Source organism: Amaranthus tricolor, chromosome 9 (assembly GCF_026212465.1).
Source record: "Amaranthus tricolor cultivar Red isolate AtriRed21 chromosome 9, ASM2621246v1, whole genome shotgun sequence".
NCBI classification, from domain to species: domain Eukaryota; kingdom Viridiplantae; phylum Streptophyta; class Magnoliopsida; order Caryophyllales; family Amaranthaceae; genus Amaranthus; species Amaranthus tricolor.
This window is the reverse complement of record NC_080055.1, coordinates 6,321,579-6,465,757: the sequence shown is the minus strand read 5'-3', so window position 1 is coordinate 6,465,757 and position 144,179 is coordinate 6,321,579. Positions and strand designations below refer to the sequence as shown.

The window sequence follows — 144,179 nt, the reverse complement described above, 5'->3', positions numbered from 1 at the left end:
TCACCCACATTGAACGTACTTGAGACGCCATGCCTTCCACCCAAATCAACCTTGTATGCATTGTCATTGATCTTTTCCACTACTTCAAATGGACCTTCAGCTCGTGGCATGAGCTTGTTTTTCCTTTGACTAGGAAATCTTTCTTTCCTCATGTAAATCCACACTAAGTCACCAACTTCAAAGTTCTTCACGTTTCTAACTCTTTTGTTGGCTTGTTTCTTGTAAGTCTCATTGGCCTTTTCAATATTCTTCCTCACTTCCTTGTGAATCTTGACCATGAACTCGGCTTGCTCTTTTGCACCTCCATGCACAAACTTATCTTGAGGTAGAGCAATAAGATCAATAGGAACATAGGGATTAACCCCGTAGACTACTTCAAAAGGTGAATACCTTGTAGTAGCACTAGGAGTCCTATTGTAAGCAAACTCGGCATGAGCAAGCTTAACATCCCAATCCTTGGTGCTCTTACTAACCAATGTTCTAAGCAAAGAACCAAGAACTCTATTCACCACCTCGGTTTGACCGTCGGTTTGTGGATGATGTGATGTAGAAAACAGCAACTTAGTTCCCATGAGACGCCATAATGACTTCCAAAAATGACTTAGGAACTTTGTATCTCGATCGGACACAATGGTGTGTGGCACCCCATGAAAACGAACCACTTCCTCAAAATATAGCTTAGCCACTTTCATGGCATCTTCAGTTTTATGACATGGAATGAAGTGAGCCATTTTTGAGAACCTATCAACAACCACCATTATTGAATCTTTACCCCTTTGAGTTCTAGGTAAAGCTACAATAAAATCCATACTAACATCTTCCCAAGGTCTCTCGGGAACTGGCAAAGGCTTGTAAAGACCCTTATGAAACACCATTTTTGCCCTTTGACAAGTAGAGCAACGACTAACCACATGATAAACCGTAGCTAACATCTTTGGCCAGTAAAAGTGAGCTTGAAGAAGCTCCATTGTCTTTTGAATCCCAACGTGACCAGCTAGACCTCCTCCATGAACTTCATGAATCAACAAACTTCTAATTGGACACTTAGGAATGCATAATCTATTTCCCTTGAAAAGAAAACCATCATGTAAGGAAAATAAATCATAAACTCCATGAACACATTTCTCCATGACGCCATTAAAATCACCATCTTCCTTGTAGTACTCTTTGATCAAATCAAAACCAAGAATCTTAGCTTCCACCACTCCAAGTAGAGAATGTCTTCTAGATAAGGCATCCGCAACAACATTAGCTTTCCCACTCTTGTATTTAGAGGAAAAGTTAAATGTTTGCAAGAACTCCACCCACTTAGCACGCCTCGAATTCAGCTTCTTTTGGCCATGAATGAATCTTAAAGACTCATGATCAGAATGTAGTATGAACGGTTGTGGCCTCAAATAATATGACCAATGATCTAAAGCTCTTACCATTGCATAGAACTCTTTATCATAGGTGGAATAATTCAGCTTGCCTTGGCTCAACTTCTCGCTAAAATAAGCGATTGGACGCCCTTCTTGGATCAACACGGCGCCAATTCCTCTCCCACTTGCATCACATTCAACCTCAAACGGCTTGGAAAAATTTGGAAGTGCAAGAATAGGAGTGTTGCACATTTTTTCCTTCACTTCTTCAAAGGCCTTTTGAGCTTGTGGAGTCCACTCGAACGCCCCCTTTTTAGTACACTCAGTTATAGGAGCCATGAGTGTGCTAAAATTCTTGATAAACCTTCTATAGAAAGAAGCGAGTCCATGAAAAGAACGGACCTCCGTGAGTGTTTTAGGACTAGGCCATGATTGAATTGCTTCAACCTTGCTAGGATCCACCTTCACGCCATCACCTGAAACTATGTAACCAAGAAAATTGACCTCATATAACATTAAATCACATTTTTCAAGTTTTCCATACAATTTTTGTTTTCTCAAAACAGTGAAAACTTCAAGTAAATGCTTCAAATGCTCATCCCTATCTCGACTGTAAATAAGGATGTCATCAAGGTATACCACCACGAACTTGCCAAGAAATGGCCTCAACACTTCGTTCATCAATCTCATGAAAGTGCTAGGTGCATTTGTAAGACCAAACGGCATCACGAGCCATTCATACAACCCATGCTTCGTTTTGAAAGCTGTCTTCCATTCATCCCCTTCCCTCATTCGAATCTGATGGTAACCACTTCTCAAATCAACTTTTGAGAACACCTTCGAACCACTTAACTCATCAAGCATGTCATCAAGCCTAGGAATTGGAAACCTGTACTTGATAGTAATATTGTTAACAGCTCTACTATCAATGCACATACGCCAAGTACCATCTTTTTTTGGAACCAAAAGAGCAGGAACAGCACACGGACTCATAGACTCACGCACATAACCCATACCCATCAACTCTTCTATTTGACGTTGTAACTCCTTAGTTTCTAAAGGATTACATCTATAGGCAGGTTTATTTGGCAATGGTGCGCCTGGAATGAGATCAATTTGATGCTCAATTCCTCTCAAAGGTGGTAACCCCTTAGGCAACTCATTAGGAAAAACATCCTCAAACTCCTTAATCAATTGTGCCAAGTTAGGATTTTGACTCACAAATTTTTCGTGGATTTCTTTGGAATATAATAAGAACAACTCTCCCTCACCTTCAAACTCCCTCTCAAATTCTTTAAAGGACAATAAAGAAATTTCTTTGTGTGGTTTTTGTGAAAGCCGTGGGGGTGGTAAAGGGTGTAATTTTTTTTGTTTCCCTTGGTGAGTTATAGTGTATGTATTATGGTATCCATCATGAAATGATTTTCTATCCGTTTGCCATGGCCTACCGAGCAGAATATGACAAGCATCCATTGACACAACATCACACAATTGACTATCATGATAGGAACCAATAGAAAAACTAACCATGCATTGCTTTCTAACTCCCGTACTAGAATTAGAATCTAACCAACTCAACTTGTAAGGGTGTGGATGATTAGTGGTGGTAAGACCAAGTCTAGACACTAAAGTCTTTGACACAGTATTAGCCTCACTACCCCCGTCAATAATTAAATCACATACCTCGTCACCAATTTTACATTTGGTGATGAAAATGTGTTGCCTTTGTGGCGCCAAAGGCTCCTCCACTCGTGCTTGCAATGCCCTCCTAACAACCAGATTGGTTTTGTCCTCCATCTCCGGAAAGCAATGATCTTCTTCCCCATCCTCTTCATTGGGATTCTCGATTTCCTCTTCTTCTGTTTCAAAATCCTCCCAATTAATGTTTTGCGTGGCCATAAGCTTAACCTCTTGGATTGTTAAAGCTCTTGAGTTAGGACAATCCTTCTTGAAATGACCTCTACCTCCACACTTGTAACAGACAATGTCGCTAAGTTTGAAGTCTTTCTTGTCTTTCTTAAGTGCTTCATTTGACTTGCTAAAGGAAGAACCCTCCTTCAAGGTGAAGGGTGGTTTGCGCACCACTGGAGTAGTGGTAGGCGTTTTCTTCTTTTTCCTCCTAGCATCAAACTTGGTCACAAGTTTGCAAGCTTCCACAAACGTGAGGTTAGTGTAACCTTCAAGCTTGTCTTGTAATTCTTGATCCAACCCAGCTACAAAACGCCCCATTTTGAGCTCTTCATTTTCAGTTACTTCACACACAATGGCAAGCCTATCAAACTCTTTGATGTAGTCTTCCACGGAATCTCCATTTTGTTGCAAAGTACTCCACTTCACATATTGGCTTTGCTTGTAATTGTGAGGAATGAAACGGTCTCTCATCCGTTTCTTCATCTTGTTCCAAGTTGATATGGGAGCTTTACCCCTAAGGGTACGTGCCCTTTGTTCCCCTTGCAACCAACTGTCACCATAGCCCTTCAGTTTCACCTTGGCTATCTTATATTTCTGCACTTCTTCTTGAATATCCTTGTACTCAAAGTACCTTTCCAAGGATTTCTCCCATTCCAAGTACTTCTCTGGATCAAGTGACCCATCAAAGGAAGGGACGTCTACTTTGAGACTCCTATCCTCCCTCCTAGGTGGAGGTTCTTCATCTTGATCTCTCCTATCTTGCTCGTTCAAGAGTCTTGCCATTAAGGCAGCAAGATTCCCTTGTAGATTGGCATTAGTCTCGGCCAACCTTTCTTGACTAGCAATGGATCGATTGAGAGCTTCCAAAGCTACCCTCAAATCTTGATTCTCTCCCATGATATGTAGGTATTCGACCCCTTTGGAAGTGTATGGAAAAACTCCCCCTACCTGACGCGCCAAATGATGTGTAAACAAGACGAGAAACCTTGTTACAAAATGATAAGTTAAAGGGGTCACACGTTTTTTGGTATATTTTTTTAGTATGATCAGATTAGTTAGGGGAACTCTCACCCTAAACTTGAGGATATAACAAGGAGGAACACTCACTCACTTGTTTGGGTGTAGCTTAGATTAGGGAACTCTCACCAAATCGTCAACTACAAGCTTTAGTTTTCGGAACTCTCACTAAAACTCTAACTCTTCAAATTTGGAACACTCAAATTTGGACAATTAAAATTGACTAAACACAAGTCAAGTTCAATAAACAAAACACAAGTTTTTTGGCAAATTTCTGGATGTGTTTTTCATTCATCAAAGTATGCTATATATAGCATTCTTACATTAAATAATTACAACCTTTCACTTGCCTAAATAAATTCACAAAAGAAAATAAAAAGACAACAAAATAAAAGAGAATTAAGTGGCTAATCAATGTCCACATTAATCTCCATTACACACACTTAAGACTAATTAAACAAAGATTAAAACTAGGGAAGAAATGGCCAGCAATTAAACTCTTCACATGGCTCCTTCAAGTGTGTAAAGTAACATCCAAAACAGCCCATTCATTTGCCTGGTAACTCCCATTTACTCCTCCATTTAAGCTTCTTTATTATTGCATTTTACTCCTACAATAATGCCTAGTAACCCCCACTTAAAAAGGTTAATATTCAGCCATAAATACTCCTAAAAACATGCCCCTTTGAATTCCAAAACTGCAGCTTTAAATGAGATTAAAAACCAGCTTTAAATCTCCTTAAAACATGCCCCTTCGTATTCCAAAACTGTTTGGAATTAATTCCTTGTAACCGACACCCTTTAATTTATACTTTCAACAAAGTACTTAGTCATACTTAGCAAAGTACAACCATTTGATGACTTATTTGGACCGTGCATGCTATGATAAAAATAAGACTTGGACAAAATTAATTCCCTTGCATTGGATTGGACTTGGACATCTTGGACACTTGTACCTTGACCATCTTGGTCAACATTGATCATTGATCCTTGTTCATTCTTCATCGTTCATTCTTCATTGATCATTGATCCTTGTTCATTCTTCATCGTTCATTCGTCATTGATCATTGATCCTTGTTCATTCTTCATCGTTCATTCTTTATTGATCATTGATCCTTGTTCATTCTTCATCATTCATTCTTCATTGATCATTGATCCTTATTCATTCTTCATCGTTCATTCCTCATTAATCATTGATCCTTATTCATTCTTCATTGTTCATTCTTCATTGATCATTGATCTTTGTTCATTCTTCATCGTTCATTCTTCATTGATCATTGGTCCTTGTTCATTCTTCATCGTTTATTCTTTCTTGACCATTGATCCTTGTTCATTCTTCAATGATCAATGATCCTTGATCATTCTTCATCGTTCATTCGTCATTGATTATTGATCCTTGTTCATTCTTCATCGTTCATTCTTCATTAATCATTGATCCTTGTTCATTCTTCATCGTTCATTCTTTATTGGCCATTTATCCTTGTTCATTCTTCATTGATCGTTGATCCTTGTTCATTCTTCATCGTTCATTCGTCATTGATTATTGATCCTTGTTCATTCTTCATCGTTCATTCTTCATGGATCATTCATCCTTGTTCATTCTTCACCGTTGATTCGTCATTGATCATTGATCCTTGTTCATTCTTCATCGTTCATTCTTTATTGATCATTGATCCTTGTTCATTCTTTATCGTTCATTCTTCATTGATCATTGATCCTTGTTCATTCTTCATCGTTCATTCTTTATTTACCATTGATCCTTGTTCATTCTTTAATGATCATTGATCCTTGTTCATTCTTCATCGTTTATTCTTCATTGATTATTGATCCTTGTTCATTCTTCATCGTTCATTCTTCATCGTTCATTCGTCATTGATCATTGATCCTTGTTCATTCTTCATCGTTCATACTTCATTGATCCTTGATCCTTGTTCATTCTTCATTGTTCGTTCGTCATTGACCATTGATCCTTGTTCATTCTTCATTGATCATTGATCCTTGTTCATTCTTCATCGTTCATTCGTCATTGATCATTGATCCTTGTTCATTCTTCATCGTTCATTCTTCATTAATCATTGATCCTTATTCATTCTTCATCGTTCATTATTTATTGATCATTGATCCTTGTTCATTCTTCATCATTAATTCTTCATTGATCATTGATCCTTATTCATTCTTCATCGTTCATTCCTCATTGATCATTGATCCTTATTCATTCTTCATTGTTCATTCTTCATTGATCATTAATCTTTGTTCATTCTTCATCGTTCATTCTTCATAGATCATTGATCCTTGTTCATTCTTCATCGTTAATTCTTCATTGATCATTGATCCTTGTTTATTCTTCATCGTTGATTCGTCATTGATCATTGATCCTTGTTCATTCTTCATCGTTCATTATTTATTGATCATTGATCCTTGTTCATTCTTCATCGTTCATTCTTCATTGATCATTGATCCTTGTTCATTCTTCATCGTTCATTCGTCATTGATCATTGATCCTAGTTCATTCTTCATCGTTTATTCTTCATTGATCGTTGATCTTTGTTCATTCTTCATCGTTAATTCTTCATTGATCATTGATCCTTGTTCATTCTTCATCGTTTATTCTTTCTTGACTATTGATCCTTGTTCATTCTTCATCGTTTATTCTTCATTGATCATTGATCCTTGTTCATTCTTCATCGTTCATTCTTTATTTACCATTGATCCTTGTTCATTCTTTAATGATCATTGATCCTTGTTAATTCTTCATCGTTCATTCGTCATTGATCATTGATCCTTGTTCATTCTTCATTGATCATTGATCCTTCTTCTTTCTTCATCGTTCATTCTTTTTTGGCCATTGATCCTTGTTCATTCTTCAATGATCATTGATCCTTGTTCATTCTTCATCGTTCACTCTTCATTGATCATTGATCCTTGTTCATTCTTCATCGTTCATTCGTCATTGATCATTGATCCTTGTTCATTCTTCATCGTTCATACTTCATTGATCATTGATCCTTGTTCATTCTTCATCGTTCGTTCGTCATTGACCATTGATCCTTGTTCATTCTTCATTGATCATTGATCCTTGTTCATTCTTCATCGTTCATTCGTCATTGATCATTGATCCTTGTTCATTATTCATCGTTCATTCTTCATTGATCATTGATCTTTGTTCATACTTCATCGTTCATTCTTCATTGATCATTGATCCTTGTTCATTCTTCATCGTTCATTCTTCAATTATCATTGATCCTTCTTCATTATTCATCGTTCATTCGTCATTGATCATTGATCCTTGTTCATTCTTCATCGTTCATTCGTCATTGATCATTGATCCTTGTTTATTCTTCATCGTTCATTCGTCATTAATCATTGATCCTTGTTCATTCTTCATCGTTCCTTCTTTATTGACCATTGATTCTTGTTCATTCTTCAATGATCATTGATCCTTGTTCATTCTTCATCGTTAATTCGTCATTGATCATTGATCCTTGTTCATTCTTCATCGTTCATTCTTCATTGATCATTGATCCTTGTTCATTCTTCGTCGTTCATTCGACATTGATCATTGATCCTTGTTCATTCTTCATCGTTCATTCTTCATTGATCATTGATCCTTGTTCATTCTTCATCGTTCATTCGTCATTGATCATTGATCCTTGTTCATTCTTCATCGTTCATTCTTTATTGATCATTGATCCTTATTCATTCTTCATCATTCATTCTTCATTGATCATTGATCCTTATTCATTCTTCATCGTTCATTCCTCATTGATCATTGATCCTTATTCATTCTTCATTGTTCATTCTTCATTGATCATTGATCTTTGTTCATTCTTCATCGTTCATTCTTCATTGATCATTGGTCCTTGTTCATTCTTCATCGTTTATTCTTTCTTGACCATTGATCCTTGTTCATTCTTCAATGATCAATGATCCTTGATCATTCTTCATCGTTCATTCGTCATTGATTATTGATCCTTGTTCATTCTTCATCGTTCATTCTTCATTAATCATTGATCCTTGTTCATTCTTCATCGTTCATTCTTTATTGGCCATTTATCCTTGTTCATTCTTCATTGATCGTTGATCCTTGTTCATTCTTCATCGTTCATTCATCATTGATTATTGATCCTTGTTCATTCTTCATCGTTCATTCTTCATGGATCATTCATCCTTGTTCATTCTTCACCGTTGATTCGTCATTGATCATTGATCCTTGTTCATTCTTCATCGTTCATTCTTTATTGATCATTGATCCTTGTTCATTCTTTATCGTTCATTCTTCATTGATCATTGATCCTTGTTCATTCTTCATCGTTCATTCTTTATTTACCATTGATCCTTGTTCATTCTTTAATGATCATTGATCCTTGTTCATTCTTCATCGTTTATTCTTCATTGATCATTGATCCTTGTTTATTCTTCATCGTTCATTCTTCATCGTTCATTCGTCATTAATCATTGATCCTTGTTCATTCTTCATCGTTCATACTTCATTGATCATTGATCCTTGTTCATTCTTCATCGTTCGTTCGTCATTGACCATTGATCCTTGTTCATTCTTCATTGATCATTGATCCTTGTTCATTCTTCATCGTTCATTCGTCATTGATCATTGATCCTTGTTCATTATTCATCGTTCATTCTTCATTGATCATTGATCTTTGTTCATACTTCATCGTTCATTCTTCATTGATCATTGATCCTTGTTCATTCTTCATCGTTCATTCTTCAATTATCATTGATCCTTCTTCATTATTCATCGTTCATTCGTCATTGATCATTGATCCTTGTTCATTCTTCATCGTTCATTCGTCATTGATCATTGATCCTTGTTCATTCTTCATCGTTCATTCGTCATTGATCATTGATCCTTGTTCATTCTTCATCGTTCCTTCTTTATTGACCATTGATTCTTGTTCATTCTTCAATGATCATTGATCCTTGTTCATTCTTCATCGTTAATTCGTCATTGATCATTGATCCTTGTTCATTCTTCATCGTTCATTCTTCATTGATCATTGATCCTTGTTCATTCTTCGTCGTTCATTCGACATTGATCATTGATCCTTGTTCATTCTTCATCGTTCATTCTTCATTGATCATTGATCCTTGTTCATTCTTCATCGTTCATTCGTCATTGATCATTGATCCTTGTTCATTCTTCATCGTTAATTCGTCATTGATCATTGATCCTTGTTCATTCTTCATCGTTCATTCTTCATTGATCATTGATCCTTGTTCATTCTTCGTCGTTCATTCGACATTGATCATTGATCCTTGTTCATTCTTCATCGTTCATTCTTCATTGATCATTGATCCTTGTTCATTCTTCATCGTTCATTCGTCATTGATCATTGATCCTTGTTCATTCTTCATCGTTCATTCTTTATTGATCATTGATCCTTGTTCATTCTTCATCATTCATTCTTCATTGATCATTGATCCTTATTCATTCTTCATCGTTCATTCCTCATTGATCATTGATCCTTATTCATTCTTCATCGTTAATTCTTCATTGATCATTGATCCTTGTTCATTCTTCATCGTTCATTCTTCATTGGTCATTGATCCCTGTTCATACTTCATCGTTTATTCTTCATTGATCATTGATCCTTGTTTATTCTTCATCGTTCATTCTTCTTTGATCATTGATCCTTGTTCATTCTTCATCGTTCATTCTTCATTGATCATTGATCCTTGTTCATTCTTCATCGTTCATTCTTTATTGACCATTGATCCTTGTTCATTCTTTAATGATCATTGATCCTTGTTCATTCTTCATCGTTTATTCTTCATTGATCATTGATCCTTGTTCATTCTTCATCGTTCATTCGCCATTGATCATTGATCCTTGTTCATTCTTCATCGTTCATTCTTCATTGATCATTGATCCTTGTTCATTTTTTATCGTTCATTCTTCAATTATCATTGATTCTTCTTCATTAATCATCGTTCATTCGTCATTGATCATTGATCCTTGTTCATTCTTCATCGTTCCTTCTTTATTGACCATTGATTCTTGTTCATTCTTCATTGATCATTGATCCTTGTTCATTCTTCATCGTTTATTCGTCATTGATCATTGATCCTTGTTCATTCTTCATCGTTTATTCTTCATTGATCATTGATCCTTGTTCATTCTTCATCGTTCATTCTTTATTTACCATTGATCCTTGTTCATTCTTTAATGATCATTGATCCTTGTTAATTCTTCATCGTTCATTCGTCATTGATCATTGATCCTTGTTCATTCTTCATTGATCATTGATCCTTCTTCTTTCTTCATCGTTCATTCTTTTTTGGCCATTGATCCTTGTTCATTCTTCAATGATCATTGATCCTTGTTCATTCTTCATCGTTCACTCTTCATTGATCATTGATCCTTGTTCATTCTTCATCGTTCATTCGTCATTGATCATTGATCCTTGTTCATTCTTCATCGTTCATACTTCATTGATCATTGATCCTTGTTCATTCTTCATCGTTCGTTCGTCATTGACCATTGATCCTTGTTCATTCTTCATTGATCATTGATCCTTGTTCATTCTTCATCGTTCATTCGTCATTGATCATTGATCCTTGTTCATTATTCATCGTTCATTCTTCATTGATCATTGATCTTTGTTCATACTTCATCGTTCATTCTTCATTGATCATTGATCCTTGTTCATTCTTCATCGTTCATTCTTCAATTATCATTGATCCTTCTTCATTGTTCATCGTTCATTCGTCATTGATCATTGATCCTTGTTCATTCTTCATCGTTCATTCGTCATTGATCATTGATCCTTGTTTATTCTTCATCGTTCATTCGTCATTAATCATTGATCCTTGTTCATTCTTCATCGTTCCTTCTTTATTGACCATTGATTCTTGTTCATTCTTCAATGATCATTGATCCTTGTTCATTCTTCATCGTTAATTCGTCATTGATCATTGATCCTTGTTCATTCTTCATCGTTCATTCTTCATTGATCATTGATCCTTGTTCATTCTTCGTCGTTCATTCGACATTGATCATTGATCCTTGTTCATTCTTCATCGTTCATTCTTCATTGATCATTGATCCTTGTTCATTCTTCATCGTTCATTCGTCATTGATCATTGATCCTTGTTCATTCTTCATCGTTCATACTTCATTGATCATTGATCCTTGTTCATTCTTCATCGTTCGTTCGTCATTGACCATTGATCCTTGTTCATTCTTCATTGATCATTGATCCTTGTTCATTCTTCATCGTTCATTCGTCATTGATCATTGATCCTTGTTCATTATTCATCGTTCATTCTTCATTGATCATTGATCTTTGTTCATACTTCATCGTTCATTCTTCATTGATCATTGATCCTTGTTCATTCTTTATCGTTCATTCTTCAATTATCATTGATCCTTCTTCATTATTCATCGTTCATTCGTCATTGATCATTGATCCTTGTTCATTCTTCATCGTTCATTCGTCATTGATCATTGATCCTTGTTCATTCTTCATCGTTCATTCGTCATTGATCATTGATCCTTGTTCATTCTTCATCGTTCCTTCTTTATTGACCATTGATTCTTGTTCATTCTTCAATGATCATTGATCCTTGTTCATTCTTCATCGTTAATTCGTCATTGATCATTGATCCTTGTTCATTCTTCATCGTTCATTCTTCATTGATCATTGATCCTTGTTCATTCTTCGTCGTTCATTCGACATTGATCATTGATCCTTGTTCATTCTTCATCGTTCATTCTTCATTGATCATTGATCCTTGTTCATTCTTCATCGTTCATTCGTCATTGATCATTGATCCTTGTTCATTCTTCATCGTTAATTCGTCATTGATCATTGATCCTTGTTCATTCTTCATCGTTCATTCTTCATTGATCATTGATCCTTGTTCATTCTTCGTCGTTCATTCGACATTGATCATTGATCCTTGTTCATTCTTCATCGTTCATTCTTCATTGATCATTGATCCTTGTTCATTCTTCATCGTTCATTCGTCATTGATCATTGATCCTTGTTCATTCTTCATCGTTCATTCTTTATTGATCATTGATCCTTGTTCATTCTTCATCATTCATTCTTCATTGATCATTGATCCTTATTCATTCTTCATCGTTCATTCCTCATTGATCATTGATCCTTATTCATTCTTCATCGTTAATTCTTCATTGATCATTGATCCTTGTTCATTCTTCATCGTTCATTCTTCATTGGTCATTGATCCCTGTTCATACTTCATCGTTTATTCTTCATTGATCATTGATCCTTGTTTATTCTTCATCGTTCATTCTTCTTTGATCATTGATCCTTGTTCATTCTTCATCGTTCATTCTTCATTGATCATTGATCCTTGTTCATTCTTCATCGTTCATTCTTTATTGACCATTGATCCTTGTTCATTCTTTAATGATCATTGATCCTTGTTCATTCTTCATCGTTTATTCTTCATTGATCATTGATCCTTGTTCATTCTTCATCGTTCATTCGCCATTGATCATTGATCCTTGTTCATTCTTCATCGTTCATTCTTCATTGATCATTGATCCTTGTTCATTTTTTATCGTTCATTCTTCAATTATCATTGATTCTTCTTCATTAATCATCGTTCATTCGTCATTGATCATTGATCCTTGTTCATTCTTCATCGTTCCTTCTTTATTGACCATTGATTCTTGTTCATTCTTCATTGATCATTGATCCTTGTTCATTCTTCATCGTTTATTCGTCATTGATCATTGATCCTTGTTCATTCTTCATCGTTTATTCTTCATTGATCATTGATCCTTGTTCATTCTTCATCGTTCATTCTTTATTTACCATTGATCCTTGTTCATTCTTTAATAATCATTGATCCTTGTTAATTCTTCATCGTTCATTCGTCATTGATCATTGATCCTTGTTCATTCTTCATTGATCATTGATCCTTCTTCTTTCTTCATCGTTCATTCTTTTTTGGCCATTGATCCTTGTTCATTCTTCAATGATCATTGATCCTTGTTCATTCTTCATCGTTCACTCTTCATTGATCATTGATCCTTGTTCATTCTTCATCGTTCATTCGTCATTGATCATTGATCCTTGTTCATTCTTCATCGTTCATACTTCATTGATCATTGATCCTTGTTCATTCTTCATCGTTCGTTCGTCATTGACCATTGATCCTTGTTCATTCTTCATTGATCATTGATCCTTGTTCATTCTTCATCGTTCATTCGTCATTGATCATTGATCCTTGTTCATTATTCATCGTTCATTCTTCATTGATCATTGATCTTTGTTCATACTTCATCGTTCATTCTTCATTGATCATTGATCCTTGTTCATTCTTCATCGTTCATTCTTCAATTATCATTGATCCTTCTTCATTATTCATCGTTCATTCGTCATTGATCATTGATCCTTGTTCATTCTTCATCGTTCATTCGTCATTGATCATTGATCCTTGTTTATTCTTCATCGTTCATTCGTCATTAATCATTGATCCTTGTTCATTCTTCATCGTTCCTTCTTTATTGACCATTGATTCTTGTTCATTCTTCAATGATCATTGATCCTTGTTCATTCTTCATCGTTAATTCGTCATTGATCATTGATCCTTGTTCATTCTTCATCGTTCATTCTTCATTGATCATTGATCCTTGTTCATTCTTCGTCGTTCATTCGACATTGATCATTGATCCTTGTTCATTCTTCATCGTTCATTCGTCATTGATCATTGATCCTTGTTCATTCTTCATTGATCATTGATCCTTCTTCATTCTTCATCGTTCATTCTTTTTTGGCCATTGATCCTTGTTCATTCTTCAATGATCATTGATCCTTGTTCATTCTTCATCGTTCACTCTTCATTGATCATTGATCCTTGTTCATTCTTCATCGTTCATTCGTCATTGATCATTGATCCTTGTTCATTCTTCATCGTTCATACTTCATTGATCATTGATCCTTGTTCATTCTTCATCGTTCGTTCGTCATTGACCATTGATCCTTGTTCATTCTTCATTGATCATTGATCCTTGTTCATTCTTCATCGTTCATTCGTCATTGATCATTGATCCTTGTTCATTATTCATCGTTCATTCTTCATTGATCATTGATCTTTGTTCATACTTCATCGTTCATTCTTCATTGATCATTGATCCTTGTTCATTCTTCATCGTTCATTCTTCAATTATCATTGATCCTTCTTCATTATTCATCGTTCATTCGTCATTGATCATTGATCCTTGTTCATTCTTCATCGTTCATTCGTCATTGATCATTGATCCTTGTTTATTCTTCATCGTTCATTCGTCATTAATCATTGATCCTTGTTCATTCTTCATCGTTCCTTCTTTATTGACCATTGATTCTTGTTCATTCTTCAATGATCATTGATCCTTGTTCATTCTTCATCGTTAATTCGTCATTGATCATTGATCCTTGTTCATTCTTCATCGTTCATTCTTCATTGATCATTGATCCTTGTTCATTCTTCGTCGTTCATTCGACATTGATCATTGATCCTTGTTCATTCTTCATCGTTCATTCTTCATTGATCATTGATCCTTGTTCATTCTTCATCGTTCATTCGTCATTGATCATTGATCCTTGTTCATTCTTCATCGTTCATACTTCATTGATCATTGATCCTTGTTCATTCTTCATCGTTCGTTCGTCATTGACCATTGATCCTTGTTCATTCTTCATTGATCATTGATCCTTGTTCATTCTTCATCGTTCATTCGTCATTGATCATTGATCCTTGTTCATTATTCATCGTTCATTCTTCATTGATCATTGATCTTTGTTCATACTTCATCGTTCATTCTTCATTGATCATTGATCCTTGTTCATTCTTCATCGTTCATTCTTCAATTATCATTGATCCTTCTTCATTATTCATCGTTCATTCGTCATTGATCATTGATCCTTGTTCATTCTTCATCGTTCATTCGTCATTGATCATTGATCCTTGTTCATTCTTCATCGTTCATTCGTCATTGATCATTGATCCTTGTTCATTCTTCATCGTTCCTTCTTTATTGACCATTGATTCTTGTTCATTCTTCAATGATCATTGATCCTTGTTCATTCTTCATCGTTAATTCGTCATTGATCATTGATCCTTGTTCATTCTTCATCGTTCATTCTTCATTGATCATTGATCCTTGTTCATTCTTCGTCGTTCATTCGACATTGATCATTGATCCTTGTTCATTCTTCATCGTTCATTCTTCATTGATCATTGATCCTTGTTCATTCTTCATCGTTCATTCGTCATTGATCATTGATCCTTGTTCATTCTTCATCGTTAATTCGTCATTGATCATTGATCCTTGTTCATTCTTCATCGTTCATTCTTCATTGATCATTGATCCTTGTTCATTCTTCGTCGTTCATTCGACATTGATCATTGATCCTTGTTCATTCTTCATCGTTCATTCTTCATTGATCATTGATCCTTGTTCATTCTTCATCGTTCATTCGTCATTGATCATTGATCCTTGTTCATTCTTCATCGTTCATTCTTTATTGATCATTGATCCTTGTTCATTCTTCATCATTCATTCTTCATTGATCATTGATCCTTATTCATTCTTCATCGTTCATTCCTCATTGATCATTGATCCTTATTCATTCTTCATCGTTAATTCTTCATTGATCATTGATCCTTGTTCATTCTTCATCGTTCATTCTTCATTGGTCATTGATCCCTGTTCATACTTCATCGTTTATTCTTCATTGATCATTGATCCTTGTTTATTCTTCATCGTTCATTCTTCTTTGATCATTGATCCTTGTTCATTCTTCATCGTTCATTCTTCATTGATCATTGATCCTTGTTCATTCTTCATCGTTCATTCTTTATTGACCATTGATCCTTGTTCATTCTTTAATGATCATTGATCCTTGTTCATTCTTCATCGTTTATTCTTCATTGATCATTGATCCTTGTTCATTCTTCATCGTTCATTCGCCATTGATCATTGATCCTTGTTCATTCTTCATCGTTCATTCTTCATTGATCATTGATCCTTGTTCATTTTTTATCGTTCATTCTTCAATTATCATTGATTCTTCTTCATTAATCATCGTTCATTCGTCATTGATCATTGATCCTTGTTCATTCTTCATCGTTCCTTCTTTATTGACCATTGATTCTTGTTCATTCTTCATTGATCATTGATCCTTGTTCATTCTTCATCGTTTATTCGTCATTGATCATTGATCCTTGTTCATTCTTCATCGTTTATTCTTCATTGATCATTGATCCTTGTTCATTCTTCATCGTTCATTCTTTATTTACCATTGATCCTTGTTCATTCTTTAATGATCATTGATCCTTGTTAATTCTTCATCGTTCATTCGTCATTGATCATTGATCCTTGTTCATTCTTCATTGATCATTGATCCTTCTTCTTTCTTCATCGTTCATTCTTTTTTGGCCATTGATCCTTGTTCATTCTTCAATGATCATTGATCCTTGTTCATTCTTCATCGTTCACTCTTCATTGATCATTGATCCTTGTTCATTCTTCATCGTTCATTCGTCATTGATCATTGATCCTTGTTCATTCTTCATCGTTCATACTTCATTGATCATTGATCCTTGTTCATTCTTCATCGTTCGTTCGTCATTGACCATTGATCCTTGTTCATTCTTCATTGATCATTGATCCTTGTTCATTCTTCATCGTTCATTCGTCATTGATCATTGATCCTTGTTCATTATTCATCGTTCATTCTTCATTGATCATTGATCTTTGTTCATACTTCATCGTTCATTCTTCATTGATCATTGATCCTTGTTCATTCTTCATCGTTCATTCTTCAATTATCATTGATCCTTCTTCATTATTCATCGTTCATTCGTCATTGATCATTGATCCTTGTTCATTCTTCATCGTTCATTCGTCATTGATCATTGATCCTTGTTTATTCTTCATCGTTCATTCGTCATTAATCATTGATCCTTGTTCATTCTTCATCGTTCCTTCTTTATTGACCATTGATTCTTGTTCATTCTTCAATGATCATTGATCCTTGTTCATTCTTCATCGTTAATTCGTCATTGATCATTGATCCTTGTTCATTCTTCATCGTTCATTCTTCATTGATCATTGATCCTTGTTCATTCTTCGTCGTTCATTCGACATTGATCATTGATCCTTGTTCATTCTTCATCGTTCATTCTTCATTGATCATTGATCCTTGTTCATTCTTCATCGTTCATTCGTCATTGATCATTGATCCTTGTTCATTCTTCATCGTTCATTCTTTATTGATCATTGATCCTTATTCATTCTTCATCATTCATTCTTCATTGATCATTGATCCTTATTCATTCTTCATCGTTCATTGCTCATTGATCATTGATCCTTATTCATTCTTCATTGTTCATTCTTCATTGATCATTGATCTTTGTTCATTCTTCATCGTTCATTCTTCATTGATCATTGGTCCTTGTTCATTCTTCATCGTTTATTCTTTCTTGACCATTGATCCTTGTTCATTCTTCAATGATCAATGATCCTTGATCATTCTTCATCGTTCATTCGTCATTGATTATTGATCCTTGTTCATTCTTCATCGTTCATTCTTCATTAATCATTGATCCTTGTTCATTCTTCATCGTTCATTCTTTATTGGCCATTTATCCTTGTTCATTCTTCATTGATCGTTGATCCTTGTTCATTCTTCATCGTTCATTCATCATTGATTATTGATCCTTGTTCATTCTTCATCGTTCATTCTTCATGGATCATTCATCCTTGTTCATTCTTCACCGTTGATTCGTCATTGATCATTGATCCTTGTTCATTCTTCATCGTTCATTCTTTATTGATCATTGATCCTTGTTCATTCTTTATCGTTCATTCTTCATTGATCATTGATCCTTGTTCATTCTTCATCGTTCATTCTTTATTTACCATTGATCCTTGTTCATTCTTTAATGATCATTGATCCTTGTTCATTCTTCATCGTTTATTCTTCATTGATCATTGATCCTTGTTTATTCTTCATCGTTCATTCTTCATCGTTCATTCGTCATTAATCATTGATCCTTGTTCATTCTTCATCGTTCATACTTCATTGATCATTGATCCTTGTTCATTCTTCATCGTTCGTTCGTCATTGACCATTGATCCTTGTTCATTCTTCATTGATCATTGATCCTTGTTCATTCTTCATCGTTCATTCGTCATTGATCATTGATCCTTGTTCATTATTCATCGTTCATTCTTCATTGATCATTGATCTTTGTTCATACTTCATCGTTCATTCTTCATTGATCATTGATCCTTGTTCATTCTTCATCGTTCATTCTTCAATTATCATTGATCCTTCTTCATTATTCATCGTTCATTCGTCATTGATCATTGATCCTTGTTCATTCTTCATCGTTCATTCGTCATTGATCATTGACCCTTGTTCATTCTTCATCGTTCATTCGTCATTGATCATTGATCCTTGTTCATTCTTCATCGTTCCTTCTTTATTGACCATTGATTCTTGTTCATTCTTCAATGATCATTGATCCTTGTTCATTCTTCATCGTTAATTCGTCATTGATCATTGATCCTTGTTCATTCTTCATCGTTCATTCTTCATTGATCATTGATCCTTGTTCATTCTTCGTCGTTCATTCGACATTGATCATTGATCCTTGTTCATTCTTCATCGTTCATTCTTCATTGATCATTGATCCTTGTTCATTCTTCATCGTTCATTCGTCATTGATCATTGATCCTTGTTCATTCTTCATCGTTAATTCGTCATTGATCATTGATCCTTGTTCATTCTTCATCGTTCATTCTTCATTGATCATTGATCCTTGTTCATTCTTCGTCGTTCATTCGACATTGATCATTGATCCTTGTTCATTCTTCATCGTTCATTCTTCATTGATCATTGATCCTTGTTCATTCTTCATCGTTCATTCGTCATTGATCATTGATCCTTGTTCATTCTTCATCGTTCATTCTTTATTGATCATTGATCCTTGTTCATTCTTCATCATTCATTCTTCATTGATCATTGATCCTTATTCATTCTTCATCGTTCATTCCTCATTGATCATTGATCCTTATTCATTCTTCATTGTTCATTGTTCATTGATCATTGATCTTTGTTCATTCTTCATCGTTCATTCTTCATTGATCATTGGTCCTTGTTCATTCTTCATCGTTTATTCTTTCTTGACCATTGATCCTTGTTCATTCTTCAATGATCAATGATCCTTGATCATTCTTCATCGTTCATTCGTCATTGATTATTGATCCTTGTTCATTCTTCATCGTTCATTCTTCATTAATCATTGATCCTTGTTCATTCTTCATCGTTCATTCTTTATTTACCATTGATCCTTGTTCATTCTTTAATGATCATTGATCCTTGTTCATTCTTCATCGTTTATTCTTCATTGATCATTGATCCTTGTTCATTCTTCATCGTTCATTCTTCATCGTTCATGCGTCATTGATCATTGATCCTTGTTCATTCTTCATCGTTCATAGTTCATTGATCATTGATCCTTGTTCATTCTTCATCGTTCGTTCGTCATTGACCATTGATCCTTGTTCATTCTTCATTGATCATTGATCCTTGTTCATTCTTCATCGTTCATTCTTCAATTATCATTGATCCTTCTTCATTATTCATCGTTCATTCGTCATTGATCATTGATCCTTGTTCATTCTTCATCGTTCATTCTTTATTGATCATTGATCCTTGTTCATTCTTCATCATTCATTCTTCATTGATCATTGATCCTTATTCATTCTTCATCGTTCATTCCTCATTGATCATTGATCCTTGTTCATTCTTCATCGTTCGTTCGTCATTGACCATTGATCCTTGTTCATTCTTCATTGATCATTGATCCTTGTTCATTCTTCATCGTTCATTCGTCATTGATCATTGATCCTTGTTCATTATTCATCGTTCATTCTTCATTGATCATTGATCTTTGTTCATACTTCATCGTTCATTCTTCATTGATCATTGATCCTTGTTCATTCTTCATCATTCATTCTTCAATTATCATTGATCCTTCTTCATTATTCATCGTTCATTCGTCATTGATCATTGATCCTTGTTCATTCTTCATCGTTCATTCGTCATTGATCATTGATCCTTGTTCATTCTTCATCGTTCATTCGTCATTGATCATTGATCCTTGTTCATTCTTCATCGTTCCTTCTTTATTGACCATTGATTCTTGTTCATTCTTCAATGATCATTGATCCTTGTTCATTCTTCATCGTTAATTCGTCATTGATCATTGATCCTTGTTCATTCTTCATCGTTCATTCGTCATTGATCATTGATCCTTGTTCATTATTCATCGTTCATTCTTCATTGATCATTGATCTTTGTTCATACTTCATCGTTCATTCTTCATTGATCATTGATCCTTGTTCATTCTTCATCGTTCATTCTTCAATTATCATTGATCCTTCTTCATTATTCATCGTTCATTCGTCATTGATCATTGATCCTTGTTCATTCTTCATCGTTCATTCGTCATTGATCATTGATCCTTGTTCATTCTTCATCGTTCATTCGTCATTGATCATTGATCCTTGTTCATTCTTCATCGTTCCTTCTTTATTGACCATTGATTCTTGTTCATTCTTCAATGATCATTGATCCTTGTTCATTCTTCATCGTTAATTCGTCATTGATCATTGATCCTTGTTCATTCTTCATCGTTCATTCTTCATTGATCATTGATCCTTGTTCATTCTTCGTCGTTCATTCGACATTGATCATTGATCCTTGTTCATTCTTCATCGTTCATTCTTTATTGATCATTGATCCTTGTTCATTCTTCATCATTCATTCTTCATTGATCATTGATCCTTATTCATTCTTCATCGTTCATTCCTCATTGATCATTGATCCTTGTTCATTCTTCATCGTTCGTTCGTCATTGACCATTGATCCTTGTTCATTCTTCATTGATCATTGATCCTTGTTCATTCTTCATCGTTCATTCGTCATTGATCATTGATCCTTGTTCATTATTCATCGTTCATTCTTCATTGATCATTGATCTTTGTTCATACTTCATCGTTCATTCTTCATTGATCATTGATCCTTGTTCATTCTTCATCATTCATTCTTCAATTATCATTGATCCTTCTTCATTATTCATCGTTCATTCGTCATTGATCATTGATCCTTGTTCATTCTTCATCGTTCATTCGTCATTGATCATTGATCCTTGTTCATTCTTCATCGTTCATTCGTCATTGATCATTGATCCTTGTTCATTCTTCATCGTTCCTTCTTTATTGACCATTGATTCTTGTTCATTCTTCAATGATCATTGATCCTTGTTCATTCTTCATCGTTAATTCGTCATTGATCATTGATCCTTGTTCATTCTTCATCGTTCATTCGTCATTGATCATTGATCCTTGTTCATTATTCATCGTTCATTCTTCATTGATCATTGATCTTTGTTCATACTTCATCGTTCATTCTTCATTGATCATTGATCCTTGTTCATTCTTCATCGTTCATTCTTCAATTATCATTGATCCTTCTTCATTATTCATCGTTCATTCGTCATTGATCATTGATCCTTGTTCATTCTTCATCGTTCATTCGTCATTGATCATTGATCCTTGTTCATTCTTCATCGTTCATTCGTCATTGATCATTGATCCTTGTTCATTCTTCATCGTTCCTTCTTTATTGACCATTGATTCTTGTTCATTCTTCAATGATCATTGATCCTTGTTCATTCTTCATCGTTAATTCGTCATTGATCATTGATCCTTGTTCATTCTTCATCGTTCATTCTTCATTGATCATTGATCCTTGTTCATTCTTCGTCGTTCATTCGACATTGATCATTGATCCTTGTTCATTCTTCATCGTTCATTCTTCATTGATCATTGATCCTTGTTCATTCTTCATCGTTCATTCGTCATTGATCATTGATCCTTGTTCATGCTTCATCGTTAATTCGTCATGGATCATTGATCCTTGTTCATTCTTCATCGTTCATACTTCATTGATCATTGATCCTTGTTCATTCTTCATCGTTCGTTCGTCATTGACCATTGATCCTTGTTCATTCTTCATTGATCATTGATCCTTGTTCATTCTTCATCGTTCATTCTTCAATTATCATTGATCCTTCTTCATTATTCATCGTTCATTCGTCATTGATCATTGATCCTTGTTCATTCTTCATCGTTCATTCTTTATTGATCATTGATCCTTGTTCATTCTTCATCATTCATTCTTCATTGATCATTGATCCTTATTCATTCTTCATCGTTCATTCCTCATTGATCATTGATCCTTGTTCATTCTTCATCGTTCGTTCGTCATTGACCATTGATCCTTGTTCATTCTTCATTGATCATTGATCCTTGTTCATTCTTCATCGTTCATTCGTCATTGATCATTGATCCTTGTTCATTATTCATCGTTCATTCTTCATTGATCATTGATCTTTGTTCATACTTCATCGTTCATTCTTCATTGATCATTGATCCTTGTTCATTCTTCATCATTCATTCTTCAATTATCATTGATCCTTCTTCATTATTCATCGTTCATTCGTCATTGATCATTGATCCTTGTTCATTCTTCATCGTTCATTCGTCATTGATCATTGATCCTTGTTCATTCTTCATCGTTCATTCGTCATTGATCATTGATCCTTGTTCATTCTTCATCGTTCCTTCTTTATTGACCATTGATTCTTGTTCATTCTTCAATGATCATTGATCCTTGTTCATTCTTCATCGTTAATTCGTCATTGATCATTGATCCTTGTTCATTCTTCATCGTTCATTCGTCATTGATCATTGATCCTTGTTCATTATTCATCGTTCATTCTTCATTGATCATTGATCTTTGTTCATACTTCATCGTTCATTCTTCATTGATCATTGATCCTTGTTCATTCTTCATCGTTCATTCTTCAATTATCATTGATCCTTCTTCATTATTCATCGTTCATTCGTCATTGATCATTGATCCTTGTTCATTCTTCATCGTTCATTCGTCATTGATCATTGATCCTTGTTCATTCTTCATCGTTCATTCGTCATTGATCATTGATCCTTGTTCATTCTTCATCGTTCCTTCTTTATTGACCATTGATTCTTGTTAATTCTTCAATGATCATTGATCCTTGTTCATTCTTCATCGTTAATTCGTCATTGATCATTGATCCTTGTTCATTCTTCATCGTTCATTCTTCATTGATCATTGATCCTTGTTCATTCTTCGTCGTTCATTCGACATTGATCATTGATCCTTGTTCATTCTTCATCGTTCATTCTTTATTGATCATTGATCCTTGTTCATTCTTCATCATTCATTCTTCATTGATCATTGATCCTTATTCATTCTTCATCGTTCATTCCTCATTGATCATTGATCCTTGTTCATTCTTCATCGTTCGTTCGTCATTGACCATTGATCCTTGTTCATTCTTCATTGATCATTGATCCTTGTTCATTCTTCATCGTTCATTCGTCATTGATCATTGATCCTTGTTCATTATTCATCGTTCATTCTTCATTGATCATTGATCTTTGTTCATACTTCATCGTTCATTCTTCATTGATCATTGATCCTTGTTCATTCTTCATCATTCATTCTTCAATTATCATTGATCCTTCTTCATTATTCATCGTTCATTCGTCATTGATCATTGATCCTTGTTCATTCTTCATCGTTCATTCGTCATTGATCATTGATCCTTGTTCATTCTTCATCGTTCATTCGTCATTGATCATTGATCCTTGTTCATTCTTCATCGTTCCTTCTTTATTGACCATTGATTCTTGTTCATTCTTCAATGATCATTGATCCTTGTTCATTCTTCATCGTTAATTCGTCATTGATCATTGATCCTTGTTCATTCTTCATCGTTCATTCGTCATTGATCATTGATCCTTGTTCATTATTCATCGTTCATTCTTCATTGATCATTGATCTTTGTTCATACTTCATCGTTCATTCTTCATTGATCATTGATCCTTGTTCATTCTTCATCGTTCATTCTTCAATTATCATTGATCCTTCTTCATTATTCATCGTTCATTCGTCATTGATCATTGATCCTTGTTCATTCTTCATCGTTCATTCGTCATTGATCATTGATCCTTGTTCATTCTTCATCGTTCATTCGTCATTGATCATTGATCCTTGTTCATTCTTCATCGTTCCTTCTTTATTGACCATTGATTCTTGTTCATTCTTCAATGATCATTGATCCTTGTTCATTCTTCATCGTTAATTCGTCATTGATCATTGATCCTTGTTCATTCTTCATCGTTCATTCTTCATTGATCATTGATCCTTGTTCATTCTTCGTCGTTCATTCGACATTGATCATTGATCCTTGTTCATTCTTCATCGTTCATTCTTCATTGATCATTGATCCTTGTTCATTCTTCATCGTTCATTCGTCATTGATCATTGATCCTTGTTCATGCTTCATCGTTAATTCGTCATTGATCATTGATCCTTGTTCATTCTTCATCGTTCATTCTTCATTGATCATTGATCCTTGTTCATTCTTCGTCGTTCATTCGACATTGATCATTGATCCTTGTTCATTCTTCATCGTTCATTCTTCATTGATCATTGATCCTTGTTCATTCTTCATCGTTCATTCGTCATTGATCATTGATCCTTGTTCATTCTTCATCGTTCATTCTTTATTGATCATTGATCCTTGTTCATTCTTCATCATTCATTCTTCATTGATCATTGATCCTTATTCATTCTTCATCGTTCATTCCTCATTGATCATTGATCCTTATTCATTCTTCATTGTTCATTCTTCATTGATCATTGATCTTTGTTCATTCTTCATCGTTCATTCTTCATTGATCATTGGTCCTTGTTCATTCTTCATCGTTTATTCTTTCTTGACCATTGGTCCTTGTTCATTCTTCAATGATCAATGATCCTTGATCATTCTTCATCGTTCATTCGTCATTGATTATTGATCCTTGTTCATTCTTCATCGTTCATTCTTCATTAATCATTGATCCTTGTTCATTCTTCATCGTTCATTCTTTATTTACCATTGATCCTTGTTCATTCTTTAATGATCATTGATCCTTGTTCATTCTTCATCGTTTATTCTTCATTGATCATTGATCCTTGTTCATTCTTCATCGTTCATTCTTCATCGTTCAATCGTCATTGATCATTGATCCTTGTTCATTCTTCATCGTTCATACTTCATTGATCATTGATCCTTGTTCATTCTTCATCGTTCGTTCGTCATTGACCATTGATCCTTGTTCATTCTTCATTGATCATTGATCCTTGTTCATTCTTCATCGTTCATTCTTCAATTATCATTGATCCTTCTTCATTATTCATCGTTCATTCGTCATTGATCATTGATCCTTGTTCATTCTTCATCGTTCATTCTTTATTGATCATTGATCCTTGTTCATTCTTCATCATTCATTCTTCATTGATCATTGATCCTTATTCATTCTTCATCGTTCATTCCTCATTGATCATTGATCCTTGTTCATTCTTCATCGTTCGTTCGTCATTGACCATTGATCCTTGTTCATTCTTCATTGATCATTGATCCTTGTTCATTCTTCATCGTTCATTCGTCATTGATCATTGATCCTTGTTCATTATTCATCGTTCATTCTTCATTGATCATTGATCTTTGTTCATACTTCATCGTTCATTCTTCATTGATCATTGATCCTTGTTCATTCTTCATCATTCATTCTTCAATTATCATTGATCCTTCTTCATTATTCATCGTTCATTCGTCATTGATCATTGATCCTTGTTCATTCTTCATCGTTCATTCGTCATTGATCATTGATCCTTGTTCATTCTTCATCCTTCATTCGTCATTGATCATTGATCCTTGTTCATTCTTCATCGTTCCTTCTTTATTGACCATTGATTCTTGTTCATTCTTCAATGATCATTGATCCTTGTTCATTCTTCATCGTTAATTCGTCATTGATCATTGATCCTTGTTCATTCTTCATCGTTCATTCGTCATTGATCATTGATCCTTGTTCATTATTCATCGTTCATTCTTCATTGATCATTGATCTTTGTTCATACTTCATCGTTCATTCTTCATTGATCATTGATCCTTGTTCATTCTTCATCGTTCATTCTTCAATTATCATTGATCCTTCTTCATTATTCATCGTTCATTCGTCATTGATCATTGATCCTTGTTCATTCTTCATCGTTCATTCGTCATTGATCATTGATCCTTGTTCATTCTTCATCGTTCATTCGTCATTGATCATTGATCCTTGTTCATTCTTCATCGTTCCTTCTTTATTGACCATTGATTCTTGTTCATTCTTCAATGATCATTGATCCTTGTTCATTCTTCATCGTTAATTCGTCATTGATCATTGATCCTTGTTCATTCTTCATCGTTCATTCTTCATTGATCATTGATCCTTGTTCATTCTTCGTCGTTCATTCGACATTGATCATTGATCCTTGTTCATTCTTCATCGTTCATTCTTCATTGATCATTGATCCTTGTTCATTCTTCATCGTTCATTCGTCATTGATCATTGATCCTTGTTCATGCTTCATCGTTAATTCGTCATTGATCATTGATCCTTGTTCATTCTTCATCGTTCATTCTTCATTGATCATTGATCCTTGTTCATTCTTCGTCGTTCATTCGACATTGATCATTGATCCTTGTTCATTCTTCATCGTTCATTCTTCATTGATCATTGATCCTTGTTCATTCTTCATCGTTCATTCGTCATTGATCATTGATCCTTGTTCATTCTTCATCGTTCATTCTTTATTGATCATTGATCCTTGTTCATTCTTCATCATTCATTCTTCATTGATCATTGATCCTTATTCATTCTTCATCGTTCATTCCTCATTGATCATTGATCCTTATTCATTCTTCATTGTTCATTCTTCATTGATCATTGATCTTTGTTCATTCTTCATCGTTCATTCTTCATTGATCATTGGTCCTTGTTCATTCTTCATCGTTTATTCTTTCTTGACCATTGATCCTTGTTCATTCTTCAATGATCAATGATCCTTAATCATTCTTCATCGTTCATTCGTCATTGATTATTGATCCTTGTTCATTCTTCATCGTTCATTCTTCATTAATCATTGATCCTTGTTCATTCTTCATCGTTCATTCTTTATTTACCATTGATCCTTGTTCATTCTTTAATGATCATTGATCCTTGTTCATTCTTCATCGTTTATTCTTCATTGATCATTGATCCTTGTTCATTCTTCATCGTTCATTCTTCATCGTTCAATCGTCATTGATCATTGATCCTTGTTCATTCTTCATCGTTCATACTTCATTGATCATTGATCCTTGTTCATTCTTCATCGTTCGTTCGTCATTGACCATTGATCCTTGTTCATTCTTCATTGATCATTGATCCTTGTTCATTCTTCATCGTTCATTCTTCAATTATCATTGATCCTTCTTCATTATTCATCGTTCATTCGTCATTGATCATTGATCCTTGTTCATTCTTCATCGTTCATTCTTTATTGATCATTGATCCTTGTTCATTCTTCATCATTCATTCTTCATTGATCATTGATCCTTATTCATTCTTCATCGTTCATTCCTCATTGATCATTGATCCTTGTTCATTCTTCATCGTTCGTTCGTCATTGACCATTGATCCTTGTTCATTCTTCATTGATCATTGATCCTTGTTCATTCTTCATCGTTCATTCGTCATTGATCATTGATCCTTGTTCATTATTCATCGTTCATTCTTCATTGATCATTGATCTTTGTTCATACTTCATCGTTCATTCTTCATTGATCATTGATCCTTGTTCATTCTTCATCATTCATTCTTCAATTATCATTGATCCTTCTTCATTATTCATCGTTCATTCGTCATTGATCATTGATCCTTGTTCATTCTTCATCGTTCATTCGTCATTGATCATTGATCCTTGTTCATTCTTCATCGTTCATTCGTCATTGATCATTGATCCTTGTTCATTCTTCATCGTTCCTTCTTTATTGACCATTGATTCTTGTTCATTCTTCAATGATCATTGATCCTTGTTCATTCTTCATCGTTAATTCGTCATTGATCATTGATCCTTGTTCATTCTTCATCGTTCATTCGTCATTGATCATTGATCCTTGTTCATTATTCATCGTTCATTCTTCATTGATCATTGATCTTTGTTCATACTTCATCGTTCATTCTTCATTGATCATTGATCCTTGTTCATTCTTCATCATTCATTCTTCAATTATCATTGATCCTTCTTCATTATTCATCGTTCATTCGTCATTGATCATTGATCCTTGTTCATTCTTCATCGTTCATTCGTCATTGATCATTGATCCTTGTTCATTCTTCATCGTTCATTCGTCATTGATCATTGATCCTTGTTCATTCTTCATCGTTCCTTCTTTATTGACCATTGATTCTTGTTCATTCTTCAATGATCATTGATCCTTGTTCATTCTTCATCGTTAATTCGTCATTGATCATTGATCCTTGTTCATTCTTCATCGTTCATTCTTCATTGATCATTGATCCTTGTTCATTCTTCGTCGTTCATTCGACATTGATCATTGATCCTTGTTCATTCTTCATCGTTCATTCTTCATTGATCATTGATCCTTGTTCATTCTTCATCGTTCATTCGTCATTGATCATTGATCCTTGTTCATGCTTCATCGTTAATTCGTCATTGATCATTGATCCTTGTTCATTCTTCATCGTTCATTCTTCATTGATCATTGATCCTTGTTCATTCTTCGTCGTTCATTCGACATTGATCATTGATCCTTGTTCATTCTTCATCGTTCATTCTTCATTGATCATTGATCCTTGTTCATTCTTCATCGTTCATTCGTCATTGATCATTGATCCTTGTTCATTCTTCATCGTTCATTCTTTATTGATCATTGATCCTTGTTCATTCTTCATCATTCATTCTTCATTGATCATTGATCCTTATTCATTCTTCATCGTTCATTCCTCATTGATCATTGATCCTTATTCATTCTTCATTGTTCATTCTTCATTGATCATTGATCTTTGTTCATTCTTCATCGTTCATTCTTCATTGATCATTGGTCCTTGTTCATTCTTCATCGTTTATTCTTTCTTGACCATTGATCCTTGTTCATTCTTCAATGATCAATGATCCTTGATCATTCTTCATCGTTCATTCGTCATTGATTATTGATCCTTGTTCATTCTTCATCGTTCATTCTTCATTAATCATTGATCCTTGTTCATTCTTCATCGTTCATTCTTTATTTACCATTGATCCTTGTTCATTCTTTAATGATCATTGATCCTTGTTCATTCTTCATCGTTTATTCTTCATTGATCATTGATCCTTGTTCATTCTTCATCGTTCATTCTTCATCGTTCAATCGTCATTGATCATTGATCCTTGTTCATTCTTCATCGTTCATACTTCATTGATCATTGATCCTTGTTCATTCTTCATCGTTCGTTCGTCATTGACCATTGATCCTTGTTCATTCTTCATTGATCATTGATCCTTGTTCATTCTTCATCGTTCATTCTTCAATTATCATTGATCCTTCTTCATTATTCATCGTTCATTCGTCATTGATCATTGATCCTTGTTCATTCTTCATCGTTCATTCTTTATTGATCATTGATCCTTGTTCATTCTTCATCATTCATTCTTCATTGATCATTGATCCTTATTCATTCTTCATCGTTCATTCCTCATTGATCATTGATCCTTGTTCATTCTTCATCGTTCGTTCGTCATTGACCATTGATCCTTGTTCATTCTTCATTGATCATTGATCCTTGTTCATTCTTCATCGTTCATTCGTCATTGATCATTGATCCTTGTTCATTATTCATCGTTCATTCTTCATTGATCATTGATCTTTGTTCATACTTCATCGTTCATTCTTCATTGATCATTGATCCTTGTTCATTCTTCATCATTCATTCTTCAATTATCATTGATCCTTCTTCATTATTCATCGTTCATTCGTCATTGATCATTGATCCTTGTTCATTCTTCATCGTTCATTCGTCATTGATCATTGATCCTTGTTCATTCTTCATCGTTCATTCGTCATTGATCATTGATCCTTGTTCATTCTTCATCGTTCCTTCTTTATTGACCATTGATTCTTGTTCATTCCTCAATGATCATTGATCCTTGTTCATTCTTCATCGTTAATTCGTCATTGATCATTGATCCTTGTTCATTCTTCATCGTTCATTCGTCATTGATCATTGATCCTTGTTCATTATTCATCGTTCATTCTTCATTGATCATTGATCTTTGTTCATACTTCATCGTTCATTCTTCATTGATCATTGATCCTTGTTCATTCTTCATCGTTCATTCTTCAATTATCATTGATCCTTCTTCATTATTCATCGTTCATTCGTCATTGATCATTGATCCTTGTTCATTCTTCATCGTTCATTCGTCATTGATCATTGATCCTTGTTCATTCTTCATCGTTCATTCGTCATTGATCATTGATCCTTGTTCATTCTTCATCGTTCCTTCTTTATTGACCATTGATTCTTGTTCATTCTTCAATGATCATTGATCCTTGTTCATTCTTCATCGTTAATTCGTCATTGATCATTGATCCTTGTTCATTCTTCATCGTTCATTCTTCATTGATCATTGATCCTTGTTCATTCTTCGTCGTTCATTCGACATTGATCATTGATCCTTGTTCATTCTTCATCGTTCATTCTTCATTGATCATTGATCCTTGTTCATTCTTCATCGTTCATTCGTCATTGATCATTGATCCTTGTTCATGCTTCATCGTTAATTCGTCATTGATCATTGATCCTTGTTCATTCTTCATCGTTCATTCTTCATTGATCATTGATCCTTGTTCATTCTTCGTCGTTCATTCGACATTGATCATTGATCCTTGTTCATTCTTCATCGTTCATTCTTCATTGATCATTGATCCTTGTTCATTCTTCATCGTTCATTCGTCATTGATCATTGATCCTTGTTCATTCTTCATCGTTCATTCTTTATTGATCATTGATCCTTGTTCATTCTTCATCATTCATTCTTCATTGATCATTGATCCTTATTCATTCTTCATCGTTCATTCCTCATTGATCATTGATCCTTATTCATTCTTCATTGTTCATTCTTCATTGATCATTGATCTTTGTTCATTCTTCATCGTTCATTCTTCATTGATCATTGGTCCTTGTTCATTCTTCATCGTTTATTCTTTCTTGACCATTGATCCTTGTTCATTCTTCAATGATCAATGATCCTTGATCATTCTTCATCGTTCATTCGTCATTGATTATTGATCCTTGTTCATTCTTCATCGTTCATTCTTCATTAATCATTGATCCTTGTTCATTCTTCATCGTTCATTCTTTATTGGCCATTTATCCTTGTTCATTCTTCATTGATCGTTGATCCTTGTTCATTCTTCATCGTTCATTCGTCATTGATTATTGATCCTTGTTCATTCTTCATCGTTCATTCTTCATGGATCATTCATCCTTGTTCATTCTTCACCGTTGATTCGTCATTGATCATTGATCCTTGTTCATTCTTCATCGTTCATTCTTTATTGATCATTGATCCTTGTTCATTCTTTATCGTTCATTCTTCATTGATCATTGATCCTTGTTCATTCTTCATCGTTCATTCTTTATTTACCATTGATCCTTGTTCATTCTTTAATGATCATTGATCCTTGTTCATTCTTCATCGTTTATTCTTCATTGATCATTGATCCTTGTTCATTCTTCATCGTTCATTCTTCATCGTTCATTCGTCATTGATCATTGATCCTTGTTCATTCTTCATCGTTCATACTTCATTGATCATTGATCCTTGTTCATTCTTCATCGTTCGTTCGTCATTGACCATTGATCCTTGTTCATTCTTCATTGATCATTGATCCTTGTTCATTCTTCATCGTTCATTCTTCAATTATCATTGATCCTTCTTCATTATTCATCGTTCATTCGTCATTGATCATTGATCCTTGTTCATTCTTCATCGTTCATTCTTTATTGATCATTGATCCTTGTTCATTCTTCATCATTCATTCTTCATTGATCATTGATCCTTATTCATTCTTCATCGTTCATTCCTCATTGATCATTGATCCTTGTTCATTCTTCATCGTTCGTTCGTCATTGACCATTGATCCTTGTTCATTCTTCATTGATCATTGATCCTTGTTCATTCTTCATCGTTCATTCGTCATTGATCATTGATCTTTGTTCATTATTCATCGTTCATTCTTCATGGATCATTCATCCTTGTTCATTCTTCACCGTTGATTCGTCATTGATCATTGATCCTTGTTCATTCTTCATCGTTCATTCTTTATTGATCATTGATCCTTGTTCATTCTTTATCGTTCATTCTTCATTGATCATTGATCCTTGTTCATTCTTCATCGTTCATTCTTTATTTACCATTGATCCTTGTTCATTCTTTAATGATCATTGATCCTTGTTCATTCTTCATCGTTTATTCTTCATTGATCATTGATCCTTGTTCATTCTTCATCATTCATTCTTCATCGTTCATTCGTCATTGATCATTGATCCTTGTTCATTCTTCATCGTTCATACTTCATTGATCATTGATCCTTGTTCATTCTTCATCGTTCGTTCGTCATTGACCATTGATCCTTGTTCATTCTTCATTGATCATTGATCCTTGTTCATTCTTCATCGTTCATTCGTCATTGATCATTGATCCTTGTTCATTATTCATCGTTCATTCTTCATTGATCATTGATCTTTGTTCATACTTCATCGTTCATTCTTCATTGATCATTGATCCTTGTTCATTCTTCATCGTTCATTCTTCAATTATCATTGATCCTTCTTCATTATTTATCGTTTATTCGTCATTGATCATTGATCCTTGTTCATTCTTCATCGTTCATTCGTCATTGATCATTGATCCTTGTTCATTCTTCATCGTTCATTCGTCATTGATCATTGATCCTTGTTCATTCTTCATCGTTCCTTCTTTATTGACCATTGATTCTTGTTCATTCTTCAATGATCATTGATCCTTGTTCATTCTTCATCATTAATTCGTCATTGATCATTGATCCTTGTTCATTCTTCATCGTTCATTCTTCATTGATCATTGATCCTTGTTCATTCTTCGTCGTTCATTCGACATTGATCATTGATCCTTGTTCATTCTTCATCGTTCATTCTTCATTGATCATTGATCCTTGTTCATTCTTCATCGTTCATTCGTCATTGATCATTGATCCTTGTTCATTCTTCATCGTTAATTCGTCATTGATCATTGATCCTTGTTCATTCTTCATCGTTCATTCTTCATTGATCATTGATCCTTGTTCATTCTTCGTCGTTCATTCGACATTGATCATTGATCCTTGTTCATTCTTCATCGTTCATTCTTCATTGATCATTGATCCTTGTTCATTCTTCATCGTTCATTCGTCATTGATCATTGATCCTTGTTCATTCTTCATCGTTCATTCTTTATTGATCATTGATCCTTGTTCATTCTTCATCTTTCATTCTTCATTGATCATTGATCCTTATTCATTCTTCATCGTTCATTCCTCATTGATCATTGATCCTTATTCATTCTTCATTGTTCATTCTTCATTGATCATTGATCTTTGTTCATTCTTCATCGTTCATTCTTCATTGATCATTGGTCCTTGTTCATTCTTCATCGTTTATTCTTTCTTGACCATTGATCCTTGTTCATTCTTCAATGATCAATGATCCTTGATCATTCTTCATCGTTCATTCGTCATTGATTATTGATCCTTGTTCATTCTTCATCGTTCATTCTTCATTAATCATTGATCCTTGTTCATTCTTCATCGTTCATTCTTTATTGGCCCTTTATCCTTGTTCATTCTTCATTGATCGTTGATCCTTGTTCATTCTTCATCGTTCATTCGTCATTGATTATTGATCCTTGTTCATTCTTCATCGTTCATTCTTCATGGATCATTCATCCTTGTTCATTCTTCACCGTTGATTCGTCATTGATCATTGATCCTTGTTCATTCTTCATCGTTCATTCTTTATTGATCATTGATCCTTGTTCATTCTTTATCGTTCATTCTTCATTGATCATTGATCCTTGTTCATTCTTCATCGTTCATTCTTTATTTACCATTGATCCTTGTTCATTCTTTAATGATCATTGATCCTTGTTCATTCTTCATCGTTTATTCTTCATTGATCATTGATCCTTGTTCATTCTTCATCATTCATTCTTCATCGTTCATTCGTCATTGATCATTGATCCTTGTTCATTCTTCATCGTTCATACTTCATTGATCATTGATCCTTGTTCATTCTTCATCGTTCGTTCGTCATTGACCATTGATCCTTGTTCATTCTTCATTGATCATTGATCCTTGTTCATTCTTCATCGTTCATTCGTCATTGATCATTGATCCTTGTTCATTATTCATCGTTCATTCTTCATTGATCATTGATCTTTGTTCATACTTCATCGTTCATTCTTCATTGATCATTGATCCTTGTTCATTCTTCATCGTTCATTCTTCAATTATCATTGATCCTTCTTCATTATTCATCGTTCATTCGTCATTGATCATTGATCCTTGTTCATTCTTCATCGTTCATTCGTCATTGATCATTGATCCTTGTTCATTCCTCATCGTTCATTCGTCATTGATCATATACTTGTTCATTCTTCATCGTTCCTTCTTTATTGACCATTGATTCTTGTTCATTCTTCAATGATCATTGATCCTTGTTCATTCTTCATCGTTAATTCGTCATTGATCATTGATCCTTGTTCATTCTTCATCGTTCATTCTTCATTGATCATTGATCCTTGTTCATTCTTCGTCGTTCATTCGACATTGATCATTGATCCTTGTTCATTCTTCATCGTTCATTCTTCATTGATCATTGATCCTTGTTCATTCTTCATCGTTCATTCGTCATTGATCATTGATCCTTGTTCATTCTTCATCGTTAATTCGTCATTGATCATTGATCCTTGTTCATTCTTCATCGTTCATTTTTCATTGATCATTGATCCTTGTTCATTCTTCGTCGTTCATTCGACATTGATCATTGATCCTTGTTCATTCTTCATCGTTCATTCTTCATTGATCATTGATCCTTGTTCATTCTTCATCGTTCATTCGTCATTGATCATTGATCCTTGTTCATTCTTCATCGTTCATTCTTTATTGATCATTGATCCTTGTTCATTCTTCATCATTCATTCTTCATTGATCATTGATCCTTATTCATTCTTCATCGTTCATTCCTCATTGATCATTGATCCTTATTCATTCTTCATTGTTCATTCTTCATTGATCATTAATCTTTGTTCATTCTTCATCGTTCATTCTTCATTGATCATTGGTCCTTGTTCATTCTTCATCGTTTATTCTTTCTTGACCATTGATCCTTGTTCATTCTTCAATGATCAATGATCCTTGATCATTCTTCATCGTTCATTCGTCATTGATTATTGATCCTTGTTCATTCTTCATCGTTCATTCTTCATTAATCATTGATCCTTGTTCATTCTTCATCGTTCATTCTTTATTGGCCATTTATCCTTGTTCATTCTTCATTGATCGTTGATCCTTGTTCATTCTTCATCGTTCATTCGTCATTGATTATTGATCCTTATTCGTTCTTCATCGTTCATTCTTCATGGATCATTCATCCTTGTTCATTCTTCACCGTTGATTCGTCATTGATCATTGATCCTTGTTCATTCTTCATCGTTCATTCTTTATTGATCATTGATCCTTGTTCATTCTTTATCGTTCATTCTTCATTGATCATTGATCCTTGTTCATTCTTCATCGTTCATTGTTTATTTACCATTGATCCTTGTTCATTCTTTAATGATCATTGATCCTTGTTCATTCTTCATCGTTTATTCTTCATTGATCATTGATCCTTGTTCATTCTTCATCGTTCATTCTTCATCGTTCATTCGTCATTGATCATTGATCCTTGTTCATTCTTCATCGTTCATACTTCATTGATCATTGATCCTTGTTCATTCTTCATCGTTCGTTCGTCATTGACCATTGATCCTTGTTCATTCTTCATTGATCATTGATCCTTGTTCATTCTTCATCGTTCATTCGTCATTGATCATTGATCCTTGTTCATTATTCATCGTTCATTCTTCATTGATCATTGATCTTTGTTCATACTTTATCGTTCATTCTTCATTGATCATTGATCCTTGTTCATTCTTCATCATTCATTCTTCAATTATCATTGATCCTTCTTCATTATTCATCGTTCATTCGTCATTGATCATTGATCCTTGTTCATTCTTCATCGTTCATTCGTCATTGATCATTGATCCTTGTTCATTCTTCATCGTTCATTCGTCATTGATCATTGATCCTTGTTCATTCTTCATCGTTCCTTCTTTATTGACCATTGATTCTTGTTCATTCTTCAATGATCATTGATCCTTGTTCATTCTTCATCGTTAATTCGTCATTGATCATTGATCCTTGTTCATTCTTCATCGTTCATTCTTCATTGATCATTGATCCTTGTTCATTCTTCGTCGTTCATTCGACATTGATCATTGATCCTTGTTCATTCTTCATCGTTCATTCTTCATTGATCATTGATCCTTGTTCATTCTTCATCGTTCATTCGTCATTGATCATTGATCCTTGTTCATTCTTCATCGTTCATTCTTTATTGATCATTGATCCTTGTTCATTCTTCATCATTCATTCTTCATTGATCATTGATCCTTATTCATTCTTCATCGTTCATTCCTCATTGATCATTGATCCTTATTCATTCTTCATTGTTCATTCTTCATTGATCATTGATCTTTGTTCATTCTTCATCGTTCATTCTTCATTGATCATTGGTCCTTGTTCATTCTTCATCGTTTATTCTTTCTTGACCATTGATCCTTGTTCATTCTTCAATGATCAATGATCCTTGATCATTCTTCATCGTTCATTCGTCATTGATTATTGATCCTTGTTCATTCTTCATCGTTCATTCTTCATTAATCATTGATCCTTGATCATTCTTCATCGTTCATTCTTTATTGGCCATTTATCCTTGTTCATTCTTCATTGATCGTTGATCCTTGTTCATTCTTCATCGTTCATTCGTCATTGATTATTGATCCTTGTTCATTCTTCATCGTTCATTCTTCATGGATCATTCATCCTTGTTCATTCTTCACCGTTGATTCGTCATTGATCATTGATCCTTGTTCATTCTTCATCGTTCATTCTTTATTGATCATTGATCCTTGTTCATTCTTTATCGTTCATTCTTCATTGATCATTGATCCTTGTTCATTCTTCATCGTTCATTCTTTATTTACCATTGATCCTTGTTCATTCTTTAATGATCATTGATCCTTGTTCATTCTTCATCGTTTATTATTCATTGATCATTGATCCTTGTTCATTCTTCATCGTTCATTCTTCATCGTTCATTCGTCATTGATCATTGATCCTTGTTCATTCTTCATCGTTCATACTTCATTGATCATTGATCCTTGTTCATTCTTCATCGTTCGTTCGTCATTGACCATTGATCCTTGTTCATTCTTCATTGATCATTGATCCTTGTTCATTCTTCATCGTTCATTCGTCATTGATCATTGATCCTTGTTCATTATTCATCGTTCATTCTTCATTGATCATTGATCTTTGTTCATACTTCATCGTTCATTCTTCATTGATCATTGATCCTTGTTCATTCTTCATCGTTCATTCTTCAATTATCATTGATCCTTCTTCATTATTCATCGTTCATTCGTCATTGATCATTGATCCTTGTTCATTCTTCATCGTTCATTCGTCATTGATCATTGATCCTTGTTCATTCTTCATCGTTCATTCGTCATTGATCATTGATCCTTGTTCATTCTTCATCGTTCCTTCTTTATTGACCATTGATTCTTGTTCATTCTTCAATGATCATTGATCCTTGTTCATTCTTCATCGTTAATTCGTCATTGATCATTGATCCTTGTTCATTCTTCATCGTTCATTCTTCATTGATCATTGATCCTTGTTCATTCTTCGTCGTTCATTCGACATTGATCATTGATCCTTGTTCATTCTTCATCGTTCATTCTTCATTGATCATTGATCCTTGTTCATTCTTCATCATTCATTCGTCATTGATCATTGATCCTTGTTCATTCTTCATCGTTTATTCGTCATTGATCATTGATCCTTGTTCATTCTTCATCGTTCATTCTTCATTGATCATTGATCCTTGTTCATTCTTCGTCGTTCATTCGACATTGATCATTGATCCTTGTTCATTCTTCATCGTTCATTCTTCATTGATCATTGATCCTTGTTCATTCTTCATCGTTCATTCGTCATTGATCATTGATCCTTGTTCATTCTTCATCGTTCATTCTTTATTGATCATTGATCCTTGTTCATTCTTCATCATTCATTCTTCATTGATCATTGATCCTTATTCATTCTTCATCGTTCATTCCTCATTGATCATTGATCCTTATTCATTCTTCATTGTTCATTCTTCATTGATCATTTATCTTTGTTCATTCTTCATCGTTCATTCTTCATTGATCATTGGTCCTTGTTCATTCTTCATCGTTTATTCTTTCTTGACCATTGATCCTTGTTCATTCTTCAATGATCAATGATCCTTGATCATTCTTCATCGTTCATTCGTCATTGATTATTGATCCTTGTTCATTCTTCATCGTTCATTCTTCATTAATCATTGATCCTTGTTCATTCTTCATCGTTCATTCTTTATTGGCCATTTATCCTTGTTCATTCTTCATTGATCGTTGATCCTTGTTCATTCTTCATCGTTCATTCGTCATTGATTATTGATCCTTGTTCATTCTTCATCGTTCATTCTTCATGGATCATTCATCCTTGTTCATTCTTCACCGTTGATTCGTCATTGATCATTGATCCTTGTTCATTCTTCATCGTTCATTCTTTATTGATCATTGATCCTTGTTCATTCTTTATCGTTCATTCTTCATTGATCATTGATCCTTGTTCATTCTTCATCGTTCATTCTTTATTTACCATTGATCCTTGTTCATTCTTTAATGATCATTGATCCTTGTTCATTCTTCATCGTTCATTCTTGATTGATCATTGATCCTTGTTCATTCTGCATCGTTCATTCGTCATTGATTATTGATCCTTGTTCATTCTTCATCGTTCATTCTTCATTAATCATTGATCCTTGTTCATTCTTTATCGTTCATTCTTCATTGATCATTGATCATTCTTCATCGTTTATTCGTCATTGATTATTGATCCTTGTTCATTCTTCATCGTTCATTCTTCATTAATCATTGATCCTTGTTCATTCTTCATCGTTCATTCTTTATTGACCATTTATCCTTGTTCATTCTTCATTGATCATTGATCCTTGTTCATTCTTCATCGTTCATTCTTCATTGATCATTGATCCCTGTTCATACTTCATCGTTCATTCTTCATTGATCATTGATCCTTGTTTATTCTTCATCGTTCATTCTTCTTTGATCATTGATCCTTGTTCATTCTTCATCGTTCATTCTTCATTGATCATTGATCCTTGTTCATTCTTCATCGTTCATTCTTTATTGACCATTGATCCTTGTTCATTCTTTAATGATCATTGATCCTTGTTCATTCTTCATCGTTTATTCTTCATTGAACATTGATCCTTGTTCATTCTTCATCGTTCATTCTTTATTTACCATTGATCCTTGTTCATTCTTTAATGATCATTGATCCTTGTTAATTCTTCATCGTTCATTCGTCATTGATCATTGATCCTTTTTCATTCTTCATTGATCATTGATCCTTCTTCTTTCTTCATCGTTCATTCTTTTTTGGCCATTGATCCTTGTTCATTCTTCAATGATCATTGATCCTTGTTCATTCTTCATCGTTCACTCTTCATTGATCATTGATCCTTGTTCATTCTTCATCGTTCATTCGTCATTGATCATTGATCCTTGTTCATTCTTCATCGTTCATACTTCATTGATCATTGATCCTTGTTCATTCTTCATCGTTCGTTCGTCATTGACCATTGATCCTTGTTCATTCTTCATTGATCATTGATCCTTGTTCATTCTTCATCGTTCATTCGTCATTGATCATTGATCCTTGTTCATTATTCATCGTTCATTCTTCATTGATCATTGATCTTTGTTCATACTTCATCGTTCATTCTTCATTGATCATTGATCCTTGTTCATTCTTCATCGTTCATTCTTCAATTATCATTGATCCTTCTTCATTATTCATCGTTCATTCGTCATTGATCATTGATCCTTGTTCATTCTTCATCGTTCATTCGTCATTGATCATTGATCCTTGTTCATTCTTCATCGTTCATTCGTCATTGATCATTGATCCTTGTTCATTATTCATCGTTCATTCTTCATTGATCATTGATCTTTGTTCATACTTTATCGTTCATTCTTCATTGATCATTGATCCTTGTTCATTCTTCATCATTCATTCTTCAATTATCATTGATCCTTCTTCATTATTCATCGTTCATTCGTCATTGATCATTGATCCTTGTTCATTCTTCATCGTTCATTCGTCATTGATCATTGATCCTTGTTCATTCTTCATCGTTCATTCGTCATTGATCATTGATCCTTGTTCATTCTTCATCGTTCCTTCTTTATTGACCATTGATTCTTGTTCATTCTTCAATGATCATTGATCCTTGTTCATTCTTCATCGTTAATTCGTCATTGATCATTGATCCTTGTTCATTCTTCATCGTTCATTCTTCATTGATCATTGATCCTTGTTCATTCTTCGTCGTTCATTCGACATTGATCATTGATCCTTGTTCATTCTTCATCGTTCATTCTTCATTGATCATTGATCCTTGTTCATTCTTCATCGTTCATTCGTCATTGATCATTGATCCTTGTTCATTCTTCATCGTTCATTCTTTATTGATCATTGATCCTTGTTCATTCTTCATCATTCATTCTTCATTGATCATTGATCCTTATTCATTCTTCATCGTTCATTCCTCATTGATCATTGATCCTTATTCATTCTTCATTGTTCATTCTTCATTGATCATTGATCTTTGTTCATTCTTCATCGTTCATTCTTCATTGATCATTGGTCCTTGTTCATTCTTCATCGTTTATTCTTTCTTGACCATTGATCCTTGTTCATTCTTCAATGATCAATGATCCTTGATCATTCTTCATCGTTCATTCGTCATTGATTATTGATCCTTGTTCATTCTTCATCGTTCATTCTTCATTAATCATTGATCCTTGATCATTCTTCATCGTTCATTCTTTATTGGCCATTTATCCTTGTTCATTCTTCATTGATCGTTGATCCTTGTTCATTCTTCATCGTTCATTCGTCATTGATTATTGATCCTTGTTCATTCTTCATCGTTCATTCTTCATGGATCATTCATCCTTGTTCATTCTTCACCGTTGATTCGTCATTGATCATTGATCCTTGTTCATTCTTCATCGTTCATTCTTTATTGATCATTGATCCTTGTTCATTCTTTATCGTTCATTCTTCATTGATCATTGATCCTTGTTCATTCTTCATCGTTCATTCTTTATTTACCATTGATCCTTGTTCATTCTTTAATGATCATTGATCCTTGTTCATTCTTCATCGTTTATTATTCATTGATCATTGATCCTTGTTCATTCTTCATCGTTCATTCTTCATCGTTCATTCGTCATTGATCATTGATCCTTGTTCATTCTTCATCGTTCATACTTCATTGATCATTGATCCTTGTTCATTCTTCATCGTTCGTTCGTCATTGACCATTGATCCTTGTTCATTCTTCATTGATCATTGATCCTTGTTCATTCTTCATCGTTCATTCGTCATTGATCATTGATCCTTGTTCATTATTCATCGTTCATTCTTCATTGATCATTGATCTTTGTTCATACTTCATCGTTCATTCTTCATTGATCATTGATCCTTGTTCATTCTTCATCGTTCATTCTTCAATTATCATTGATCCTTCTTCATTATTCATCGTTCATTCGTCATTGATCATTGATCCTTGTTCATTCTTCATCGTTCATTCGTCATTGATCATTGATCCTTGTTCATTCTTCATCGTTCATTCGTCATTGATCATTGATCCTTGTTCATTCTTCATCGTTCCTTCTTTATTGACCATTGATTCTTGTTCATTCTTCAATGATCATTGATCCTTGTTCATTCTTCATCGTTAATTCGTCATTGATCATTGATCCTTGTTCATTCTTCATCGTTCATTCTTCATTGATCATTGATCCTTGTTCATTCTTCGTCGTTCATTCGACATTGATCATTGATCCTTGTTCATTCTTCATCGTTCATTCTTCATTGATCATTGATCCTTGTTCATTCTTCATCATTCATTCGTCATTGATCATTGATCCTTGTTCATTCTTCATCGTTTATTCGTCATTGATCATTGATCCTTGTTCATTCTTCATCGTTCATTCTTCATTGATCATTGATCCTTGTTCATTCTTCGTCGTTCATTCGACATTGATCATTGATCCTTGTTCATTCTTCATCGTTCATTCTTCATTGATCATTGATCCTTGTTCATTCTTCATCGTTCATTCGTCATTGATCATTGATCCTTGTTCATTCTTCATCGTTCATTCTTTATTGATCATTGATCCTTGTTCATTCTTCATCATTCATTCTTCATTGATCATTGATCCTTATTCATTCTTCATCGTTCATTCCTCATTGATCATTGATCCTTATTCATTCTTCATTGTTCATTCTTCATTGATCATTTATCTTTGTTCATTCTTCATCGTTCATTCTTCATTGATCATTGGTCCTTGTTCATTCTTCATCGTTTATTCTTTCTTGACCATTGATCCTTGTTCATTCTTCAATGATCAATGATCCTTGATCATTCTTCATCGTTCATTCGTCATTGATTATTGATCCTTGTTCATTCTTCATCGTTCATTCTTCATTAATCATTGATCCTTGTTCATTCTTCATCGTTCATTCTTTATTGGCCATTTATCCTTGTTCATTCTTCATTGATCGTTGATCCTTGTTCATTCTTCATCGTTCATTCGTCATTGATTATTGATCCTTGTTCATTCTTCATCGTTCATTCTTCATGGATCATTCATCCTTGTTCATTCTTCACCGTTGATTCGTCATTGATCATTGATCCTTGTTCATTCTTCATCGTTCATTCTTTATTGATCATTGATCCTTGTTCATTCTTTATCGTTCATTCTTCATTGATCATTGATCCTTGTTCATTCTTCATCGTTCATTCTTTATTTACCATTGATCCTTGTTCATTCTTTAATGATCATTGATCCTTGTTCATTCTTCATCGTTCATTCTTGATTGATCATTGATCCTTGTTCATTCTGCATCGTTCATTCGTCATTGATTATTGATCCTTGTTCATTCTTCATCGTTCATTCTTCATTAATCATTGATCCTTGTTCATTCTTTATCGTTCATTCTTCATTGATCATTGATCATTCTTCATCGTTTATTCGTCATTGATTATTGATCCTTGTTCATTCTTCATCGTTCATTCTTCATTAATCATTGATCCTTGTTCATTCTTCATCGTTCATTCTTTATTGACCATTTATCCTTGTTCATTCTTCATTGATCATTGATCCTTGTTCATTCTTCATCGTTCATTCTTCATTGATCATTGATCCCTGTTCATACTTCATCGTTCATTCTTCATTGATCATTGATCCTTGTTTATTCTTCATCGTTCATTCTTCTTTGATCATTGATCCTTGTTCATTCTTCATCGTTCATTCTTCATTGATCATTGATCCTTGTTCATTCTTCATCGTTCATTCTTTATTGACCATTGATCCTTGTTCATTCTTTAATGATCATTGATCCTTGTTCATTCTTCATCGTTTATTCTTCATTGAACATTGATCCTTGTTCATTCTTCATCGTTCATTCTTTATTTACCATTGATCCTTGTTCATTCTTTAATGATCATTGATCCTTGTTAATTCTTCATCGTTCATTCGTCATTGATCATTGATCCTTGTTCATTCTTCATTGATCATTGATCCTTCTTCTTTCTTCATCGTTCATTCTTTTTTGGCCATTGATCCTTGTTCATTCTTCAATGATCATTGATCCTTGTTCATTCTTCATCGTTCACTCTTCATTGATCATTGATCCTTGTTCATTCTTCATCGTTCATTCGTCATTGATCATTGATCCTTGTTCATTCTTCATCGTTCATACTTCATTGATCATTGATCCTTGTTCATTCTTCATCGTTCGTTCGTCATTGACCATTGATCCTTGTTCATTCTTCATTGATCATTGATCCTTGTTCATTCTTCATCGTTCATTCGTCATTGATCATTGATCCTTGTTCATTATTCATCGTTCATTCTTCATTGATCATTGATCTTTGTTCATACTTCATCGTTCATTCTTCATTGATCATTGATCCTTGTTCATTCTTCATCGTTCATTCTTCAATTATCATTGATCCTTCTTCATTATTCATCGTTCATTCGTCATTGATCATTGATCCTTGTTCATTCTTCATCGTTCATTCGTCATTGATCATTGATCCTTGTTCATTCTTCATCGTTCATTCGTCATTGATCATTGATCCTTGTTCATTCTTCATCGTTCCTTCTTTATTGACCATTGATTCTTGTTCATTCTTCAATGATCATTGATCCTTGTTCATTCTTCATCGTTAATTCGTCATTGATCATTGATCCTTGTTCATTCTTCATCGTTCATTCTTCATTGATCATTGATCCTTGTTCATTCTTCGTCGTTCATTCGACATTGATCATTGATCCTTGTTCATTCTTCATCGTTCATTCTTCATTGATCATTGATCCTTGTTCATTCTTCATCGTTCATTCGTCATTGATCATTGATCCTTGTTCATTCTTCATCGTTCATTCTTTATTGATCATTGATCCTTGTTCATTCTTCATCATTCATTCTTCATTGATCATTGATCCTTATTCATTCTTCATCGTTCATTCCTCATTGATCATTGATCCTTATTCATTCTTCATTGTTCATTCTTCATTGATCATTGATCTTTGTTCATTCTTCATCGTTCATTCTTCATTGATCATTGGTCCTTGTTCATTCTTCATCGTTTATTCTTTCTTGACCATTGATCCTTGTTCATTCTTCAATGATCAATGATCCTTGATCATTCTTCATCGTTCATTCGTCATTGATTATTGATCCTTGTTCATTCTTCATCGTTCATTCTTCATTAATCATTGATCCTTGTTCATTCTTCATCGTTCATTCTTTATTGGCCATTTATCCTTGTTCATTCTTCATTGATCGTTGATCCTTGTTCATTCTTCATCGTTCATTCGTCATTGATTATTGATCCTTGTTCATTCTTCATCGTTCATTCTTCATGGATCATTCATCCTTGTTCATTCTTCACCGTTGATTCGTCATTGATCATTGATCCTTGTTCATTCTTCATCGTTCATTCTTTATTGATCATTGATCCTTGTTCATTCTTTATCGTTCATTCTTCATTGATCATTGATCCTTGTTCATTCTTCATCGTTCATTCTTTATTTACCATTGATCCTTGTTCATTCGTTAATGATCATTGATCCTTGTTCATTCTTCATCGTTCATTCTTGATTGATCATTGATCCTTGTTCATTCTTCATCGTTCATTCGTCATTGATTATTGATCCTTGTTCATTCTTCATCGTTCATTCTTCATTAATCATTGATCCTTGTTCATTCTTTATCGTTCATTCTTCATTGATCATTGATCATTCTTCATCGTTTATTCGTCATTGATTATTGATCCTTGTTCGTTCTTCATCGTTCATTCTTCATTAATCATTGATCCTTGTTCATTCTTCATCGTTCATTCTTTATTGACCATTTATCCTTGTTCATTCTTCATTGATCATTGATCCTTGTTCATTCTTCATCGTTCATTCTTCATTGATCATTGATCCCTGTTCATACTTCATCGTTCATTCTTCATTGATCATTGATCCTTGTTTATTCTTCATCGTTCATTCTTCTTTGATCATTGATCCTTGTTCATTCTTCATCGTTCATTCTTCATTGATCATTGATCCTTGTTCATTCTTCATCGTTCATTCTTTATTGACCATTGATCCTTGTTCATTCTTTAATGATCATTGATCCTTGTTCATTCTTCATCGTTTATTCTTCATTGATCATTGATCCTTGTTCATTCTTCATCGTTCATTCTTCATCGTTCATTCGCCATTGATCATTGATCCTTGTTCATTCTTCATCGTTCATTCGTCATTGATCATTGATCCTTGTTCATTCTTCATCGTTCATTCGTCATTGATCATTGATCCTTGTTCATTCTTCATCGTTCCTTCTTTATTGACCATTGATTCTTGTTCATTCTTCATTGATCATTGATCCTTGTTCATTCTTCGTCGTTCATTCGTCATTGATCATTGATCCTTGTTCATTCTTCATCGTTCATTCTTTATTGACCATTGATCCTTTTTCATTCTTCAATGATCATTGATCCTTGTTCATTCTTCATCGTTCATTCTTTATTGATCATTGATACTTGTTCACATTGTTCATTCTTCATTGATCATTGATCCTTGATCATTCTTCATCGTTCATTCGTCATTGATCATTGATCCTTGTTCATTCTTCATCGTTTATTCTTCATTGATCGTTGATCCTTGTTCATTCTTCATCGTTCATTCGTCATTGTCCATTGATCCTTGTTCATTCTACATCGTACATTCTTCATTGATCATTGATCCTTGTTCATTTTTCATCGTTCATTCTTCATTGATCATTGATCCTTGTTCATTCTTCGTCGTTCATTCGACATTGATCATTGATCCTTGTTCATTCTTCATCGTTCATTCTTCATTGATCATTGATCCTTGTTCATTCTTCATCGTTCATTCTTTCTTGACCATTGATCCTTGTTCATTCTTCAATGATCAATGATCCTTGATCATTCTTCATCGTTCATTCGTCATTGATTATTGATCCTTGTTCATTCTTCATCGTTCATTCTTCATTAATCATTGATCCTTGTTCATTCTTTATCGTTCATTCTTCATTGATCATTGATCCTTGTTCATTCTTCATCGTTCATTCTTTATTTACCATTGATCCTTGTTCATTCGTTAATGATCATTGATCCTTGTTCATTCTTCATCGTTCATTCTTGATTGATCATTGATCCTTGTTCATTCTTCATCGTTCATTCGTCATTGATTATTGATCCTTGTTCATTCTTCATCGTTCATTCTTCATTAATCATTGATCCTTGTTCATTCTTTATCGTTCATTCTTCATTGATCATTGATCATTCTTCATCGTTTATTCGTCATTGATTATTGATCCTTGTTCATTCTTCATCGTTCATTCTTCATTAATCATTGATCCTTGTTCATTCTTCATCGTTCATTCTTTATTGACCATTTATCCTTGTTCATTCTTCATTGATCATTGATCCTTGTTCATTCTTCATCGTTCATTCTTCATTGATCATTGATCCCTGTTCATACTTCATCGTTCATTCTTCATTGATCATTGATCCTTGTTTATTCTTCATCGTTCATTCTTCTTTGATCATTGATCCTTGTTCATTCTTCATCGTTCATTCTTCATTGATCATTGATCCTTGTTCATTCTTCATCGTTCATTCTTTATTGACCATTGATCCTTGTTCATTCTTTAATGATCATTGATCCTTGTTCATTCTTCATCGTTTATTCTTCATTGATCATTGATCCTTGTTCATTCTTCATCGTTCATTCTTCATCGTTCATTCGCCATTGATCATTGATCCTTGTTCATTCTTCATCGTTCATTCGTCATTGATCATTGATCCTTGTTCATTCTTCATCGTTCATTCGTCATTGATCATTGATCCTTGTTCATTCTTCATCGTTCCTTCTTTATTGACCATTGATTCTTGTTCATTCTTCATTGATCATTGATCCTTGTTCATTCTTCGTCGTTCATTCGTCATTGATCATTGATCCTTGTTCATTCTTCATCGTTCATTCTTTATTGACCATTGATCCTTTTTCATTCTTCAATGATCATTGATCCTTGTTCATTCTTCATCGTTCATTCTTTATTGATCATTGATACTTGTTCACATTGTTCATTCTTCATTGATCATTGATCCTTGATCATTCTTCATCGTTCATTCGTCATTGATCATTGATCCTTGTTCATTCTTCATCGTTTATTCTTCATTGATCGTTGATCCTTGTTCATTCTTCATCGTTCATTCGTCATTGTCCATTGATCCTTGTTCATTCTACATCGTACATTCTTCATTGATCATTGATCCTTGTTCATTTTTCATCGTTCATTCTTCATTGATCATTGATCCTTGTTCATTCTTCGTCGTTCATTCGACATTGATCATTGATCCTTGTTCATTCTTCATCGTTCATTCTTCATTGATCATTGATCCTTGTTCATTCTTCATCGTTCATTCTTTCTTGACCATTGATCCTTGTTCATTCTTCAATGATCAATGATCCTTGATCATTCTTCATCGTTCATTCGTCATTGATTATTGATCCTTGTTCATTCTTCATCGTTCATTCTTCATTAATCATTGATCCTTGTTCATTCTTCATCGTTCATTCTTTATTGGCCATTTATCCTTGTTCATTCTTCATTGATCGTTGATCCTTGTTCATTCTTCATCGTTCATTCGTCATTGATTATTGATCCTTGTTCATTCTTCATCGTTCATTCTTCATGGATCATTCATCCTTGTTCATTCTTCACCGTTGATTCGTCATTGATCATTGATCCTTGTTCATTCTTCATCGTTCATTCTTTATTGATCATTGATCCTTGTTCATTCTTTATCGTTCATTCTTCATTGATCATTGATCCTTGTTCATTCTTCATCGTTCATTCTTTATTTACCATTGATCCTTGTTCATTCTTTAATGATCATTGATCCTTGTTCATTCTTCATCGTTCATTCTTGATTGATCATTGATCCTTGTTCATTCTTCATCGTTCATTCGTCATTGATAATTGATCCTTGTTCATTCTTCATCGTTCATTCTTCATTAATCATTGATCCTTGTTCATTCTTCATCGTTCATTCTTTATTGACCATTTATCCTTGTTCATTCTTCATTGATCATTGATCCTTGTTCATTCTACATCGTTCATTCGTCATTGAATATTGATCCTTGTTCAATCTTCATCGTTCATTCTTCATGGATCATTGATCCTTGTTCATTCTTCACCGTTGATTCGTCATTGATCATTGATCCTTGTTCATTCTTCATCGTTCATTCTTTATTTACCATTGATCCTTGTTCATTCTTTAATGATCATTGATCCTTGTTAATTCTTCATCGTTCATTCGTCATTGATCATTGATCCTTGTTCATTCTTCATTGATCATTGATCCTTCTTCTTTCTTCATCGTTCATTCTTTTTTGGCCATTGATCCTTGTTCATTCTTCAATGATCATTGATCCTTGTTCATTCTTCATCGTTCACTCTTCATTGATCATTGATCCTTGTTCATTCTTCATCGTTCATTCGTCATTGATCATTGATCCTTGTTCATTCTTCATCGTTCATACTTCATTGATCATTGATCCTTGTTCATTCTTCATCGTTCGTTCGTCATTGACCATTGATCCTTGTTCATTCTTCATTGATCATTGATCCTTGTTCATTCTTCATCGTTCATTCGTCATTGATCATTGATCCTTGTTCATTATTCATCGTTCATTCTTCATTGATCATTGATCTTTGTTCATACTTCATCGTTCATTCTTCATTGATCATTGATTCTTGTTCATTCTTCATCGTTCATTATTCATCGATCATTGATCCTTGTTCATTCTTCATCGTTCATTCGTCATTGACCATTGATCCTTGTTCATTCTTCATTAATCATTGATCCTTGTTCATTCTACATCGTTCATTCTTCATTGATCATTGATCCTTGTTCATTCTTCATCGTTCATTCTTCATTGATCATTGATCCTTGTTCATTCTTCATCGTTCATTCTTTATTGACCATTGATCCTTGTTCATTCTTTAATGATCATTGATCCTTGTTCATTCTTCATCGTTTATTCTTCATTGATCATTGATCCTTGTTCATTCTTCATCGTTCATTCTTCATCGTTCATTCGCCATTGATCATTGATCCTTGTTCATTCTTCATCGTTCATTCTTCATTGATCATTGATCCTTGTTAATTCTTCATCGTTCATTCTTCAATTATCATTGATCGTTCTTCATTATTCATCGTTAATTCGTCATTGATCATTGATCCTTGTTCATTCTTCATCGTTCATTCGTCATTGATCATTGATCCTTGTTCATTCTTCATCGTTCCTTCTTTATTGACCATTGATTCTTGTTCATTCTTCAATGATCATTGATCCTTGTTCATTCTTCATCGTTCATTCGTCATTGATCATTGATCCTTGTTCATTCTTCATCGTTCATTCTTTATTGACCATTGATCCTTGTTCATTGTTCAATGATCATTGATCCTTGTTCATTCTTCATCGTTCATTCTTTATTGATCATTGATACTTGTTCACATTGTTCATTCTTTATTGATCATTGATCCTTGTTCATTCTTCGTCGTTCATTCGACATTGATCATTGATCCTTGTTCATTCTTCATCGTTCATTCTTCATTGATCATTGATCCTTGTTCATTCTTCATCGTTCATTCGTCATTGATCATTGATCCTTGTTCATTCTTCATCGTTCATTCTTTATTGATCATTGATCCTTGTTCATTCTTCATCATTTATTCTTAATTGATCATTGATCCTTATTTATTCTTCATCGTTCATTCTTCAATGATCATTGATCCTTGTTCATTCTTCATTGATCATTGATCCTTGTTCATTCTTCATCGTTTATTCTTTCTTGACCATTGATCCTTGTTCATTCTTCAATGATCAATGATCCTTGTTCATTCTTCATCGTTCATTCGTCATTGATTATTGATCCTTGTTCATTCTTCATCGTTCATTCTTCATTAATCATTGATCCTTGTTCATTCTTCATCGTTCACTCTTTATTGGCCATTTATCCTTGTTCATTCTTCATTGATCGTTGATCCTTGTTCATTCTTCATCGTTCATTCGTCATTGATTATTGATCCTTGTTCATTCTTCATCGTTCATTCTTCATGGATCATTGATCCTTGTTCATTCTTCACCGTTGATTCGTCATTGATCATTGATCCTTGTTCATTCTTCATCGTTCATTCTTTATTGATCATTGATCCTTGTTCATTCTTCATCGTTCATTCGTCATTGATCATTGATCGTTGTTCATTCTTCATCGTTCATTCTTCATTGATCATTGATCCTTGTTCATTCTTGATCGTTCATTCGTCATTGACCATTGATCCTTGTTCATTCTACATCGTTCATTCATCATTGATCATTGATCCTTGTTTATTCTTCATCGTTCATTCTTCATTGATCATTGATCCTTGTTCATTCTTCATGGTTCATTGATCCTTGTTCATTCTTCATCGTTCATTCGTCATTGATCATTGATCCTTGTTCATTCTTCATCGTTTATTCGTCATTGATCATTGATCCTTGTTCATTCTTCATCGTTCATTATTTATTGATCATTGATCCTTGTTCATTCTTCATCATTCATTCTTCATTGATCATTGATCCTTATTCATTCTTCATCGTTCATTATTTATTGATCATTGATCCTTGTTCATTCTTCATCATTCATTCTTCATTGATCATTGATCCTTATTCATTCTTCATCGTTCATTCCTCATTGATCATTGATACTTATTCATTCTTCATTGTTCATTGATCTTTGTTCATTCTTCATCGTTCATTCTTCATAGATCATTGATCCTTGTTCATTCTTTATCGTTAATTCTTCATTGATCATTGATCCTTGTTTATTCTTCATCGTTGATTCGTCATTGATCATTGATCCTTGTTCATTCTTCATCTTTCATTATTTATTGATCATTGATCCTTGTTCATTCTTCATCATTCATTCTTCATTGATCATTGATCCTTATTCATTCTTCATCGTTCATTCCTCATTGATTATTGATCCTTATTCATTCTTCATTGTTCATTGTTCATTCTTCATTGATCATTGATCTTTGTTCATTCTTCATCGTTCATTCTTCATTGATCATTGATCCTTGTTCATTCTTCATCGTTCATTCTTCATTGATCATTGATCCCTGTTCATACTTCATCGTTCATTCTTCATTGATCATTGATCCTTGTTTATTCTTCATCGTTCATTCTTCTTTGATCATTGATCCTTGTTCATTCTTCATCGTTCATTCGTCATTGATCATTGATCCTTGTTCATTCTTCATCGTTCATTCGTCATTGATCATTGATCCTTGTTCATTCTTCATCGTTCCTTCTTTATTGACCATTGATTCTTGTTCATTCTTCAATGATCATTGATCCTTGTTCATTCTTCATCGTTAATTCGTCATTGATCATTGATCCTTGTTCATTCTTCATCGTTCATTCTTTATTGACCATTGATCCTTGTTCATTCTTCAATGATCATTGATCCTTGTTCATTCTTCATCGTTCATTCGTCATTGTCCATTGATCCTTGTTCATTCTACATCGTACATTCTTCATTGATCATTGATCCTTGTTCATTCTTCATCGTTCATTCTTCATTGATCATTGATCCTTGTTCATTCTTCGTCGTTCATTCGACATTGATCATTGATCCTTGTTCATTCTTCATCGTTCATTCTTCATTGATCATTGATCCTTGTTCATTCTTCATCGTTCATTCGTCATTGATCATTGATCCTTGTTCATACTTCATCGTTCATTCTTTATTGATCATTGATCCTTGTTCATTCTTCATCATTCATTCTTCATTGATCATTGATCCTTATTCATTCTTCATCGTTCATTCCTCATTGATCATTGATCCTTATTCATTCTTCATTGTTCATTCTTCATTGATCATTGATCTTTGTTCATTCTTCATCGTTCATTCTTCATTGATCATTGGTCCTTGTTCTTTCTTCATCGTTTATTCTTTCTTGACCATTGATCCTTGTTCATTCTTCAATGATCAATGATCCTTCATCATTCTTCATCGTTCATTCGTCATTGATTATTGATCCTTGTTCATTCTTCATCGTTCATTGATCCTTGTTCATTCTTCATCGTTCATTCTTTATTGGCCATTTATCCTTGTTCATTCTTCATTGATCGTTGATCCTTGTTCATTCTTCATCGTTCATTCGTCATTGATTATTGATCCTTGTTCATTCTTCATCGTTCATTCTTCATGGATCATTCATCCTTGTTCAATCTTCACCGTTGATTCGTCATTGATCATTGATCCTTGTTCATTCTTCATCGTTCATTCTTTATTGATCATTGATCCTTGTTCATTCTTTATCGTTCATTCTTCATTGATCATTGATCCTTGTTCATTCTTCATCGTTCATTCTTTATTTACCATTGATCCTTGTTCATTCTTTAATGATCATTGATCCTTGTTCATTCTTCATCGTTTATTCTTCATTGATCATTGATCCTTGTTCATTCTTCATCGTTCATTCTTCATCGTTCATTCGCCATTGATCATTGATCCTTGTTCATTCTTCATCGTTCATTCTTCATTGATCATTGATCCTTGTTAATTCTTCATCGTTCATTCTTCAATTATCATTGATCGTTCTTCATTATTCATCGTTAATTCGTCATTGATCATTGATCCTTGTTCATTCTTCATCGTTCATTCGTCATTGATCATTGATCCTTGTTCATTCTTCATCGTTCCTTCTTTATTGACCATTGATTCTTGTTCATTCTTCAATGATCATTGATCCTTGTTCATTCTTCATCGTTCATTCGTCATTGATCATTGATCCTTGTTCATTCTTCATCGTTCATTCTTTATTGACCATTGATCCTTGTTCATTGTTCAATGATCATTGATCCTTGTTCATTCTTCATCGTTCATTCTTTATTGATCATTGATACTTGTTCACATTGTTCATTCTTTATTGATCATTGATCCTTGTTCATTCTTCGTCGTTCATTCGACATTGATCATTGATCCTTGTTCATTCTTCATCGTTCATTCTTCATTGATCATTGATCCTTGTTCATTCTTCATCGTTCATTCGTCATTGATCATTGATCCTTGTTCATTCTTCATCGTTCATTCTTTATTGATCATTGATCCTTGTTCATTCTTCATCATTTATTCTTAATTGATCATTGATCCTTATTTATTCTTCATCGTTCATTCTTCAATGATCATTGATCCTTGTTCATTCTTCATTGATCATTGATCCTTGTTCATTCTTCATCGTTTATTCTTTCTTGACCATTGATCCTTGTTCATTCTTCAATGATCAATGATCCTTGTTCATTTTTCATCGTTCATTCGTCATTGATTATTGATCCTTGTTCATTCTTCATCGTTCATTCTTCATTAATCATTGATCCTTGTTCATTCTTCATCGTTCACTCTTTATTGGCCATTTATCCTTGTTCATTCTTCTTTGATCGTTGATCCTTGTTCATTCTTCATCGTTCATTCGTCATTGATTATTGATCCTTGTTCATTCTTCATCGTTCATTCTTCATGGATCATTGATCCTTGTTCATTCTTCACCGTTGATTCGTCATTGATCATTGATCCTTGTTCATTCTTCATCGTTCATTCTTTATTGATCATTGATCCTTGTTCATTCTTCATCGTTCATTCGTCATTGATCATTGATCGTTGTTCATTCTTCATCGTTCATTCTTCATTGATCATTGATCCTTGTTCATTCTTGATCGTTCATTCGTCATTGACCATTGATCCTTGTTCATTCTACATCGTTCATTCATCATTGATCATTGATCCTTGTTTATTCTTCATCGTTCATTCTTCATTGATCATTGATCCTTGTTCATTCTTCATGGTTCATTGATCCTTGTTCATTCTTCATCGTTCATTCGTCATTGATCATTGATCCTTGTTCATTCTTCATCGTTTATTCGTCATTGATCATTGATCCTTGTTCATTCTTCATCGTTCATTATTTATTGATCATTGATCCTTGTTCATTCTTCATCATTCATTCTTCATTGATCATTGATCCTTATTCATTCTTCATCGTTCATTATTTATTGATCATTGATCCTTGTTCATTCTTCATCATTCATTCTTCATTGATCATTGATCCTTATTCATTCTTCATCGTTCATTCCTCATTGATCATTGATACTTATTCATTCTTCATTGTTCATTGATCTTTGTTCATTCTTCATCGTTCATTCTTCATAGATCATTGATCCTTGTTCATTCTTTATCGTTAATTCTTCATTGATCATTGATCCTTGTTTATTCTTCATCGTTGATTCGTCATTGATCATTGATCCTTGTTCATTCTTCATCTTTCATTATTTATTGATCATTGATCCTTGTTCATTCTTCATCATTCATTCTTCATTGATCATTGATCCTTATTCATTCTTCATCGTTCATTCCTCATTGATTATTGATCCTTATTCATTCTTCATTGTTCATTGTTCATTCTTCATTGATCATTGATCTTTGTTCATTCTTCATCGTTCATTCTTCATTGATCATTGATCCTTGTTCATTCTTCATCGTTCATTCTTCATTGATCATTGATCCCTGTTCATACTTCATCGTTCATTCTTCATTGATCATTGATCCTTGTTTATTCTTCATCGTTCATTCTTCTTTGATCATTGATCCTTGTTCATTCTTCATCGTTCATTCGTCATTGATCATTGATCCTTGTTCATTCTTCATCGTTCATTCGTCATTGATCATTGATCCTTGTTCATTCTTCATCGTTCCTTCTTTATTGACCATTGATTCTTGTTCATTCTTCAATGATCATTGATCCTTGTTCATTCTTCATCGTTAATTCGTCATTGATCATTGATCCTTGTTCATTCTTCATCGTTCATTCTTTATTGACCATTGATCCTTGTTCATTCTTCAATGATCATTGATCCTTGTTCATTCTTCATCGTTCATTCGTCATTGTCCATTGATCCTTGTTCATTCTACATCGTACATTCTTCATTGATCATTGATCCTTGTTCATTCTTCATCGTTCATTCTTCATTGATCATTGATCCTTGTTCATTCTTCGTCGTTCATTCGACATTGATCATTGATCCTTGTTCATTCTTCATCGTTCATTCTATATTGATCATTGATCCTTGTTCATTCTTCATCGTTCATTCGTCATTGATCATTGATCCTTGTTCATACTTCATCGTTCATTCTTTATTGATCATTGATCCTTGTTCATTCTTCATCATTCATTCTTCATTGATCATTGATCCTTATTCATTCTTCATCGTTCATTCCTCATTGATCATTGATCCTTATTCATTCTTCATTGTTCATTCTTCATTGATCATTGATCTTTGTTCATTCTTCATCGTTCATTCTTCATTGATCATTGGTCCTTGTTCTTTCTTCATCGTTTATTCTTTCTTGACCATTGATCCTTGTTCATTCTTCAATGATCAATGATCCTTCATCATTCTTCATCGTTCATTCGTCATTGATTATTGATCCTTGTTCATTCTTCATCGTTCATTGATCCTTGTTCATTCTTCATCGTTCATTCTTTATTGGCCATTTATCCTTGTTCATTCTTCATTGATCGTTGATCCTTGTTCATTCTTCATCGTTCATTCGTCATTGATTATTGATCCTTGTTCATTCTTCATCGTTCATTCTTCATGGATCATTCATCCTTGTTCAATCTTCACCGTTGATTCGTCATTGATCATTGATCCTTGTTCATTCTTCATCGTTCATTCTTTATTGATCATTGATCCTTGTTCATTCTTTATCGTTCATTCTTCATTGATCATTGATCCTTGTTCATTCTTCATCGTTCATTCTTTATTTACCATTGATCCTTGTTCATTCTTTAATGATCATTGATCCTTGTTCATTCTTCATCGTTCATTCTTGATTGATCATTGATCCTTGTTCATTCTTCATCGTTCATTCGTCATTGATTATTGATCCTTGTTCATTCTTCATCGTTCATTCTTCATTAATCATTGATCCTTGTTCCTTCTTCATCGTTCATTCTTTATTGACCATTTATCCTTGTTCATTCTTCATTGATCATTGATCCTTGTTCATTCTTCATCGTTCATTCTTCATTGATCATTGATCCCTGTTCATACTTCATCGTTCATTCTTCATTGATCATTGATCCTTGTTTATTCTTCATCGTTCATTCTTCTTTGATCATTGATCCTTGTTCATTCTTCATCGTTCATTCTTCATTGATCATTGATCCTTGTTCATTCTTCATCGTTCATTCTTTATTGACCATTGATCCTTGTTCATTCTTTAATGATCATTGATCCTTGTTCATTCTTCATCGTTTATTCTTCATTGATCATTGATCCTTGTTCATTCTTCATCGTTCATTCGCCATTGATCATTGATCCTTGTTCATTCTTCATCGTTCATTCTTCATTGATCATTGATCCTTGTTCATTTTTCATCGTTCATTCTTCAATTATCATTGATTCTTCTTCATTAATCATCGTTCATTCGTCATTGATCATTGATCCTTGTTCATTCTTCATCGTTCCTTCTTTATTGACCATTGATTCTTGTTCATTCTTCATTGATCATTGATCCTTGTTCATTCTTCATCGTTTATTCGTCATTGATCATTGATCCTTGTTCATTCTTCATCGTTCATTCTTTATTGACCATTGATCCTTGTTCATTCTTCAATGATCATTGATCCTTGTTCATTCTTCATCGTTCATTCTTTATTGATCATTGATACTTGTTCACATTGTTCATTCTTCATTGATCATTGATCCTTGATCATTCTTCATCGTTCATTCGTCATTGATCATTGATCCTTGTTCATTCTTCATCGTTTATTCTTCATTGATCGTTGATCCTTGTTCATTCTTCATCGTTCATTCGTCATTGTCCATTGATCCTTGTTCATTCTACATCGTACATTCTTCATTGATCATTGATCCTTGTTCATTCTTCATCGTTCATTCTTCATTGATCATTGATCCTTGTTCATTCTTCGTCGTTCTTTCGACATTGATCATTGATCATTGTTCATTCTTCATCGTTCATTCTTCATTGATCATTGATCCTTGTTCATTCTTCATCGTTCATTCGTCATTGATCATTGATCCTTGTTCATACTTCATCGTTCATTCTTTATTCATCATTGATCCTTGTTCATTCTTCATCATTCATTCTTCATTGATCATTGATCCTTATTCATTCTTCATCGTTCATTCCTCATTGATCATTGATCCTTATTCATTCTTCATTGTTCATTCTTCATTGATCATTGATCTTTGTTCATTCTTCATCGTTCATTCTTCATTGATCATTGGTCCTTGTTCTTTCTTCATCGTTTATTCTTTCTTGACCATTAATCCTTGTTCATTCTTCAATGATCAATGATCCTTCATCATTCTTCATCGTTCATTCGTCATTGATTATTGATCCTTGTTCATTCTTCATCGTTCATTGATCCTTGTTCATTCTTCATCGTTCATTCTTTATTGGCCATTTATCCTTGTTCATTCTTCATTGATCGTTGATCCTTGTTCATTCTTCATCGTTCATTCGTCATTGATTATTGATCCTTGTTCATTCTTCATCGTTCATTCTTCATGGATCATTCATCCTTGTTCAATCTTCACCGTTGATTCGTCATTGATCATTGATCCTTGTTCATTCTTCATCGTTCATTCTTTATTGATCATTGATCCTTGTTCATTCTTTATCGTTCATTCTTCATTGATCATTGATCCTTGTTCATTCTTCATCGTTCATTCTTTATTTACCATTGATCCTTGTTCATTCTTTAATGATCATTGATCCTTGTTCATTCTTCATCGTTCATTCTTGATTGATCATTGATCCTTGTTCATTCTTCATCGTTCATTCGTCATTGATTATTGATCCTTGTTCATTCTTCATCGTTCATTCTTCATTAATCATTGATCCTTGTTCCTTCTTCATCGTTCATTCTTTATTGACCATTTATCCTTGTTCATTCTTCATTGATCATTGATCCTTGTTCATTCTTCATCGTTCATTCTTCATTGATCATTGATCCCTGTTCATACTTCATCGTTCATTCTTCATTGATCATTGATCCTTGTTTATTCTTCATCGTTCATTCTTCTTTGATCATTGATCCTTGTTCATTCTTCATCGTTCATTCTTCATTGATCATTGATCCTTGTTCATTCTTCATCGTTCATTCTTTATTGACCATTGATCCTTGTTCATTCTTTAATGATCATTGATCCTTGTTCATTCTTCATCGTTTATTCTTCATTGATCATTGATCCTTGTTCATTCTTCATCGTTCATTCGCCATTGATCATTGATCCTTGTTCATTCTTCATCGTTCATTCTTCATTGATCATTGATCCTTGTTCATTTTTCATCGTTCATTCTTCAATTATCATTGATTCTTCTTCATTAATCATCGTTCATTCGTCATTGATCATTGATCCTTGTTCATTCTTCATCGTTCCTTCTTTATTGACCATTGATTCTTGTTCATTCTTCATTGATCATTGATCCTTGTTCATTCTTCATCGTTTATTCGTCATTGATCATTGATCCTTGTTCATTCTTCATCGTTCATTCTTTATTGACCATTGATCCTTGTTCATTCTTCAATGATCATTGATCCTTGTTCATTCTTCATCGTTCATTCTTTATTGATCATTGATACTTGTTCACATTGTTCATTCTTCATTGATCATTGATCCTTGATCATTCTTCATCGTTCATTCGTCATTGATCATTGATCCTTGTTCATTCTTCATCGTTTATTCTTCATTGATCGTTGATCCTTGTTCATTCTTCATCGTTCATTCGTCATTGTCCATTGATCCTTGTTCATTCTACATCGTACATTCTTCATTGATCATTGATCCTTGTTCATTCTTCATCGTTCATTCTTCATTGATCATTGATCCTTGTTCATTCTTCGTCGTTCTTTCGACATTGATCATTGATCCTTGTTCATTCTTCATCGTTCATTCTTCATTGATCATTGATCCTTGTTCATTCTTCATCGTTCATTCGTCATTGATCATTGATCCTTGTTCATACTTCATCGTTCATTCTTTATTCATCATTGATCCTTGTTCATTCTTCATCATTCATTCTTCATTGATCATTGATCCTTATTCATTCTTCATCGTTCATTCCTCATTGATCATTGATCCTTATTCATTCTTCATTGTTCATTCTTCATTGATCATTGATCTTTGTTCATTCTTCATCGTTCATTCTTCATTGATCATTGGTCCTTGTTCTTTCTTCATCGTTTATTCTTTCTTGACCATAAATCCTTGTTCATTCTTCAATGATCAATGATCCTTCATCATTCTTCATCGTTCATTCGTCATTGATTATTGATCCTTGTTCATTCTTCATCGTTCATTGATCCTTGTTCATTCTTCATCGTTCATTCTTTATTGGCCATTTATCCTTGTTCATTCTTCATTGATCGTTGATCCTTGTTCATTCTTCATCGTTCATTCGTCATTGATTATTAATCCTTGTTCATTCTTCATCGTTCATTCTTCATGGATCATTCATCCTTGTTCAATCTTCACCGTTGATTCGTCATTGATCATTGATCCTTGTTCATTCTTCATCGTTCATTCTTTATTGATCATTGATCCTTGTTCATTCTTTATCGTTCATTCTTCATTGATCATTGATCCTTGTTCATTCTTCATCGTTCATTCTTTATTTACCATTGATCCTTGTTCATTCTTTAATGATCATTGATCCTTGTTCATTCTTCATCGTTCATTCGTCATTGATTATTGATCCTTGTTCATTCTTCATCGTTCATTCTTCATTAATCATTGATCCTTGTTCATTCTTCATCGTTCATTCTTTATTGACCATTTATCCTTGTTCATTCTTCATTGATCATTGATCCTTGTTCATTCTTCATCGTTCATTCTTCATTGATCATTGATCTCTTTTCATACTTCATCGTTCATTCTTCATTGATCATTGATCCTTGTTTATTCTTCATCGTTCATTCTTCTTTGATCATTGATCCTTGTTCATTCTTCATCGTTCATTCTTCATTGATCATTGATCCTTGTTCATTCTTCATCGTTCATTCTTTATTGACCATTGATCCTTGTTCATTCTTTAATGATCATTGATCCTTGTTCATTCTTCATCGTTTATTCTTCATTGATCATTGATCCTTGTTCATTCTTCATCGTTCATTCTTCATCGTTCATTCGTCATTGTCCATTGATCCTTGTTCATTCTACATCGTACATTCTTCATTGATCATTGATCCTTGTTCATTTTTCATCGTTCATTCTTCATTGATCATTGATCCTTGTTCATTCTTCGTCGTTCATTCGACATTGATCATTGATCGTTGTTCATTCTTCATCGTTCATTCTTCATTGATCATTGATCCTTGTTCATTCTTCATCGTTCATTCGTCATTGATCATTGATCCTTGTTCATTCTTCATCGTTCATTCTTTATTGATCATTGATCCTTGTTCATTCTTCATCATTCATTCTTCATTGATCATTGATCCTTATTCATTCTTCATCGTTCATTCCTCATTGATCATTGATCCTTATTCATTCTTCATTGTTCATTCTTCATTGATCATTGATCTTTGTTCATTCTTCATCGTTCATTCTTCATTGATCATTGGTCCTTGTTCTTTCTTCATCGTTTATTCTTTCTTGACCATTGATCCTTGTTCATTTTTCAATGATCAATGATCCTTGATCATTCTTCATCGTTCATTCGTCATTGATCATTGATCCTTGTTCATTCTTCATCGTTTATTCTTCATTGATCATTGATCCTTGTTCATTCTTCATCGTTCATTCTTCATCGTTCATTCGTCATTGTCCATTGATCCTTGTTCATTCTACATCGTACATTCTTCATTGATCATTGATCCTTGTTCATTTTTCATCGTTCATTCTTCATTGATCATTGATCCTTGTTCATTCTTCGTCGTTCATTCGACATTGATCATTGATCGTTGTTCATTCTTCATCGTTCATTCTTCATTGATCATTGATCCTTGTTCATTCTTCATCGTTCATTCGTCATTGATCATTGATCCTTGTTCATTCTTCATCGTTCATTCTTTATTGATCATTGATCCTTGTTCATTCTTCATCATTCATTCTTCATTGATCATTGATCCTTATTCATTCTTCATCGTTCATTCCTCATTGATCATTGATCCTTATTCATTCTTCATTGTTCATTCTTCATTGATCATTGATCTTTGTTCATTCTTCATCGTTCATTCTTCATTGATCATTGGTCCTTGTTCTTTCTTCATCGTTTATTCTTTCTTGACCATTGATCCTTGTTCATTTTTCAATGATCAATGATCCTTGATCATTCTTCATCGTTCATTCGTCATTGATTATTGATCCTTGTTCATTCTTCATCGTTCATTCTTCATGGATCATTCATCCTTGTTCAATCTTCACCGTTGATTCGTCATTGATCATTGATCCTTGTTCATTCTTCATCGTTCATTCTTTATTGATCATTGATCCTTGTTCATTCTTTATCATTCATTCTTCATTGATCATTGATCCTTGTTCATTCTTCATCGTTCATTCTTTATTTACCATTGATCCTTGTTCATTCTTTAATGATCATTGATCCTTGTTCATTCTTCATCGTTCATTCTTGATTGATCATTGATCCTTGTTCATTCTTCATCGTTCATTCGTCATTGATTATTGATCCTTGTTCATTCTTCATCGTTCATTCTTCATTAATCATTGATCCTTGTTCCTTCTTCATCGTTCATTCTTTATTGACCATTTATCCTTGTTCATTCTTCATTGATCATTGATCCTTGTTCATTCTTCATCGTTCATTCTTCATTGATCATTGATCCCTGTTCATACTTCATCGTTCATTCTTCATTGATCATTGATCCTTGTTTATTCTTCATCGTTCATTCTTCTTTGATCATTGATCCTTGTTCATTCTTCATCGTTCATTCTTCATTGATCATTGATCCCTGTTCATACTTCATCGTTCATTCTTCATTGATCATTGATCCTTGTTTATTCTTCATCGTTCATTCTTCTTTGATCATTGATCCTTGTTCATTCTTCATCGTTCATTCTTCATTGATCATTGATCCTTGTTCATTCTTCATCGTTCATTCTTTATTGACCATTGATCCTTGTTCATTCTTTAATGATCATTGATCCTTGTTCATTCTTCATCGTTTATTCTTCATTGATCATTGATCCTTGTTCATTCTTCATCGTTCCTTCTTTATTGACCATTGATTCTTGTTCATTCTTCAATGATCATTGATCCTTGTTCATTCTTCATCGTTCATTCGTCATTGATCATTGATCCTTGTTCATTCTTCATCGTTCATTCTTTATTGACCATTGATCCTTGTTCATTCTTCAATGATCATTGATCCTTGTTCATTCTTCATCGTTCATTCTTTATTGATCATTGATACTTGTTCACATTGTTCATTTTTCATTGATCATTGATCCTTGATCATTCTTCATCGTTCATTCGTCATTGATCATTGATCCTTGTTCATTCTTCATCGTTTATTCTTCATTGATCGTTGATCCTTGTTCATTCTTTATCGTTCATTCGTCATTGTCCATTGATCCTTGTTCATTCTACATCGTACATTCTTCATTGATCATTGATCCTTGTTCATTCTTCATCGTTCATTCTTCATTGACTATTGATCCTTGTTCATTCTTCGTCGTTCATTCGACATTGATCATTGATCGTTGTTCATTCTTCATCGTTGATTCTTCATTGATCATTGATCCTTGTTCATTCTTCATCATTCATTCGTCATTGATCATTGAACCTTGTTCATTCTTCATCGTTCATTCTTTATTGATCATTGATCCTTGTTCATTCTTCATCATTCATTCTTCATTGATCATTGATCCTTATTCATTCTTCATCGTTCATTCCTCATTGATCATTGATCCTTATTCATTCTTCATTGATCATTGATCTTTGTTCATTCTTCATCGTTCATTCTTCATTGATCATTGGTCCTTGTTCTTTCTTCATCGTTTATTCTTTCTTGACCATTGATCCTTGTTCATTTTTCAATGATCAATGATCCTTGATCATTCTTCATCGTTCATTCGTCATTGATTATTGATCCTTGTTCATTCTTCATCGTTCATTCTTCATTAATCATTGATCCTTGTTCATTCTTCATCGTTCATTCTTTATTGGCCATTTATCCTTGTTCATTCTTCATTGATCGGTTATCCTTGTTCATTCTTCATCGTTCATTCGTCATTGATTATTGATCCTTGTTCATTCTTCATCGTTCATTCTTCATGGATCATTCATCCTTGTTCAATCTTCACCGTTGATTCGTCATTGATCATTGATCCTTGTTCATTCTTCATCGTTCATTCTTTATTGATCATTGATCCTTGTTCATTCTTTATCGTTCATTCTTCATTGATCATTGATCCTTGTTCATTCTTCATCGTTCATTCTTTATTTACCATTGATCCTTGTTCATTCTTTAATGATCATTGATCCTTGTTCATTCTTCATCGTTCATTCGTCATTGATTATTGATCCTTGTTCATTCTTCATCGTTCATTCTTCATTAATCATTGATCCTTGTTCATTCTTCATCGTTCATTCTTTATTGACCATTTATCCTTGTTCAGTCTTCATTGATCATTGATCCTTGTTCATTCTTCATCGTTCATTCTTCATTGATCATTGATCTCTTTTCATACTTCATCGTTCATTCTTCATTGATCATTGATCCTTGTTTATTCTTCATCGTTCATTCTTCTTTGATCGTTGATCCTTGTTCATTCTTCATCGTTCATTCTTCATTGATCATTGATCCTTGTTCATTCTTCATCGTTCATTCTTTATTGACCATTGATCCTTGTTCATTCTGTAATGATCATTGATCCTTGTTCATTCTTCATCGTTTATTCTTCATTGATCATTGATCCTTGTTCATTCTTCATCGTTCATTCTTCATCGTTCATTCGCCATTGATCATTGATCCTTGTTCATTCTTCATCGTTCATTCTTCATTGATCATTGATCCTTGTTCATTCTTCATCGTTCATTCTTCAATTATCATTGTTCCTTCTTCATTATTCATCGTTCATTCGTCATTGATCATTGATCCTTGTTCATTCTTCATCGTTCATTCGTCATTGATCATTGATCCTTGTTCATTCTTCATCGTTCCTTCTTTATTGACCATTGATTCTTGTTCATTCTTCATTGATCATTGATCCTTGTTCATTCTTCATCGTTCATTCGTCATTGATCATTGATCCTTGTTCATTCTTCATCGTTCATTCTTTATTGACCATTGATCCTTGTTCATTCTTCAATGATCATTGATCCTTGTTCATTCTTCATCGTTCATTCTTTATTGATCATTGATACTTGTTCACATTGTTTATTCTTCATTGATCATTGATCCTTGATCATTCTTCATCGTTCATTCGTCATTGATCATTGATCCTTGTTCATTCTTCATCGTTTATTCTTCATTGATCGTTGATCCTTGTTCATTCTTCATCGTTCATTCGTCATTGTCCATTGATCCTTGTTCATTCTACATCGTACATTCTTCATTGATCATTGATCCTTGTTCATTCTTCATTGTTCAATCTTCATTGATCATTGTTCCTTGTTCATTCTTCGTCGTTCATTCGACATTGATCATTGATTGTTGTTCATTCTTCATCGTTCATTCTTCATTGATCATTGATCCTTGTTCATTCTTCATCGTTCATTCGTCATTGATCATTGATCCTTGTTCATTCTTCATCGTTCATTCTTTATTGATCATTGATCCTTTTTCATTCTTCATCATTCATTCTTCATTGATCATTGATCCTTATTCATTCTTCATCGTTCATTCCTCATTGATCATTGATCCTTATTCATTCTTCATTGTTCATTCTTCATTGATCATTGATCTTTGTTCATTCTTCATCGTTCATTCTTCATTGATCATTGGTCCTTGTTCTTTCTTCATCGTTTATTCTTTCTTGACCATTGATCCTTGTTCATTTTTCAATGATCAATGATCCTTGATCATTCTTCATCGTTCATTCGTCATTGATTATTGATGCTTGTTCATTCTTCATCGTTCATTCTTCATTAATCATTGATCCTTGTTCATTCTTCATCGTTCATTCTTTATTGGCCATTTATCCTTGTTCATTCTTCATTGATCGGTTATCCTTGTTCATTCTTCATCGTTCATTCGTCATTGATTATTGATCCTTGTTCATTCTTCATCGTTCATTCTTCATGGATCATTCATCCTTGTTCAATCTTCACCGTTGATTCGTCATTGATCATTGATCCTTGTTCATTCTTCATCGTTCATTCTTTATTGATCATTGATCCTTGTTCATTCTTTATCGTTCATTCTTCATTGATCATTGATCCTTGTTCATTCTTCATCGTTCATTCTTTATTTACCATTGATCCTTGTTCATTCTTTAATGATCATTGATCCTTGTTCATTCTTCATCGTTCATTCGTCATTGATTATTGATCCTTGTTCATTCTTCATCGTTCATTCTTCATTAATCATTGATCCTTGTTCATTCTTCATCGTTCATTCTTTATTGACCATTTATCTTTGTTCATTCTTCATTGATCATTGATCCTTGTTCATTCTTCATCGTTCATTCTTCATTGATCATTGATCTCTTTTCATACTTCATCGTTCATTCTTCATTGATCATTGATCCTTGTTTATTCTTCATCGTTCATTCTTCTTTGATCATTGATCCTTGTTCATTCTTCATCGTTCATTCTTCATTGATCATTGATCCTTGTTCATTCTTCATCGTTCATTCTTTATTGACCATTGATCCTTGTTCATTCTTTAATGATCATTGATCCTTGTTCATTCTTCATCGTTTATTCTTCATTGATCATTGATCCTTGTTCATTCTTCATCGTTCATTCGCCATTGATCATTGATCCTTGTTCATTCTTCATCGTTCATTCTTCATTGATCATTGATCCTTGTTCATTCTTCATCGTTCATTCTTCAATTATCATTGATCCTTCTTCATTATTCATCGTTCATTCGTCATTGATCATTGATCCTTGTTAATTCTTCATCGTTCATTCGTCATTGATCATTGATCCTTGTTCATTCTTCATCGTTCCTTCTTTATTGACCATTGATTCTTGTTCATTCTTCATTGATCATTGATCCTTGTTCATTCTTCATCGTTCATTCGTCATTGATCATTGATCCTTGTTCATTCTTCATCGTTCATTCTTTATTGACCATTGATCCTTGTTCATTCTTCAATGATCATTGATCCTTGTTCATTCTTCATCGTTCATTCTTTATTGATCATTGATACTTGTTCACATTGTTCATTCTTCATTGATCATTGATCCTTGATCATTCTTCATCGTTCATTCGTCATTGATCATTGATCCTTGTTCATTCTTCATCGTTTATTCTTCATTGATCGTTGATCCTTGTTCATTCTTCATCGTTCATTCGTCATTGTCCATTGATCCTTGTTCATTCTACATCGTACATTCTTCATTGATCATTGATCCTTGTTCATTCTTCATCGTTCATTCTTCATTGATCATTAATCCTTGTTCATTCTTCGTCGTTCATTCGACATTGATCATTGATCGTTGTTCATTCTTCATCGTTCATTCTTCATTGATCATTGATCCTTGTTCATTCTTCATCGTTCATTCGTCATTGATCATTGATCCTTGTTCATTCTTCATCGTTCATTCTTTATTGATCATTGATCCTTGTTCATTCTTCATCATTCATTCTTCATTGATCATTGATCCTTATTCATTCTTCATCGTTCATTCCTCATTGATCATTGATCCTTATTCATTCTTCATTGTTCATTCTTCATTGATCATTGATCTTTGTTCATTCTTCATCGTTCATTCTTCATTGATCATTGGTCCTTGTTCTTTCTTCATCGTTTATTCTTTCTTGACCATTGATCCTTGTTCATTTTTCAATGATCAATGATCCTTGATCATTCTTCATCGTTCATTCGTCATTGATTATTGATGCTTGTTCATTCTTCATCGTTCATTCTTCATTAATCATTGATCCTTGTTCATTCTTCATCGTTCATTCTTTATTGGCCATTTATCCTTGTTCATTCTTCATTGATCGGTTATCCTTGTTCATTCTTCATCGTTCATTCGTCATTGATTATTGATCCTTGTTCATTCTTCATCGTTCATTCTTCATGGATCATTCATCCTTGTTCAATCTTCACCGTTGATTCGTCATTGATCATTGATCCTTGTTCATTCTTCATCGTTCATTCTTTATTGATCATTGATCCTTGTTCATTCTTTATCGTTCATTCTTCATTGATCATTGATCCTTGTTCATTCTTCATCGTTCATTCTTTATTTACCATTGATCCTTGTTCATTCTTTAATGATCATTGATCCTTTTCATTCTTCATCGTTCATTCGTCATTGATTATTGATCCTTGTTCATTCTTCATCGTTCATTCTTCATTAATCATTGATCCTTGTTCATTCTTCATCGTTCATTCTTTATTGACCATTTATCCTTGTTCATTCTTCATTGATCATTGATCCTTGTTCATTCTTCATCGTTCATTCTTCATTGATCATTGATCTCTTTTCATACTTCATCGTTCATTCTTCATTGATCATTGATCCTTGTTTATTCTTCATCGTTCATTCTTCTTTGATCATTGATCCTTGTTCATTCTTCATCGTTCATTCTTCATTGATCATTGATCCTTGTTCATTCTTCATCGTTCATTCTTTATTGACCATTGATCCTTGTTCATTCTTTAATGATCATTGATCCTTGTTCATTCTTCATCGTTTATTCTTCATTGATCATTGATCCTTGTTCATTCTTCATCGTTCATTCTTCATCGTTCATTCGCCATTGATCATTGATCCTTGTTCATTCTTCATCGTTCATTCTTCATTGATCATTGATCCTTGTTCATTCTTCATCGTTCATTCTTCAATTATCATTGATCCTTCTTCATTATTCATCGTTCATTCGTCATTGATCATTGATCCTTGTTCATTCTTCATCGTTCATTCTTCATTGATCATTGATCCTTGTTCATTCTTCATCGTTCATTCGTCATTGATCATTGATCCTTGTTCTTTCTTCATCGTTCATTCTTTATTGATCATTGATCCTTGTTCATTCTTCATCATTCATTCTTCATTGATCATTGATCCTTATTCATTCTTCATCGTTCATTCCTCATTGATCATTGATCCTTATTCATTCTTCATTGTTCATTCTTCATTGATCATTGATCTTTGTTCATTCTTCATCGTTCATTCTTCATTGATCATTGGTCCTTGTTCTTTCTTCATCGTTTATTCTTTCTTGACCATTGATCCTTGTTCATTTTTCAATGATCAATGATCCTTGATCATTCTTCATCGTTCATTCGTCATTGATTATTGATCCTTGTTCATTCTTCATCGTTCATTCTTCATTAATCATTGATCCTTGTTCATTCTTCATCGTTCATTCTTTATTGGCCATTTATCCTTGTTCATTCTTCATTGATCGGTTATCCTTGTTCATTCTTCATCGTTCATTCGTCATTGATTATTGATCCTTGTTCATTCTTCATCGTTCATTCTTCATGGATCATTCATCCTTGTTCAATCTTCACCGTTGATTCGTCATTGATCATTGATCCTTGTTCATTCTTCATCGTTCATTCTTTATTGATCATTGATCCTTGTTCATTCTTTATCGTTCATTCTTCATTGATCATTGATCCTTGTTCATTCTTCATCGTTCATTCTTTATTTACCATTGATCCTTGTTCATTCTTTAATGATCATTGATCCTTGTTCATTCTTCATCGTTCATTCGTCATTGATTATTGATCCTTGTTCATTCTTCATCGTTCATTCTTCATTAATCATTGATCCTTGTTCATTCTTCATCGTTCATTCTTTATTGACCATTTATCCTTGTTCAGTCTTCATTGATCATTGATCCTTGTTCATTCTTCATCGTTCATTCTTCATTGATCATTGATCTCTTTTCATACTTCATCGTTCATTCTTCATTGATCATTGATCCTTGTTTATTCTTCATCGTTCATTCTTCTTTGATCATTGATCCTTGTTCATTCTTCATCGTTCATTCTTCATTGATCATTGATCCTTGTTCATTCTTCATCGTTCATTCTTTATTGACCATTGATCCTTGTTCATTCTTTAATGATCATTGATCCTTGTTCATTCTTCATCGTTTATTCTTCATTGATCATTGATCCTTGTTCATTCTTCATCGTTCATTCTTCATCGTTCATTCGCCATTGATCATTGATCCTTGTTCATTCTTCATCGTTCATTCTTCATTGATCATTGATCCTTGTTCATTCTTCATCGTTCATTCTTCAATTATCATTGATCCTTCTTCATTATTCATCGTTCATTCGTCATTGATCATTGATCCTTGTTAATTCTTCATCGTTCATTCGTCATTGATCATTAATCCTTGTTCATTCTTCATCGTTCCTTCTTTATTGACCATTGATTCTTGTTCATTCTTCATTGATCATTGATCCTTGTTCATTCTTCATCGTTCATTCGTCATTGATCATTGATCCTTGTTCATTCTTCATCGTTCATTCTTTATTGACCATTGATCCTTGTTCATTCTTCAATGATCATTGATCCTTGTTCATTCTTCAACGTTCATTCCTTATTGACCATTGATCCTTGTTCATTCTTCAATGATCATTGACTCTTGTTCATTCTTCATCGTTCATTCTTCATTGATCATTGATCCTTGTTCATTCATCATTGTTCATTCTTCATTGATCATTGATCCTTGATCATTCTTCATCGTTCATTCGTCATTGATCATTGATCCTTGTTCATTCTTCATCGTTTATTCTTCATTGATCGTTGATCCTTGTTCATTCTTCATCGTTCATTCGTCATTGTCCATTGATCCTTGTTCATTTTACATCGTACATTCTTCATTGATCATTGATCCTTGTTCATTCTTCATCGTTCATTCTTCATTGATCATTGATCCTTGTTCATTCTTCGTCGTTCATTCGACATTGATCATTGATCGTTGTTCATTCTTCATCGTTCATTCTTCATTGATCATTGATCCTTGTTCATTCTTCATCGTTCATTCGTCATTGATCATTGATCCTTGTTCATTCTTCATCGTTCATTCTTTATTGATCATTGATCCTTGTTCATTCTTCATCATTCATTCTTCATTGATCATTGATCCTTATTCATTCTTCATCGTTCATTCCTCATTGATCATTGATCCTTATTCATTCTTCATTGTTCATTCTTCATTGATCATTGATCTTTGTTCATTCTTCATCGTTCATTCTTCATTGATCATTGGTCCTTGTTCTTTCTTCATCGTTTATTCTTTCTTGACCATTGATCCTTGTTCATTTTTCAATGATCAATGATCCTTGATCATTCTTCATCGTTCATTCGTCATTGATTATTGATGCTTGTTCATTCTTCATCGTTCATTCTTCATTAATCATTGATCCTTGTTCATTCTTCATCGTTCATTCTTTATTGGCCATTTATCCTTGTTCATTCTTCATTGATCGGTTATCCTTGTTCATTCTTCATCGTTCATTCGTCATTGATTATTGATCCTTGTTCATTCTTCATCGTTCATTCTTCATGGATCATTCATCCTTGTTCAATCTTCACCGTTGATTCGTCATTGATCATTGATCCTTGTTCATTCTTCATCGTTCATTCTTTATTGATCATTGATCCTTGTTCATTCTTTATCGTTCATTCTTCATTGATCATTGATCCTTGTTCATTCTTCATCGTTCATTCTTTATTTACCATTGATCCTTGTTCATTCTTTAATGATCATTGATCCTTGTTCATTCTTCATCGTTCATTCGTCATTGATTATTGATCCTTGTTCATTCTTCATCGTTCATTCTTCATTAATCATTGATCCTTGTTCATTCTTCATCGTTCATTCTTTATTGACCATTTATCCTTGTTCATTCTTCATTGATCATTGATCCTTGTTCATTCTTCATCGTTCATTCTTCATTGATCATTGATCTCTTTTCATACTTCATCGTTCATTCTTCATTGATCATTGATCCTTGTTTATTCTTCATCGTTCATTCTTCTTTGATCATTGATCCTTGTTCATTCTTCATCGTTCATTCTTCATTGATCATTGATCCTTGTTCATTCTTCATCGTTCATTCTTTATTGACCATTGATCCTTGTTCATTCTTTAATGATCATTGATCCTTGTTCATTCTTCATCGTTTATTCTTCATTGATCATTGATCCTTGTTCATTCTTCATCGTTCATTCTTCATCGTTCATTCGCCATTGATCATTGATCCTTGTTCATTCTTCATCGTTCATTCTTCATTGATCATTGATCCTTGTTCATTCTTCATCGTTCATTCTTCAATTATCATTGATCCTTCTTCATTATTCATCGTTCATTCGTCATTGATCATTGATCCTTGTTCATTCTTCATCGTTCATTCTTCATTGATCATTGATCCTTGTTCATTCTTCATCGTTCATTCGTCATTGATCATTGATCCTTGTTCATTCTTCATCGTTCATTCTTTATTGATCATTGATCCTTGTTCATTCTTCATCATTCATTCTTCATTGATCATTGATCCTTATTCATTCTTCATCGTTCATTCCTCATTGATCATTGATCCTTATTCATTCTTCATTGTTCATTCTTCATTGATCATTGATCTTTGTTCATTCTTCATCGTTCATTCTTCATTGATCATTGGTCCTTGTTCTTTCTTCATCGTTTATTCTTTCTTGACCATTGATCCTTGTTCATTTTTCAATGATCAATGATCCTTGATCATTCTTCATCGTTCATTCGTCATTGATTATTGATCCTTGTTCATTCTTCATCGTTCATTCTTCATTAATCATTGATCCTTGTTCATTCTTCATCGTTCATTCTTTATTGGCCATTTATCCTTGTTCATTCTTCATTGATCGGTTATCCTTGTTCATTCTTCATCGTTCATTCGTCATTGATTATTGATCCTTGTTCATTCTTCATCGTTCATTCTTCATGGATCATTCATCCTTGTTCAATCTTCACCGTTGATTCGTCATTGATCATTGATCCTTGTTCATTCTTCATCGTTCATTCTTTATTGATCATTGATCCTTGTTCATTCTTTATCGTTCATTCTTCATTGATCATTGATCCTTGTTCATTCTTCATCGTTCATTCTTTATTTACCATTGATCCTTGTTCATTCTTTAATGATCATTGATCCTTGTTCATTCTTCATCGTTCATTCGTCATTGATTATTGATCCTTGTTCATTCTTCATCGTTCATTCTTCATTAATCATTGATCCTTGTTCATTCTTCATCGTTCATTCTTTATTGACCATTTATCCTTGTTCAGTCTTCATTGATCATTGATCCTTGTTCATTCTTCATCGTTCATTCTTCATTGATCATTGATCTCTTTTCATACTTCATCGTTCATTCTTCATTGATCATTGATCCTTGTTTATTCTTCATCGTTCATTCTTCTTTGATCATTGATCCTTGTTCATTCTTCATCGTTCATTCTTCATTGATCATTGATCCTTGTTCATTCTTCATCGTTCATTCTTTATTGACCATTGATCCTTGTTCATTCTTTAATGATCATTGATCCTTGTTCATTCTTCATCGTTTATTCTTCATTGATCATTGATCCTTGTTCATTCTTCATCGTTCATTCTTCATCGTTCATTCGCCATTGATCATTGATCCTTGTTCATTCTTCATCGTTCATTCTTCATTGATCATTGATCCTTGTTCATTCTTCATCGTTCATTCTTCAATTATCATTGATCCTTCTTCATTATTCATCGTTCATTCGTCATTGATCATTGATCCTTGTTAATTCTTCATCGTTCATTCGTCATTGATCATTGATCCTTGTTCATTCTTCATCGTTCCTTCTTTATTGACCATTGATTCTTGTTCATTCTTCATTGATCATTGATCCTTGTTCATTCTTCATCGTTCATTCGTCATTGATCATTGATCCTTGTTCATTCTTCATCGTTCATTCTTTATTGACCATTGATCCTTGTTCATTCTTCAATGATCATTGATCCTTGTTCATTCTTCAACGTTCATTCCTTATTGACCATTGATCCTTGTTCATTCTTCAATGATCATTGACTCTTGTTCATTCTTCATCGTTCATTCTTCATTGATCATTGATCCTTGTTCATTCATCATTGTTCATTCTTCATTGATCATTGATCCTTGATCATTCTTCATCGTTCATTCGTCATTGATCATTGATCCTTGTTCATTCTTCATCGTTTATTCTTCATTGATCGTTGATCCTTGTTCATTCTTCATCGTTCATTCGTCATTGTCCATTGATCCTTGTTCATTCTACATCGTACATTCTTCATTGATCATTGATCCTTGTTCATTCTTCATCGTTCATTCTTCATTGATCATTGATCCTTGTTCATTCTTCGTCGTTCATTCGACATTGATCATTGATCGTTGTTCATTCTTCATCGTTCATTCTTCATTGATCATTGATCCTTGTTCATTCTTCATCGTTCATTCGTCATTGATCATTGATCCTTGTTCATTCTTCATCGTTCATTCTTCATTGATCATTGATCCTTGATCATTCTTCATCGTTCATTCGTCATTGATCATTGATCCTTGTTCATTCTTCATCGTTTATTCTTCATTGATCGTTGATCCTTGTTCATTCTTCATCGTTCATTCGTCATTGTCCATTGATCCTTGTTCATTCTGCATCGTACATTCTTCATTGATCATTGATCCTTGTTCATTCTTCATCGTTCATTCTTCATTGATCATTGATCCTTGTTCATTCTTCGTCGTTCATTCGACATTGATCATTGATCGTTGTTCATTCTTCATCGTTCATTCTTCATTGATCATTGATCCTTGTTCATTCTTCATCGTTCATTCGTCATTGATCATTGATCCTTGTTCATTCTTCATCGTTCATTCTTTATTGATCATTGATCCTTGTTCATTCTTCATCATTCATTCTTCATTGATCATTGATCCTTATTCATTCTTCATCGTTCATTCCTCATTGATCATTGATCCTTATTCATTCTTCATTGTTCATTCTTCATTGATCATTGATCTTTGTTCATTCTTCATCGTTCATTCTTCATTGATCATTGGTCCTTGTTCTTTCTTCATCGTTTATTCTTTCTTGACCATTGATCCTTGTTCATTTTTCAATGATCAATGATCCTTGATCATTCTTCATCGTTCATTCGTCATTGATTATTGATGCTTGTTCATTCTTCATCGTTCATTCTTCATTAATCATTGATCCTTGTTCATTCTTCATCATTCATTCTTTATTGGCCATTTATCCTTGTTCATTCTTCATTGATCGGTTATCCTTGTTCATTCTTCATCGTTCATTCGTCATTGATTATTGATCCTTGTTCATTCTTCATCGTTCATTCTTCATGGATCATTCATCCTTGTTCAATCTTCACCGTTGATTCGTCATTGATCATTGATCCTTGTTCATTCTTCATCGTTCATTCTTTATTGATCATTGATCCTTGTTCATTCTTTATCGTTCATTCTTCATTGATCATTGATCCTTGTTCATTCTTCATCGTTCATTCTTTATTTACCATTGATCCTTGTTCATTCTTTAATGATCATTGATCCTTGTTCATTCTTCATCGTTCATTCGTCATTGATTATTGATCCTTGTTCATTCTTCATCGTTCATTCTTCATTAATCATTGATCCTTGTTCATTCTTCATCGTTCATTCTTTATTGACCATTTATCCTTGTTCAGTCTTCATTGATCATTGATCCTTGTTCATTCTTCATCGTTCATTCTTCATTGATCATTGATCTCTTTTCATACTTCATCGTTCATTCTTCATTGATCATTGATCCTTGTTTATTCTTCATCGTTCATTCTTCTTTAATCATTGATCCTTGTTCATTCTTCATCGTTCATTCTTCATTGATCATTGATCCTTGTTCATTCTTCATCGTTCATTCTTTATTGACCATTGATCCTTGTTCATTCTTTAATGATCATTGATCCTTGTTCATTCTTCATCGTTTATTCTTCATTGATCATTGATCCTTGTTCATTCTTCATCGTTCATTCTTCATCGTTCATTCGCCATTGATCATTGATCCTTGTTCATTCTTCATCGTTCATTCTTCATTGATCATTGATCCTTGTTCATTCTTCATCGTTCATTCTTCAATTATCATTGATCCTTCTTCATTATTCATCGTTCATTCGTCATTGATCATTGATCCTTGTTAATTCTTCATCGTTCATTCGTCATTGATCATTGATCCTTGTTCATTCTTCATCGTTCCTTCTTTATTGACCATTAATTCTTGTTCATTCTTCATTGATCATTGATCCTTGTTCATTCTTCATCGTTCATTCGTCATTGATCATTGATCCTTGTTCATTCTTCATCGTTCATTCTTTATTGACCATTGATCCTTGCTCATTCTTCAATGATCATTGATCCTTGTTCATTCTTCAACGTTCATTCCTTATTGACCATTGATCCTTGTTCATTCTTCAATGATCATTGACTCTTGTTCATTCTTCATCGTTCATTCTTCATTGATCATTGATCCTTGTTCATTCATCATTGTTCATTCTTCATTGATCATTGATCCTTGATCATTCTTCATCGTTCATTCGTCATTGATCATTGATCCTTGTTCATTCTTCATCGTTTATTCTTCATTGATCGTTGATCCTTGTTCATTCTTCATCGTTCATTCGTCATTGTCCATTGATCCTTGTTCATTCTACATCGTACATTCTTCATTGATCATTGATCCTTGTTCATTCTTCATCGTTCATTCTTCATTGATCATTGATCCTTGTTCATTCTTCGTCGTTCATTCGACATTGATCATTGATCGTTGTTCATTCTTCATCGTTCATTCTTCATTGATCATTGATCCTTGTTCATTCTTCATCGTTCATTCGTCATTGATCATTGATCCTTGTTCATTCTTCATCGTTCATTCTTTATTGATCATTGATCCTTGTTCATTCTTCATCATTCATTCTTCATTGATCATTGATCCTTATTCATTCTTCATCGTTCATTCCTCATTGATCATTGATCCTTATTCATTCTTCATTGTTCAATCTTCATTGATCATTGATCTTTGTTCATTCTTCATCGTTCATTCTTCATTGATCATTGGTCCTTGTTCTTTCTTCATCGTTTATTCTTTCTTGACCATTGATCCTTGTTCATTTTTCAATGATCAATGATCCTTGATCATTCTTCATCGTTCATTCGTCATTGATTATTGATGCTTGTTCATTCTTCATCGTTCATTCTTCATTAATCATTGATCCTTGTTCATTCTTCATCGTTCATTCTTTATTGGCCATTTATCCTTGTTCATTCTTCATTGATCGGTTATCCTTGTTCATTCTTCATCGTTCATTCGTCATTGATTATTGATCCTTGTTCATTCTTCATCGTTCATTCTTCATGGATCATTCATCCTTGTTCAATCTTCACCGTTGATTCGTCATTGATCATTGATCCTTGTTCATTCTTCATCGTTCATTCTTTATTGATCATTGATCCTTGTTCATTCTTTATCGTTCATTCTTCATTGATCATTGATCCTTTTTCATTCTTCATCGTTCATTCTTTATTTACCATTGATCCTTGTTCATTCTTTAATGATCATTGATCCTTGTTCATTCTTCATCGTTCATTCGTCATTGATTATTGATCCTTGTTCATTCTTCATCGTTCATTCTTCATTAATCATTGATCCTTGTTCATTCTTCATCGTTCATTCTTTATTGACCATTTATCCTTGTTCATTCTTCATTGATCATTGATCCTTGTTCATTCTTCATCGTTCATTCTTCATTGATCATTGATCTCTTTTCATACTTCATCGTTCATTCTTCATTGATCATTGATCCTTGTTTATTCTTCATCGTTCATTCTTCTTTGATCATTGATCCTTGTTCATTCTTCATCGTTCATTCTTCATTGATCATTGATCCTTGTTCATTCTTCATCGTTCATTCTTTATTGACCATTGATCCTTGTTCATTCTTTAATGATCATTGATCCTTGTTCATTCTTCATCGTTTATTCTTCATTGATCATTGATCCTTGTTCATTCTTCATCGTTCATTCTTCATCGTTCATTCGTCATTGTCCATTGATCCTTGTTCATTCTACATCGTACATTCTTCATTGATCATTGATCCTTGTTCATTTTTCATCGTTCATTCTTCATTGATCATTGATCCTTGTTCATTCTTCGTCGTTCATTCGACATTGATCATTGATCGTTGTTCATTCTTCATCGTTCATTCTTCATTGATCATTGATCCTTGTTCATTCTTCATCGTTCATTCGTCATTGATCATTGATCCTTGTTCATTCTTCATCGTTCATTCTTTATTGATCATTGATCCTTGTTCATTCTTCATCATTCATTCTTCATTGATCATTGATCCTTATTCATTCTTCATCGTTCATTCCTCATTGATCATTGATCCTTATTCATTCTTCATTGTTCATTCTTCATTGATCATTGATCTTTGTTCATTCTTCATCGTTCATTCTTCATTGATCATTGGTCCTTGTTCTTTCTTCATCGTTTATTCTTTCTTGACCATTGATCCTTGTTCATTTTTCAATGATCAATGATCCTTGATCATTCTTCATCGTTCATTCGTCATTGATCATTGATCCTTGTTCATTCTTCATCGTTTATTCTTCATTGATCATTGATCCTTGTTCATTCTTCATCGTTCATTCTTCATCGTTCATTCGTCATTGTCCATTGATCCTTGTTCATTCTACATCGTACATTCTTCATTGATCATTGATCCTTGTTCATTTTTCATCGTTCATTCTTCATTGATCATTGATCCTTGTTCATTCTTCGTCGTTCATTCGACATTGATCATTGATCGTTGTTCATTCTTCATCGTTCATTCTTCATTGATCATTGATCCTTGTTCATTCTTCATCGTTCATTCGTCATTGATCATTGATCCTTGTTCATTCTTCATCGTTCATTCTTTATTGATCATTGATCCTTGTTCATTCTTCATCATTCATTCTTCATTGATCATTGATCCTTATTCATTCTTCATCGTTCATTCCTCATTGATCATTGATCCTTATTCATTCTTCATTGTTCATTCTTCATTGATCATTAATCTTTGTTCATTCTTCATCGTTCATTCTTCATTGATCATTGGTCCTTGTTCTTTCTTCATCGTTTATTCTTTCTTGACCATTGATCCTTGTTCATTTTTCAATGATCAATGATCCTTGATCATTCTTCATCGTTCATTCGTCATTGATTATTGATCCTTGTTCATTCTTCATCGTTCATTCTTCATGGATCATTCATCCTTGTTCAATCTTCACCGTTGATTCGTCATTGATCATTGATCCTTGTTCATTCTTCATCGTTCATTCTTTATTGATCATTGATCCTTGTTCATTCTTTATCATTCATTCTTCATTGATCATTGATCCTTGTTCATTCTTCATCGTTCATTCTTTATTTACCATTGATCCTTGTTCATTCTTTAATGATCATTGATCCTTGTTCATTCTTCATCGTTCATTCTTCATTGATCATTGGTCCTTGTTCTTTCTTCATCGTTTATTCTTTCTTGACCATTGATCCTTGTTCATTTTTCAATGATCAATGATCCTTGATCATTCTTCATCGTTCATTCGTCATTGATTATTGATCCTTGTTCATTCTTCATCGTTCATTCTTCATTAATCATTGATCCTTGTTCATTTTTCATCGTTCATTCTTTATTGGCTATTTATTCTTGTTCATTCTTCATTGATCGGTTATCCTTGTTCATTCTTCATCGTTCATTCGTCATTGATTATTGATCCTTGTTCATTCTTCATCGTTCATTCTTCATGGATCATTCATCCTTGTTCAATTTTCACCGTTGATTCGTCATTGATCATTGATCCTTGTTCATTCTTCATCGTTCATTCTTTATTGATCATTGATCCTTGTTCATTCTTTATCGTTCATTCTTCATTGATCATTGATCCTTGTTCATTCTTCATCGTTCATTCTTTATTTACCATTGATCCTTGTTCATTCTTTAATGATCATTGATCCTTGTTCATTCTTCATCGTTCATTCGTCATTGATTATTGATCCTTGTTCATTCTTCATCGTTCATTCTTCATTAATCATTGATCCTTGTTCATTCTTCATCGTTCATTCTTTATTGACCATTTATCCTTGTTCATTCTTCATTGATCATTGATCCTTGTTCATTCTTCATCGTTTATTCTTCATTGATCATTGATCTCTTTTCATACTTCATCGTTCATTCTTCATTGATCATTGATCCTTGTTTATTCTTCATCGTTCATTCTTCTTTGATCATTGATCCTTGTTCATTCTTCATCGTTCATTCTTCATTGATCATTGATCCTTGTTCATTCTTCATCGTTCATTCTTTATTGACCATTGATCCTTGTTCATTCTTTAATGATCATTGATCCTTGTTCATTCTTCATCGTTTATTCTTCATTGATCATTGATCCTTGTTCATTCTTCATCGTTCATTCGCCATTGATCATTGATCCTTGTTCATTCTTCATCGTTCATTCTTCATTGATCATTGATCCTTGTTCATTCTTCATCGTTCATTCTTCAATTATCATTGATCCTTCTTCATTATTCATTGTTCATTCGTCATTGATCATTGATCCTTGTTCATTCTTCATCGTTCCTTCTTTATTGACCATTGATTCTTGTTCATTCTTCATTGATCATTGATCCTTGTTCATTCTTCATCGTTCATTCGTCATTGATCATTGATCCTTGTTCATTCTTCATCGTTCATTCTTTATTGACCATTGATCCTTGTTCATTCTTCAATGATCATTGATCCTTGTTCATTCTTCATCGTTCATTCTTTATTGATCATTGATACTTGTTCACATTGTTCATTCTTCATTGATCATTGATCCTTGATCATTCTTCATTGTTCATTCGTCATTGATCATTGATCCTTGTTCATTCTTCATCGTTTATTCTTCATTGATCGTTGATCCTTGTTCATTCTTCATCGTTCATTCGTCATTGTCCATTGATCCTTGTTCATTCTACATCGTACATTCTTCATTGATCATTGATCCTTGTTCATTTTTCATCGTTCATTCTTCATTGATCATTGATCCTTGTTCATTCTTCGTCGTTCATTCGACATTGATCATTGATCGTTGTTCATTCTTCATCGTTTATTCTTTCTTGACCATTGATCCTTGTTCATTTTTCAATGATCAATGATCCTTGTTCATTCTTCATCGTTCATTCTTCATTAATCATTGATCCTTGTTCATTCTTCATCGTTCATTCTTTATTGGCCATTTATCCTTGTTCATTCTTCATTGATCGGTTATACTTGTTCATTCTTCATCGTTCATTCGTCATTGATTATTGATCCTTGTTCATTCTTCATCGTTCATTCTTCATGGATCATTCATCCTTGTTCAATCTTCACCGTTGATTCGTCATTGATCATTGATCCTTGTTCATTCTTCATCGTTCATTCTTTATTGATCATTGATCCTTGTTCATTCTTTATCGTTCATTCTTCATTGATCATTGATCCTTGTTCATTCTTCATCGTTCATTCTTTATTTACCATTGATCCTTGTTCATTCTTTAATGATCATTGATCCTTGTTCATTCTTCATCGTTCATTCGTCATTGATTATTGATCCTTGTTCATTCTTCATCGTTCATTCTTCATTAATCATTGATCCTTGTTCATTCTTCATCGTTCATTCTTCATTGATCATTGATCTCTTTTCATACTTCATCGTTCATTCTTCATTGATCATTGATCCTTGTTTATTCTTCATCGTTCATTCTTCTTTGATCATTGATCCTTGTTCATTCTTCATCGTTCATTCTTCATTGATCATTGATCCTTGTTCATTCTTCATCGTTCATTCTTTATTGACCATTGATCCTTGTTCATTCTTTAATGATCATTGATCCTTGTTCATTCTTCATCGTTTATTCTTCATTGATCATTGATCCTTGTTCATTCTTCATCGTTCATTCGCCATTGATCATTGATCCTTGTTCATTCTTCATCGTTCATTCTTCATTGATCATTGATCCTTGTTCATTCTTCATCGTTCATTCTTCAATTATCATTGATCCTTCTTCATTATTCATCGTTCATTCGTCATTGACCATTGATCCTTGTTCATTCTTCATCGTTCATTCGTCATTGATCATTGATCCTTGTTCATTCTTCATCGTTCCTTCTTTATTGACCATTGATTCTTGTTCATTCTTCATTGATCATTGATCCTTGTTCATTCTTCATCGTTCATTCGTCATTGATCATTGATCCTTGTTCATTCTTCATCGTTCATTCTTTATTGACCATTGATCCTTGTTCATTCTTCAATGATCATTGATCCTTGTTCATTCTTCATCGTTCATTCTTTATTGATCATTGATACTTGTTCACATTGTTCATTCTTCATTGATCATTGATCCTTGATCATTCTTCATCGTTCATTCGTCATTGATCATTGATCCTTGTTCATTCTTCATCGTTTATTCTTCATTGATCGTTGATCCTTGCTCATTCTTCATCGTTCATTCGTCATTGTCCATTGATCCTTGTTCATTCTACATCGTACATTCTTCATTGATCATTGATCCTTGTTCATTCTTCATCGTTCATTCTTCATTGATCATTGTTCCTTGTTCATTCTTCGTCGTTCATTCGACATTGATCATTGATCGTTGTTCATTCTTCATCGTTCATTCTTCATTGATCATTGATCCTTGTTCATTCTTCATCGTTCATTCGTCATTGATCATTGATCCTTGTTCATTCTTCATCGTTCATTCTTTATAGATCATTGATCCTTGTTCATTCTTCATCATTCATTCTTCATTGATCATTGATCCTTATTCATTCTTCATCGTTCATTCCTCATTGATCATTGATCCTTATTCATTCTTCATTGTTCATTCTTCATTGATCATTGATCTTTGTTCATTCTTCATCGTTCATTCTTCATTGATCATTGGTCCTTGTTCTTTCTTCATCGTTTATTCTTTCTTGACCATTGATCCTTGTTCATTTTTCAATGATCAATGATCCTTGATCATTCTTCATCGTTCATTCGTCATTGATTATTGATCCTTGTTCATTCTTCATCGTTCATTCTTCATGGATCATTCATCCTTGTTCAATCTTCACCGTTGATTCGTCATTGATCATTGATCCTTGTTCATTCTTCATCGTTCATTCTTTATTGATCATTGATCCTTGTTCATTCTTTATCGTTCATTCTTCATTGATCATTGATCCTTGTTCATTCTTCATCGTTCATTCTTTATTGACCATTGATCCTTGTTCATTCTTCAATGATCATTGATCCTTGTTCATTCTTCATCGTTCATTCTTTATTGATCATTGATACTTGTTCACATTGTTCATTCTTCATTGATCATTGATCCTTGATCATTCTTCATTGTTCATTCGTCATTGATCATTGATCCTTGTTCATTCTTCATCGTTTATTCTTCATTGATCGTTGATCCTTGTTCATTCTTCATCGTTCATTCGTCATTGTCCATTGATCCTTGTTCATTCTACATCGTACATTCTTCATTGATCATTGATCCTTGTTCATTTTTCATCGTTCATTCTTCATTGATCATTGATCCTTGTTCATTCTTCGTCGTTCATTCGACATTGATCATTGATCGTTGTTCATTCTTCATCGTTCATTCTTCATTGATCATTGATCCTTGTTCATTCTTCATCGTTCATTCGTCATTGATCATTGATCCTTGTTCATTCTTCATCGTTCATTCTTTATTGATCATTGATCTTTGTTCATTCTTCATCATTCATTCTTCATTGATCATTGATCCTTATTCATTCTTCATCGTTCATTCCTCATTGATCATTGATCCTTATTCATTCTTCATTGTTCATTCTTCATTGATCATTGATCTTTGTTCATTCTTCATCGTTCATTCTTCATTGATCATTGGTCCTTGTTCTTTCTTCATCGTTTATTCTTTCTTGACCATTGATCCTTGTTCATTTTTCAATGATCAATGATCCTTGATCATTCTTCATCGTTCATTCGTCATTGATTATTGATCCTTGTTCATTCTTCATCGTTCATTCTTCATGGATCATTCATCCTTGTTCAATCTTCACCGTTGATTCGTCATTGATCATTGATCCTTGTTCATTCTTCATCGTTCATTCTTTATTGATCATTGATCCTTGTTCATTCTTCATCGTTCATTCGTCATTGATCATTGATCCTTGTTCATTCTTCATCATTCATTCTTTATTGACCATTGATCCTTGTTCATTCTTCAATGATCATTGATCCTTGTTCATTCTTCATCGTTCATTCTTTATTGATCATTGATACTTGTTCACATTGTTCATTCTTCATTGATCATTGATCCTTGATCATTCTTCATTGTTCATTCGTCATTGATCATTGATCCTTGTTCATTCTTCATCGTTTATTCTTCATTGATCGTTGATCCTTGTTCATTCTTCATCGTTCATTCGTCATTGTCCGTTGATCCTTGTTCATTCTACATCGTACATTCTTCATTGATCATTGATCCTTGTTCATTTTTCATCGTTCATTCTTCATTGATCATTGATCCTTGTTCATTCTTCGTCGTTCATTCGACATTGATCATTGATCGTTGTTCATTCTTCATCGTTCATTCTTCATTGATCATTGATCCTTGTTCATTCTTCATCGTTCATTCGTCATTGATCGTTGATCCTTGTTCATTCTTCATCGTTCATTCTTTATTGATCATTGATCCTTGTTCATTCTTCATCATTCATTCTTCATTGATCATTGATCCTTATTCATTCTTCATCGTTCATTCCTCATTGATCATTGATCCTTATTCATTCTTCATTGTTCATTCTTCATTGATCATTGATCTTTGTTCATTCTTCATCGTTCATTCTTCATTGATCATTGGTCCTTGTTCTTTCTTCATCGTTTATTCTTTCTTGACCATTGATCCTTGTTCATTTTTCAATGATCAATGATCCTTGATCATTCTTCATCGTTCATTCGTCATTGATTATTGATCCTTGTTCATTCTTCATCGTTCATTCTTCATGGATCATTCATCCTTGTTCAATCTTCACCGTTGATTCGTCATTGATCATTGATCCTTGTTCATTCTTCATCGTTCATTCTTTATTGATCATTGATCCTTGTTCATTCTTTATCATTCATTCTTCATTGATCATTGATCCTTGTTCATTCTTCATCGTTCATTCTTTATTTACCATTGATCCTTGTTCATTCTTTAATCATCATTGATCCTTGTTCATTCTTCATCGTTCATTCGTCATTGATTATTGATCCTTGTTCATTCTTCATCGTTCATTCTTCATTAATCATTGATCCTTGTTCATTCTTCATCGTTCATTCTTCATTGATCATTGATCTCTTTTCATACTTCATTGTTCATTCTTCATTGATCATTGATCCTTGTTTATTCTTCATCGTTCATTCTTCTTTGATCATTGATCCTTGTTCATTCTTCATCGTTCATTCTTCATTGATCATTGATCCTTGTTCATTCTTCATCGTTCATTCTTTATTGACCATTGATCCTTGTTCATTCTTTAATGATCATTGATCCTTGTTCATTCTTCATCGTTTATTCTTCATTGATCATTGATCCTTGTTCATTCTTCATCGTTCATTCGCCATTGATCATTGATCCTTGTTCATTCTTCATCGTTCATTCTTCATTGATCATTGATCCTTGTTCATTCTTCATCGTTCATTCTTCAATTATCATTGATCCTTCTTCATTATTCATCGTTCATTCGTCATTGATCATTGATCCTTGTTCATTCTTCATCGTTCATTCGTCATTGATCATTGATCCTTGTTCATTCTTCATCGTTCCTTCTTTATTGACCATTGATTCTTGTTCATTCTTCATTGATCATTGATCCTTGTTCATTCTTCATCGTTCATTCGTCATTGATCATTGATCCTTGTTCATTCTTCATCGTTCATTCTTTATTGACCATTGATCCTTGTTCATTCTTCAATGATCATTGATCCTTGTTCATTCTTCATCGTTCATTCTTTATTGATCATTGATACTTGTTCACATTGTTCATTCTTCATTGATCATTGATCCTTGATCATTCTTCATCGTTCATTCGTCATTGATCATTGATCCTTGTTCATTCTTCATCGTTTATTCTTCATTGATCATTGATCCTTGTTCATTCTTCATCGTTCATTCGCCATTGATCATTGATCCTTGTTCATTCTTCATCGTTCATTCTTCATTGATCATTGATCCTTGTTCATTCTTCATCGTTCATTCTTCAATTATCATTGATCCTTCTTCATTATTCATCGTTCATTCGTCATTGATCATTGATCCTTGTTCATTCTTCATCGTTCATTCGTCATTGATCATTGATCCTTGTTCATTCTTCATCGTTCCTTCTTTATTGACCATTGATTCTTGTTCATTCTTCATTGATCATTGATCCTTGTTCATTCTTCATCGTTCATTCGTCATTGATCATTGATCCTTGTTCATTCTTCATCGTTCATTCTTTATTGACCATTGATCCTTGTTCATTCTTCAATGATCATTGATCCTTGTTCATTCTTCATCGTTCATTCTTTATTGATCATTGATACTTGTTCACATTGTTCATTCTTCATTGATCATTGATCCTTGATCATTCTTCATCGTTCATTCGTCATTGATCATTGATCCTTCTTCATTCTTCATCGTTTATTCTTCATTGATCGTTCATCCTTGTTCATTCTTCATCGTTCATTCGTCATTGTCCATTGATCCTTGTTCATTCTACATCGTACATTCTTCATTGATCATTGATCCTTGTTCATTCTTCATCGTTCATTCTTCATTGATCATTGTTCCTTGTTCATTCTTCGTCGTTCATTCGACATTGATCATTGATCGTTGTTCATTCTTCATCGTTCATTCTTCATTGATCATTGATCCTTGTTCATTCTTCATCGTTCATTCGTCATTGATCATTGATCCTTGTTCATTCTTCATCGTTCATTCTTTATTGATCATTGATCCTTGTTTATTCTTCATCATTCATTCTTCATTGATCATTGATCCTTATTCATTCTTCATCGTTCATTCCTCATTGATCATTGATCCTTATTCATTCTTCATTGTTCATTCTTCATTGATCATTGATCTTTGTTCATTCTTCATCGTTCATTCTTCATTGATCATTGGTCCTTGTTCTTTCTTCATCGTTTATTCTTTCTTGACCATTGATCCTTGTTCATTTTTCAATGATCAATGATCCTTGATCATTCTTCATCGTTCATTCGTCATTGATTATTGATCCTTGTTCATTCTTCATCGTTCATTCTTCATTAATCATTGATCCTTGTTCATTCTTCATCATTCATTCTTTATTGGCCATTTATCCTTGTTCATTCTTCATTGATCGGTTATCCTTGTTCATTCTTCATCGTTCATTCGTCATTGATTATTGATCCTTGTTCATTCTTCATCGTTCATTCTTCATGGATCATTCATCCTTGTTCAATCTTCACCGTTGATTCGTCATTGATCATTGATCCTTGTTCATTCTTCATCGTTCATTCTTTATTGATCATTGATCCTTGTTCATTCTTTATCGTTCATTCTTCATTGATCATTGATCCTTGTTCATTCTTCATCGTTCATTCTTTATTTACCATTGATCCTTGTTCATTCTTTAATGATCATTGATCCTTGTTCATTCTTCATCGTTCATTCGTCATTGATTATTGATCCTTGTTCATTCTTCATCGTTCATTCTTCATTAATCATTGATCCTTGTTCATTCTTCATCGTTCATTCTTTATTGACCATTTATCCTTGTTCATTCTTCATTGATCATTGATCCTTGTTCATTCTTCATCGTTCATTCTTCATTGATCATTGATCTCTTTTCATACTTCATCGTTCATTCTTCATTGATCATTGATCCTTGTTTATTCTTCATCGTTCATTCTTCTTTGATCATTGATCCTTGTTCATTCTTCATCGTTCATTCTTCATTGATCATTGATCCTTGTTCATTCTTCATCGTTCATTCTTTATTGACCATTGATCCTTGTTCATTCTTTAATGATCATTGATCCTTGTTCATTCTTCATCGTTTATTCTTCATTGATCATTGATCCTTGTTCATTCTTCATCGTTCATTCTTCATCGTTCATTCGCCATTGATCATTGATCCTTGTTCATTCTTCATCGTTCATTCTTCATTGATCATTGATCCTTGTTCATTCTTCATCGTTCATTCTTCAATTATCATTGATCCTTCTTCATTATTCATCGTTCATTCGTCATTGATCATTGATCCTTGTTCATTCTTCATCGTTCATTCGTCATTGATCATTGATCCTTGTTCATTCTTCATCGTTCCTTCTTTATTGACCATTGATTCTTGTTCATTCTTCATTGATCATTGATCCTTGTTCATTCTTCATCGTTCATTCGTCATTGATCATTGATCCTTGTTCATTCTTCATCGTTCATTCTTTATTGACCATTGATCCTTGTTCATTCTTCAATGATCATTGATCCTTGTTCATTCTTCATCGTTTATTCTTTATTGATCATTGATACTTGTTCACATTGTTCATTCTTCATTGATCATTGATCCTTGATCATTCTTCATCGTTCATTCGTCATTGATCATTGATCCTTGTTCATTCTTCATCGTTTATTCTTCATTGATCGTTGATCCTTGTTCATTCTTCATCGTTCATTCGTCATTGTCCATTGATCCTTGTTCATTCTACATCGTACATTCTTCATTGATCATTGATCCTTGTTCATTCTTCATCGTTCATTCTCATTGATCATTGATCCTTGTTCATTCTTCGTCGTTCATTCGACATTGATCATTGATCGTTGTTCATTCTTCATCGTTCATTCTTCATTGATCATTGATCCTTGTTCATTCTTCATCGTTCATTCGTCATTGATCATTGATCCTTGTTCATTCTTCATCGTTCATTCTTTATTGATCATTGATCCTTGTTCATTCTTCATCATTCATTCTTCATTGATCATTGATCCTTATTCATTCTTCATCGTTCATTCCTCATTGATCATTGATCCTTATTCATTCTTCATTGTTCATTCTTCATTGATCATTGATCTTTGTTCATTCTTCATCGTTCATTCTTCATTGATCATTGGTCCTTGTTCTTTCTTCATCGTTTATTCTTTCTTGACCATTGATCCTTGTTCATTTTTCAATGATCAATGATCCTTGATCATTCTTCATCGTTCATTCGTCATTGATCATTGATCCTTCTTCATTCTTCATCGTTTATTCTTCATTGATCGTTCATCCTTGTTCATTCTTCATCGTTCATTCGTCATTGTCCATTGATCCTTGTTCATTCTACATCGTACATTCTTCATTGATCATTGATCCTTGTTCATTCTTCATCGTTCATTCTTCATTGATCATTGTTCCTTGTTCATTCTTCGTCGTTCATTCGACATTGATCATTGATCGTTGTTCATTCTTCATCGTTCATTCTTCATTGATCATTGATCCTTGTTCATTCTTCATCGTTCATTCGTCATTGATCATTGATCCTTGTTCATTCTTCATCGTTCATTCTTTATTGATCATTGATCCTTGTTCATTCTTCATCATTCATTCTTCATTGATCATTGATCCTTATTCATTCTTCATCGTTCATTCCTCATTGATCATTGATCCTTATTCATTCTTCATTGTTCATTCTTCATTGATCATTGATCTTTGTTCATTCTTCATCGTTCATTCTTCATTGATCATTGGTCCTTGTTCTTTCTTCATCGTTTATTCTTTCTTGACCATTGATCCTTGTTCATTTTTCAATGATCAATGATCCTTGATCATTCTTCATCGTTCATTCGTCATTGATTATTGATCCTTGTTCATTCTTCATCGTTCATTCTTCATTAATCATTGATCCTTGTTCATTCTTCATCATTCATTCTTTATTGGCCATTTATCCTTGTTCATTCTTCATTGATCGGTTATCCTTGTTCATTCTTCATCGTTCATTCGTCATTGATTATTGATCCTTGTTCATTCTTCATCGTTCATTCTTCATGGATCATTCATCCTTGTTCAATCTTCACCGTTGATTCGTCATTGATCATTGATCCTTGTTCATTCTTCATCGTTCATTCTTTATTGATCATTGATCCTTGTTCATTCTTTATCGTTCATTCTTCATTGATCATTGATCCTTGTTCATTCTTCATCGTTCATTCTTTATTTACCATTGATCCTTGTTCATTCTTTAATGATCATTGATCCTTGTTCATTCTTCATCGTTCATTCGTCATTGATTATTGATCCTTGTTCATTCTTCATCGTTCATTCTTCATTAATCATTGATCCTTGTTCATTCTTCATCGTTCATTCTTTATTGACCATTTATCCTTGTTCATTCTTCATTGATCATTGATCCTTGTTCATTCTTCATCGTTCATTCTTCATTGATCATTGATCTCTTTTCATACTTCATCGTTCATTCTTCATTGATCATTGATCCTTGTTTATTCTTCATCGTTCATTCTTCTTTGATCATTGATCCTTGTTCATTCTTCATCGTTCATTCTTCATTGATCATTGATCCTTGTTCATTCTTCATCGTTCATTCTTTATTGACCATTGATCCTTGTTCATTCTTTAATGATCATTGATCCTTGTTCATTCTTCATCGTTTATTCTTCATTGATCATTGATCCTTGTTCATTCTTCATCGTTCATTCTTCATCGTTCATTCGCCATTGATCATTGATCCTTGTTCATTCTTCATCGTTCATTCTTCATTGATCATTGATCCTTGTTCATTCTTCATCGTTCATTCTTCAATTATCATTGATCCTTCTTCATTATTCATCGTTCATTCGTCATTGATCATTGATCCTTGTTCATTCTTCATCGTTCATTCGTCATTGATCATTGATCCTTGTTCATTCTTCATCGTTCCTTCTTTATTGACCATTGATTCTTGTTCATTCTTCATTGATCATTGATCCTTGTTCATTCTTCATCGTTCATTCGTCATTGATCATTGATCCTTGTTCATTCTTCATCGTTCATTCTTTATTGACCATTGATCCTTGTTCATTCTTCAATGATCATTGATCCTTGTTCATTCTTCATCGTTTATTCTTTATTGATCATTGATACTTGTTCACATTGTTCATTCTTCATTGATCATTGATCCTTGATCATTCTTCATCGTTCATTCGTCATTGATCATTGATCCTTGTTCATTCTTCATCGTTTATTCTTCATTGATCGTTGATCCTTGTTCATTCTTCATCGTTCATTCGTCATTGTCCATTGATCCTTGTTCATTCTACATCGTACATTCTTCATTGATCATTGATCCTTGTTCATTCTTCATCGTTCATTCTCATTGATCATTGATCCTTGTTCATTCTTCGTCGTTCATTCGACATTGATCATTGATCGTTGTTCATTCTTCATCGTTCATTCTTCATTGATCATTGATCCTTGTTCATTCTTCATCGTTCATTCGTCATTGATCATTGATCCTTGTTCATTCTTCATCGTTCATTCTTTATTGATCATTGATCCTTGTTCATTCTTCATCATTCATTCTTCATTGATCATTGATCCTTATTCATTCTTCATCGTTCATTCCTCATTGATCATTGATCCTTATTCATTCTTCATTGTTCATTCTTCATTGATCATTGATCTTTGTTCATTCTTCATCATTCATTCTTCATTGATCATTGGTCCTTGTTCTTTCTTCATCGTTTATTCTTTCTTGACCATTGATCCTTGTTCATTTTTTAATGATCAATGATCCTTGATCATTCTTCATCGTTCATTCGTCATTGATTATTGATCCTTGTTCATTCTTCATCGTTCATTCTTCATTAATCATTGATCCTTGTTCATTCTTCATCGTTCATTCTTTATTGGCCATTTATCCTTGTTCATTCTTCATTGATCGGTTATCCTTGTTCATTCTTCATCGTTCATTCGTCATTGATTATTGATCCTTGTTCATTCTTCATCGTTCATTCTTCATGGATCATTCATCCTTGTTCAATCTTCACCGTTGATTCGTCATTGATCATTGATCCTTGTTCATTCTTCATCGTTCATTCTTTATTGATCATTGATCCTTGTTCATTCTTTATCGTTCATTCTTCATTGATCATTGATCCTTATTCATTCTTCATCGTTCATTCTTTATTTACCATTGATCCTTGTTCATTCTTTAATGATCATTGATCCTTGTTCATTCTTCATCGTTCATTCGTCATTGATTATTGATCCTTGTTCATTCTTCATCGTTCATTCTTCATTAATCATTGATCCTTGTTCATTCTTCATCGTTCATTCTTCATTGATCATTGATCTCTTTTCATACTTCATCGTTCATTCTTCATTGATCATTGATCCTTGTTTATTCTTCTTCGTTCATTCTTCTTTGATCATTGATCCTTGTTCATTCTTCATCGTTCATTTTTCATTGATCATTGATCCTTGTTCATTCTTCATCGTTCATTCTTTATTGACCATTGATCCTTGTTCATTCTTTAATGATCATTGATCCTTGTTCATTCTTCATCGTTTATTCTTCATTGATCATTGATCCTTGTTCATTCTTCATCGTTCATTCTTCATCGTTCATTCGCCATTGATCATTGATCCTTGTTCATTCTTCATCGTTCATTCTTCATTGATCATTGATCCTTGTTCATTCTTCATCGTTCATTCTTCAATTATCATTGATCCTTCTTCATTATTCATCGTTCATTCGTCATTGATCATTGATCCTTGTTCATTCTTCATCGTTCATTCGTCATTGATCATTGATCCTTGTTCATTCTTCATCGTTCCTTCTTTATTGACCATTGAATCTTGTTCATTCTTCATTGATCATTGATCCTTGTTCATTCTTCATCGTTCATTCGTCATTGATCATTGATCCTTGTTCATTCTTCATCGTTCATTCTTTATTGACCATTGATCCTTGTTCATTCTTCAATGATCATTGATCCTTGTTCATTCTTCATCGTTCATTCTTTATTGATCATTGATACTTGTTCACATTGTTCATTCTTCATTGATCATTGATCCTTGATCATTCTTCATCGTTCATTCGTCATTGATCATTGATCCTTGTTCATTCTTCATCGTTTATTCTTCATTGATCGTTGATCCTTGTTCATTCTTCATCGTTCATTCGTCATTGTCCATTGATCCTTGTTCATTCTACATCGTACATTCTTCATTGATCATTGATCCTTGTTCATTCTTCATCGTTCATTCTTCATTGATCATTGATCCTTGTTCATTCTTCGTCGTTCATTCGACATTGATCATTGATCGTTGTTCATTCTTCATCGTTCATTCTTCATTGATCATTGATCCTTGTTCATTCTTCATCGTTCATTCGTCATTGATCATTGATCCTTGTTCATTCTTCATCGTTCATTCTTTATTGATCATTGATCCTTGTTCATTCTTCATCATTCATTCTTCATTGATCATTGATCCTTATTCATTCTTCATCGTTCATTCCTCATTGATCATTGATCCTTATTCATTCTTCATTGTTCATTCTTCATTGATCATTGATCTTTGTTCATTCTTCATCGTTCATTCTTCATTGATCATTGGTCCTTGTTCTTTCTTCATCGTTTATTCTTTCTTGACCATTGATCCTTGTTCATTTTTCAATGATCAATGATCCTTGATCATTCTTCATCGTTCATTCGTCATTGATTATTGATCCTTGTTCATTCTTCATCGTTCATTCTTCATTAATCATTGATCCTTGTTCATTCTTCATCGTTCATTCTTTATTGGCCATTTATCCTTGTTCATTCTTCATTGATCGGTTATACTTGTTCATTCTTCATCGTTCATTCGTCATTGATTATTGATCCTTGTTCATTCTTCATCGTTCATTCTTCATGGATCATTCATCCTTGTTCAATCTTCACCGTTGATTCGTCATTGATCATTGATCCTTGTTCATTCTTCATCGTTCATTCTTTATTGATCATTGATCCTTGTTCATTCTTTATCGTTCATTCTTCATTGATCATTGATCCTTGTTCATTCTTCATCGTTCATTCTTTATTTACCATTGATCCTTGTTCATTCTTTAATGATCATTGATCCTTGTTCATTCTTCATCGTTCATTCGTCATTGATTATTGATCCTTGTTCATTCTTCATCGTTCATTCTTCATTAATCATTGATCCTTGTTCATTCTTCATCGTTCATTCTTCATGGATCATTCATCCTTGTTCAATCTTCACCGTTGATTCGTCATTGATCATTGATCCTTGTTCATTCTTCATCGTTCATTCTTTATTGATCATTGATCCTTGTTCATTCTTTATCGTTCATTCTTCATTGATCATTGATCCTTGTTCATTCTTCATCATTCATTCTTTATTTACCATTGATCCTTGTTCATTCTTTAATGATCATTGATCCTTGTTCATTCTTCATCGTTCATTCGTCATTGATTATTGATCCTTGTTCATTCTTCATCGTTTATTCTTCATTAATCATTGATCCTTGTTCATTCTTCATCGTTCATTCTTCATTGATCATTGATCTCTTTTCATACTTCATCGTTCATTCTTCATTGATCATTGATCCTTGTTTATTCTTCTTCGTTCATTCTTCTTTGATCATTGATCCTTGTTCATTCTTCATCGTTCATTTTTCATTGATCATTGATCCTTGTTCATTCTTCATCGTTCATTCTTTATTGACCATTGATCCTTGTTCATTCTTTAATGATCATTGATCCTTGTTCATTCTTCATCGTTTATTCTTCATTGATCATTGATCCTTGTTCATTCTTCATCGTTCATTCTTCATCGTTCATTCGCCATTGATCATTGATCCTTGTTCATTCTTCATCGTTCATTCTTCATTGATCATTGATCCTTGTTCATTCTTCATCGTTCATTCTTCAATTATCATTGATCCTTCTTCATTATTCATCGTTCATTCGTCATTGATCATTGATCCTTGTTCATTCTTCATCGTTCATTCGTCATTGATCATTGATCCTTGTTCATTCTTCATCGTTCCTTCTTTATTGACCATTGAATCTTGTTCATTCTTCATTGATCATTGATCCTTGTTCATTCTTCATCGTTCATTCGTCATTGATCATTGATCCTTGTTCATTCTTCATCGTTCATTCTTTATTGACCATTGATCCTTGTTCATTCTTCAATGATCATTGATCCTTGTTCATTCTTCATCGTTCATTCTTTATTGATCATTGATACTTTTTCACATTGTTCATTCTTCATTGATCATTGATCCTTGATCATTCTTCATCGTTCATTCGTCATTGATAATTGATCCTTGTTCATTCTTCATCGTTTATTCTTCATTGATCGTTGATCCTTGTTCATTCTTCATCGTTCATTCGTCATTGTCCATTGATCCTTGTTCATTCTACATCGTACATTCTTCATTGATCATTGATCCTTGTTCATTCTTCATCGTTCATTCTTCATTGATCATTGATCCTTGTTCATTCTTCGTCGTTCATTCGACATTGATCATTGATCGTTGTTCATTCTTCATCGTTCATTCTTCATTGATCATTGATCCTTGTTCATTCTTCATCGTTCATTCGTCATTGATCATTGATCCTTGTTCATTCTTCATCGTTCATTCTTTATTGATCATTGATCCTTGTTCATTCTTAATCATTCATTCTTCATTGATCATTGATCCTTATTTATTCTTCATCGTTCATTCCTCATTGATCATTGATCCTTATTCATTCTTCATTGTTCATTCTTCATTGATCATTGATCTTTGTTCATTCTTCATCGTTCATTCTTCATTGATCATTGGTCCTTGTTCTTTCTTCATCGTTTATTCTTTCTTGACCATTGATCCTTGTTCATTTTTCAATGATCAATGATCCTTGATCATTCTTCATCGTTCATTCGTCATTGATTATTGATCCTTGTTCATTCTTCATCGTTCATTCTTCATTAATCATTGATCCTTGTTCATTCTTCATCGTTCATTCTTTATTGGCCATTTATCCTTGTTCATTCTTCATTGATCGGTTATACTTGTTCATTCTTCATCATTCATTCGTCATTGATTATTGATCCTTGTTCATTCTTCATGGATCATTCATCCTTGTTCAATCTTCACCGTTGATTCGTCATTGATCATTGATCCTTGTTCATTCTTCATCGTTCATTCTTTATTGATCATTGATCCTTGTTCATTCTTTATCGTTCATTCTTCATTGATCATTGATCCTTGTTCATTCTTCATCGTTCATTCTTTATTTACCATTGATCCTTGTTCATTCTTTAATGATCATTGATCCTTGTTCATTCTTCATCGTTCATTCGTCATTGATTATTGATCCTTGTTCATTCTTCATCGTTCATTCTTCATTAATCATTGATCCTTGTTCATTCTTCATCGTTCATTCTTCATTGATCATTGATTTCTTTTCATACTTCATCGTTCATTCTTCATTGATCATTGATCCTTGTTGATTCTTCATCGTTCATTCTTCTTTGATCATTGATCCTTGTTCATTCTTCATCGTTCATTCTTCATTGATCATTGATCCTTGTTCATTCTTCATCGTTCATTCTTTATTGACCATTGATCCTTGTTCATTCTTTAATGATCATTGATCCTTGTTCATTCTTCATCGTTCATTCTTCAATTATCATTGATCCTTGTTCATTATTCATCGTTCATTCGTCATTGATCATTGATCCTTGTTCATTCTTCATCGTTCATTCGTCATTGATCATTGATCCTTGTTCATTCTTCATCGTTCCTTCTTTATTGACCATTGATTCTTGTTCATTCTTCATTGATCATTGATCCTTGTTCATTCTTCATCGTTCATTCGTCATTGATCATTGATCCTTGTTCATTCTTCATCGTTCATTCTTTATTGATCATTGATCCTTGTTCATTCTTCATCATTCATTCTTCATTGATCATTGATCCTTATTCATTCTTCATTGTTCATTCCTCATTGATCATTGATCCTTATTCATTCTTCATTGTTCATTCTTCATTGATCATTGATCTTTGTTCATTCTTCATCGTTCATTCTTCATTGATCATTGGTCCTTGTTCTTTCTTCATCGTTTATTCTTTCTTGACCATTGATCCTTGTTCATTTTTCAATGATCAATGATCCTTGATCATTCTTCATCGTTCATTCGTCATTGATTATTGATCCTTGTTCATTCTTCATCGTTCATTCTTAATTAATCATTGATCCTTGTTCATTCTTCATCGTTCATTCTTTATTGGCCATTTATCCTTGTTCATTCTTCATTGATCGGTTATCCTTGTTCATTCTTCATCGTTCATTCGTCATTGATTATTGATCCTTGTTCATTCTTCATCGTTCATTCTTCATGGATCATTCATCCTTGTTCAATCTTCACCGTTGATTCGTCATTGATCATTGATCCTTGTTCATTCTTCATCGTTCATTCTTTATTGATCATTGATCCTTGTTCATTCTTTATCGTTCATTCTTCATTGATCATTGATCCTTGTTCATTCTTCATCGTTCATTCTTTATTTACCATTGATCCTTGTTCATTCTTTAATGATCATTGATCCTTGTTCATTCTTCATCGTTCATTCGTCATTGATTATTGATCCTTGTTCATTCTTCATCGTTCATTCTTCATTAATCATTGATCCTTGTTCATTCTTCATCGTTCATTCTTTATTGACCATTTATCCTTGTTCATTCTTCATTGATCATTGATCCTTGTTCATTCTTCATCGTTCAATCTTCATTGATCATTGATCTCTTTTCATACTTCATCGTTCATTCTTCATTGATCATTGATCCTTGTTTATTCTTCATCGTTCATTCTTCTTTGATCATTGATCCTTGTTCATTCTTCATCGTTCATTCTTCATTGATCATTGATCCTTGTTCATTCTTCATCGTTCATTCTTTATTGACCATTGATCCTTGTTCATTCTTTAATGATCATTGATCCTTGTTCATTCTTCATCGTTCATTCTTCATCGTTCATTCGCCATTGATCATTGATCCTTGTTCATTCTTCATCGTTCATTCTTCATTGATCATTGATCCTTGTTCATTCTTCATCGTTCATTCTTCAATTATCATTGATCCTTCTTCATTATTCATCGTTCATTCGTCATTGATCATTGATCCTTGTTCATTCTTCATCGTTCATTCTTTATTGATCATTGATCCTTGTTCATTCTTCATCATTCATTCTTCATTGATCATTGATCCTTATTCATTCTTCATCGTTCATTCCTCATTGATCATTGATCCTTATTCATTCTTCATTGATCATTGATCTTTGTTCATTCTTCATCGTTCATTCTTCATTGATCATTCGTCCTTGTTCTTTCTTCATCGTTTATTCTTTCTTGACCATTGATCCTTGTTCATTTTTCAATGATCAATGATCCTTGATCATTCTTCATCGTTCATTCGTCATTGATTATTGATCCTTGTTCATTCTTCATCGTTCATTCTTCATTAATCATTGATCCTTGTTCATTCTTCATCGTTCATTCTTTATTGGCCATTTATCCTTGTTCATTCTTCATTGATCGGTTATCCTTGTTCATTCTTCATCGTTCATTCGTCATTGATTATTGATCCTTGTTCATTCTTCATCGTTCATTCTTCATGGATCATTCATCCTTGTTCAATCTTCACCGTTGATTCGTCATTGATCATTGATCCTTGTTCATTCTTCATCGTTCATTCTTTATTGATCATTGATCCTTGTTCATTCTTTATCGTTCATTCTTCATTGATCATTGATCCTTGTTCATTCTTCATCGTTCATTCTTTATTTACCATTGATCCTTGTTCATTCTTTAATGATCATTGATCCTTGTTCATTCTTCATCGTTCATTCGTCATTGATTATTGATCCTTGTTCATTCTTCATCGTTCATTCTTCATTAATCATTGATCCTTGTTCATTCTTCATCGTTCATTCTTTATTGACCATTTATCCTTGTTCATTCTTCATTGATCATTGATCCTTGTTCATTCTTCATCGTTCATTCTTTATTTACCATTGATCCTTGTTCATTCTTTAATGATCATTGATCCTTGTTCATTCTTCATCGTTCATTCGTCATTGATTATTGATCCTTGTTCATTCTTCATCGTTCATTCTTCATTAATCATTGATCCTTGTTCATTCTTCATCGTTCATTCTTCATTGATCATTGATTTCTTTTCATACTTCATCGTTCATTCTTCATTGATCATTGATCCTTGTTTATTCTTCATCGTTCATTCTTCTTTGATCATTGATCCTTGTTCATTCTTCATCGTTCATTCTTCATTGATCATTGATCCTTGTTCATTCTTCATCGTTCATTCTTTATTGACCATTGATCCTTGTTCATTCTTTAATGATCATTGATCCTTGTTCATTCTTCATCGTTCATTCTTCAATTATCATTGATCCTTGTTCATTATTCATCGTTCATTCGTCATTGATCATTGATCCTTGTTCATTCTTCATCGTTCATTCGTCATTGATCATTGATCCTTGTTCATTCTTCATCGTTCCTTCTTTATTGACCATTGATTCTTGTTCATTCTTCATTGATCATTGATCCTTGTTCATTCTTCATCGTTCATTCGTCATTGATCATTGATCCTTGTTCATTCTTCATCGTTCATTCTTTATTGATCATTGATCCTTGTTCATTCTTCATCATTCATTCTTCATTGATCATTGATCCTTATTCATTCTTCATCGTTCATTCCTCATTGATCATTGATCCTTATTCATTCTTCATTGTTCATTCTTCATTGATCATTGATCTTTGTTCATTCTTCATCGTTCATTCTTCATTGATCATTGGTCCTTGTTCTTTCTTCATCGTTTATTCTTTCTTGACCATTGATCCTTGTTCATTTTTCAATGATCAATGATCCTTGATCATTCTTCATCGTTCATTCGTCATTGATTATTGATCCTTGTTCATTCTTCATCGTTCATTCTTCATTAATCATTGATCCTTGTTCATTCTTCATCGTTCATTCTTTATTGGCCATTTATCCTTGTTCATTCTTCATTGATCGGTTATCCTTGTTCATTCTTCATCGTTCATTAGTCATTGATTATTGATCCTTGTTCATTCTTCATCGTTCATTCTTCATGGATCATTCATCCTTGTTCAATCTTCACCGTTGATTCGTCATTGATCATTGATCCTTGTTCATTCTTCATCGTTCATTCTTTATTGATCATTGATCCTTGTTCATTCTTTATCGTTCATTCTTCATTGATCATTGATCCTTGTTCATTCTTCATCGTTCATTCTTTATTTACCATTGATCCTTGTTCATTCTTTAATGATCATTGATCCTTGTTCATTCTTCATCGTTCATTCGTCATTGATTATTGATCCTTGTTCATTCTTCATCGTTCATTCTTCATTAATCATTGATCCTTGTTCATTCTTCATCGTTCATTCTTTATTGACCATTTATCCTTGTTCATTCTTCATTGATCATTGATCCTTGTTCATTCTTCATCGTTCATTCTTCAATTATCATTGATCCTTCTTCATTATTCATTGTTCATTCGTCATTGATCATTGATCCTTGTTCATTCTTCATCGTTCCTTCTTTATTGACCATTGATTCTTGTTCATTCTTCATTGATCATTGATCCTTGTTCATTCTTCATCGTTCATTCGTCATTGATCATTGATCCTTGTTCATTCTTCATCGTTCATTCTTTATTGACCATTGATCCTTGTTCATTCTTCAATGATCATTGATCCTTGTTCATTCTTCATCGTTCATTCTTTATTGATCATTGATACTTGTTCACATTGTTCATTCTTCATTGATCATTGATCCTTGATCATTCTTCATTGTTCATTCGTCATTGATCATTGATCCTTGTTCATTCTTCATCGTTTATTCTTCATTGATCGTTGATCCTTGTTCATTCTTCATCGTTCATTCGTCATTGTCCATTGATCCTTGTTCATTCTACATCGTACATTCTTCATTGATCATTGATCCTTGTTCATTTTTCATCGTTCATTCTTCATTGATCATTGATCCTTGTTCATTCTTCGTCGTGCATTCGACATTGATCATTGATCGTTGTTCATTCTTCATCGTTCATTCTTCATTGATCATTGATCCTTGTTCATTCTTCATCGTTCATTCGTCATTGATCATTGATCCTTGTTCATTCTTCATCGTTCATTCTTTATTGATCATTGATCCTTGTTCATTCTTCATCATTCATTCTTCATTGATCATTGATCCTTATTCATTCTTCATCGTTCATTCCTCATTGATCATTGATCCTTATTCATTCTTCATTGTTCATTCTTCATTGATCATTGATCTTTGTTCATTCTTCATCGTTCATTCTTCATTGATCATTGGTCCTTGTTCTTTCTTCATCGTTTATTCTTTCTTGACCATTGATCCTTGTTCATTTTTCAATGATCAATGATCCTTGATCATTCTTCATCGTTCATTCGTCATTGATTATTGATCCTTGTTCATTCTTCATCGTTCATTCTTCATGGATCATTCATCCTTGTTCAATCTTCACCGTTGATTCGTCATTGATCATTGATCCTTGTTCATTCTTCATCGTTCATTCTTTATTGATCATTGATCCTTGTTCATTCTTTATCATTCATTCTTCATTGATCATTGATCCTTGTTCATTCTTCATCGTTCATTCTTTATTTACCATTGATCCTTGTTCATTCTTTAATGATCATTGATCCTTGTTCATTCTTCATCGTTCATTCGTCATTGATTATTGATCCTTGTTCATTCTTCATCGTTCATTCTTCATTAATCATTGATCCTTGTTCATTCTTCATCGTTCATTCTTCATTGATCATTGATCTCTTTTCATACTTCATCGTTCATTCTTCATTGATCATTGATCCTTGTTTATTCTTCATCGTTCATTCTTCTTTGATCATTGATCCTTGTTCATTCTTCATCGTTCATTCATCATTGATCATTGATCCTTGTTCATTCTTCATCGTTCATTCTTTATTGACCATTGATCCTTGTTCATTCTTTAATGATCATTGATCCTTGTTCATTCTTCATCGTTTATTCTTCATTGATCATTGATCCTTGTTCATTCTTCATCGTTCATTCGCCATTGATCATTGATCCTTGTTCATTCTTCATCGTTCATTCTTCATTGATCATTGATCCTTGTTCATTCTTCATCGTTCATTCTTCAATTATCATTGATCCTTCTTCATTATTCATCGTTCATTCGTCATTGATCATTGATCCTTGTTCATTCTTCATCGTTCATTCGTCATTGATCATTGATCCTTGTTCATTCTTCATCGTTCCTTCTTTATTGACCATTGATTCTTGTTCATTCTTCATTGATCATTGATCCTTGTTCATTCTTCATCGTTCATTCGTCATTGATCATTGATCCTTGTTCATTCTTCATCGTTCATTCTTTATTGACCATTGATCCTTGTTCATTCTTCAATGATCATTGATCCTTGTTCATTCTTCATCGTTCATTCTTTATTGATCATTGATACTTGTTCACATTGTTCATTCTTCATTGATCATTGATCCTTGATCATTCTTCATCGTTCATTCGTCATTGATCATTGATCCTTGTTCATTCTTCATCGTTTATTCTTCATTGATCGTTGATCCTTGTTCATTCTTCATCGTTCATTCGTCATTGTCCATTGATCCTTGTTCATTCTACATCGTACATTCTTCATTGATCATTGATCCTTGTTCATTCTTCATCGTTCATTCTTCATTGATCATTGTTCCTTGTTCATTCTTCGTCGTTCATTCGACATTGATCATTGATCGTTGTTCATTCTTCATCGTTCATTCGTCATTGATCATTGATCCTTGTTCATTCTTCATCGTTCATTCTTTATTGATCATTGATCCTTGTTCATTCTTCATCATTCATTCTTCATTGATCATTGATCCTTATTCATTCTTCATCGTTCATTCCTCATTGATCATTGATCCTTATTCATTCTTCATTGTTCATTCTTCATTGATCATTGATCTTTGTTCATTCTTCATCGTTCATTCTTCATTGATTATTGGTCCTTGTTCTTTCTTCATCGTTTATTCTTTCTTGACCATTGATCCTTGTTCATTTTTCAATGATCAATGATCCTTGATCATTCTTCATCGTTCATTCGTCATTGATTATTGATCCTTGTTCATTCTTCATCGTTCATTCTTCATTAATCATTGATCCTTGTTCATTCTTCATCATTCATTCTTTATTGGCCATTTATCCTTGTTCATTCTTCATTGATCGGTTATCCTTGTTCATTCTTCATCGTTCATTCGTCATTGATTATTGATCCTTGTTCATTCTTCATCGTTCATTCTTCATGGATCATTCATCCTTGTTCAATCTTCACCGTTGATTCGTCATTGATCATTGATCCTTGTTCATTCTTCATCGTTCATTCTTTATTGATCATTGATCCTTGTTCATTCTTTATCGTTCATTCTTCATTGATCATTGATCCTTGTTCATTCTTCATCGTTCATTCTTTATTTACCATTGATCCTTGTTCATTCTTTAATGATCATTGATCCTTGTTCATTCTTCATCGTTCATTCGTCATTGATTATTGATCCTTGTTCATTCTTCATCGTTCATTCTTAATTAATCATTGATCCTTGTTCATTCTTCATCGTTCATTCTTTATTGACCATTTATCCTTGTTCATTCTTCATTGATCATTGATCCTTGTTCATTCTTAATCGTTCATTCTTCATTGATCATTGATCTCTTTTCATACTTCATCGTTCATTCTTCATTGATCATTGATCCTTGTTTATTCTTCATCGTTCATTCTTCTTTGATCATTGATCCTTGTTCATTCTTCATCGTTCATTCTTCATTGATCATTGATCCTTGTTCATTCTTCATCGTTCATTCTTTATTGACCATTGATCCTTGTTCATTCTTTAATGATCATTGATCCTTGTTCATTCTTCATCGTTTATTCTTCATTGATCATTGATCCTTGTTCATTCTTCATCGTTCATTCTTCATCGTTCATTCGCCATTGATCATTGATCCTTGTTCATTCTTCATCGTTCATTCTTCATTGATCATTGATCCTTGTTCATTCTTCATCGTTCATTCTTCAATTATCATTGATCCTTCTTCATTATTCATCGTTCATTCGTCATTGATCATTGATCCTTGTTCATTCTTCATCGTTCATTCGTCATTGATCATTGATCCTTGTTCATTCTTCATCGTTCCTTCTTTATTGACCATTGATTCTTGTTCATTCTTCATTGATCATTGATCCTTGTTCATTCTTCATCGTTCATTCGTCATTGATCATTGATCCTTGTTCATTCTTCATCGTTCATTCTTTATTGACCATTGATCCTTGTTCATTCTTCAATGATCATTGATCCTTGTTCATTCTTCATCGTTTATTCTTTATTGATCATTGATACTTGTTCACATTGTTCATTCTTCATTGATCATTGATCCTTGATCATTCTTCATCGTTCATTCGTCATTGATCATTGATCCTTGTTCATTCTTCATCGTTTATTCTTCATTGATCGTTGATCCTTGTTCATTCTTCATCGTTCATTCGTCATTGTCCATTGATCCTTGTTCATTCTACATCGTACATTCTTCATTGATCATTGATCCTTGTTCATTCTTCATCGTTCATTCTCATTGATCATTGATCCTTGTTCATTCTTCGTCGTTAATTCGACATTGATCATTGATCGTTGTTCATTCTTCATCGTTCATTCTTCATTGATCATTGATCCTTGTTCATTCTTCATCGTTCATTCGTCATTGATCATTGATCCTTGTTCATTCTTCATCGTTCATTCTTTATTGATCATTGATCCTTGTTCATTCTTCATCATTCATTCTTCATTGATCATTGATCCTTATTCATTCTTCATCGTTCATTCCTCATTGATCATTGATCCTTATTCATTCTTCATTGTTCATTCTTCATTGATCATTGATCTTTGTTCATTCTTCATCGTTCATTCTTCATTGATCATTGGTCCTTGTTCTTTCTTCATCGTTTATTCTTTCTTGACCATTGATCCTTGTTCATTTTTCAATGATCAATGATCCTTGATCATTCTTCATCGTTCATTCGTCATTGATTATTGATCCTTGTTCATTCTTCATCGTTCATTCTTCATTAATCATTGATCCTTGTTCATTCTTCATCGTTTATTCTTTATTGGCCATTTATCCTTGTTCATTCTTCATTGATCGGTTATCCTTGTTCATTCTTCATCGTTCATTCGTCATTGATTATTGATCCTTGTTCATTCTTCATCGTTCATTCTTCATGGATCATTCATCCTTGTTCAATCTTCACCGTTGATTCGTCATTGATCATTGATCCTTGTTCATTCTTCATCGTTCATTCTTTATTGATCATTGATCCTTGTTCATTCTTTATCGTTCATTCTTCATTGATCATTGATCCTTGTTCATTCTTCATCGTTCATTCTTTATTTACCATTGATCCTTGTTCATTCTTTAATGATCATTGATCCTTGTTCATTCTTCATCGTTCATTCGTCATTGATTATTGATCCTTGTTCATTCTTCATCGTTCATTCTTAATTAATCATTGATCCTTGTTCATTCTTCATCGTTCATTCTTTATTGACCATTTATCCTTGTTCATTCTTCATTGATCATTGATCCTTGTTCATTCTTCATCGTTCATTCTTCATTGATCATTGATCTCTTTTCATACTTCATCGTTCATTCTTCATTGATCATTGATCCTTGTTTATTCTTCATCGTTCATTCTTCTTTGATCATTGATCCTTGTTCATTCTTCATCGTTCATTCTTCATTGATCATTGATCCTTGTTCATTCTTCATCGTTCATTCTTTATTGACCATTGATCCTTGTTCATTCTTTAATGATCATTGATCCTTGTTCATTCTTCATCGTTTATTCTTCATTGATCATTGATCCTTGTTCATTCTTCATCGTTCATTCTTCATCGTTCATTCGCCATTGATCATTGATCCTTGTTCATTCTTCATCGTTCATTCTTCATTGATCATTGATCCTTGTTCATTCTTCATCGTTCATTCTTCAATTATCATTGATCCTTCTTCATTATTCATCGTTCATTCGTCATTGATCATTGATCCTTGTTCATTCTTCATCGTTCATTCGTCATTGATCATTGATCCTTGTTCATTCTTCATCGTTCCTTCTTTATTGACCATTGATTCTTGTTCATTCTTCATTGATCATTGATCCTTGTTCATTCTTCATCGTTCATTCGTCATTGATCATTGATCCTTGTTCATTCTTCATCGTTCATTCTTTATTGACCATTGATCCTTGTTCATTCTTCAATGATCATTGATCCTTGTTCATTCTTCATCGTTTATTCTTTATTGATCATTGATACTTGTTCACATTGTTCATTCTTCATTGATCATTGATCCTTGATCATTCTTCATCGTTCATTCGTCATTGATCATTGATCCTTGTTGATTCTTCATCGTTTATTCTTCATTGATCGTTGATCCTTGTTCATTCTTCATCGTTCATTCGTCATTGTCCATTGATCCTTGTTCATTCTACATCGTACATTCTTCATTGATCATTGATCCTTGTTCATTCTTCATCGTTCATTCTCATTGATCATTGATCCTTGTTCATTCTTCGTCGTTAATTCGACATTGATCATTGATCGTTGTTCATTCTTCATCGTTCATTCTTCATTGATCATTGATCCTTGTTCATTCTTCATCGTTCATTCGTCATTGATCATTGATCCTTGTTCATTCTTCATCGTTCATTCTTTATTGATCATTGATCCTTGTTCATTCTTCATCATTCATTCTTCATTGATCATTGATCCTTATTCATTCTTCATCGTTCATTCCTCATTGATCATTGATCCTTATTCATTCTTCATTGTTCATTCTTCATTGATCATTGATCTTTGTTCATTCTTCATCGTTCATTCTTCATTGATCATTGGTCCTTGTTCTTTCTTCATCGTTTATTCTTTCTTGACCATTGATCCTTGTTCATTTTTCAATGATCAATGATCCTTGATCATTCTTCATCGTTCATTCGTCATTGATTATTGATCCTTGTTCATTCTTCATCGTTCATTCTTCATTAATCATTGATCCTTGTTCATTCTTCATCGTTTATTCTTTATTGGCCATTTATCCTTGTTCATTCTTCATTGATCGGTTATCCTTGTTCATTCTTCATCGTTCATTCGTCATTGATTATTGATCCTTGTTCATTCTTCATCGTTCATTCTTCATGGATCATTCATCCTTGTTCAATCTTCACCGTTGATTCGTCATTGATCATTGATCCTTGTTCATTCTTCATCGTTCATTCTTTATTGATCATTGATCCTTGTTCATTCTTTATCGTTCATTCTTCATTGATCATTGATCCTTGTTCATTCTTCATCGTTCATTCTTTATTTACCATTGATCCTTGTTCATTCTTTAATGATCATTGATCCTTGTTCATTCTTCATCGTTCATTCGTCATTGATTATTGATCCTTGTTCATTCTTCATCGTTCATTCTTCATTAATCATTGATCCTTGTTCATTCTTCATCGTTCATTCTTCATTGATCATTGATCTCTTTTCATACTTCATCGTTCATTCTTCATTGATCATTGATCCTTGTTTATTCTTCTTCGTTCATTCTTCTTTGATCATTGATCCTTGTTCATTCTTCATCGTTCATTCTTCATTGATCATTGATCCTTGTTCATTCTTCATCGTTCATTCTTTATTGACCATTGATCCTTGTTCATTCTTTAATGATCATTGATCCTTGTTCATTCTTCATCGTTTATTCTTCATTGATCATTGATCCTTGTTCATTCTTCATCGTTCATTCTTCATCGTTCATTCGCCATTGATCATTGATCCTTGTTCATTCTTCATCGTTCATTCTTCATTGATCATTGATCCTTGTTCATTCTTCATCGTTCATTCTTCAATTATCATTGATCCTTCTTCATTATTCATCGTTCATTCGTCATTGATCATTGATCCTTGTTCATTCTTCATCGTTCATTCGTCATTGATCATTGATCCTTGTTCATTCTTCATCGTTCCTTCTTTATTGACCATTGAATCTTGTTCATTCTTCATTGATCATTGATCCTTGTTCATTCTTCATCGTTCATTCGTCATTGATCATTGATCCTTGTTCATTCTTCATCGTTCATTCTTTATTGACCATTGATCCTTGTTCATTCTTCAATGATCATTGATCCTTGTTCATTCTTCATCGTTCATTCTTTATTGATCATTGATACTTGTTCACATTGTTCATTCTTCATTGATCATTGATCCTTGATAATTCTTCATCGTTCATTCGTCATTGATCATTGATCCTTGTTCATTCTTCATCGTTTATTCTTCATTGATCGTTGATCCTTGTTCATTCTTCATCGTTCATTCGTCATTGTCCATTGATCCTTGTTCATTCTACATCGTACATTCTTCATTGATCATTGATCCTTGTTCATTCTTCATCGTTCATTCTTCATTGATCATTGATCCTTGTTCATTCTTCGTCGTTCATTCGACATTGATCATTGATCGTTGTTCATTCTTCATCGTTCATTCTTCATTGATCATTGATCCTTGTTCATTCTTCATCGTTCATTCGTCATTGATCATTGATCCTTGTTCATTCTTCATCGTTCATTCTTTATTGATCATTGATCCTTGTTCATTCTTCATCATTCATTCTTCATTGATCATTGATCCTTATTCATTCTTCATCGTTCATTCCTCATTGATCATTGATCCTTATTCATTCTTCATTGTTCATTCTTCATTGATCATTGTTCTTTGTTCATTTTTCATCGTTCATTCTTCATTGATCATTGGTCCTTGTTCTTTCTTCATCGTTTATTCTTTCTTGACCATTGATCCTTGTTCATTTTTCAATGATCAATGATCCTTGATCATTCTTCATCGTTCATTCGTCATTGATTATTGATCCTTGTTCATTCTTCATCGTTCATTCTTCATTAATCATTGATCCTTGTTCATTCTTCATCGTTCATTCTTTATTGGCCATTTATCCTTGTTCATTCTTCATTGATCGGTTATCCTTGTTCATTCTTCATCGTTCATTCGTCATTGATTATTGATCCTTGTTCATTCTTCATCGTTCATTCTTCGTGGATCATTCATCCTTGTTCAATCTTCACCGTTGATTCGTCATTGATCATTGATCCTTGTTCATTCTTCATCGTTCATTCTTTATTGATCATTGATCCTTGTTCATTCTTTATCGTTCATTCTTCATTGATCATTGATCCTTGTTCATTCTTCATCGTTCATTCTTTATTTACCATTGATCCTTGTTCATTCTTTAATGATCATTGATCCTTGTTCATTCTTCATCGTTCATTCGTCATTGATTATTGATCCTTGTTCATTCTTCATCGTTCATTCTTCATTAATCATTGATCCTTGTTCATTCTTCATCGTTCATTCTTCATTGATCATTGATCTCTTTTCATACTTCATCGTTCATTCTTCATTGATCATTGATCCTTGTTTATTCTTCTTCGTTCATTCTTCTTTGATCATTGATCCTTGTTCATTCTTCATCGTTCATTCTTCATTGATCATTGATCCTTGTTCATTCTTCATCGTTCATTATTTATTGACCATTGATCCTTGTTCATTCTTTAATGATCATTGATCCTTGTTCATTCTTCATCGTTTATTCTTCATTGATCATTGATCCTTGTTCATTCTTCATCGTTCATTCTTCATCGTTCATTCGCCATTGATCATTGATCCTTGTTCATTCTTCATCGTTCATTCTTCATTGATCATTGATCCTTGTTCATTCTTCATCGTTCATTCTTCAATTATCATTGATCCTTCTTCATTATTCATCGTTCATTCGTCATTGATCATTGATCCTTGTTCATTCTTCGTCGTTCATTCGTCATTGATCATTGATCCTTGTTCATTCTTCATCGTTCCTTCTTTATTGACCATTGAATCTTGTTCATTCTTCATTGATCATTGATCCTTGTTCATTCTTCATCGTTCATTCGTCATTGATCATTGATCCTTGTTCATTCTTCATCGTTCATTCTTTATTGACCATTGATCCTTGTTCATTCTTCAATGATCATTGATCCTTGTTCATTCTTCATCGTTCATTCTTTATTGATCATTGATACTTGTTCACATTGTTCATTCTTCATTGATCATTGATCCTTGATCATTCTTCATCGTTCATTCGTCATTGATCATTGATCCTTGTTCATTCTTCATCGTTTATTCTTCATTGATCGTTGATCCTTGTTCATTCTTCATCGTTCATTCGTCATTGTCCATTGATCCTTGTTCATTCTACATCGTACATTCTTCATTGATCATTGATCCTTGTTCATTCTTCATCGTTCATTCTTCATTGATCATTGATCCTTGTTCATTCTTCGTCGTTCATTCGACATTGATCATTGATCGTTGTTCATTCTTCATCGTTCATTCTTCATTGATCATTGATCCTTGTTCATTCTTCATCGTTCATTCGTCATTGATCATTGATCCTTGTTCATTCTTCATCGTTCATTCTTTATTGATCATTGATCCTTGTTCATTCTTCATCATTCATTCTTCATTGATCATTGATCCTTATTCATTCTTCATCGTTCATTCCTCATTGATCATTGATCCTTATTCATTCTTCATTGTTCATTCTTCATTGATCATTGATCTTTGTTCATTCTTCATCGTTCATTCTTCATTGATCATTGGTCCTTGTTCTTTCTTCATCGTTTATTCTTTCTTGACCATTGATCCTTGTTCATTTTTCAATGATCAATGATCCTTGATCATTCTTCATCGTTCATTCGTCATTGATTATTGATCCTTGTTCATTCTTCATCGTTCATTCTTCATTAATCATTGATCCTTGTTCATTCTTCATCGTTCATTCTTTATTGGCCATTTATCCTTGTTCATTCTTCATTGATCGGTTATACTTGTTCATTCTTCATCGTTCATTCGTCATTGATTATTGATCCTTGTTCATTCTTCATCGTTCATTCTTCATGGATCATTCATCCTTGTTCAATCTTCACCGTTGATTCGTCATTGATCATTGATCCTTGTTCATTCTTCATCGTTCATTCTTTATTGATCATTGATCCTTGTTCATTCTTTATCGTTCATTCTTCATTGATCATTGATCCTTGTTCATTCTTCATCGTTCATTCTTTATTTACCATTGATCCTTGTTCATTCTTTAATGATCATTGATCCTTGTTCATTCTTCATCGTTCATTCGTCATTGATTATTGATCCTTGTTCATTCTTCATCGTTCATTCTTCATTAATCATTGATCCTTGTTCATTCTTCATCGTTCATTCTTCATTGATCATTGATTTCTTTTCATACTTCATCGTTCATTCTTCATTGATCATTGATCTTGTTTATTCTTCATCGTTCATTCTTCTTTGATCATTGATCCTTGTTCATTCTTCATCGTTCATTCTTCATTGATCATTGATCCTTGTTCATTCTTCATCGTTCATTCTTTATTGACCATTGATCCTTGTTCATTCTTTAATGATCATTGATCCTTGTTCATTCTTCATCGTTCATTCTTCAATTATCATTGATCCTTGTTCATTATTCATCGTTCATTCGTCATTGATCATTGATCCTTGTTCATTCTTCATCGTTCATTCGTCATTGATCATTTTCCTTGTTCATTCTTCATCGTTCCTTCTTTATTGACCATTGATTCTTGTTCATTCTTCATTGATCATTGATCCTTGTTCATTCTTCATCGTTCATTCGTCATTGATCATTGATCCTTGTTCATTCTTCATCGTTCATTCTTTATTGATCATTGATCCTTGTTCATTCTTCATCATTCATTCTTCATTGATCATTGATCCTTATTCATTCTTCATCGTTCATTCCTCATTGATCATTGATCCTTATTCATTCTTCATTGTTCATTCTTCATTGATCATTGATCTTTGTTCATTCTTCATCGTTCATTCTTCATTGATCATTGGTCCTTGTTCTTTCTTCATCGTTTATTCTTTCTTGACCATTGATCCTTGTTCATTTTTCAATGATCAATGATCCTTGATCATTCTTCATCATTCATTCGTCATTGATTATTGATCCTTGTTCATTCTTCATCGTTCATTCTTCATTAATCATTGATCCTTGTTCATTCTTCATCGTTCATTCTTTATTGGCCATTTATCCTTGTTCATTCTTCATTGATCGGTTATCCTTGTTCATTCTTCATCGTTCATTCGTCATTGATTATTGATCCTTGTTCATTCTTCATCGTTCATTCTTCATGGATCATTCATCCTTGTTCAATCTTCACCGTTGATTCGTCATTGATCATTGATCCTTGTTCATTCTTCATCGTTCATTCTTTATTGATCATTGATCCTTGTTCATTCTTTATCGTTCATTCTTCATTGATCATTGATCCTTGTTCATTCTTCATCGTTCATTCTTTATTTACCATTGATCCTTGTTCATTCTTTAATGATCATTGATCCTTGTTCATTCTTCATCGTTCATTCGTCATTGATTATTGATCCTTGTTCATTCTTCATCGTTCATTCTTCATTAATCATTGATCCTTGTTCATTCTTCATCGTTCATTCTTTATTGACCATTTATCCTTGTTCATTCTTCATTGATCATTGATCCTTGTTCATTCTTCATCGTTCATTCTTCATTGATCATTGATCTCTTTTCATACTTCATCGTTCATTCTTCATTGATCATTGATCCTTGTTTATTCTTCATCGTTCATTCTTCTTTGATCATTGATCCTTGTTCATTCTTCATCGTTCATTCTTCATTGATCATTGATCCTTGTTCATTCTTCATCGTTCATTCTTTATTGACCATTGATCCTTGTTCATTCTTTAATGATCATTGATCCTTGTTCATTCTTCATCGTTTATTCTTCATTGATCATTGATCCTTGTTCATTCTTCATCGTTCATTCTTCATCGTTCATTCGCCATTGATCATTGATCCTTGTTCATTCTTCATCGTTCATTCTTCATTGATCATTGATCCTTGTTCATTCTTCATCGTTCATTCTTCAATTATCATTGATCCTTCTTCATTATTCATCGTTCATTCGTCATTGATCATTGATCCTTGTTCATTCTTCATCGTTCATTCTTTATTGATCATTGATCCTTGTTCATTCTTCATCATTCATTCTTCATTGATCATTGATCCTTATTCATTCTTCATCGTTCATTCCTCATTGATCATTGATCCTTATTCATTCTTCATTGATCATTGATCTTTGTTCATTCTTCATCGTTCATTCTTCATTGATCATTGGTCCTTGTTCTTTCTTCATCGTTTATTCTTTCTTGACCATTGATCCTTGTTCATTTTTCAATGATCAATGATCCTTGATCATTCTTCATCGTTCATTCGTCATTGATTATTGATCCTTGTTCATTCTTCATCGTTCATTCTTCATTAATCATTGATCCTTGTTCATTCTTCATCGTTCATTCTTTATTGGCCATTTATCCTTGTTCATTCTTCATTGATCGGTTATACTTGTTCATTCTTCATCGTTCATTCGTCATTGATTATTGATCCTTGTTCATTCTTCATCGTTCATTCTTCATGGATCATTCATCCTTGTTCAATCTTCACCGTTGATTCGTCATTGATCATTGATCCTTGTTCATTCTTCATCGTTCATTCTTTATTGATCATTGATCCTTGTTCATTCTTTATCGTTCATTCTTCATTGATCATTGATCCTTGTTCATTCTTCATCGTTCATTCTTTATTTACCATTGATCCTTGTTCATTCTTTAATGATCATTGATCCTTGTTCATTCTTCATCGTTCATTCGTCATTGATTATTGATCCTTGTTCATTCTTCATCGTTCATTCTTCATTAATCATTGATCCTTGTTCATTCTTCATCGTTCATTCTTCATTGATCATTGATTTCTTTTCATACTTCATCGTTCATTCTTCATTGATCATTGATCCTTGTTTATTCTTCATCGTTCATTCTTCTTTGATCATTGATCCTTGTTCATTCTTCATCGTTCATTCTTCATTGATCATTGATCCTTGTTCATTCTTCATCGTTCATTCTTTATTGACCATTGATCCTTGTTCATTCTTTAATGATCATTGATCCTTGTTCATTCTTCATCGTTCATTCTTCAATTATCATTGATCCTTGTTCATTATTCATCGTTCATTCGTCATTGATCATTGATCCTTGTTCATTCTTCATCGTTCATTCGTCATTTATCATTTTCCTTGTTCATTCTTCATCGTTCCTTCTTTATTGACCATTGATTCTTGTTCATTCTTCATTGATCATTGATCCTTGTTCATTCTTCATCGTTCATTCGTCATTGATCATTGATCCTTGTTCATTCTTCATCGTTCATTCTTTATTGATCATTGATCCTTGTTCATTCTTCATCATTCATTCTTCATTGATCATTGATCCTTATTCATTCTTCATCGTTCATTCCTCATTGATCATTGATCCTTATTCATTCTTCATTGTTCATTCTTCATTGATCATTGATCTTGTTTCATTCTTCATCGTTCATTCTTCATTGATCATTGGTCCTTGTTCTTTCTTCATCGTTTATTCTTTCTTGACCATTGATCCTTGTTCATTTTTCAATGATCAATGATCCTTGATCATTCTTCATCGTTCATTCGTCATTGATTATTGATCCTTGTTCATTCTTCATCGTTCATTCTTCATTAATCATTGATCCTTGTTCATTCTTCATCGTTCATTCTTTATTGGCCATTTATCCTTGTTCATTCTTCATTGATCGGTTATCCTTGTTCATTCTTCATCGTTCATTCGTCATTGATTATTGATCCTTGTTCATTCTTCATCGTTCATTCTTCATGGATCATTCATCCTTGTTCAATCTTCACCGTTGATTCGTCATTGATCATTGATCCCTGTTCATTCTTCATCGTTCATTCTTTATTGATCATTGATCCTTGTTCATTCTTTATCGTTCATTCTTCATTGATCATTGATCCTTGTTCATTCTTCATCGTTCATTCTTTATTTACCATTGATCCTTGTTCATTCTTTAATGATCATTGATCCTTGTTCATTCTTCATCGTTCATTCGTCATTGATTATTGATCCTTGTTCATTCTTCATCGTTCATTCTTCATTAATCATTGATCCTTGTTCATTCTTCATCGTTCATTCTTTATTGACCATTTATCCTTGTTCATTCTTCATTGATCATTGATCCTTGTTCATTCCTCATCGTTCATTCTTCATTGATCATTGATCTCTTTTCATACTTCATCGTTCATTCTTCATTGATCATTGATCCTTGTTTATTCTTCATCGTTCATTCTTCTTTGATCATTGATCCTTGTTCATTCTTCATCGTTCATTCTTCATTGATCATTGATCCTTGTTCATTCTTCATCGTTCATTCTTTATTGACCATTGATCCTTGTTCATTCTTTAATGATCATTGATCCTTGTTCATTCTTCATCGTTTATTCTTCATTGATCATTGATCCTTGTTCATTCTTCATCGTTCATTCTTCATCGTTCATTCGCCATTGATCATTGATCCTTGTTCATTCTTCATCGTTCATTCTTCATTGATCATTGATCCTTGTTCATTCTTCATCGTTCATTCTTCAATTATCATTGATCCTTCTTCATTATTCATCGTTCATTCGTCATTGATCATTGATCCTTGTTCATTCTTCATCGTTCATTCTTTATTGATCATTGATCCTTGTTCATTCTTCATCATTCATTCTTCATTGATCATTGATCCTTATTCATTCTTCATCGTTCATTCCTCATTGATCATTGATCCTTATTCATTCTTCATTGATCATTGATCTTTGTTCATTCTTCATCGTTCATTCTTCATTGATCATTCGTCCTTGTTCTTTCTTCATCGTTTATTCTTTCTTGACCATTGATCCTTGTTCATTTTTCAATGATCAATGATCCTTGATCATTCTTCATCGTTCATTCGTCATTGATTATTGATCCTTGTTCATTCTTCATCGTTCATTCTTCATTAATCATTGATCCTTGTTCATTCTTCATCGTTCATTCTTTATTGGCCATTTATCCTTGTTCATTCTTCATTGATCGGTTATCCTTGTTCATTCTTCATCGTTCATTCGTCATTGATTATTGATCCTTGTTCATTCTTCATCGTTCATTCTTCATGGATCATTCATCCTTGTTCAATCTTCACCGTTGATTCGTCATTGATCATTGATCCTTGTTCATTCTTCATCGTTCATTCTTTATTGATCATTGATCCTTGTTCATTCTTTATCGTTCATTCTTCATTGATCATTGATCCTTGTTCATTCTTCATCGTTCATTCTTTATTTACCATTGATCCTTGTTCATTCTTTAATGATCATTGATCCTTGTTCATTCTTCATCGTTCATTCGTCATTGATTATTGATCCTTGTTCATTCTTCATCGTTCATTCTTCATTAATCATTGATCCTTGTTCATTCTTCATCGTTCATTCTTTATTGACCATTTATCCTTGTTCATTCTTCATTGATCATTGATCCTTGTTCATTCTTCATCGTTCATTCTTTATTTACCATTGATCCTTGTTCATTCTTTAATGATCATTGATCCTTGTTCATTCTTCATCGTTCATTCGTCATTGATTATTGATCCTTGTTCATTCTTCATCGTTCATTCTTCATTAATCATTGATCCTTGTTCATTCTTCATCGTTCATTCTTCATTGATCATTGATCTCTTTTCATACTTCATCGTTCATTCTTCATTGATCATTGATCCTTGTTTATTCTTCTTCGTTCATTCTTCTTTGATCATTGATCCTTGTTCATTCTTCATCGTTCATTCTTCATTGATCATTGATCCTTGTTCATTCTTCATCGTTCATTCTTTATTGACCATTGATCCTTGTTCATTCTTTAATGATCATTGATCCTTGTTCATTCTTCATCGTTTATTCTTCATTGATCATTGATCCTTGTTCATTCTTCATCGTTCATTCTTCATCGTTCATTCGCCATTGATCATTGATCCTTGTTCATTCTTCATCGTTCATTCTTCATTGATCATTGATCCTTGTTCATTCTTCATCGTTCATTCTTCAATTATCATTGATCCTTCTTCATTATTCATCGTTCATTCGTCATTGATCATTGATCCTTGTTCATTCTTCGTCGTTCATTCGTCATTGATCATTGATCCTTGTTCATTCTTCATCGTTCCTTCTTTATTGACCATTGAATCTTGTTCATTCTTCATTGATCATTGATCCTTGTTCATTCTTCATCGTTCATTCGTCATTGATCATTGATCCTTGTTCATTCTTCATCGTTCATTCTTTATTGACCATTGATCCTTGTTCATTCTTCAATGATCATTGATCCTTGTTCATTCTTCATCGTTCATTCTTTATTGATCATTGATACTTGTTCACATTGTTCATTCTTCATTGATCATTGATCCTTGATCATTCTTCATCGTTCATTCGTCATTGATCATTGATCCTTGTTCATTCTTCATCGTTTATTCTTCATTGATCGTTGATCCTTGTTCATTCTTCATCGTTCATTCGTCATTGTCCATTGATCCTTGTTCATTCTACATCGTACATTCTTCATTGATCATTGATCCTTGTTCATTCTTCATCGTTCATTCTTCATTGATCATTGATCCTTGTTCATTCTTCGTCGTTCATTCGACATTGATCATTGATCGTTGTTCATTCTTCATCGTTCATTCTTCATTGATCATTGATCCTTGTTCATTCTTCATCGTTCATTCGTCATTGATCATTGATCCTTGTTCATTCTTCATCGTTCATTCTTTATTGATCATTGATCCTTGTTCATTCTTCATCATTCATTCTTCATTGATCATTGATCCTTATTCATTCTTCATCGTTCATTCCTCATTGATCATTGATCCTTATTCATTCTTCATTGTTCATTCTTCATTGATCATTGATCTTTGTTCATTCTTCATCGTTCATTCTTCATTGATCATTGGTCCTTGTTCTTTCTTCATCGTTTATTCTTTCTTGACCATTGATCCTTGTTCATTTTTCAATGATCAATGATCCTTGATCATTCTTCATCGTTCATTCGTCATTGATTATTGATCCTTGTTCATTCTTCATCGTTCATTCTTCATTAATCATTGATCCTTGTTCATTCTTCATCGTTCATTCTTTATTGGCCATTTATCCTTGTTCATTCTTCATTGATCGGTTATACTTGTTCATTCTTCATCGTTCATTCGTCATTGATTATTGATCCTTGTTCATTCTTCATCGTTCATTCTTCATGGATCATTCATCCTTGTTCAATCTTCACCGTTGATTCGTCATTGATCATTGATCCTTGTTCATTCTTCATCGTTCATTCTTTATTGATCATTGATCCTTGTTCATTCTTTATCGTTCATTCTTCATTGATCATTGATCCTTGTTCATTCTTCATCGTTCATTCTTTATTTACCATTGATCCTTGTTCATTCTTTAATGATCATTGATCCTTGTTCATTCTTCATCGTTCATTCGTCATTGATTATTGATCCTTGTTCATTCTTCATCGTTCATTCTTCATTAATCATTGATCCTTGTTCATTCTTCATCGTTCATTCTTCATTGATCATTGATTTCTTTTCATACTTCATCGTTCATTCTTCATTGATCATTGATCCTTGTTTATTCTTCATCGTTCATTCTTCTTTGATCATTGATCCTTGTTCATTCTTCATCGTTCATTCTTCATTGATCATTGATCCTTGTTCATTCTTCATCGTTCATTCTTTATTGACCATTGATCCTTGTTCATTCTTTAATGATCATTGATCCTTGTTCATTCTTCATCGTTCATTCTTCAATTATCATTGATCCTTGTTCATTATTCATCGTTCATTCGTCATTGATCATTGATCCTTGTTCATTCTTCATCGTTCATTCGTCATTGATCATTTTCCTTGTTCATTCTTCATCGTTCCTTCTTTATTGACCATTGATTCTTGTTCATTCTTCATTGATCATTGATCCTTGTTCATTCTTCATCGTTCATTCGTCATTGATCATTGATCTTTGTTCATTCTTCATCGTTCATTCTTTATTGATCATTGATCCTTGTTCATTCTTCATCATTCATTCTTCATTGATCATTGATCCTTATTCATTCTTCATCGTTCATTCCTCATTGATCATTGATCCTTATTCATTCTTCATTGTTCATTCTTCATTGATCATTGATCTTTGTTCATTCTTCATCGTTCATTCTTCATTGATCATTGGTCCTTGTTCTTTCTTCATCGTTTATTCTTTCTTGACCATTGATCCTTGTTCATTTTTCAATGATCAATGATCCTTGATCATTCTTCATCATTCATTCGTCATTGATTATTGATCCTTGTTCATTCTTCATCGTTCATTCTTCATTAATCATTGATCCTTGTTCATTCTTCATCGTTCATTCATTATTGGCCATTTATCCTTGTTCATTCTTCATTGATCGGTTATCCTTGTTCATTCTTCATCGTTCATTCGTCATTGATTATTGATCCTTGTTCATTCTTCATCGTTCATTCTTCATGGATCATTCATCCTTGTTCAATCTTCACCGTTGATTCGTCATTGATCATTGATCCTTGTTCATTCTTCATCGTTCATTCTTTATTGATCATTGATCCTTGTTCATTCTTTATCGTTCATTCTTCATTGATCATTGATCCTTGTTCATTCTTCATCGTTCATTCTTTATTTACCATTGATCCTTGTTCATTCTTTAATGATCATTGATCCTTGTTCATTCTTCATCGTTCATTCGTCATTGATTATTGATCCTTGTTCATTCTTCATCGTTCATTCTTCATTAATCATTGATCCTTGTTCATTCTTCATCGTTCATTCTTTATTGACCATTTATCCTTGTTCATTCTTCATTGATCATTGATCCTTGTTCATTCTTCATCGTTCATTCTTCATTGATCATTGATCTCTTTTCATACTTCATCGTTCATTCTTCATTGATCATTGATCCTTGTTTATTCTTCATCGTTCATTCTTCTTTGATCATTGATCCTTGTTCATTCTTCATCGTTCATTCTTCATTGATCATTGATCCTTGTTCATTCTTCATCGTTCATTCTTTATTGACCATTGATCCTTGTTCATTCTTTAATGATCATTGATCCTTGTTCATTCTTCATCGTTTATTCTTCATTGATCATTGATCCTTGTTCATTCTTCATCGTTCATTCTTCATCGTTCATTCGCCATTGATCATTGATCCTTGTTCATTCTTCATCGTTCATTCTTCATTGATCATTGATCCTTGTTCATTCTTCATCGTTCATTCTTCAATTATCATTGATCCTTCTTCATTATTCATCGTTCATTCGTCATTGATCATTGATCCTTGTTCATTCTTCATCGTTCATTCTTTATTGATCATTGATCCTTGTTCATTCTTCATCATTCATTCTTCATTGATCATTGATCCTTATTCATTCTTCATCGTTCATTCCTCATTGATCATTGATCCTTATTCATTCTTCATTGATCATTGATCTTTGTTCATTCTTCATCGTTCATTCTTCATTGATCATTGGTCCTTGTTCTTTCTTCATCGTTTATTCTTTCTTGACCATTGATCCTTGTTCATTTTTCAATGATCAATGATCCTTGATCATTCTTCATCGTTCATTCGTCATTGATTATTGATCCTTGTTCATTCTTCATCGTTCATTCTTCATTAATCATTGATCCTTGTTCATTCTTCATCGTTCATTCTTTATTGGCCATTTATCCTTGTTCATTCTTCATTGATCGGTTATACTTGTTCATTCTTCATCGTTCATTCGTCATTGATTATTGATCCTTGTTCATTCTTCATCGTTCATTCTTCATGGATCATTCATCCTTGTTCAATCTTCACCGTTGATTCGTCATTGATCATTGATCCTTGTTCATTCTTCATCGTTCATTCTTTATTGATCATTGATCCTTGTTCATTCTTTATCGTCCATTCTTCATTGATCATTGATCCTTGTTCATTCTTCATCGTTCATTCTTTATTTACCATTGATCCTTGTTCATTCTTTAATGATCATTGATCCTTGTTCATTCTTCATCGTTCATTCGTCATTGATTATTGATCCTTGTTCATTCTTCATCGTTCATTCTTCATTAATCATTGATCCTTGTTCATTCTTCATCGTTCATTCTTCATTGATCATTGATTTCTTTTCATACTTCATCGTTCATTCTTCATTGATCATTGATCCTTGTTTATTCTTCATCGTTCATTCTTCTTTGATCATTGATCCTTGTTCATTCTTCATCGTTCATTCTTCATTGATCATTGATCCTTGTTCATTCTTCATCGTTCATTCTTTATTGACCATTGATCCTTGTTCATTCTTTAATGATCATTGATCCTTGTTCATTCTTCATCGTTCATTCTTCAATTATCATTGATCCTTGTTCATTATTCATCGTTCATTCGTCATTGATCATTGATCCTTGTTCATTCTTCATCGTTCATTCGTCATTGATCATTTTCCTTGTTCATTCTTCATCGTTCCTTCTTTATTGACCATTGATTCTTGTTCATTCTTCATTGATCATTGATCCTTGTTCATTCTTCATCGTTCATTCGTCATTGATCATTGATCCTTGTTCATTCTTCATCGTTCATTCTTTATTGATCATTGATCCTTGTTCATTCTTCATCATTCATTCTTCATTGATCATTGATCCTTATTCATTCTTCATCGTTCATTCCTCATTGATCATTGATCCTTATTCATTCTTCATTGTTCATTCTTCATTGATCATTGATCTTGTTTCATTCTTCATCGTTCATTCTTCATTGATCATTGGTCCTTGTTCTTTCTTCATCGTTTATTCTTTCTTGACCATTGATCCTTGTTCATTTTTCAATGATCAATGATCCTTGATCATTCTTCATCGTTCATTCGTCATTGATTATTGATCCTTGTTCATTCTTCATCGTTCATTCTTCATTAATCATTGATCCTTGTTCATTCTTCATCGTTCATTCTTTATTGGCCATTTATCCTTGTTCATTCTTCATTGATCGGTTATCCTTGTTCATTCTTCATCGTTCATTCGTCATTGATTATTGATCCTTGTTCATTCTTCATCGTTCATTCTTCATGGATCATTCATCCTTGTTCAATCTTCACCGTTGATTCGTCATTGATCATTGATCCTTGTTCATTCTTCATCGTTCATTCTTTATTGATCATTGATCCTTGTTCATTCTTTATCGTTCATTCTTCATTGATCATTGATCCTTGTTCATTCTTCATCGTTCATTCTTTATTTACCATTGATCCTTGTTCATTCTTTAATGATCATTGATCCTTGTTCATTCTTCATCGTTCATTCGTCATTGATTATTGATCCTTGTTCATTCTTCATCGTTCATTCTTCATTAATCATTGATCCTTGTTCATTCTTCATCGTTCATTCTTTATTGACCATTTATCCTTGTTCATTCTTCATTGATCATTGATCCTTGTTCATTCCTCATCGTTCATTCTTCATTGATCATTGATCTCTTTTCATACTTCATCGTTCATTCTTCATTGATCATTGATCCTTGTTTATTCTTCATCGTTCATTCTTCTTTGATCATTGATCCTTGTTCATTCTTCATCGTTCATTCTTCATTGATCATTGATCCTTGTTCATTCTTCATCGTTCATTCTTTATTGACCATTGATCCTTGTTCATTGTTTAATGATCATTGATCCTTGTTCATTCTTCATCGTTTATTCTTCATTGATCATTCTTCATCGTTCATTCTTCATCGTTCATTCGCCATTGATCATTGATCCTTGTTCATTCTTCATCGTTCATTCTTCATTGATCATTGATCCTTGTTCATTCTTCATCGTTCATTCTTCAATTATCATTGATCCTTCTTCATTATTCATCGTTCATTCGTCATTGATCATTGATCCTTGTTCATTCTTCATCGTTCATTCTTTATTGATCATTGATCCTTGTTCATTCTTCATCATTCATTCTTCATTGATCATTGATCCTTATTCATTCTTCATCGTTCATTCCTCATTGATCATTGATCCTTATTCATTCTTCATTGATCATTGATCTTTGTTCATTCTTCATCGTTCATTCTTCATTGATCATTCGTCCTTGTTCTTTCTTCATCGTTTATTCTTTCTTGACCATTGATCCTTGTTCATTTTTCAATGATCAATGATCCTTGATCATTCTTCATCGTTCATTCGTCATTGATTATTGATCCTTGTTCATTCTTCATCGTTCATTCTTCATTAATCATTGATCCTTGTTCATTCTTCATCGTTCATTCTTTATTGGCCATTTATCCTTGTTCATTCTTCATTGATCGGTTATCCTTGTTCATTCTTCATCGTTCATTCGTCATTGATTATTGATCCTTGTTCATTCTTCATCGTTCATTCTTCATGGATCATTCATCCTTGTTCAATCTTCACCGTTGATTCGTCATTGATCATTGATCCTTGTTCATTCTTCATCGTTCATTCTTTATTGATCATTGATCCTTGTTCATTCTTTATCGTTCATTCTTCATTGATCATTGATCCTTGTTCATTCTTCATCGTTCATTCTTTATTTACCATTGATCCTTGTTCATTCTTTAATGATCATTGATCCCTGTTCATTCTTCATCGTTCATTCGTCATTGATTATTGATCCTTGTTCATTCTTCATCGTTCATTCTTCATTAATCATTGATCCTTGTTCATTCTTCATCGTTCATTCTTTATTGACCATTTATCCTTGTTCATTCTTCATTGATCATTGATCCTTGTTCATTCTTCATCGTTCATTCTTTATTTACCATTGATCCTTGTTCATTCTTTAATGATCATTGATCCTTGTTCATTCTTCATCGTTCATTCGTCATTGATTATTGATCCTTGTTCATTCTTCATCGTTCATTCTTCATTAATCATTGATCCTTGTTCATTCTTCATCGTTCATTCTTCATTGATCATTGATTTCTTTTCATACTTCATCGTTCATTCTTCATTGATCATTGATCCTTGTTTATTCTTCATCGTTCATTCTTCTTTGATCATTGATCCTTGTTCATTCTTCATCGTTCATTCTTCATTGATCATTGATCCTTGTTCATTCTTCATCGTTCATTCTTTATTGACCATTGATCCTTGTTCATTCTTTAATGATCATTGATCCTTGTTCATTCTTCATCGTTCATTCTTCAATTATCATTGATCCTTGTTCATTATTCATCGTTCATTCGTCATTGATCATTGATCCTTGTTCATTCTTCATCGTTCATTCGTCATTGATCATTGATCCTTGTTCATTCTTCATCGTTCCTTCTTTATTGACCATTGATTCTTGTTCATTCTTCATTGATCATTGATCCTTGTTCATTCTTCATCGTTCATTCGTCATTGATCATTGATCCTTGTTCATTCTTCATCGTTCATTCTTTATTGATCATTGATCCTTGTTCATTCTTCATCATTCATTCTTCATTGATCATTGATCCTTATTCATTCTTCATCGTTCATTCCTCATTGATCATTGATCCTTATTCATTCTTCATTGTTCATTCTTCATTGATCATTGATCTTTGTTCATTCTTCATCGTTCATTCTTCATTGATCATTGGTCCTTGTTCTTTCTTCATCGTTTATTCTTTCTTGACCATTGATCCTTGTTCATTTTTCAATGATCAATGATCCTTGATCATTCTTCATCGTTCATTCGTCATTGATTATTGATCCTTGTTCATTCTTCATCGTTCATTCTTCATTAATCATTGATCCTTGTTCATTCTTCATCGTTCATTCTTTATTGGCCATTTATCCTTGTTCATTCTTCATTGATCGGTTATCCTTGTTCATTCTTCATCGTTCATTCGTCATTGATTATTGATCCTTGTTCATTCTTCATCGTTCATTCTTCATGGATCATTCATCCTTGTTCAATCTTCACCGTTGATTCGTCATTGATCATTGATCCTTGTTCATTCTTCATCGTTCATTCTTTATTGATCATTGATCCTTGTTCATTCTTTATCGTTCATTCTTCATTGATCATTGATCCTTGTTCATTCTTCATCGTTCATTCTTTATTTACCATTGATCCTTGTTCATTCTTTAATGATCATTGATCCTTGTTCATTCTTCATCGTTCATTCGTCATTGATTATTGATCCTTGTTCATTCTTCATCGTTCATTCTTCATTAATCATTGATCCTTGTTCATTCTTCATCGTTCATTCTTTATTGACCATTTATCCTTGTTCATTCTTCATTGATCATTGATCCTTGTTCATTCTTCATCGTTCATTCTTCATTGATCATTGATCTCTTTTCATACTTCATCGTTCATTCTTCATTGATCATTGATCCTTGTTTATTCTTCATCGTTCATTCTTCTTTGATCATTGATCCTTGTTCATTCTTCATCGTTCATTCTTCATTGATCATTGATCCTTGTTCATTCTTCATCGTTCATTCTTTATTGACCATTGATCCTTGTTCATTCTTTAATGATCATTGATCCTTGTTCATTCTTCATCGTTTATTCTTCATTGATCATTGATCCTTGTTCATTCTTCATCGTTCATTCTTCATCGTTCATTCGCCATTGATCATTGATCCTTGTTCATTCTTCATCGTTCATTCTTCATTGATCATTGATCCTTGTTCATTCTTCATCGTTCATTCTTCAATTATCATTGATCCTTCTTCATTATTCATCGTTCATTCGTCATTGATCATTGATCCTTGTTCATTCTTCATCGTTCATTCTTTATTGATCATTGATCCTTGTTCATTCTTCATCATTCATTCTTCATTGATCATTGATCCTTATTCATTCTTCATCGTTCATTCCTCATTGATCATTGATCCTTATTCATTCTTCATTGATCATTGATCTTTGTTCATTCTTCATCGTTCATTCTTCATTGATCATTCGTCCTTGTTCTTTCTTCATCGTTTATTCTTTCTTGACCATTGATCCTTGTTCATTTTTCAATGATCAATGATCCTTGATCATTCTTCATCGTTCATTCGTCATTGATTATTGATCCTTGTTCATTCTTCATCGTTCATTCTTCATTAATCATTGATCCTTGTTCATTCTTCATCGTTCATTCTTTATTGGCCATTTATCCTTGTTCATTCTTCATTGATCGGTTATCCTTGTTCATTCTTCATCGTTCATTCGTCATTGATTATTGATCCTTGTTCATTCTTCATCGTTCATTCTTCATGGATCATTCATCCTTGTTCAATCTTCACCGTTGATTCGTCATTGATCATTGATCCTTGTTCATTCTTCATCGTTCATTCTTTATTGATCATTGATCCTTGTTCATTCTTTATCGTTCATTCTTCATTGATCATTGATCCTTGTTCATTCTTCATCGTTCATTCTTTATTTACCATTGATCCTTGTTCATTCTTTAATGATCATTGATCCTTGTTCATTCTTCATCGTTCATTCGTCATTGATTATTGATCCTTGTTCATTCTTCATCGTTCATTCTTCATTAATCATTGATCCTTGTTCATTCTTCATCGTTCATTCTTTATTGACCATTTATCCTTGTTCATTCTTCATTGATCATTGATCCTTGTTCATTCTTCATCGTTCATTCTTCATTGATCATTGATCTCTTTTCATACTTCATCGTTCATTCTTCATTGATCATTGATCCTTGTTTATTCTTCATCGTTCATTCTTCTTTGATCATTGATCCTTGTTCATTCTTCATCGTTCATTCTTCATTGATCATTGATCCTTGTTCATTCTTCATCGTTCATTCTTTATTGACCATTGATCCTTGTTCATTCTTTAATGATCATTGATCCTTGTTCATTCTTCATCGTTTATTCTTCATTGATCATTGATCCTTGTTCATTCTTCATCGTTCATTCTTCATCGTTCATTCGCCATTGATCATTGATCCTTGTTCATTCTTCATCGTTCATTCTTCATGATGAGAATTCAGTCCACAAAGTCCAAGATCATCAAGTTACGGTTCCTACAACACAAGCTACGGTCCATGCGTTACTTAGCCACGCAAATGTCAAGCAAATGGCTGCTAATTTCGTGGGATTCTCTTCAAAGAAATCCTTTATTACTTGCCTTAAATGGGAAGTTGAATAAATGGGAAGTTGAATAGATGAGAAGTTGAATAAATGGGAAGTTGAATACAAGCAGCAACCTGAATTCTAGCTTTAATGCTTAAATGGGAGTTTTTTTTTTATAGGAGAAATGCAAGAGTTTTTAGGAGAATATGGACGGTTCAAAGTAGCTTAATTAGCCTTAATTTGCTGTTTAAATAGCTATTAATAAAGGGTCATTATTAGCCTTAAATGCTTAACATTAAAAAGGCTTAATTCTAGCTTTTGTTTAATGCTTTGTTTTCTGATTTTTGTAAGAGGGAAAGTTAAAAGGTTCCTTGAAGGGAAAGTTAAAAGGTTGCTTGAGGGAAGTTAAAAGGTTCCTTGAAGGCTTGTAACACTTGCATTATTTTTAGTATAAAAGGAACTCATTGCCATGCATTTTAGGAAAGTGAGATTGAAAACAAAATTCTGATTTTCTTTGTGAATTTCTTTGTGCTTACTTTGTGTTGCACGCCCCCTTTTATTCTTATTACTTAGTGTTTGAGAGTAAAAGCTTTGAGAGTTTAAAATACTTAGTGAATTTTTGCTGCTCAAAGAAACCATCCAATCTAGAATAAGTTTCTAAGTTGCGTGGGTGTTCTCTTGTTTCGTTCCTTGTTAAGCTTGTTTTTAAGCTAATTCATACACTCTAAAACGGTCCCATTACACTTCCACATCAGTTGGTATCAGAGCCAAATCGTGTTGAACGAGATTACACTAGTTAAAACGCAGTATGGGTGATAATTAGTCCAATGCCGAAATGTTAAAAGTAATCGTGGATCAACTTCATGTAATGCACGATGGAATGAAGAGGCATGAAACAAGAATGGATGCCATTGGAGAGACGTTGCTTAGAGTGGGTAGAAGGGTAGAGGAATTAGAGAATTCTACTCCCACCCATGGCGAGTCCCATTTTTGTAACAATCAAGAAGATAGAAGTTTCAAACTAGACCTTCCTGAATTTGATGGTTCTAGTGATCCGGAGGTTTTTTATGATTGGGTACGAAGATTAGAGAATATTTTTGAGTATAAAAATTATGATGATGATAAGAGTTGTAAAATGGCGACTCTTAAATTGACAAAACTTGCTGGGCTTTGGTATGATAACCTCAAAGCCAAGAGAAGGAGAGAAGGGAAAGAAAAGATTGCATCTTGGGAAAAACTCAAGAAGAAAATGGAGCAACGTTGGGTCCCACGTGAATATGTGCAGGATCAATATGTCAAATTAACTCGCCTAAATCAAGGTGAGCGTAATATTGATGAATATGTACGTGAGTTTGAGAAGCTTAGCTTGGTGTGTGACATACAAGAGAAGGAACCACTCAAAATTGCGCGTTTCACAAAGGGGCTTTCTAAACCAATCTCTAATAAGGTGGATCTTCTACCTTATTCCACTTATGATGAGGTTGTGAAAGCTGCTAGGAAGGTTGAAGCACAAAACAAAGAGGAGAAGCCGAAGAATGCTCCAAGACCCCCTTTTAGAGCGTTCTCTTCCGCGGGAAAAGTTGATTCTTTTCCTAGCCCTTCTAAATCAACTGTTCCTACTAACCCTTCGAAAACTTATGGAGGAAAACCAGATTTCAAGCAAGATGCATCCAAAAGAACTTGTTACAAGTGTCATGAAAGAGGACATATTGCTAGTGAATGTCCAAAACGGAATACACTTACTATTCAAGAAGGAGAGTGGGGTTCCGAAGAAGAGGAAGAGGAGGAGGAATATGAGGAATATGGTGCTGAAGAAAATGACGCTCCATTATGTGGTGTTGTGAGAAGACTTCTACATTCCGAACCTCTCAAAGATATGCAACAACGAGAGAACCTTTTTCATACTAGATGCAAGGTTCAAGACAAGGTTTTTGATGTGATTGTTGATGGAGGATCATGCACGGATGTGGCCTCAACTGAACTTGTAAGTAAGCTTAAATTACCTACACGAAATCATGCTAAACCTTACAAGTTAAATTGGCTGGATAATGACACCGGTTTAAAGGTTAAGAAACAAGCACTAGTTTCATTCACTATAGGAAATTTTTATGATGAACGTTGGTGTGACGTTTTACCTATGAGTGCGTGTCATATTTTGCTTGGTAGACCATGGCAATTTGATAGAAAAGCTATTCATGATGGTGTTTCTAATGTCTATACGGTCACTACCAAATTAGGAAAGAAGATTAGGTTGTTACCTTTGCCCCCTAAGGTTGAACCTATGGTGGAAAAGAAACCAAACTTCCTTATGTCTAGGAAGGAGTTTGAGGAAGAATGCGTGATAGAAGGAGGAGGGTTTCTGCTTATTGTAAAGCCCATTGTTGATGATGTTTCTCATGTGGCTAACTCTATTCCGTTGAGAAACTTGCTTAAAGAATTTGCAGATGTGTTTCCCGATGATTTGCCTAAAGGGTTGCCTCCATTTCGTGGTATTGAACATGCAATTGATTTGGTACCGGGAGCCTCATTACCAAACAAGGCAGCCTATAGATGCAATCCCGAGCAAGCTAAGGAGTTGCAAAGACAAGTTGAAGAACTCATGGAAAAGGGCTATGTGCGTGAACGCCTTAGTCCATGTGCGGTGCCTGCCCTTTTGGTGCCAAAGAAAGAAGGAACTTGGAGGATGTGTATTGATAGTCGTGCCATCAACAACATAACTATTAAATATAGATTTCCCATGCCAAGGCTACAAGACATGCTTGATGAATTAAGTGGAGCCACAGTTTTTAGCAAAATTGACTTGCGAAGTGGTTATCATCAAATGAGAATTCGTGAAGGAGATGAATGGAAGACTGCTTTCAAGACAAAGCAAGGTCTATATGAATGGCTTGTCATGCCATTTGGACTTTGCAATGCTCCTAGTTCGTTCATGAGACTCATGAATGAGGTATTACGTCCCTTTCTAAATAAATTCATTGTTGTATATTTAGATGATATTCTAGTATATAGTAAAACTGAAAATGAGCATTTGATACATTTGAGAGTTTTACTTGAGGCATTGAGAGAGCATAAATTGTATGGAAAAATGGAAAAATGTACTTTCATGTGTAGTAGTATTTCTTTCCTAGGCTACATTGTTTCTAGTGAAGGAGTACAGGTTGATCCCGAGAAGGTGAAAGCTATCTCAACATGGAAGGTACCCAAAGATGTTCATGAGGTTAGAAGTTTTCATGGACTAGCTTCATTTTACCGAGTCTTCATCAAGAACTTTTCCACTCTTATGGCGCCTTTAACGGAGCTCTTGAAGAAAGGTGCATTTCAATGGAATGAAGCAGCCCACAAAGCCTTTGAAGACGTCAAAACCAAGTTATGCAACGCTCCAATACTTGCATTACCTGATTTTGACAAGTTGTTTGAAGTAGAATGTGATGCAAGTGGCGTAGGCATTGGTGCGGTTCTTGTTCAAGAAAGGCGTCCCATTTGTTATTTTAGTGAAAAGTTAAGTGGAGCTAAGTTGAATTATTCAAATTATGATCGTGAATTCTATGCCATTGTTAGAGCTTTGGATTATTGGTCTCATTACTTAAGGCCAAAGCCATTTGTTCTACATTCCGATCATGAAGCTTTGAAGTTCATTCATGGTCAACAAAAGCTCAACCATAGACATGCAAAGTGGGTGGAGTTCCTACAATCCTTCACTTTTAGTTCGAAGTACAAGGAAGGGAAGAAGAATGTGGTGGCGGATGCATTGTCAAGGAGGAGTTACTTACTTGCTATGGTTCACACTCAAATATTAGGCTTTGAACACCTAAAGGCCTTATATGAAAGTGATGATGATTTTGCTACTGAATTTTCTAAGCCCACTAAAGGATACTTGGTTCATGATGGTTTCTTATTCAAGGGAAACAAGTTATGTATCCCTAAAAGTGGAGTGCGTGAGTTATTGGTGCGTGAAGTCCATGGAGGAGGTATTGCGGGTCATTTTGGAATTCATAAGACTATGGAGATACTTCAAGAACATTTCTATTGGCCACGAATGATCAAGGATGTAACACATGTGGTTGAAAGATGTTCTACTTGTCAAAAGTCCAAGAGTACCTTTCATAAGGGTCTCTACACTCCCTTGCCCGTTCCTAATGCTCCTTGGGAAGAGGTAAGTATGGACTTTATTGTGGGTCTTCCTAGGACTCAAAGAGGAAAAGATAGCATCATGGTGGTTGTTGATCGTTTTTCTAAAATGGCTCATTTCATTGCTTGTCACAAGACGGATGATGCATCTAAAGTTGCTGATTTGTACTTTCGAGAAATATTACGCCTACATGGAGTGCCAAGGACCATTGTTTCGGATAGGGACACTAAGTTCCTAAGTCATTTTTGGAGGACTCTTTGGAAGTTGGTAGGTACTAAACTTCTTTTTAGTACTTCTCATCATCCACAAACGGATGGTCAAACAGAGGTCACAAATCGCACTTTGGGATCCTTATTGCGTGGTCTAGTGAGTAGAACGCAAAAGGATTGGGATGTGAAGTTGGCTCATGCTGAGTTTGCCTACAATAGATCACCGTCATCTACTACTACTCGTGCTCCTTTTGAGGTGGTCTATGGGGTAAATCCTTTACTTCCTCTTGATCTTATTCCTTTGCCCAAGAAAGATCTAGTTCATGTTGATTCAAAGAAAAGATGGGAAGCTTTTCAAGAAACATGCGCTCAAGTCAAGAAAAAGATTGAAGCCATGAATACCGTTTACAAGGAAAGAGCTAATAAAAGAAGGAAACAGCCTACTTTTGCTCAAGGTGATTTGGTGTGGTTACATTTGCGCAAGGAACGTTTTCCTAACCTTAGGAAGAACAAGCTTATGCCTAGATCAGATGGTCCATTTCGTGTGGTTGAAAAGATTGGAGAAAGTGCTTACAAGCTTGAATTGCCAAGTGACTATGGTGGTGTTAGTGCAACTTTCAATGTGGGTGATTTGTCTCCATACCTTGAAGATGAGAGTTTGAGGGCAAACTTCTTTGAAGAGGGGGAGAATGATGAGAATTCAGTCCACAAAGTCCAAGATCATCAAGTTACGGTTCCTACAACACAAGCTACGGTCCATGCGTTACTTAGCCACGCAAATGTCAAGCAAATGGCTGCTAATTTCGTGGGATTCTCTTCAAAGAAATCCTTTATTACTTGCCTTAAATGGGAAGTTGAATAAATGGGAAGTTGAATAGATGAGAAGTTGAATAAATGGGAAGTTGAATACAAGCAGCAACCTGAATTCTAGCTTTAATGCTTAAATGGGAGTTTTTTTTTTATAGGAGAAATGCAAGAGTTTTTAGGAGAATATGGACGGTTCAAAGTAGCTTAATTAGCCTTAATTTGCTGTTTAAATAGCTATTAATAAAGGGTCATTATTAGCCTTAAATGCTTAACATTAAAAAGGCTTAATTCTAGCTTTTGTTTAATGCTTTGTTTTCTGATTTTTGTAAGAGGGAAAGTTAAAAGGTTCCTTGAAGGGAAAGTTAAAAGGTTGCTTGAGGGAAGTTAAAAGGTTCCTTGAAGGCTTGTAACACTTGCATTATTTTTAGTATAAAAGGAACTCATTGCCATGCATTTTAGGAAAGTGAGATTGAAAACAAAATTCTGATTTTCTTTGTGAATTTCTTTGTGCTTACTTTGTGTTGCACGCCCCCTTTTATTCTTATTACTTAGTGTTTGAGAGTAAAAGCTTTGAGAGTTTAAAATACTTAGTGAATTTTTGCTGCTCAAAGAAACCATCCAATCTAGAATAAGTTTCTAAGTTGCGTGGGTGTTCTCTTGTTTCGTTCCTTGTTAAGCTTGTTTTTAAGCTAATTCATACACTCTAAAACGGTCCCATTACACTTCCACATCAGTTGGTATCAGAGCCAAATCGTGTTGAACGAGATTACACTAGTTAAAACGCAGTATGGGTGATAATCAGTCCAATGCCGAAATGTTAAAAGTAATCGTGGATCAACTTCATGTAATGCACGATGGAATGAAGAGGCATGAAACAAGAATGGATGCCATTGGAGAGACGTTGCTTAGAGTGGGTAGAAGGGTAGAGGAATTAGAGAATTCTACTCCCACCCATGGCGAGTCCCATTTTCGTAACAATCAAGAAGATAGAAGTTTCAAACTAGACCTTCCTGAATTTGATGGTTCTAGTGATCCGGAGGTTTTTTATGATTGGGTACGAAGATTAGAGAATATTTTTGAGTATAAAAATTATGATGATGATAAGAGTTGTAAAATGGCGACTCTTAAATTGACAAAACTTGCTGGGCTTTGGTATGATAACCTCAAAGCCAAGAGAAGGAGAGAAGGGAAAGAAAAGATTGCATCTTGGGAAAAACTCAAGAAGAAAATGGAGCAACGTTGGGTCCCACGTGAATATGTGCAGGATCAATATGTCAAATTAACTCGCCTAAATCAAGGTGAGCGTAATATTGATGAATATGTACGTGAGTTTGAGAAGCTTAGCTTGGTGTGTGACATACAAGAGAAGGAACCACTCAAAATTGCGCGTTTCACAAAGGGGCTTTCTAAACCAATCTCTAATAAGGTGGATCTTCTACCTTATTCCACTTATGATGAGGTTGTGAAAGCTGCTAGGAAGGTTGAAGCACAAAACAAAGAGGAGAAGCCGAAGAATGCTCCAAGACCCCCTTTTAGAGCGTTCTCTTCCGCGGGAAAAGTTGATTCTTTTCCTAGCCCTTCTAAATCAACTGTTCCTACTAACCCTTCGAAAACTTATGGAGGAAAACCAGATTTCAAGCAAGATGCATCCAAAAGAACTTGTTACAAGTGTCATGAAAGAGGACATATTGCTAGTGAATGTCCAAAACGGAATACACTTACTATTCAAGAAGGAGAGTGGGGTTCCGAAGAAGAGGAAGAGGAGGAGGAATATGAGGAATATGGTGCTGAAGAAAATGACGCTCCATTATGTGGTGTTGTGAGAAGACTTCTACATTCCGAACCTCTCAAAGATATGCAACAACGAGAGAACCTTTTTCATACTAGATGCAAGGTTCAAGACAAGGTTTTTGATGTGATTGTTGATGGAGGATCATGCACGGATGTGGCCTCAACTGAACTTGTAAGTAAGCTTAAATTACCTACACGAAATCATGCTAAACCTTACAAGTTAAATTGGCTGGATAATGACACCGGTTTAAAGGTTAAGAAACAAGCACTAGTTTCATTCACTATAGGAAATTTTTATGATGAACGTTGGTGTGACGTTTTACCTATGAGTGCGTGTCATATTTTGCTTGGTAGACCATGGCAATTTGATAGAAAAGCTATTCATGATGGTGTTTCTAATGTCTATACGGTCACTACCAAATTAGGAAAGAAGATTAGGTTGTTACCTTTGCCCCCTAAGGTTGAACCTATGGTGGAAAAGAAACCAAACTTCCTTATGTCTAGGAAGGAGTTTGAGGAAGAATGCGTGATAGAAGGAGGAGGGTTTCTGCTTATTGTAAAGCCCATTGTTGATGATGTTTCTCATGTGGCTAACTCTATTCCGTTGAGAAACTTGCTTAAAGAATTTGCAGATGTGTTTCCCGATGATTTGCCTAAAGGGTTGCCTCCATTTCGTGGTATTGAACATGCAATTGATTTGGTACCGGGAGCCTCATTACCAAACAAGGCAGCCTATAGATGCAATCCCGAGCAAGCTAAGGAGTTGCAAAGACAAGTTGAAGAACTCATGGAAAAGGGCTATGTGCGTGAACGCCTTAGTCCATGTGCGGTGCCTGCCCTTTTGGTGCCAAAGAAAGAAGGAACTTGGAGGATGTGTATTGATAGTCGTGCCATCAACAACATAACTATTAAATATAGATTTCCCATGCCAAGGCTACAAGACATGCTTGATGAATTAAGTGGAGCCACAGTTTTTAGCAAAATTGACTTGCGAAGTGGTTATCATCAAATGAGAATTCGTGAAGGAGATGAATGGAAGACTGCTTTCAAGACAAAGCAAGGTCTATATGAATGGCTTGTCATGCCATTTGGACTTTGCAATGCTCCTAGTTCGTTCATGAGACTCATGAATGAGGTATTACGTCCCTTTCTAAATAAATTCATTGTTGTATATTTAGATGATATTCTAGTATATAGTAAAACTGAAAATGAGCATTTGATACATTTGAGAGTTTTACTTGAGGCATTGAGAGAGCATAAATTGTATGGAAAAATGGAAAAATGTACTTTCATGTGTAGTAGTATTTCTTTCCTAGGCTACATTGTTTCTAGTGAAGGAGTACAGGTTGATCCCGAGAAGGTGAAAGCTATCTCAACATGGAAGGTACCCAAAGATGTTCATGAGGTTAGAAGTTTTCATGGACTAGCTTCATTTTACCGAGTCTTCATCAAGAACTTTTCCACTCTTATGGCGCCTTTAACGGAGCTCTTGAAGAAAGGTGCATTTCAATGGAATGAAGCAGCCCACAAAGCCTTTGAAGACGTCAAAACCAAGTTATGCAACGCTCCAATACTTGCATTACCTGATTTTGACAAGTTGTTTGAAGTAGAATGTGATGCAAGTGGCGTAGGCATTGGTGCGGTTCTTGTTCAAGAAAGGCGTCCCATTTGTTATTTTAGTGAAAAGTTAAGTGGAGCTAAGTTGAATTATTCAAATTATGATCGTGAATTCTATGCCATTGTTAGAGCTTTGGATTATTGGTCTCATTACTTAAGGCCAAAGCCATTTGTTCTACATTCCGATCATGAAGCTTTGAAGTTCATTCATGGTCAACAAAAGCTCAACCATAGACATGCAAAGTGGGTGGAGTTCCTACAATCCTTCACTTTTAGTTCGAAGTACAAGGAAGGGAAGAAGAATGTGGTGGCGGATGCATTGTCAAGGAGGAGTTACTTACTTGCTATGGTTCACACTCAAATATTAGGCTTTGAACACCTAAAGGCCTTATATGAAAGTGATGATGATTTTGCTACTGAATTTTCTAAGCCCACTAAAGGATACTTGGTTCATGATGGTTTCTTATTCAAGGGAAACAAGTTATGTATCCCTAAAAGTGGAGTGCGTGAGTTATTGGTGCGTGAAGTCCATGGAGGAGGTATTGCGGGTCATTTTGGAATTCATAAGACTATGGAGATACTTCAAGAACATTTCTATTGGCCACGAATGATCAAGGATGTAACACATGTGGTTGAAAGATGTTCTACTTGTCAAAAGTCCAAGAGTACCTTTCATAAGGGTCTCTACACTCCCTTGCCCGTTCCTAATGCTCCTTGGGAAGAGGTAAGTATGGACTTTATTGTGGGTCTTCCTAGGACTCAAAGAGGAAAAGATAGCATCATGGTGGTTGTTGATCGTTTTTCTAAAATGGCTCATTTCATTGCTTGTCACAAGACGGATGATGCATCTAAAGTTGCTGATTTGTACTTTCGAGAAATATTACGCCTACATGGAGTGCCAAGGACCATTGTTTCGGATAGGGACACTAAGTTCCTAAGTCATTTTTGGAGGACTCTTTGGAAGTTGGTAGGTACTAAACTTCTTTTTAGTACTTCTCATCATCCACAAACGGATGGTCAAACAGAGGTCACAAATCGCACTTTGGGATCCTTATTGCGTGGTCTAGTGAGTAGAACGCAAAAGGATTGGGATGTGAAGTTGGCTCATGCTGAGTTTGCCTACAATAGATCACCGTCATCTACTACTACTCGTGCTCCTTTTGAGGTGGTCTATGGGGTAAATCCTTTACTTCCTCTTGATCTTATTCCTTTGCCCAAGAAAGATCTAGTTCATGTTGATTCAAAGAAAAGATGGGAAGCTTTTCAAGAAACATGCGCTCAAGTCAAGAAAAAGATTGAAGCCATGAATACCGTTTACAAGGAAAGAGCTAATAAAAGAAGGAAACAGCCTACTTTTGCTCAAGGTGATTTGGTGTGGTTACATTTGCGCAAGGAACGTTTTCCTAACCTTAGGAAGAACAAGCTTATGCCTAGATCAGATGGTCCATTTCGTGTGGTTGAAAAGATTGGAGAAAGTGCTTACAAGCTTGAATTGCCAAGTGACTATGGTGGTGTTAGTGCAACTTTCAATGTGGGTGATTTGTCTCCATACCTTGAAGATGAGAGTTTGAGGGCAAACTTCTTTGAAGAGGGGGAGAATGATGAGAATTCAGTCCACAAAGTCCAAGATCATCAAGTTACGGTTCCTACAACACAAGCTACGGTCCATGCGTTACTTAGCCACGCAAATGTCAAGCAAATGGCTGCTAATTTCGTGGGATTCTCTTCAAAGAAATCCTTTATTACTTGCCTTAAATGGGAAGTTGAATAAATGGGAAGTTGAATAGATGAGAAGTTGAATAAATGGGAAGTTGAATACAAGCAGCAACCTGAATTCTAGCTTTAATACTTAAATGGGAGTTTTTTTTTTATAGGAGAAATGCAAGAGTTTTTAGGAGAATATGGACGGTTCAAAGTAGCTTAATTAGCCTTAATTTGCTGTTTAAATAGCTATTAATAAAGGGTCATTATTAGCCTTAAATGCTTAACATTAAAAAGGCTTAATTCTAGCTTTTGTTTAATGCTTTGTTTTCTGATTTTTGTAAGAGGGAAAGTTAAAAGGTTCCTTGAAGGGAAAGTTAAAAGGTTGCTTGAGGGAAGTTAAAAGGTTCCTTGAAGGCTTGTAACACTTGCATTATTTTTAGTATAAAAGGAACTCATTGCCATGCATTTTAGGAAAGTGAGATTGAAAACAAAATTCTGATTTTCTTTGTGAATTTCTTTGTGCTTACTTTGTGTTGCACGCCCCCTTTTATTCTTATTACTTAGTGTTTGAGAGTAAAAGCTTTGAGAGTTTAAAATACTTAGTGAATTTTTGCTGCTCAAAGAAACCATCCAATCTAGAATAAGTTTCTAAGTTGCGTGGGTGTTCTCTTGTTTCGTTCCTTGTTAAGCTTGTTTTTAAGCTAATTCATACACTCTAAAACGGTCCCATTACACTTCCACATCACTTCATTGATCATTGATCCTTGTTCATTCTTCATCGTTCATTCTTCAATTATCATTGATCCTTCTTCATTATTCATCGTTCATTCGTCATTGATCATTGATCCTTGTTCATTCTTCATCGTTCATTCTTCATTGATCATTGATCCTTGTTCATTCTTCATCGTTCATTCGTCATTGATCATTGATCCTTGTTCATTCTTCATCGTTCATTCTTTATTGATCATTGATCCTTGTTCATTCTTCATCATTCATTCTTCATTGATCATTGATCCTTATTCATTCTTCATCGTTCATTCCTCATTGATCATTGATCCTTATTCATTCTTCATTGTTCATTCTTCATTGATCATTGATCTTTGTTCATTCTTCATCGTTCATTCTTCATTGATCATTGGTCCTTGTTCTTTCTTCATCGTTTATTCTTTCTTGACCATTGAACCTTGTTCATTTTTCAATGATCAATGATCCTTGATCATTCTTCATCGTTCATTCGTCATTGATTATTGATCCTTGTTCATTCTTCATCGTTCATTCTTCATTAATCATTGATCCTTGTTCATTCTTCATCGTTCATTCTTTATTGGCCATTTATCCTTGTTCATTCTTCATTGATCGGTTATCCTTGTTCATTCTTCATCGTTCATTCGTCATTGATTATTGATCCTTGTTCATTCTTCATCGTTTATTCTTCATGGATCATTCATCCTTGTTCAATCTTCACCGTTGATTCGTCATTGATCATTGATCCTTGTTCATTCTTCATCGTTCATTCTTTATTGATCATTGATCCTTGTTCATTCTTTATCGTTCATTCTTCATTGATCATTGATCCTTGTTCATTCTTCATCGTTCATTCTTTATTTACCATTGATCCTTGTTCATTCTTTAATGATCATTGATCCTTGTTCATTCTTCATCGTTCATTCGTCATTGATTATTGATCCTTGTTCATTCTTCATCGTTCATTCTTCATTAATCATTGATCCTTGTTCATTCTTCATCGTTCATTCTTTATTGACCATTTATCCTTGTTCATTCTTCATTGATCATTGATCCTTGTTCATTCTTCATCGTTCATTCTTCATTGATCATTGATCTCTTTTCATACTTCATCGTTCATTCTTCATTGATCATTGATCCTTGTTTATTCTTCATCGTTCATTCTTCTTTGATCATTGATCCTTGTTCATTCTTCATCGTTCATTCGTCATTGATTATTGATCCTTGTTCATTCTTCATCGTTCATTCTTCATTAATCATTGATCCTTGTTCATTCTTCATCGTTCATTCTTTATTGACCATTTATCCTTGTTCATTCTTCATTGATCATTGATCCTTGTTCATTCTTCATCGTTCATTCTTCATTGATCATTGATCTCTTTTCATACTTCATCGTTCATTCTTCATTGATCATTGATCCTTGTTTATTCTTCATCGTTCATTCTTCTTTGATCATTGATCCTTGTTCATTCTTCATCGTTCATTCTTCATTGATCATTGATCCTTGTTCATTCTTCATCGTTCATTCTTTATTGACCATTGATCCTTGTTCATTCTTTAATGATCATTGATCCTTGTTCATTCTTCATCGTTTATTCTTCATTGATCATTGATCCTTGTTCATTCTTCATCGTTCATTCTTCATCGTTCATTCGCCATTGATCATTGATCCTTGTTCATTCTTCATCGTTCATTCTTCATTGATCATTGATCCTTGTTCATTCTTCATCGTTCATTCTTCAATTATCATTGATCCTTCTTCATTATTCATCGTTCATTCGTCATTGATCATTGATCCTTGTTCATTCTTCATCGTTCATTCTTTATTGATCATTGATCCTTGTTCATTCTTCATCATTCATTCTTCATTGATCATTGATCCTTATTCATTCTTCATCGTTCATTCCTCATTGATCATTGATCCTTATTCATTCTTCATTGTTCATTCTTCATTGATCATTGATCTTTGTTCATTCTTCATCGTTCATTCTTCATTGATCATTCGTCCTTGTTCTTTCTTCATCGTTTATTCTTTCTTGACCATTGATCCTTGTTCATTTTTCAATGATCAATGATCCTTGATCATTCTTCATCGTTCATTCGTCATTGATTATTGATCCTTGTTCATTCTTCATCGTTCATTCTTCATTAATCATTGATCCTTGTTCATTCTTCATCGTTCATTCTTTATTGGCCATTTATCCTTGTTCATTCTTCATTGATCGGTTATCCTTGTTCATTCTTCATCGTTCATTCGTCATTGATTATTGATCCTTGTTCATTCTTCATCGTTCATTCTTCATGGATCATTCATCCTTGTTCAATCTTCACCGTTGATTCGTCATTGATCATTGATCCTTGTTCATTCTTCATCGTTCATTCTTTATTGATCATTGATCCTTGTTCATTCTTTATCGTTCATTCTTCATTGATCATTGATCCTTGTTCATTCTTCATCGTTCATTCTTTATTTACCATTGATCCTTGTTCATTCTTTAATGATCATTGATCCTTGTTCATTCTTCATTGATCATTGATCCTTGTTCATTCTTCATCGTTCATTCTTCATTGATCATTGATCTCTTTTCATACTTCATCGTTCATTCTTCATTGATTATTGATCCTTGTTTATTCTTCATCGTTCATTCTTCTTTGATCATTGATCCTTGTTCATTCTTCATCGTTCATTCTTCATTGATCATTGATCCTTGTTCATTCTTCATCGTTCATTCTTTATTGACCATTGATCCTTGTTCATTCTTTAATGATCATTGATCCTTGTTCATTCTTCATCGTTTATTCTTCATTGATCATTGATCCTTGTTCATTCTTCATCGTTCATTCTTCATCGTTCATTCGCCATTGATCATTGATCCTTGTTCATTCTTCATCGTTCATTCTTCATTGATCATTGATCCTTGTTCATTCTTCATCGTTCATTCTTCAATTATCATTGATCCTTCTTCATTATTCATCGTTCATTCGTCATTGATCATTGATCCTTGTTCATTCTTCATCGTTCATTCTTCATTGATCATTGATCCTTGTTCATTCTTCATCGTTCATTCGTCATTGATCATTGATCCTTGTTCATTCTTCATCGTTCATTCTTTATTGATCATTGATCCTTGTTCATTCTTCATCATTCATTCTTCATTGATCATTGATCCTTATTCATTCTTCATCGTTCATTCCTCATTGATCATTGATCCTTATTCATTCTTCATTGTTCATTCTTCATTGATCATTGATCTTTGTTCATTCTTCATCGTTCATTCTTCATTGATCATTGGTCCTTGTTCTTTCTTCATCGTTTATTCTTTCTTGACCATTGATCCTTGTTCATTTTTCAATGATCAATGATCCAAGATCAAATACGTTATCTCATGAGCCGATTGCTTTAGTTCTTGAAGTACTTGGTTTTAATCCTTTTAAATCTGAATTTGTTACATGTCTAACTTGGGTTGAAGATTAAGTGAAGCTACATATATATTGGTTGGACGTCACTTTGATAGGTCCAAGTTTAGTTATGTTTTTTAAAGTCTTTTTACCACTTAAATCTGATTAATTAGCTACTGCATGCTTAGGGAACAACTTAAATCAGCCTAATGCATGCTTTGGAGGCTATTTAATGTTGTTTTGTGAGTTCCAATGCTTGTTCCCCATGCTTGGACGTCCCACCTTAATTTCTCTTGCTTTTTAGCTTCCTTTTGCTGTTGTAACTCTATTTAAAGAGAGCTATTCATGAATGAAAGTTCAGACTTGTTTTATGAATCAACCTTTGTGTTTTCTTCTTGCCTATCTTTGTGTTTGTCCAAGGTTAACAAGAGTTCTTTAATACTTTGAGTGTGTTCTTGAGTATTAAACTAGGGGAGATTGAGTTTGTCTTGTCTCTAGCCTAAATACTATTGCATTGAGTTTGTTCTTGTGCTTTGGTTGTCCTATTTTCATTCAAATATACATTCTGCCCAAATTACTTCTTCTTTCTTTTCTTTTGTCCTTCTCCTTCCTTAATCATTTAGGAAGTCTTGAGTTAGCATTTACATCATTTGGTATCAGAGCTTTGGTATTTTAAAGAGTGTTTCAAAGTGTTAATTCATTCAAAATAAACACAAAAAAAAAAAAAAAAAAAAACTATGGCTGAAGAAAACCTCGCTGAGCTATTGAGATTAATCAATTTGAGGTTAGAAAGAATGGAGAAAAAAAATGAAGAGCGTGAGATTGAAAAACAAAAGCAAGATACAAGAATGGATGCTATGGCTGATATACTTTTAAAAGCTACAAGAAAAATTGGTGAGATTGAAAATGAGGATTCTAGTAGTGGAAATAATTATAAATCTTTTGATGAAGATAGGGGGCTTAGAATTGATCTTCCAGAATTTGATGGAGGTCATGATAGCGAATCATTTCTTGATTGGCTAAGGCAAATTGAAACCGTGTTTGAATATAAGGAGTATGATGATAAAAAGAAGTTTAAGCTTGCTGTTCTTAAACTCACTAAACTTGCTGCCTTATGGTACGAAAATGTTAAAGCAAATAGAAGAAGAGAAGGAAAAAATAAAATGGACTCTTGGGAAAAATTTAAAAAAAAGATGAGGGATAAATGGGTGAGTAAGGAGTATGAGCAGGAGCAATACTTGAAACTTACACATCTTTCACAAGAAAATGAGATGAGTGTGGAAGAATACATTAGAGAGTTTGAAAAACTATGTTTGATTTGTGATTTGCAAGAGAAGGAAGCCTTTAAAATTGCTCGTTTCATTAAAGGGCTGTCCAAAAATATTTGTAGAAAAGTGGAAGTTACTCATTATGCTTCTTTTAGTGATGTTTGCAAATTGGCTTTGAAATATGAAGCACAATCCAAGGAAGAGAAAGAGAAGGAAAAGCCTAAGTTTCCTTACAAAGGTACTTCGAAGTTTACTCCTTCCAACTCAAAAGGGAGTACTTTTCAAAGTAAGGCTTTCCCATCTAGTTTTATAAGCGAAAAATCAAAAGAAAAGGCTGTTGTGTCGCCTAGTGAACTTGCAACAAGGAGGAAATGTTTTAAATGTCATGGAAGAGGACATATTGCTAGTGAATGTCCTAGCAAGGCTGTTTTAACATCTACTCAGTGTGCTATTATGGATGAAGAGGAAAAAATGTATAATTTTGTGGCAAATGAAGTGGAAGATTTGGAGGATGATTATGAGGAGGAAATACAACCAGAAGATGAGTACAATATGATGGTGGTTCGAAAAGTGCTATTTAGTGAGCCACAAGCTGA

The 144,179-nt window shown here is 33.6% G+C and overlaps 1 protein-coding gene across 1 annotated transcript; it reads left to right on the top strand.

Annotated features, from left to right (window-relative positions):
• Positions 1-128,750: 128,750 nt before the first annotated feature.
• Positions 128,751-130,848, top strand: LOC130823207 (uncharacterized). Its single transcript, XM_057687838.1, has 3 exons — positions 128,751-128,990; positions 129,201-130,686; positions 130,838-130,848. Exons 1-3 carry the CDS (start codon positions 128,751-128,753, stop codon positions 130,846-130,848), a joined length of 1,737 nt encoding a protein of 578 aa, XP_057543821.1.
• Positions 130,849-144,179: the final 13,331 nt, after the last annotated feature.

What these genes read in the sequence shown, in the direction of transcription:
- LOC130823207 (XM_057687838.1), top strand. Translation starts at nt 128,751, where the DNA reads ATGTTAAAAGTAATCGTGGATCAACTTCATGTAATGCACGATGGAATG. An exon ending in CGGAGGTTTTTTATGATTGG is followed by an intron (nt 128,991 to 129,200) that starts GTACGAAGATTA and finishes GAATATGTGCAG; the next exon opens with GATCAATATGTCAAATTAAC.